Below are 144179 nucleotides of genomic sequence, written 5' to 3'. Positions count from 1 at the left end.
CCAGGGTCACAGGGCCTCTGGGTCTCTGAGTCTCTGAGTCTCAATGTCTCAGTGTCTCAGTGTCTCAGGGTCTCTGGGTCTCTGTATCTCAGGGTCTCTGGGTCTCAGTGTCTCAGGGACTCTGGGTCTCTGGGTCCCTGAGTCTCAGAGTCTCAGGGTCTCAGGGTCTCAGGGCTTCTGGGTCTCTGGGACTCAATGTCTCAGTGTCTCAGGATCTCAGGTACTCAAGCTCTCAGGACCTCTGGTTCTCTGTGTCTCAGTGTCTCAGCGTCTCAGTGTCTCAGTGTCTCTGCATCTGAGTATCTCAGTATCTCAGGGCCTCTGGGTCTCTGTGTCTCAGGTTCTCAGTGTTTCAGGGCCTCTGGGACTCTGGGTCTCTGCGTCTCTGTGTCTCACATTCTCAGTCTCAGGGCCTCTGGGTCTCAGGGCCTCTGGGCCTCTGTGTCTCAGAGTCTCAGGGTCTCATGGCCTCTGAGACTCAAGGTCTCAGTGCCTCAGAGTCTCAGTGCCTCTGGGTCTCAGTGTCTCAGGGACTCAGGCCCTCTGGGTCTCTGGGTCTCTGAGTCTCAGTTTCTCAGGGTCTCAGGACCTCTGGGTCTCTGTGACTCAGTGTCTCAGGGTCTCCGGGTCTCTAGGTCTCTGAGTCTCAATGCCTCAGTGTCTCAGGGTCTCAGGGTCTAGGGACTCAGCGTCTTAGTGTCTCAGGTCTCAGGGTCTCAGTATCTCAGTATCTCAGGGACTCTGTGTCTCTGTGTCTCAGGGTCTCTGTGTCTCAGGGCATCTGGGTCTCAGAGTCTCAGTGCCTCAGGGTCTCTGGGCCTTTGGGTCTCAGTGTCTCAGGGAATCAGGCCCTCTGGGTCTCTGGGTCTCTGAGTCTCAGTGTCTCAGGGTCTCAGGGTCTCAGGACCTCTGGGTCTCTGTGTCTCAGTGTCTCAGGGTCTCAGGGCCTCTGGGTCTCTGTGTCTCAGGGCCAATGGTTCTCAGTGTCTCAGAGTCTCAAGGTCTCAGGGCCTCTGGGTCTCTGGGACTCAATGTCTCAGAGTCTCAGGGTCTCAGGTTCTCAAGGTCTCAGGACCTCTGGTTCTCTGTGTCTCAGTATCTCAGTATCACAGGGCCTCTGGGTCTCAGTGTCTCTGGGTCTCAGGACCTCTGGGTCTCTGTGTCTCAGGGTCTCAGGGTCTCAGGGTCTCCTGGTCTCTGGGTCTCTGAGTCTCAGTATCTCAGGGCCTCTGGGTCTCTGTATCTCAGGGTCACAGGGTCTCAGGACCTCTGGGTCTCTGGGTCACTGGGTCTCTGTGTCTCAGGTTCTCACAGTCTCGGGGCCTCTGGGTCTCTGTGTCTCAGGGCCACTGGGACTCAGGGTCTCAGTGCCTTAGGGTCTCAGGGCCTCTGGGTCTCAGTGTCTCAGGGTCACAGAGTCTCAGGACCTCTGGGTCTCTGTGTCTCAGGGTCTCAGGGCCTCTGGGTCTCTGAGTCTCAATATCTCATTGTCTCAGTGTCTCAGGGTCTCAGGGTCTCAGGGCCTCTGGGTCTCTGTGTCTCAGTGACTCAGGGTCTCAATGCCTCTGGGTCTCTGAGTCTCAATGTCTCAGTGTCTCAGTGTGTCAGGGTCCCAGGGTCTCAGGGCCTCTGGGCCTCTGGGTCTCTGAGTCTCAATGTCTCAGTGTCTCAGTGTCTCAGTGTCTCAGTGTCTTAGGGTCCCAGGGTCTCAGGACATCTGGGTCTCAGTGTATCAGGGTCTCAGGGCCTCTGCGTTTCTGGGCCTCAATGTCTCAGTGTCTCAGTTTCTCAGGGTCTCAGGGTCTCTGAGTCTCAATGTCTCTGTGCCTCAGTGTCTCTGAGTCCCAGTGTCTCAGGACCTCTGGGTCTCATGGTCTCAGTTTATCAGGGTCTCAGGGCCTCTGTGTCTCTGTGTCTCAGTGTCTCAGGGACTCAGGCCCTCTGGGTGTCTGGGTCTCTGAGTCTCAATGTCTCAGTGTGTCAGTGTCTCAGGGTCTCAGGGCCTTTGTGTCTCAGTGTCTCAGGCCCTCTGGGTCCCTGGGTCTCTGAGTCACAATGTCTCAGTGCCTCAGGGTCTCAGTGTCTCAGGGCCTCTGGGTCTCTGGGTCTCTGAGTCTTAATGTCTCAGTGTCTCAGGGTCTCAGGGCCTCTGGCTCTCCGTGTCGCAAGGCCACTGGGTCTCAGTGTGTCAGTGTCTCAGGGTCTCAGGGCCTCTGGGTCTCTGGGACTCAATGTCTCAGTATCTCAGTGTCTCAGGGTCTCAGGGCCTCTGTGTCTCAGGTTCTCAGGGTCTCAGGGCCTCTGGATCTGTGTGTCTCAGGGTCTCAGGGTCTCAGGGCCTCTGGGTCTCTGGTTCTCTGAGTCTCAATGTCTCAGTGTCTCAGGGTCTCAGGGCCTCTGGGTCCCTGAGTCTCAATGTCTCAGTGTCTCAGTGTCTCAGGTTTTCAGGGCCTCTGGGTCTCTGAGTCTCAATGTCTCAGTTTCTCAGTGTCTCAGGGTCTCAGGGCCTCTGGGTCTCTGTGTCTCAGGGCCACTGGGTCTCAGTGTCTCAGGGTCTCAGGGCCTCTGGATCTCTGGGACTCAGTGTCTCAGTGTCTCAGGATCTCAGGGTCTCAAGCTCTCAGGGCCTCTGGTTCTCTGTGTCTCAGTGTCTCAGGGTCTCAGGGACTCAGCATCTCAATGTCTCAGGGTCTCAGCGTCTCTGCATCTGAGTATCTCAGTATCTCAAGGCCTCTCGGTCTCTGTGTCTCAGGTTCTCAGTCTCAGGGCCTCTGGGTCTCAGGGCCTCTGGGTCTCTGTGTCTCAGGTTCTCAGAGTCTCAGGGCCTCTGGGACTCAAGGTCTCAGTGCCTCAGAGTCTCAGTGCCTCTGGGTCTCAGTGTCTCAGGGACTCAGGCCCTCTGGGTCTCTGGGTCTCTGAGTCTCAGTGTCTCAGTGTCTCAGGGTCTCAGGACCTCTGGGTCGCTGTGTCTCAGGGTCTCAGGGTCTCCGGGTCTCTGGGTCTCTGAGTCTCAATGTCTCTGTGTGTCAGTGTCTCAGGGTCTCAGGGCCTCTGGGTCTCTGTGTCTCAGGGTCTCAGGACCTCTGTGTCTCAGTGTCTCAGTGTCTCATGGTCTCAGGGCCTCTGGGTCTCTGGGTCTCAATGTCTCAGTGTCTCAGGGTCTCAGAGCCTCTGGGCCTACGCGCCTCAGTGTCTCAGTGTCTCGGGTTCTCTGGGTCTCTGAGTCTCAATGTCTCAGTATCTCAGTGTCTCAGGGTCCCAGGGTCTCAGGACCTCTGGGTCTCTGTGTCTCTGAGTCTCAATGTCTCAGTGTCTCAGTGTCTCAGTATCTCAGGGTCTCAGGGCCTCTGGGTCTGTGTGTCTCAGGGTCTCACGGCCTCTGGGTCTCCGGGTCTCAGTGTCGCAGGTTCTCAGGGCCTGTGTGTCTCTGGGTCTCTGAGTCTCAATGTCTCAGGGTCTCAGTGTCACAGGGCCTCTGGGTCTCTCTGTCTCATGTCCTCTGTTTCTCTGGGTTTCTGAGTCTCAACGTCTCAAGGTCTCAGTGTCTCAGGGCCTCTGGGTTTCTGGATCTCTGAGTCTCAATGTCTCTGTGTCACAGGGTCTCAGGACCTCTGGGTCTCAGGGTCTCAGTGTCTCATGGTCTCAGGGCCTCTGGGTCTCAATGTCTCAGTGTCTCAGGGTGCCTGGGTCTCTGGGTCTCAGGGCCTCTGGGTCTCTCTGTCTCAGTGTCTCAGGGTCTCAGGACCTCTGGGTCTCTGGGTCTCTGAGTCTCAGTGTCTCAGTGCCTCAGGTTCTTAGGGCCTCTGGGTCTCTGGGACTCAATGTCTCAGGGTCTCAGGGTCTTAGGGTCTCAGGGCCTCTGGGTCTCTGTGTCTCAGTGTCTCAGGATCTCAGGGCCTCTGGGTCTCTGTGTTTCAGTGTCTCAGGGTCTCAGGGCCTCTGGGTCTCTGTGTCTCAGTGTCTCAGTGCCTTAGGTCCTCTGGGTCTCTGCCTCTCAATGTCTCAGTGTCACAGTGTCTCAGTGTCTAATGTCCTCTGGGTCTCTGGGTCTCTGTGTCTCTGAGTCTCAATGTCTCACTGTCTCACTGTCTCAGCGTGTCAGTGTCTCAGGGCCTCTGTGTCTCAGTGCCTCATGTCCTCTGGGTCTCTGGGTCTCTCTGTCTCATGTCCTCTGAGTCTCTGGGTTTCTGAGTCTCAATGTCTCAGTGTCTCAGTGTCTCAGGGTCTCAGGACCTCTGGGTCTCTGCGTCTCAGTGTCTCAGGGTCTCAGGGAATCTGGCTCTCTGTGCCTCAGGGTCTCAGGGCCTCTGTGTCTCAGGGTCTCAGTATCACAGGGTCTCAGAGTCTCATGGCCTCTGGGTCTCAGGGTCTCAGGGCCTCTGGGACTCAGTGTCTCAGTATCTCAGGGACTAAGGGCATCTGGGTCTGTGTGTCTCAGGGTCTCAGGGCCTCTGGGTCTCAATGTCTCAGTGTCTCAGGGTCTCAGGACCTCTGGGTCTCTGTGTCTCAGTGTCTCAGGGTCTCAGGGCCTCTGGGTCTCTGAGTCTCAGTGTCTCAGGGTCTCAGGGCCTTTGGGTCTCTGGGTCTCTGAGTCTCAATGTCTCAGTGTCTCAGGGTCTCAGGACCTCTGTGTCTCAGGGTCTCAGTGTCTCATGGTCTCAGGGCCTCTGGGTATCTGGGAATCAATGTCTCAGTGTCTCAGTGTCTCAGAGCCTCTGTGTCTACGCGTCTAAGTGTCTCTGTGTCTCAGTGTCTCAGGGTCTCAGGGACTCAGCGTCTCAGTGTCTCAGGGTCTCAGGGTCTCTGGGTCTCAGTATCTCAGTATCTCAGGGCCTCTGTGTCACAGGGTCTCAGGGTCTCAGGGTCTCAGGGCCTCTGGGTCTCTGTGTCTCTGTGTCTCAGGCTCTCAGAGTCTCAGGGCCTCTGGGTCTCTGTGTCTCAGGGTCTCAGTGCCTCTGGGTCTCAGGGTCTCAGTGCCTCTGGGTCTCAGGGCCTCTGGGTCTCAGTGTCTCAGGCACTCAGGCCCTCTGGGTCTCTGGGTCTCTGAGTGTCAGTGTCTCAGGGTCTCAGGACCTCTGCGTCTCTGTGTCTTAGTGTCTCAGGGTCTCCTGGTCTCTGGGTCTCTGAGTCTCAACGTCTCAGTGTCTCAGGGCCTCTGGGTCTCTGTGTCTGAGGGTCTCAGGGTCTCAGGGACTCAGCGTCTCAGTGTCTCAGGGTCTCTGGGTCGCTGGGTCTCAGTATCTCAGTATCTCAGGGCCTCTGTGTCTCAGGGTCTCAGGGACTCTGGATCTCTGTGTCTCAGGTTCTCAGAGTCTCAGGGCCTCTGGGTCTATGTGTCTCAGTGTCTCAGGGCCTCTGGGTCTCTGTGTCTCAGGGTCTCAGTGCCTCTGGGTCTCAGGGTCTCAGTGCCTCTGGGTCTCAGGGCCTCTGGGTCTCAGTGTCTCAGGCACTCAGGCCCTCTGGTTCTCTGGGTCTCTGAGTGTCAGTGTCTCAGTGTCTCAGGGCCTCTGGGTCTCTGTGTCTGAGGGTCTCAGGGTCTCAGGGACTCAGCGTCTCAGTGTCTCAGGGTCTCTGGGTCGCTGGGTCTCAGTATCTCAGTATCTCAGGGCCTCTGTGTCTCAGGGTCTCAGGGTCTCTGGGTCTCTGTGTCTCAGGTTCTCAGAGTCCCAGGGCCTCTGGGTCTCTGTGTCTCAGTGTCTCAGGGTCTCTGGGTCTCTGAGTGTCAATGTCTCAGTGCCTCAGTGTCTCAGGGTCCCAGGGTCACAGTGCCTCTGGGTCTCTGAGTCTCAATGTCTCAGTTTCTCGGTGTCTCAGGTCCTCTGGGTCTCTGAGTCTCAATGTCTCAGTGTCTCAGTGTCCCAGCGTTTCAGGGCCTCTGGGTCTCCGGGTCTCAATGCCTCAGTGTCTCAGGGTCTCAGGGCCTCTGGGTCTCTGTGTCTCAGGGCCACTGGGTCTCTGTGTCTCAGGGTCTCAGGGCCTCTGGGTCTCTGGGACTCAATGTCTCAGTGTCTCAGGATCTCAGGGTCTCAAGCTCTCAGGGCCTCTGGTTCTCTGTGTCTCAGTGTCTCAGGGTCTCAGGGTCTCAGGGACTCAGCCTCTCAGTGTCTCAGGGTCTCAGGTTCTCTGCATCTGAGTATCTCAATATCTCAAGGCGTCTTGGTCTCTGTCTCTCAGGTTCTCAGTGTTTCATGTCCTCTGGGTCTCTGGGTCTCTGGGTCTATGTGTCTCAGGTTCTCAGTCTCAGGGCCTCTGGGTGTCAGGGACTCTGGGTCTCTGTGTCTCAGAGTCTCAGGGTCTCAGGGCCTCTGGGACTCAAGGTCTCAGTGCCTCAGAGTCTCAGTGCCTCTGGGTCTCAGTGTCTCAGGGACTCAGGCCTTCTGGGTCTCTGAGTCTCAGTATCTCAGGGTCTCAGGGTCTCAGGACCTCTGGGTCGCTGTGTCTCTGTGTCTCAGGGTCTCCGGGTCCCTGGGTCTCTGAGTCTCAATGTCTCTGTGTATCAGTGTCACAGTGTCTCACGTCCTCTGGTTCTCTGGGTCTCTGAGTCTCAATGTCTCAGGGTCTCAGGGTCTCAGGGCCTCTGGGTCTCTGTGTCTCAGGGTCTCAGGACCTCTGGGTCTCAGGGTCTCAGAGCCTCTGGGTCTACGCGTCTCTGGGTCTCAGTGTCTCGGGTTCTCTGGGTCTCTGAGTCTCAATGTCTCAGTATCTCAGTGTCTCAGGGTCTCAGGACCTCTGGGTCTCTGACTCTCAGTGTCTCAGGGCCTCTGGGTTTCTGTGTCTCAGTGTCTCAGGGCCTCTGGATCTCTGGTTCACAGTGTCTCAGGGTCTCAGGTACTCAGGGCCTCTGGGTCTCTGTGTCTCATTGTCTCAGGGCCTCTGGGTCTCTGTGTTTCTAAGTCTCAATGTCTCAGTGTCTCAGTGTCTCAGGGTCCCAGAGTCTCAGGACCTCTGGGTCTGAGGGTCTCAGTGTATCAGCGTCTCAGGGCCTCTGCGTCTCTGGGTCTCAATGTCTCTGTGTCTCAGTGTCTCAGGGTCTCAGGGTCTCAGGGCCTCTGGGTGTCTGGGTCTCTGAGTCTCAATGTCTCAGTGCCTCAGTGTCTCAGGGTCCCAGGGTCACAGTGCTTCTGGGTCTCTGAGTCTCAGTGCCTCAGTGTCTCAGGGTCTCTGGGTCTCAGTGTCTCAGGGCCTTTGGGTCTCTGGGTCTCTGGGCCTCTGAGTCTCAGTGTCTCAGGGTCTCAGGGCCTTTGAGTTACTGTGTCTCAGGGTCTCAGGGCCTTTGGGTCTCTGGGTCTCTGAGTCACAATGTCTCAGTTTCTCAGTGTCTCAGGGTCTCAGGGCCTCTGTGTCTCAGTGTCTCAGTTTCTCAGTGTCTCAGGTCCTCTGGGTCTCTGAGTCTCAATGTCTCAGTGTCTCAGTGTCTCAGGGTCCCAGGGTCACAGGGCCTCTGCGTCTCTGAGTCTCTGGGTCTCAATGTCTCAGTGTCTCAGTGTCTCAGGGTCTCTGGGTCTCTGTATCTCAGGGTCTCTGGGTCTCAGTGTCTCAGGGACTCTGGGTCTCTGGGTCCCTGAGTCTCAGTGTCTCAGGGTCTCAGGGTCTCAGGGCTTCTGGGTCTCTGGGACTCAATGTCTCAGTGTCTCAGGATCTCAGGTACTCAAGCTCTCAGGACCTCTGGTTCTCTGTGTCTCAGTGTCTCAGCGTCTCAGTGTCTCAGGGTCTCTGCATCTGAGTATCTCAGTATCTCAGGGCCTCTGGGTCTCTGTGTCTCAGGTTCTCAGTGTTTCAGGGCCTCTGGGTCTCTGGGTCTCTGCGTCTCTGTGTCTCACGTTCTCAGTCTCAGGGCCTCTGGGTCTCAGGGCCTCTGGGCCTCTGTGTCTCAGAGTCTCAGGGTCTCATGGCCTCTGGGACTCAAGGTCTCAGTGCCTCGGAGTCTCAGTGCCTCTGGGTCTCAGTGTCTCAGGGACTCAGGCCCTCTGGGTCTCTGGGTCTCAGTGTCTCAGGATCTCAGGGCCTCTGGGTCTCTGTGTCTCACTGTCTCAGGGTCTCAGGGCCTCTAGGTCTCTGCGTCTCAGTGTCTCAGTGCCTTAGGTCCTCTGGGTCACTGACTCTCAATGTCTCAGTGTCACAGTGTCTCAGTGTCTAATGTCCTCTGGGTCTCTGGGTCTCTGAGTCTCAATGTCTCAGTGTCTCAGGGTCTCAGGACCTCTGTGTCTCAGGGCCTCAGTGTCTCATGGTCTCAGGGCCTCTGGGTATCTGGGAATCAATGTCTCAGTGTCTCAGTGTCTCAGAGCCTCTGTGTCTACGCGTCTCAGTGTCTCTGTGTCTCAGTGTCTCAGGGTCTCAGGGACTCAGCGTCTCAGTGTCTCAGGGTCTCAGGGTCTCTGGGTCTCAGTATCTCAGTATCTCAGGGCCTCTGTGTCTCAGGGTCTCAGGGTCTCAGGGCCTCTGGGTCTCTGTGTCTCAGGCTCTCAGAGTCTCATGGCCTCTGGGTCTCTGTGTCTCAGGGTCTTAGTGCCTCTGGGTCTCAGGGTCTCAGTGCCTCTGGGTCTCAGGGCCTCTGGGTCTCAGTGTCTCAGGCACTCAGGCCCTCTGGGTCTCAGTGTCTCAGGCACTCAGGCCCTCTGGGTCTCAGGGTCTCTGTGCCTCAGAGTCTCAGTGCCTCTGGGTCTCAGTGTCTCAGGGACTCAGGCCCTCTGGGTCTCTGGGTCTCTGAGTCTCAGTGTCTCAGTGTCTCAGGGTCTCAGGACCTCTGGGTCGCTGTGTCTCAGGGTCTCAGGGTCTCCGGGTCTCTGGGTCTCTGAGTCTCAATGTCTCTGTGTGTCAGTGTCTCAGGGTCTCAGGGCCTCTGGGTCTCTGTGTCTCAGGGTCTCAGGACCTCTGTGTCTCAGTGTCTCAGTGTCTCATGGTCTCAGGGCCTCTGGGTCTCTGGGTCTCAATGTCTCAGTGTCTCAGGGTCTCAGAGCCTCTGGGCCTGCGCGCCTCAGTGTCTCAGTGTCTCGGGTTCTCTGGGTCTCTGAGTCTCAATGTCTCAGTATCTCAGTGTCTCAGGGTCCCAGGGTCTCAGGACCTCTGGGTCTCTGTGTCTCTGAGTCTCAGTGTCTCAGTGTCTCAGTGTCTCAGTATCTCAGGGTCTCAGGGCCTCTGGGTCTGTGTGTCTCAGGGTCTCACGGCCTCTGGGTCTCTGGTTCTCAGTGTCGCAGGTTCTCAGGGCCTGTGTGTCTCTGGGTCTCTGAGTCTCAATGTCTCAGGGTCTCAGTGTCACAGGGCCTCTGGGTCTCTCTGTCTCATGTCCTCTGTGTCTCTGGGTTTCTGAGTCTCAACGTCTCAGGGTCTCAGTGTCTCAGGGCCTCTGGGTCTCTGGGTCTCTGAGTCTCAACGTCTCAGTGTCTCAGGGTCTCAGTGTCTCAGGGCCTCTGGGTTTCTGGATCTCTGAGTCTCAATGTCTCTGTGTCACAGGGTCTCAGGACCTCTGGGTCTCAGGGTCTCAGTGTCTCATGGTCTCAGGGCCTCTGGGTCTCAATGTCTCAGTGTCTCAGGGTGCCTGGGTCTCAGGGTCTCAGGGCCTCTGGGTCTCTGTGTCTCAGGGCCTCTGGGTCTCTCTGTCTCAGTGTCTCAGGGTCTCAGGACCTCTGGGTCTCTGGGTCTCTGAGTCTCAGTGTCTCAGTGCCTCAGGTTCTTAGGGCCTCTGGGTCTCTGGGACTCAATGTCTCAGGGTCTCAGGGTCTTAGGGTCTCAGGGCCTCTGGGTCTCTGTGTCTCAGTGTCTCAGGATCTCAGGGCCTCTGGGTCTCTGTGTCTCAGTGTCTCAGTGTCTCAGGGCCTCTGGGTCTCTGTGTCTCAGTGTCTCAGTGTCTCAGGGCCTCTGGGTCTCTGTGTCTCAGTGTCTCAGTGCCTTAGGTCCTCTGGGTCTCTGAGTCTCAATGTCTCAGTGTCACAGTGTCTCAGTGTCTAATGTCCTCTGGGTCTCTGGGTCTCTGTGCCTCTGAGTCTCAATGTCTCACTGTCTCACTGTCTCAGCGTGTCAGTGTCCAGGGCCTCTGTGTCTCAGGGTCTCAGTATCACAGGGTCTCAGAGTCTCATGGACTCTGGGTCTCAGGGTCTCAGGGCCTCTGGGACTCAGTGTCTCAGTATCTCAGGGACTAAGGGCATCTGGGTCTGTGTGTCTCAGGGTCTCAGGGCCTCTGGGTCTCAATGTCTCAGTGTCTCAGGGTCTCAGGGTCTCTGTGTCTCAGTGTCTCAGGGTCTCAGGGCCTCTGGGTCTCTGGGTCTCAGTGTCTGCGGGTCACAGGGCCTTTGGGTCTCTGGGTCTCTGAGTCTCAATGTCTCAGTGTCTCATGGTCTCAGGACCTCTGTGTCTCAGGGTCTCAGTGTCTCATGGTCTCAGGGCCTCTGGGTATCTGGGAATCAATGTCTCAGTGTCTCAGTGTCTCAGAGCCTCTGTGTCTACGCGTCTCAGTGTCTCTGTGCCTCAGTGTCTCAGGGTCTCAGGGACTCAGCGTCTCAGTGTCTCAGGGTCTCAGGGTCTCTGGGTCTCAGTATCTCAGGGCCTCTGTGTCACAGGGTCTCAGTGTCTCAGGGTCTCAGGGACTCAGGGTCTCATGGTCTCAGGGTCTCAGGGCCTCTGGGTCTCTGTGTCTCTGTGTCTCAGGCTCTCAGAGTCTCAGGGCCTCTGGGTCTCTGTGTCTCAGGGTCTCAGTGTCTCTGGGTCTCAGGGTCTCAGTGCCTCTGGGTCTCAGGGCCTCTGGGTCTCAGTGTCTCAGGCACTCAGTTCCTCTGGGTCTCTGGGTCTCTGAGTGTCAGTGTCTCAGGGTCTCAGGACCTCTGCGTCTCTGTGTCTCAGTGTCTCAGGGTCTCCTGGTCTCTGGGTCTCTGAGTCTCAACGTCTCAGTGTCTCAGGGCCTCTGGGTCTTTGTGTCTGAGGGTCTCAGGGTCTCAGGGACTCAGCGTCTCAGTGTCTCAGGGTCTCTGGGTCGCTGGGTCTCAGTATCTCAGTATCTCAGGGCCTCTGTGTCTCAGGGTCTCAGGGTCTCTGGGTCTCTGTGTCTCAGGTTCTCAGAGTCTCAGGGCCTCTGGGTCTCTGGGTCTCTGTGTCTCAGGGTCCCAGGGTCACAGGGCCTCTGGGTCTCTGAGTCTCAATGTCTCAGTTTCTCGGTGTCTCAGGTCCTCTGGGTCTCTGAGTCTCAATGTCTCTAAGTCTCAGTGTCTCAGTGTCCCAGCGTTTCAGGGCCTCTGGGTCTCCGGGTCTCAATGCCTCAGTGTCTCAGGGTCTCAGGGCCTCTGGGTCTCTGTGTCTCAGGGCCACTGGGTCTCTGTGTCTCAGGGTCTCAGGGCCTCTGGGTCTCTGGGACTCAATGTCTCAGTGTCTCAGGATCTCAGGGTCTCAAGCTCTCAGGGCCTCTGGTTCTCTGTGTCTCAGTGTCTCAGGGTCTCAGGGTCTCAGGGACTCAGCCTCTCAGTGTCTCAGGGTCTCAGGTTCTCTGCATCTGAGTATCTCAATATCTCAAGGCGTCTTGGTCTCTGTCTCAGGTTCTCAGTGTTTCATGTCCTCTGGGTCTCTGGGTCTCTGGGTCTATGTGTCTCAGGTTCTCAGTCTCAGGGCCTCTGGGTCTCAGGGACTCTGGGTCTCTGTGTCTCAGGGTCTCAGGGCCTCTGGGACTCAAGGTCTCAGTGCCTCAGAGTCTCAGTGCCTCTGGGTCTCAGTGTCTCAGGGACTCAGGCCCTCTGGGTCTCTGAGTCTCAGTATCTCAGGGTCTCAGGGTCTCAGGGTCTCAGGACCTCTGGGTCGCTGTGTCTCTGTGTCTCAGGGTCTCCGGGTCCCTGGGTCTCTGAGTCTCAATGTCTCTGTGTATTAGTGTCACAGTGTCTCACGTCCTCTGGTTCTCTGGGTCTCTGAGTCTCAATGTCTCAGGGTCTCAGGGTCTCAGGGCCTCTGGGTCTCTGTGTCTCAGGGTCTCCGGACCTCTGGGTCTCAGGGTCTCAGTGTCTCAGGGTCTCAGAGCCTCTGGGTCTACGCGTCTCTGGGTCTCAGTGTCTCGGGTTCTCTGGGTCTCTGAGTCTCAATGTCTCAGTATCTCAGTGTCTCAGGGTCTCAGGACCTCTGGGTCTCTGACTCTCAGTGTCTCAGGGCCTCTGGGTTTCTGTGTCTCAGTGTCTCAGGGCCTCTGGATCTCTGGTTCACAGTGTCTCAGGGTCTCAGGTACTCAGGGCCTCTGGGTCTCTGTGTCTCATTGTCTCAGGGCCTCTGGGTCTCTGTGTTTCTAAGTCTCAATGTCTCAGTGTCTCAGTGTCTCAGGGTCCCAGAGTCTCAGGACCTCTGGGTCTGAGGGTCTCAGTGTATCAGCGTCTCAGGGCCTCTGCGTCTCTGGGTCTCAATGTCTCTGTGTCTCAGTGTCTCAGGGTCTCAGGGTCTCAGGGTCTCAGGGCCTCTGGGTCTCTGAGTCTCAATGTCTCAGTGCCTCAGTGTCTCAGGGTCCCAGGGTCACAGGGCCTCTTGGTCTCTGAGTCTCAGTGCCTCAGTGTCTCAGGGTCTCTGGGTCTCAGGGCCTTTGGGTCTCTGGGTCTCTGGGCCTCTGAGTCTCAGTGTCTCAGGGTCTCAGGGCCTTTGAGTTACTGTATCTCAGGGTCTCAGGGCCTCTGGGTCTCTGGGTCTCTAAGTCACAATGTCTCAGTTTCTCAGTGTCTCAGGGTCTCAGGGCCTCTGTGTCTCAGTGTCTCAGTTTCTCAGTGTCTCAGGTCCTCTGGGTCTCTGGGTCTCAATGTCTCAGTGTCTCAGTGTCTCAGGGTCCCAGGGTCACAGGGCCTCTGGGTCTCTGAGTCTCTGAGTCTCAATGTCTCAGTGTCTCAGTGTCTCAGGGTCTCTGGGTCTCTGTATCTCAGGGTCTCTGGGTCTCAGTGTCTCAGGGACTCTGGGTCTCTGGGTCCCTGAGTCTCAGTGTCTCAGGGTCTCAGGGTCTCAGGGCTTCTGGGTCTCTGGGACTCAATGTCTCAGTGTCTCAGGATCTCAGGTACTCAAGCTCTCAGGACCTCTGGTTCTCTGTGTCTCAGTGTCTCAGCGTCTCAGTGTCTCAGGGTCTCTGCGTCTGAGTATCTCAGTATCTCAGGGCCTCTGGGTCTCTGTGTCTCAGGTTCTCAGTGTTTCAGGGCCTCTGGGTCTCTGGGTCTCTGCGTCTCTGTGTCTCACGTTCTCAGTCTCAGGGCCTCTGGGTCTCAGGGCCTCTGGGCCTCTGTGTCTCAGAGTCTCAGGGTCTCATGGCCTCTGGGACTCAAGGTCTCAGTGCCTCAGGGTCTCAGTGCCTCTGGGTCTCAGTGTCTCAGGGACTCAGGCCCTCTGGGTCTCTGGGTCTCTGAGTCTCAGTTTCTCAAGGTCTCAGGACCTCTGGGTCTCTGTGACTCAGTGTCTCAGGGTCTCCGGGTCTCTAGGTCTCTGAGTCTCAATGCCTCAGTGTCTCAGTGTCTCAGGGTCTCAGGGTCTAGGGACTCAGCGTCTTAGTGTCTCAGGTCTCAGGGTCTCAGGGTCTCAGTATCTCAGTATCTCAGGGACTCTGTGTCTCTGTGTCTCAGGGTCTCTGTGTCTCAGGGCATCTGGGTCTCAGAGTCTCAGTGCCTCAGGGTCTCTGGGCCTTTGGGTCTCAGTGTCTCAGGGAATCAGGCCCTATGGGTCTCTGGGTCTCTGAGTCTCAGTGTCTCAGGGTCTCAGGGTCTCAGGACCTCTGGGTCTCTGTGTCTCAGTGTCTCAGGGTCTCAGGGCCTCTGGGTCTCTGTGTCTCAGGGCCAATGGTTCTCAGTGTCTCAGTGTCTCAAGGTCTCAGGGCCTCTGGGTCTCTGGGACTCAATGTCTCAGTGTCTCAGGGTCTCAGGTTCTCAAGGTCTCAGGGCCTCTGGTTCTCTGTGTCTCAGTGTCTCAGTGTCTCAGGGTCTCTGGGTCTGAGTATCTCATTATCACAGGGCCTCTGGGTCTCAGTGTCTCTGGGTCTCAGGACCTCTGGGTCTCTGTGTCTCAGTGTCTCAGGGTCTCAGGGTCTCCTGGTCTCTGGGTCTCTGAGTCTCAGTATCTCAGGGCCTCTGGGTCTCTTTATCTCAGGGTCACAGGGTCTCAGGACCTCTGGGTCTCTGGGTCACTGGGTCTCTGTGTCTCAGGTTCTCACAGTCTCGGGGCCTCTGGGTCTCTGTGTCTCAGGGTCTCAGGGCCTCTGGGACTCAGGGTCTCAGTGCCTTAGGGTCTCAGGGCCTCTGGGTCTCAGTGTCTCAGGGTCTCAGAGTCTCAGGACCTCTGTGTCTCAGTGTCTCAGGGTCTCAGGGCCTCTGGGTCTCTGGGTCTCAGTATCTCAGGGTCTAATGTCCTCAGGGCCTCTGGGTCTCTGAGTCTCAATATCTCATTGTCTCAGTGTCTCAGGGTCTCAGGGTCTCAGGGCCTCTGGGTCTCTGTGTCTCAGTGACTCAGGGTCTCAATGCCTCTGGGTCTCTGAGTCTCAATGTCTCAGTGTCTCAGTGTGTCAGGGTCCCAGGGTCTCAGGACCTCTGGGTCTCTGGGTCTCAGGGTCTCAGGGCCTCTGGGTCTCTGGGTCTCAGTATCTCAGGGTCTAATGTCCTCAGGGCCTCTGGGTCTCTGAGTCTCTGAGTCTCAATGTCTCTGTGCCTCAGTGTCTCTGAGTCCCAGTGTCTCAGGACCTCTGGGTCTCATGGTCTCAGTTTATCAGGGTCTCAGGGCCTCTGGGTCTCTGTGTCTCAGTGTCTCAGGGACTCAGGCCCTCTGGGTGTCTGGGTCTCTGAGTCTCAATGTCTCAGTGTGTCAGTGTCTCAGGGTCTCAGGGCCTCTGTGTCTCAGTGTCTCAGGCCCTCTGGGTCCCTGGGTCTCTGAGTCACAATGTCTCAGTGCCTCAGGGTCTCAGTGTCTCAGGGCCTCTGGGTCTCTGGATCTCTGAGTCTTAATGTCTCAGTGTCTCAGGGTCTCAGGGCCTCTGGCTCTCCGTGTCGCAAGGCCACTGGGTCTCAGTGTGTCAGTGTCTCAGGGTCTCAGGGCCTCTGGGTCTCTGGGACTCAATGTCTCAGTATCTCAGTGTCTCAGGGTCTCAGGGCCTCTGTGTCTCAGGTTCTCAGGGTCTCAGGGCCTCTGGATCTGTGTGTCTCAGGGTCTCAGGGTCTCAGGGCCTCTGGGTCTCTGTTTCTCTGAGTCTCAATGTCTCAGTATCTCAGTGTCTCAGGGTATCAGGGCCTCTGGGTCTCTGTTTCTCTGAGTCTCAATGTCTCAGTATCTCAGTGTCTCAGGGTCTCAGGGCCTCTGTGTCTCAGGTTCTCAGGGTCTCAGGGCCTCTGGATCTATGTGTCTCAGGGTCTCAGGGTCTCAGGGCCTCTGGGTCTCTGTTTCTCTGAGTCTCAATGTCTCAGTATCTCAGTGTCTCAGGGTCTCAGGGCCTTTGGGTCTCCGGGTCTCAGTGTCACAGGGTGTCAGGGACTCAGGGCCTTTGGGTCTCAGGGTCTCAGTGTCTCAGGGACTCAGTGCCTCTGAGTCTCTGGGTCTCAGTGTCGCAGGGTCTCAGGGCCTGTGTGTCTCTGGGTCTCTGAGTCTCAGTGTCTCAGGGCCTCTGGGTCTCTGATCTCAATGTCTCAGTGTCGCAGGGCCTCTGGGTCTCTCTGTCTCATGTCCTCTGGTTCTCTGGGTTTCTGAGTCTCAACGCCTCAGTGTCTCAGAGTCTCAGTGTCTCAGGGCCTCTGAGTCTCTGTGTCTCAGGGTCTCATGGCCTCTGTGTCTCAGGGTCTCAGTGTCACAGGGTCTCAGGGTCACAGGGCCTCTGGGTCTCTGTGTCTCAGGGTCTCAGGGCCTCTGGGTCTCTGGGTCTCAGTGTCTCAGGGTCTCAGGGCCTCTGGGTCTCTGTGTCTCAGGGTCTCAGGGTCTCAGGGCCTCTGGATCTCTGTGTCTCAGGGTCTCAGGGCCTCTGGGTCTCTGTTTCTCTGAGTCTCAATGTCTCAGGGTCTCAAGGCCTCATGCGTCTCTGGGTCTCAATGTCTCAGTGTCTCAGTTTCTCAGGGTCTCAGGGCCTCAGGGCCTCTGGGTCTCTGTGTCTCTGAGTCTCAATGTCTCAGTATCTCAGTGTCTCAGGGTCTCAGGGCCTCTGAGTCTGTGTATCTCAGGGTCTCAGGGTCTCAGGGCCTCTGACTCTCTGTGTCTCAGGGTCTCAGGGTCTCAGGGCCTCTGGATCTCTGGGTCTCTGAGTCTCAGTGTCTCAGTGTCTCAGGATCTCAGGGCCTCTGTGTCTCAGTGTCTCAGTGTCTCACGTCCTCTGGGTCTCTGGGTCTCTGAGTCTCAATATCTCTGGGTCTCAGTGTCTCAGGGATCAGGGCCTCTGGGTCTCTGGTTCTCTGAGCCTCAATGTCTCAGTGTCTCAGGGTCTCAGGGCCTCTGGGTCTCTGGGTCTCAGTGTCTCAGGACCTCTGGGTCTCCGGGTCTCAGTGTCACAGGTTCTCAGGGTCTCAGGGCCTTTGGGTCTCAGCATCTCAGTGTCTCAGGGACTCAGGGCCTCTGGGTCTGTGTGTCTCAGGGTCTCAGGGCCTTTGGGTCTCTGGGTCTCAGTGTCGCAGGTTCTCAGGGCCTGTGTGTCTCTGGGTCTCTGAGTCTCAATGTCTCAGTGTCTCAGTGTCTCAGGGTCTCAGGGCATCTGGGTCTCTGTGTCTCAGGGTCTCAGGGCCTTTGGGTCTCTGTGTCTCAGGTTCTCAGGGTCTCAGGGTCTCAGGGCCCTTGGATCTGTGTGTCACAGGGTCTCAGGGTCTCAGGGCCTCTGGGTCTCTGTTTCTCTGAGTCTCAATGTCTCAGTATCTCAGTGTCTCAGGGTCTCAGGGCCTCTGTGTCTCAGGTTCTCAGGGTCTCAGGGTCTCAGGGCCTCTGGATCTGTGTGTCTCAGGGTCTCAGGGTCTCAGGGCCTCTGGGTCTCTGTTTCTCTGAGTCTCAATGTCTCAGTATCTCAGTGTCTCAGGGTCTCTGGGCCTCTGAGTCTCTGTGTCTCAGGGTCTCCGGGTCTCAGAGCCTCTGGATCTCTGGGTCTCTGAGTCCCAATGTCTCAGAGTCTCAGTGTCTCAGTGTCTCAGGGTCCCAGGGTCTCAGGACCTCTGGGTCTCAGGGTCTCAGTGTATCAGGGTCTCAGGGCCTCTGCGTCTCTGGGTCTCAATGTCTCAGTGTCTCAGTGTCTCAGGGTCTCAGGGCCTCTGTGTCTCAGTGTCTCAGTGTGTCAGTGTCTCAGGGTCCCAGGGTCTCAGGTCCTCTGGGTCTCTGTGTCTCTGAGTCTCAGTGTCTCAGTGTCTCAGGGTCTCTGAGTCTCAGTGTCTCAGTGTCTCAGGGCATTTGAGTCACTGTGTCTCAGGGTCTCAGGGCCTCTGGGTCTCTGGTTCTCTGAGTCTCAATAGAACATAGAACATAGAACATAGAACATTACAGCGCAGAACAGGCCCTTCGGCCCACGATGTTGCGCCGACCAGTTACAAAAACAATGACCCACTAGCCTATACCAATCCCTTTTCGTCCATAAACCTATCCAGAGATCTTTTAAACGCCCCCAAACTAGACGCATTTACAACTGCAGCAGGCAGGGCATTCCAATCCTTCACCACCCGCTGGGTAAAGAACCTACCCCTGACATCCGTCCTGTAGCTACCCCCCCTTAATTTAAAGCCATGCCCCCTCGTGCTAGCTTTCTCCATCCGAGGAAAAAGGCTATCACTATCCACCCTATCTAAACCTCTAATCATCTTATATGTTTCAATAAGATCCCCTCTTAGCCGCCTTCTTTCCAACGAAAACAACCCTAAATCCCTCAGTCTCTCCTCATAGGACCTCCCCACCATACCAGGCACCATCCTAGTAAACCTCCTCTGCACCCTCTCCAACGCCTCCACATCTTTCTTGTAATGCGGGGACCAGAACTGCACACAGTACTCCAAGTGTGGCCGCACCAGAGTAGTGTACAGTTGCAACATTACACTGCGACTCCTAAATTCAATCCCCCTACCAATAAACGCCAAGACACCGTACGCCTTCTTAACAACCTTATCTACTTGATTCCCAACTTTCAGGGATCTATGTACACACACACCTAGATCCCTCTGTTCATCCACACTATTCAAAGTCCTCCCGTTAGCCCTATACTCGACACATCTGTTGCTCCTACCAAAGTGAATTACCTCACACTTCTCCGCATTAAATTCCATCCGCCACCTCTCGGCCCAGCTCTGCAACCTATCTAAGTCTCCCTGCAGACTATGACACCCTTCCTCACAATCTACCACACCTCCAATTTTGGTGTCATCAGCAAATTTACTAATCCACCCAACTATACCCTCATCCAGATCATTAATAAAAATTACAAACAACAGTGGCCCCAAAACAGATCCCTGAGGCACACCACTCGTAACTGTACTCCATGATGAATATTTACCATCCACCACCACCCTCTGTCTCCTATCTGATAGCCAATTCCTGATCCAACTTCCTAGATTACCCACAATCCCATACATCTGCATTTTCTGCAGAAGCCTACCATGGTGAACCTTATCGAACGCCTTACTAAAATCCATGTATACCACGTCAACTGCCTTACCCCCATCCACCTCTTTGGTCACCTTCTCAAAAAACTCAATAAGGTTAGTAAGGCACGACCTACCCGCTACAAAACCATGTTGACTATTTCTAATCAATTCATTACACTCCAAATAACTATAAATCCTATCCCTAATAATTTTTTCTAAAACCTTGCCCACAACAGAAGTAAGACTCACCGGTCTATAATTCCCGGCAAAGTCTCTGTTCCCCTTCTTAAACAATGGGACAACATTCGCTATCCTCCAATCCTCCGGGACTACACCAGAGACCAATGACGACCTGAAGATCTGAGCCAGAGGCTCTGCAATCACCTCTCTAGCCTCCCAGAGAATCCTAGGGTAGATCCCATCCGGACCAGGGGACTTATCTATTTTCAGCCCCTCAAGAATTTCCAGCACATCCTCTTTATCAACCGTAATACTGTCTATTTTACACCCCTGCAACCCAATGTCCTCCTCAGCTATATTCATGTCCCCCTGCGTGAACACCGAAGAGAAATATTGGTTCAATACTTCTCCAATCTCCTCCGGTTCCACACACAACTTCCCCCTGCTGTCTGTAACTGGCCCTAATCTTGCCCTGACCAACCTTCTGTTCTTGACATACCTATAGAACGCCTTAGGATTCTCCTTAATCCTATCAGCCAAAGTCTTCTCATGTCCTCTTTTAGCCCTTCTCAACTCACTCTTCAACTCCCTCCTAGCCAATCTAAAGCTTTCTAGTGCACTATCTGAGCCCTCCAATCTCATCCTAACATAAGCCTCCTTTTTCTTTTTAACCATTGACTCAACTCTTTTAGTGCACCACGGTTCCCTAGATCTACCAAATCCACCATGCCTGACAGGGACATACCTATCAAGGACTCGCAGTAGCTGCTCCTTGAAAAAACTCCACATTTCAGACGTTCCCAGTCCCTGTAATCCCCTAATCCAATCCATGCTTCCTAATTCACTCCTGATAGCCTCATAATCGCCCTTACCCCAGCTAAAATTGCTGACCCGAGGTTCATGCCTATCTCTTCCCATCACTAAGGTGAACGTAACCGAATTGTGGTCACTATCACCAAAATGCACACCAACTTCCAAGTCTAGCACCTGGTCTGGCTCATTTCCCAGCACCAAATCCAATATAGCCTCACCTCTAGTTGGCCTGTCTACATACTGAGACAAAAAACCTTCCTGCATGCTTTGTACAAACACTGACCCCTCTAGCGAGCTAGAACTATAGCAACTCCAATCAATATTCGTAAAGTTAAAGTCCCCCATAACAATTACCCTATTACTTTCACTCCTAACCAGGATTGTCTCCGCAATCCTTTCCTCAACCTCTCTAGAACTTTTAGGAGGTCTATAAAAGACTCCCAACAGGGTGACCTCTCCTCTCCTATTTCTAATCTCCGCCCATACTACCTCAACTGACAAGTCCTCATCAAACTTTCTCTCCGACACTGTGATACAGTCCTTGACTAGCAATGCTACCCCACCCCCCCTTCTACCTTCTTCTCTACTCCGACTAAAGCATTTGTACCCCGGAACCTGCAACATCCATTCCTGACCCTGCTCTATCCAAGTCTCAGAAATGGCCACAACATCAAAGTCCCAGGTACTGATCCACGCTGCAAGTTCATCCACTTTATTGCGAATACTCCTTATTTATTGCAATGTCTCAGTGTCTCAGTGTCTCAGGGTCTCAGGGCCTCTGTGTCTCAGTGTCTCAGTTTCTCAGTGTCTCAGGTCCTCTGGGTCTCTGGGTCTCTGAGTCTTAATGTCTCAGTGTCTCAGTGTCTTAGGGTCTCAGGGCCTCTGTGTCTCAGTGTCTCAGTTTCTCAGTGTCTCAGGTCCTCTGGGTCTCTGAGTCTCAATGTCTCAGGGTCTCAGGGTCTCCGGGTCTCTGAGTTTCAATGTCTCTGTGTGTCAGTGTCTCAGGGTCTCAGGGCCTCTGGGTCTCTGGGTCTCTGAGTCTCAATGTCTCAGAGTCTCAGTGTCTCAGGGTCCCAGGGTCTCAGGACCTCTGGGTTCAGGGTCTCAGTGTATCAGGGTCTCAGGGCCTCTGCGTCTCTGGGTCTCAATGTCTCAGTGTCTCAGTGTCTCAGGGTGTCAGGGCCTCTGTGTCTCAGTGTCTCAGTGTGTCAGTGTCTCAGGGTCCCAGGGTCTCAGGACCTCTGGGTCTCTGTGTCTCTGAGTCTCAATGTCTCAGTGTCTCAGTGTCTCAGGGTCTCTGGGTCTCAGTGTCTCAGGGCCTCTGGGTCTCTGGGTCTCTGGGTCTCTGAGTCTCAGTGTCTCAGTGTCTCAGGGCCTTTGAGTCACTGTGTCTCAGGGTCTCAGGACCTCAGGGTCTCTGTGTCTCTGAGTCTCAATGTCTCAGTGTCTCAGTGTCTCAGGGTCTCTGGGTCTCAGTGTCTCAGGGCCTCTGGGTCTCTGGGTCTCTGAGTCTCAATGTCTCAGTGTCTCAGTGTCTCAGGGTCTCAGGGCCTCTGTGTCTCAGTGTCTCAGTTTCTCAGTGTCTCAGGTCCTCAGGGTCTCTGGGTCTCTGAGTCTTAATGTCTCAGTGTCTCAGTGTCTCAGGGTCTCAGGGCCTCTGTGCCTCAGTGTCTCAGTTTCTCAGAGTCTCAGGTCCTCTGGGTCTCTGAGTCTCAATGTCTCAGGGTCTCCGGGTCTCTGGGTCTCTGAGTTTCAATGCCTCTGTGTGTCAGTGCCTCAGGGTCTCAGGGCCTCTGGGTCTCTGGGTCTCTGAGTCTCAATGTCTCAGTGTTTCAGTGTTACAGGGTCTTAGGGCCTCTGGGTCTTTGTGTCTCAGGGTCTCAGGACCTCTGGATCTCAGTGTCTCAGTGTCTCATGGTCTCAGGGCCTCTAGGTCACTGGGTCTCAATGTCTCAGGGTCTCAGGGTCTCAGGGCCTCTGTTTCTCAGTGTCCCAGTGTCTCAGGGTCCCAGGGTCTCAGGACCTCTGGGTCTCTGTGTCTCTGAGTCTCAGTGTCTCAGTGTCTCAGGGTCTCTGGGTCTCAGTGTCTCAGGGTTTCAGGGCCTCTGGGTCTCTGAGTCTCAATGTCTCAGTTTCTCAGTGTCTCAGGGTCTCAGGGCCTCTGGGTCTCTGTGTCTCAGGGCCACTGGGTCTCAGTGTCTCAGGGTCTCAGGACCTCTGGATCTCTGGGACTCAGTGTCTCAGTGTCTCAGGATCTCAGGGTCTCAAGCTCTCAGGGCCTCTGGTTCTCTGTGTCTCAGGGTCTCCGGGTCTCTGAGTTTCAATGTCTCTGTGTGTCAGTGTCTCAGGGTCTCAGGGCCTCTGGGTCTCTGGGTCTCTGAGTCTCAATGTCTCAGAATCTCAGTGTCTCAGGGTCCCAGGGTCTCAGGACCTCTGGGTTCAGGGTCTCAGTGTATCAGGGTCTCAGGGCCTCTGCGTCTCTGGGTCTCAATGTCTCAGTGTCTCAGTGTCTCAGGGTGTCAGGGCCTCTGTGTCTCAGTGTCTCAGTGTGTCAGTGTCTCAGGGTCCCAGGGTCTCAGGACCTCTGGGTCTCTGTGTCTCTGAGTCTCAATGTCTCAGTGTCTCAGGGTCTCTGGGTCTCAGTGTCTCAGGGCCTCTGGGTCTCTGGGTCTCTGGGTCTCTGAGTGTCAGTGTCTCAGTGTCTCAGGGCCTTTGAGTCACTGTGTCTCAGGGTCTCAGGGCCTCAGGGTCTCTGTGTCTCTGAGTCTCAATGTCTCAGTGTCTCAGTATCTCAGGGTCTCTGGGTCTCAGTGTCTCAGGGCCTCTGGGTCTCTGGGTCTCTGGGTCTCTGAGTCTCAATGTCTCAGTGTCTCAGTGTCTCAGGGTCTCAGGGCCTCTGTGTCTCAGTGTCTCAGTTTCTCAGTATCTCAGGTCCTCAGGGTCTCTGGGTCTCTGAGTCTTAATGTCTCAGTGTCTCAGTGTCTCAGGGTCTCAGGGCCTCTGTGCCTCAGTGTCTCAGTTTCTCAGAGTCTCAGGTCCTCTGGGTCTCTGAGTCTCAATGTCTCAGGGTCTCAGGGTCTCAGGGCCTCTGTTTCTCAGTGTCCCAGTGTCTCAGGGTCCCAGGGTCTCAGGACCTCTGGGTCTCTGTGTCTCTGAGTCTCAGTGTCTCAGTGTCTCAGGGTCTCTGGGTCTCAGTGTCTCAGGGTCTCAGGGCCTCTGGGTCTCTGTGTCTCAGGGCCACTGGGTCTCAGTGTCTCAGGGTCTCAGGACCTCTGGATCTCTGGGACTCAGTGTCTCAGGATCTCAGGGTCTCAAGCTCTCAGGGCCTCTGGTTCTCTGTGTCTCAGGGTCTCCGGGTCTCTGAGTTTCAATGTCTTTGTGTGTCAGTGTCTCAGGGTCTCAGGGCCTCTGGGTCTCTGGGTCTCTGAGTCTCAATGTCTCAGAGTCTCAGTGTCTCAGGGTCCCAGGGTCTCAGGACCTCTGGGTTCAGGGTCTCAGTGTATCAGGGTCTCAGGGCCTCTGCGTCTCTGGGTCTCAATGTCTCAGTGTCTCAGTGTCTCAGGGTGTCAGGGCCTCTGTGTCTCAGTGTCTCAGTGTGTCAGTGTCTCAGGGTCCCAGGGTCTCAGGACCTCTGGGTCTCTGTGTCTCTGAGTCTCAATGTCTCAGTGTCTCAGTGTCTCAGGGTCTCTGGGTCTCAGTGTCTCAGGGCCTCTGGGTCTCTGGGTCTCTGGGTCTCTGAGTCTCAGTGTCTCAGTGTCTCAGGGCCTTTGAGTCACTGTGTCTCAGGGTCTCAGGACCTCAGGGTCTCTGTGTCTCTGAGTCTCAATGTCTCAGTGTCTCAGTATCTCAGGGTCTCTGGGTCTCAGTGTCTCAGGGCCTCTGGGTCTCTGGGTCTCTGGGTCTCTGAGTCTCAATGTCTCAGTGTCTCAGTGTCTCAGGGTCTCAGGGCCTCTGTGTCTCAGTGTCTCAGTTTCTCAGTGTCTCAGGTCCTCAGGGTCTCTGGGTCTCTGAGTCTTAATGTCTCAGTGTCTCAGTGTCTCAGGGTCTCAGGGCCTCTGTGCCTCAGTGTCTCAGTTTCTCAGAGTCTCAGGTCCTCTGGGTCTCTGAGTCTCAATGTCTCAGGGTCTCCGGGTCTCTGGGTCTCTGAGTTTCAATGCCTCTGTGTGTCAGTGCCTCAGGGTCTCAGGGCCTCTGGGACTCTGGGTCTCTGAGTCTCAATGTCTCAGTGTTTCAGTGTTACAGGGTCTTAGGGCCTCTGGGTCTTTGTGTCTCAGGGTCTCAGGACCTCTGGATCTCAGTGTCTCAGTGTCTCATGGTCTCAGGGCCTCTAGGTCACTGGGTCTCAATGTCTCAGGGTCTCAGGGTCTCAGGGCCTCTGTTTCTCAGTGTCCCAGTGTCTCAGGGTCCCAGGGTCTCAGGACCTCTGGGTCTCTGTGTCTCTGAGTCTCAGTGTCTCAGTGTCTCAGGGTCTCTGGGTCTCAGTGTCTCAGGGTTTCAGGGCCTCTGGGTCTCTGAGTCTCAATGTCTCAGTTTCTCAGTGTCTCAGGGTCTCAGGGCCTCTGGGTCTCTGTGTCTCAGGGCCACTGGGTCTCAGTGTCTCAGGGTCTCAGGACCTCTGGATCTCTGGGACTCAGTGTCTCAGTGTCTCAGGATCTCAGGGTCTCAAGCTCTCAGGGCCTCTGGTTCTCTGTGTCTCAGTGTCTCAGGGTCTCAGGGACTCAGCATCTCAATGTCTCAGGGTCTCAGCGTCTCTGCATCTGAGTATCTCAGTATCTCAAGGCCTCTCGGTCTCTGTGTCTCAGGTTCTCAGTCTCAGGGCCTCTGGGTCTCAGGGCCTCTGTGTCTCTGTGTCTCAGGTTCTCAGAGTCTCAGGGCCTCTGGGACTCAAGGTCTCAGTGCCTCAGAGTCTCAGTGCCTCTGGGTCTCAGTGTCTCAGGGACTCAGGCCCTCTGGGTCTCTGGGTCTCTGAGTCTCAGTGTCTCAGGGTCTCAGGGTCTCAGGACCTCTGGGTCGCTGTGTCTCAGGGTCTCAGGGTCTCCGGGTCTCTGGGTCTCTGAGTCTCAATGTCTCTGTGTGTCAGTGTCTCAGGGTCTCAGGGCATCTGGGTCTCTGTGTCTCAGGGTCTCAGGACCTCTGGGTCTCAGTGTCTCATGGTCTCAGGGCCTCTGGGTCTCTGGGTCTCAATGTCTCAGTGTCTCAGGGTCTCAGAGCCTCTGGGCCTACGCGTCTCAGTGTCTCAGTGTCTCGGGTTCTCTGGGTCTCTAAGTCTCAATATCTCAGTATCTCAGTGTCTCAGGGTCCCAGGGTCTCAGGACCTCTGGGTCTCTGTGTCTCTGAGTCTCAATGTCTCAGTGTCTCAGTGTCTCAGGGTCTCAGTGTCTCAGGGTCTCAGTGTCTCAGGGCCTCTGGGTCTCTAGGTCTCTGGGTCTCTGAGTCTCAATGCCTCAGTGTCTCAGGGTCTCAGGGCCTTTGAGTCACTGTGTATCAGGGTCTCAGGGCCTCTGGGTCCCTGGGTCTCTGAGTCTCAATGTCTCAGTGTCTCAGTGTCTCAGTGTCTCAGGTCCTCTGTCTCTCAGTGTCTCAGTTTCTCTGTGTCTCAGGTCGTCTGGGTCACTGAGTCTCAATGTCTCAGTGTCTCAGTGTTTCAGGGTTTCAGGGCCTCTGGGTCTCAGGGCCTCTGAGTCTCAATGTCTCAGTGTCTCAGGGTCTCAGGGCCTCTGGGTCTCTGTGACTCAGGGCCACTGGGCCTCAGTGTCTCAGGGTCTCAGGGCCTCTGGGTCTCTGGGACACAATGTCTCAGTGTCTCAGGATCTCAGGGTCTCAAGGTCTCAGGACCCCTGGGTCTCTGTGTCTCAGTGTCTCAGGGTCTCCGGGTCTCTGGGTCTCTGAGTCTCAATGTCTCAGTGTCTCAGTGTCTTAGTGTCTCAGGGTCTCAGGGTCTCAGTATCTCAGTACCTCAGGGCCTCTGGGTCTCTGTGTCTCAGGGTCTCAGTGCCTCAGGGTCTCAGGGTCTTTGGGTCTCAGTATCTCAGGGACTCAGGCCCTCTGGGTCTCTGGGCCTCTGAGTCTCAGTGTCTCAGGGTCTCAGTGGCTCAGTGTCTCAGGGTCTCAGGGTCTCTGGGTCTGAGTATCTCAGTATCTCAGGGCCTCTGGGTCTCTGTGTCTCAGTGTCTCTGTGTCTCAGGGCCTCTGGGTCTCTGTGTCTCAGGTTCTCAGAGTCTCAGGGCCTCTGCGTCTCTGGGTCTCAATGTCTCAGTGTCTCAGTGTCTCAGGGTCACAGGGCCTCTGTGTCTGAGTGTCTCAGTGTCTCAGGGTCCCAGGGTCTCAGGACCTCTGTGTGTCTGTGTCTCTGAGTCTCAATGTCTCAGTGTCTCAGGGTCTCCGGGTCTCTAGGTCTCTGAGTCTCAATGTCTCAGTGCCTCAGTGTCTCAGGGTCTCATGGTCTCAGGGTCTCAGTATCTCAGGGACTCTGTGTCTCTGTGTCTCAGGGTCTCTGTGTCTCAGGGCATCTGGGTCTCAGAGTCTCAGTGCCTCAGGGTCTCAGGGCCTCTGGGTCTCAGTGTCTCAGGGACTCAGGCCCTCTCTGTCTCTGGGTCTCTGAGTCTCAGTGTCTCAGGGTGTCAGCGTCTCAGGACCTCTGGGTCCCTGTGTCTCAGTGTCTCAGGGTCTCTGGGTCTCTGAGTTTCAATGACTCAGTGTCTCAGTGTCTCAGGGTCTTAGGGTCTCAGGGTCTCAGGGACTCAGCGTCTCAGTGACTCAGGGTCTCTGGGTCTCAGTATCTCAGTATCTCAGGGTCTGAAGGCCTCAGGGCCTCTGTTTCTCTGTGTCTCTGTGTCTCAGTGCCTCAGTGTCTCTGTGTCTCAGGGTCTCATGGCCTCTGGGTCTCTGGGTCTCTGCGTCTCAGTGTCTCAGTGTCTCAGGGTCTCAGAGTCTCAGGGCCTCTGGGTCTCTGTGTCTCAGGGTCTCAGGGTCTCAGGACCTCTGGGTCTCTGTGTCTCTGGGTCTCAGGGTCTCCTGGTCGCTGGGTCTCTGAGTCTCAATGTCTCAGTGTCTCAGGGTCTCAGGATCTCAGGGCCTCTGGGTCTCTGTGTCTCAGGGTCTCATGGTCTCAGGGCCTCTGGGTCTCTGTGTCTCAGGTTCTCAGAGACTCAGAGCCTCTGGGTCTCTGTGTCTCAGGGTCTCAGGGCCTCTGGGTCTCAGGGTGTCAGTGCCTCAGGGTCTCAGGGCCTCTGGGTCTCAGCGTCTCAGTGTCATAGGGTCTCAGGGCCTTTGGGTCTCTGAGTCTCAATATCTCAGTGTCTCAGTGTCTCAGGGTCTCAGGGCCTCTGGGTCTCTGTGTCTCAGGGTCTCAGGACTTCTGGGTCTCAATGTCTCAGTGTCTCAGTGTCTCAGGGCCTCTGGATCTATGCGTCTCAGTGTCTCAGGGCCTCTGGGTCTCTGAGTCTCAATGTCTTCGTATCTCAGTGTCTCAGAGACTCAGGACCTCTGGGTCTCTGAGTCTCAGTGTCTCAGGGCCTCTGTGTCCCTGGGTCTCTGAGTCTCAATGTCTCAGTGTCTCAGTGTCTCAGGGTCACAGGGTCTCAGGACCTTTAGGTCTCTGGGTCTCAGTGTATCAGGGTCTCAGGGCCTCTGCGTCTTTGGGTCTCAATGTCTCAGTGTCTCAGGGTCTCAGGGTCTCAGGGTCTCAGGGCCTCTCTGTCTCAGTGTCTCAGGGTCTCAGGTCCTCTGGGTCTCTGGGTCTCTGAGTCTCAATGTCTCAGTGTCTCAGTGTCTCAGGGTCTCAGGACCTCTGGGTCTCAGGGTCTCAGTGTATCAGGGTCTCAGGGCCTCTGCGTCTCTGGGTCTCAATGTCTCAGGTTCTCAGAGTCTCAGGGTCTCTGGGTCTCTGTGTCTCAGGGTCTCAGGGTCTCAGCGTCTCAGGGCCTCTGAGTCTCAGGGTCTCAGTGACTCAGGGTCTCAGGGTCTCTGGGTCTCTGAATCCCAGTGTCTCAGGGTCTCAGGGTCTCAGGATCTCTGGGTCTCTGTGTCTCAGTGACTCAGGGTCTCAGGGCCTCAGGGTCTTTGGGTCTCTGAGTCTCAATGTCTCAGTGTCTCAGGGCCTCAAGGTCTCATGGACTCTGGGTCTCTGTGTCCCAATGTCTCAGTGTCTCAGCGTCTCAGGGCCTCTGGGTCTCTGGGTCTCAATGTCTCAGTGTCTCAGGATCTCAGGGCCTCTGGGTCTCTGTGTCTCACTGTCTCAGGGTCTCAGGGCCCCTGGGTCACTGTGTCTCAGGGTCTCAGGGCCGCTGGGTCTCAGGGTCTCAGGGTCTCAGGTCCTCGAGGTCTCAGGGTCTCAGGGCCGCTGAGTCTCAGGGTCTCAGGGTCTCAGGGCTGCTGGGTCTCAGGGTCTCAGTGTCTCAGGGTCTCAGGACCCATGGGTCTTTGGGTCTCAGTGTCTCAGGGTCTCAGGGCCTCTGGGTCTCTGGGTCTCTGAGTCTCAATGTCTCAGTGTCTCAGGGTCTCAGGGCCTCTGGGTCTCTGAGTCTCAATGTCTCTGTGTCTCTGTGTCTCAGTGTCTCAGTCCCTCTGGGTCTCTGGGTCTCTGAGTCTCAGTGTCTCAGTGTCTCAGGGTCTCAGGGCACCTGGGACTCTGGGTCTCTGAGTCTCTGGGTCTCAGGGTCTCAGGGTCTCAGGGCCACTGGGTCTCAGGGTCTCAGTGTCTCAGGGTCTCAGTGCCTCTGGGTCTCTGTGTCTAAGGGTCTCAGGGCCTCTGGGTCTCTGTGTCTCAGTGTCTCAGGGCCTCAGGGCATCTGGGTCTCAGGGTCTCAGTGTCTCAGGGTTCTCAGGGCCTCTGGGTCTCTGTGTCTCAGGGTCTCTGGGTCTCAGGGCCTCTGGGTCTCAGGGTCTCAGTATCTTAGGGTCTCAAGGCCTCTGGGTCTCAGGGTCTCAGGGCTTCAGGCCTCTGGGTCTCTGGGTCTCCATGTCTCAGTGTCTCAGGGCCTCAGGGCCTCTGTGTCTCAGTGTCTCAGTGTCTCAGCGTCTCAGGGCCTCTGGGTCTCTGGGTCTCAATGTCTCCCTGTCTCAGGATCTCAGGGTCTCAGGGCCTCTGGGTCTCTGTGTCTCAGTGTCTCAGGGTCTCAGGGCCTCTGGGTCTCTGGGTCTCAATGTCTCAGTGTCTCAGGATCTCAGGGTCTCAGGGCCTCTGGGTCTCTGTGTCTCAGTGTATCAGGGTCTCAGGGCCTCTGGGTCTCAGGGTTTCAGTGTCTGAGGGTCTTAGGGTCTGAGGGCCTCTGGGTCTCCGGGTCTCAGTGTCTCTGGGTCTCTGTGTCTCAGGGTCTCTGGGACTCAGGGTCTCAGGGCCTCTGTGTCTCTGGATCTCTGAGTCTCAATGTCTCAGTGTCTCAGTGTATCAGGGTCTCAGGGCCTCTGTGTCTCAGGGCCTCTGGGTCTCTGTGTCTCAGTGTCTCAGGGCCTCTGGGTCTCTGGGTCTCTGAGTCTCAGTGCCTCTGTGTCTCTGGTTCTTTGAGTCTCAGGGCCTCTGAGTATCAGTGTCTCAGAGTCTCAGGGTCACAAGGCATCTGGTTCTCTGGGTCTCAATGTCTCAGTGTCTCAGCGTCTCAGGGTCTCTGGGTCTCTGTATCTCATTGTCTCAGGGTGTCAGGGTCTCAGGACCTCTGGGTCTCTGTGTCTCACTGTCTCAAGGTCTCAGGGCCCCTGGGTCACTGTGTCTCAGGTTCTCAGGCCCGCTGGGTCTCAGGGTCTCAGTGTCTCAGGGACTCAGACCCTCTGGGTCTCTGAATCCCAGTGTCTCAGGGTGTCAGGGTCTCAGGACCTCTGGGTCTCTGTGTCTCAGTGACTCAGGGTCTCAGGGCCTCAGGGTCTCTGGGTCTCTGAGTCTCAATGTCTCAGTGTCTCAGGGCCTCTGGGTCTCAGGGTCTCAGTGTCTCTGGGTCTCAGGGCCTCTGTGTCTCTGTATCTCAGGGACTCAGTGTCTCAGGCCCTCTGGGTCTCAGGGACTCTGCGTCTCTGTGTCTCAATGTCTCAGTGTCTCTGGGTCTCAATGTCTCAGTGTCTCAGGATCTCAGGGCCTCTGGGTCTCTGTGTCTCAGTGTCTCAGGGTCTCAGGGCCTCTGGGTCTCAGGGTCTCAGTGTCTCTGGGTCTCAGTGTCTCAGGGCCTCAGGGTCTCTGGGACTCAGGGTCTCAGGGTCTCAGGGCATCAGGGTCTCTGGGACTCAGTGTCTCAGGGTCTCAGGGCCTCTGTGTCTCAGGGCCTCTGGGTATCTGTGTCTCTGTGTCTCAGGATCTCAGGGCCTCTGGGTCTCTGTGTCTCAGTGTCTCAGGGCCTCTGGGTCTCAGGGTCTCAGTGTCTCAGGGTCTTAGGGTCTCAGTGTCTCAGGGTCTTAGGGTCTCAGTGTCTCTGGGTCTCAGGGTCTCAGGGCCTCAGGGTCTCTCGGACTCAGGGTCTCAGGGTCTCAGGGCCTCAGGGTCTCTGGGACTCAGTGTCTCAGGGTCTCAGGGCCTCTGTGTCTCAGGGCCTCTGGGTATCTGTGTCTCTGTGTCTCAGGGTCTCAGGGCCTCTGAGTATCAGTGTCTCAGAGTCTCAGGGTCTCAAGGCCTCTGGTTCTCTGGGTCTCAATGTCTCAGTGTCTCAGGGTCTCTGTGTCTCATTGTCTCTGGGTGTCAGGGTCTCAGGGCCTCTGGGTCTCTGTGTCTCACTGTCTCAGGGTCTCAGGGCCCCTGGGTCACTGTGTCTCACTGTCTCAGGGCCGCTGGGTCTCAGGGTCTCAGGGTCTCAGGTCCTCGAGGTCTCAGGGTCTCAGGGCCGCTGGGTCTCAGGGTCTCAGTGTCTCAGGGTCTCAGGGCCTCTAGGTCTCAGGGTCTCAGTGGCTCAGGGTCTCAGGACCCATGGGTCTTTGGGTCTCAGTGTCTCAGGGTCTCAGGGCCTCTGGGTCTCTGGGTCTCTGAGTCTCAATGTCTCTGTGTCTCAGGGTCTCAGGGCCTCTGGGTCTCTGAGTCTCAATGTCTCTGTGTCTCTGAGTCTCAGTGTCTCAGTCCCTCTGGTTCTCTGAGTCTCAGTGTCTCAGGGTCTCAGGGCCTCTGGGTCTCTGGGTCTCAATGTCTCAGTGTCTCAGGATCTCAGGGCCTCTGGGTCTCTGTGTCTCAGTGTCACAGGGCCTCTGGGCCTCTGGGTCTCTGTGTCTCAGGGTCTCAGGGCCTCTGGGTCTCAGGGTCTCAGTGTCTCAGGGTCTTAGGGTCTCAGGGCCTCTGGGTCTCAGGGTCTCAGTGTCTCAGTGTCTCTGGGTCTCAGGGTCTCAGGACCTCTGCGTCTCTGTGTCTCAGTGACTCAGGGTCTCATGGCCTCAGGGTCTCTGGGTCTCTGAGTTTCAATGTCTCAGTGTCTCAGTGTCTCAGGGCCTCTGGGTCTCATGGTCTCAGTGTCTTAGGGTCTCATGGCCTCTGGGTCTCAATGTCTCAGTGTCTCAGGGTCTCAGGGCCTCTGTGTCTCTGTGTCTCAGTGTCTCAGGCCCTCTGGGTCTCAGGGCCCCTGGGTCACTGTGTCTCTGGGCCGCTGGGTCTCAGGGTCTCAGGGTCTCAGATCCTCGAGGTCTCAGGGTCTGCGGGCCGCTGGGTCTCAGGGTCTCAGTGTCTCAGGGTCTCAGGGCCTCTTGGTCTCTGGGTCTCTGAGTCTCAATGTCTCAGTGTCTCAGGGTCTCAGGGCCTTTGGGTCTCTGAGTCTCAATGTCTCTGTGTCTCTGTGTCTCAGTCCCTCTGGGACTCTGGGTCTCTGAGTCTCTGTGTCTCAGGGTCTCAGGCCACTGGGTCTCAGGGTCTCAGTGTCTCAGGTTCTCAGGGCCTCTGTGTCTCAGTGTCTCAGGGTCTCAGGGCCTCTGGGTCTCTGGGTCTCAATGTCTCCCTGTCTCAGGATCTCAGGGTCTCAGGGCCTCTGGGTCTCTGTGTCTCAGTGTCTCAGGGTCTCAGGGCCTCTGGGCCTCTGGGTCTCTGGGTCTCAATGTCTCAGGGCCTCTGTGTCTCTGTGTCTCAGGGTCTCAGGGTCTCAGGGCCTCTGGGTCTCAGGGTCTCAGTGTCTGAGGGTCTTAGGGTCTCAGGGCCTCTGGGTCTCCGGGTCTCAGTGTCTCTGGGTCTCTGTGTCTCAGGGTCTCTGGGACTCAGGGTCTCAGGGTCTCAGGGCCTCTGTGTCTCTGGATCTCTGAGTCTCAATGTCTCAGTGTCTCAGTGTATCAGGGTCTCAGGGCCTCTGTGTCTCAGGGCCTCCGGGTCTCTGTGTCTCAGTGTCTCAGGGCCTCTGGGTCTCTGGGTCTCTGAGTCTCAGGGCCTCTGGGTCTCTGGGTCTCTGAGTCTCAGGGCCTCTGAGTATCAGTGTCTCAGAGTCTCAGGGTCACAAGGCATCTGGTTCTCTGGGTCTCAATGTCTCAGTGTCTCAGCGTCTCAGGGTCTCTGGGTCTCTGTATCTCATTGTCTCAGGGTGTCAGGGTCTCAGGACCTCTGGGTCTCTGTGTCTCACTGTCTCAAGGTCTCAGGGCCCCTGGGTCACTGTGTCTCAGGTTCTCAGGGCCGCTGGGTCTCAGGGTCTCAGTGTCTCAGGTCCTCGAGGTCTCAGGGTCTCAGGGCCGTTGGGCCTCAGGGTCTCAGTTTCTCAGGGACTCAGGCCCTCTGGGTCTCTGAATCCCAGTGTCTCAGGGTGTCAGGGTCTCAGGACCTCTGGGTCTCTGTGTCTCTGGACCTCTGGGTCTCTGTGTCTCAGTGACTCAGGGTCTCAGGGCCTCAGGGTCTCTGGGTGTCTGAGTCTCAATGTCTCAGTGTCTCAGTGTGTCAGGGCCTCTGGGTCTCAGGGTCTCAGTGTCTCAGGGTCTCAGGGCCTCTGTGTCTCTATATCTCAGGGACTCAGTGTCTCAGGCCCTCTGGGTCTCAGGGACTCTGCGTCTCTGTGTCTCAATGTCTCAGTGTCTCAGCGTCTCAGGGCCTCTGGGTCTCTGGGTCTCAATGTCTCAGTGTCTCAGTGTCTCAGGATCTCAGGGCCTCTGGGTCTCTGTGTCTCAGTGTCTCAGGGTCTCAGGGCCTCTGGGTCTCAGGGTCTCAGTGTCTCAGGGTCTTAGGGTCTCAAGGCCTCTGGGTCTCAGGGTCTCAGTGTTTCAGTGTCTCTGGGTCTCAGGGTCTCAGGGCCTCAGGGTCTCTGGGACTCAGGGTGTCAGGGTCTCAGGGCCTCAGGGTCTCTGGGGATCAGTGTCTCAGGGTCTCAGGGCCTCTGTGTCTCAGGGCCTCTGGGTATCTGTGTCTCTGTGTCTCAGGGTCTCAGGGCCTCTGAGTATCAGTGTCTCAGAGTCTCAGGGTCTCAAGGCCTCTGGTTCTCTGGGTCTCTATGTCTCAGTGTCTCAGGGCCTCAGGGTCTCTGTATCTCATTGTCTCCGGGTGTCAGGGTCTCAGGGCCTCTGGGTCTCTGTGTCTCACTGTCTCAGGGTCTCAGGGCCCCTGGGTCACTGTGTCTCACTGTCTCAGGGCCGCTGGGTCTCAGGGTCTCAGGGTCTCAGGTCCTCGAGGTCTCAGGGTCTCAGGGCCGCTGTGTCTTTGGGTCTCAGTGTCTCAGGGTCTCAGGGCCTCTGGGTCTCTGGGTCTCTGAGTCTCAATGTCTCAGTGTCTCAGGGTCTCAGGGTCTCAGGGCCTCTGGGTCTCTGAGTCTCAATGTCTCTGTGTCTCTGAGTCTCAGTGTCTCAGTCCTTCTGGGTCTCTGGGTCTCTGAGTCTCAGTGTCTCAGTGTCTCAGGGTCTCAGGGCACCTGGGACTCTGGGTCTCTGAGTCTCTGTGTCTCAGGGTCTCAGGGTCTCAGGCCATTGGGTCTCAGGGTCTCAGTGTCTCAGGGTCTCAGTGCCTCTGGGTCTCTGTGTCTAAGGGTCTCAGGGTCTCAGGGCCTCTAAGTCTCGGGGTGTCAGTGCCTCAGGGTCTCAGGGCCTGTGGGTCTCAGTGTCTCAGGGACACAGGCCATCTGGGCCTCTGGGTCTCTGAGTCTCAGTGTCTCAGGGTCTCAGAGTCTCAGGACCTCTGGGTCTCTGTGTCTCAGTGTCTCAGGGTCTCTGGGACTCAGGGTCTCAGGGTCTCAGGGCCTCTGTGTCTCTGGATCTCTGAGTCTCAATGTCTCAGTGCCTCAGTGTATCAGGGTCTCAGGGCCTCTGGGTCTCTGTGTCTCTGTGTCTCAGTGTCTCAGGGTCTCAGGGCCTCTGGGTCTCTGGGTCTCTGGGTCTCTGAGTCTCAGGGCCTCTGGTCTCTGGGTCTCTGAGTGTCAGGGCCTCTGAGTATCAGTGTCTCAGAGTCTCAGGGTCTCAAGGCCTCTGGTTCTCTGGGTCTCAATGTCTCAGTGTCTCAGCGTCTCAGGGTCTCTGGGTCTCTGTATCTCATTGTCTCAGGGTGTCAGTGTCTCAGGACCTCTGGGTCTCTGTGTCTCACTGTCTCAAGGTCTCAGGGCCCCTGGGTCACTGTGTCTCAGGGTCTCAGGGCCGCTGGGTCTCAGGGTCTCAGTGTCTCAGGGTGTCAGGTCCTCGAGGTCTCAGTGTCACAGGGCCTCAGGGCATCTGGGTCTCAGCGTCTCAGTGTCTCAGGGTTCTCAGGGCCTCTGGGTCTCTGTGTCTCAGGGTCTCAGGGCCTCTGACTCTCTTTGTCTCAGGGTCTCAGGGTCTCAGGGCCTTTGGATCTCTGGGTCTCTGAGTCTCAATGTCTCAGTGTCTCAGGGTCTCAGGGCCTCTGTGTCTCAGTGTCTCAGTGTCTCACGTCCTCTGGGTCTCTGGGTCTCTGAGTCTCAACGTCTCTGGGTCTCAGGGTCTCAGGGTCTCAGGGCCTCTGGGTCTCTGGGTCTCAATGTCTCAGTGTCTCAGGGTCTCAGGGCTTTGGGTCTCTGTGTCTCAGGGCCTCTGGGTCTCTGTGTCTCAGTGTCTCAGGTCTCAGGACCTCTGGGTCTCTGGGTCTCTGAGTCTCAGTGTCTCAGTGCCTCAGGGTCTTCGGGCCTCTGGGTCTCTGGGACTCAATGTCTCAGGGTCTCAGGGCCTCTGGGTCTCTGTGTCTCTGTGTCTCAGTGTCTCAGGGTCTCAGGGCCTCTGGGTCTCTGGGTCTCTGAGTCTCAGGGCCTCTGTGTCTCTGGGTCTCTGAGTCTCAGGGTCTCAGGGCCTCTGGGTCTCAGGGTCTCAGTGTCTGAGGGTCTTAGGGTGTCAGGGCTTCTGGGTCTCAGGGTCTCAGTGTCTCTGGGTCTCTGTGTCTCAGGGTCTCAGGGCCTCAGGGTCTCTGGGACTCAGGGTCTCAGGGTCTCAGGGTCACAGGGGCTCTAGGTCTCAGGGTCTCAGTGTCTCAGGGTCTCAGGGTCTCAGGAGACATGGGTCTTTGGTTCTCAGTGTCTCAGGGTCTCAGGGCCTCAGGGTCTCTGGGTCTCTGAGTTACAATGTCTCAGTGTCTCAGGGTCTCAGTGTCTCAGGGTCTCTGAGTCTCAATGTCTCTGTGTCTCTGTGTCTCAGTGTCTCAGGGCCCCTGGGTCTCTGGGTCTCTGAGTCTCTGTGTCTCAGGATCTCAGGGCCTCTGGGTCTCTGTGTCTAAGTGTCTCAGGGCCTCTGGGTCTCAGGGTCTCAGTGTCACAGGGCCACAGGTCATCTGGGTCTCAGCGTCTCAGTGTCTCAGGGTTCTCAGGGCCTCTGGGTCTCTGTGTCTCAGGGTCTCAGGGTCTCAGGGCCTCTGACTCTCTTTGTCTCAAGGTCTCAGGGCCTCTGGATCTCTGGGTCTCTGAATCTCAATGTCTCAGTGTCTCAGGGTCTCAGTGCTTTGGGTCTCTGTGTCTCAGGGCCTCTGGGTCTCTGTGTCTCAGTGTCTCAGGTCTCAGGACCTCTGGGTCTCTGGGTCTCTGGGTCTCTGAGTCTCTGTGTCTCAGGATCTCAGGGCCTCTGGGTCTCTGTGTCTAAGGGTCTCAGGGCCTCTGGGTCTCAGTGTCTCAGTGTCTCAGGGCCCCTGGGTCTCTGGGTCTCTGAGTCTCTGTGTCTCAGGATCTCAGGGCCTCTGGGTCTCTGTGTCTAAGGGTCTCAGGGCCTCTGGGTCTCAGGGTCTCAGTGTCACAGGGCCTCAGGGCATCTGGGTCTCAGCGTCTCAGTGACTCAGGGTTCTCAGGGCCTCTGGGTCTCTGTGTCTCAGGGTCTCAGGGCCTCTGACTCTCTTTGTCTCAGGGTCTCAGGGTCTCAGGGCCTCTGGATCTCTGGGTCTCTGAGTCTCAATGTCTCAGTGTCTCAGTGTCTCAGGGTCTCAGGGCCTCTGTGTCTCAGTGTCTCAGTGTCTCACGTCCTCTGGGTCTCTGGGTCTCTGAGTCTCAACGTCTCTGGGTCTCAGGGTCTCAGGGTCTCTGGGTCTCTGGGTCTCAATGTCTCAGTGTCTCAGGGTCTCAGGGCTTTGGGTCTCTGTGTCTCAGGGCCTCTGGTCTCTGTGTCTCAGTGTCTCAGGTCTCAGGACCTCTGGGTCTCTAGGTCTCTGAGTATCAGTGTCTCAGTGCCTCAGGGTCTTCGGGCCTCTGGGTCTCTGGGACTCAATGTCTCAGGGTCTCAGGGCCTCTGGGTCTCAGGATCTCAGGGTCTCAAGTTCTCAATGTATCAGGGTCTCAGGGTTTCTGGATCTCAGTGACTCAGTGTCTCAGGTCCTCTGGGTCTCTGGGTCTCTGAGTCTCAGGGCCTCTGGGTCTCTGGGTCTCTGAGTCTCAGGGCCTCTGAGTATCAGTGTCTCAGAGTCTCAGGGTCTCAAGGCCTCTGGGTGTCTGTGTCTCAGGGTCACAGGGCCTCTGGGTCTCAGGGTCTCAGTGTCTGAGGGTCTTAGGGTGTCAGGGCTTCTGGTTCTCAGGGTCTCAGTGTCTCTGGGTCTCAGGGTCTCTGGGACTCAGGGTCTCAGGGCCTCTGTGTCTCTGGATCTCTGAGTCTCAATGTCTCAGTGCCTCAGTGTATCAGGGTCTCAGGGCCTCTGGGTCTCTGTGTCTCTGTGTCTCTGTGTCTCAGTGTCTCAGGGTCTCAGGGCCTCTGGGTCTCTGGGTCTCTGAGTCTCAGGGCCTCTGTGTCTCTGGGTCTCTGAGTCTCAGGGTCTCAGGGCCTCTGGGTCTCAGGGTCTCAGTGTCTGAGGGTCTTAGGGTGTCAGGGCTTCTGGGTCTCAGGGTCTCAGTGTCTCTGGGTCTCTGTGTCTCAGGGTCTCAGGGCCTCAGGGTCTCTGGGACTCAGGGTCTCAGGGTCTCAGGGCCTCTGTGTCTCTGGATCTCTGAGTCTCAATGTCTCTGTGTCTCAGTGTCTCAGGGTCTCAGGGCCTCTGGGTCTCTGGATCTCTGAGTCTCAGGGCCTCTGGGTCTCTGGGTCTCTGAGTCTCAGGGCCTCTGAGTATCAGTGTCTCAGCGTCTCAGGGTCTCAAGGCCTCTGGTTCTCTGGGTCTCAATGTCTCAGTGTCTCAGCGTCTCAGGGTCTCTGGGTCTCTGTATCTCATTGTCTCAGGGTGTCAGTGTCTCAGGACCTCTGGGTCTCTGTGTCTCACTGTCTCAAGGTCTCAGGGCCGTTGGGTCTCAGGGTCTCAGTGTCTCAGGGTGTCAGGTCCTCGAGGTCTCAGGGTCTCAGGGCCGTTGGGTCTCAGGGTCTCAGTGTCTCAGGGTCACAGGGCCTCTAGGTCTCAGGGTCTCAGTGTCTCAGGGTCTCAGGAGACATGGGTCTTTGGTTCTCAGTGTCTCAGGGTCTCAGGGCCTCAGGGTCTCTGGGTCTCTGAGTTACAATGTCTCAGTGTCTCAGGGTCTCAGTGTCTCAGGGTCTCTGAGTCTCAATGTCTCTGTGCTCTGTGTCTCAGTGTCTCAGGGCCCCTGGGTCTCTGGGTCTCTGAGTCTCTGTGTCTCAGGATCTCAGGGCCTCTGGGTCTCTGTGTCTAAGTGTCTCAGGGCCTCTGGGTCTCTGGGTCTCTGAGTCTCAGTGTCTCAGTGCCTCAGGGTCTTCGGGCCTCTGGGTCTCTGGGACTCAATGTCTCAGGGTCTCAGGGCCTCTGGGTCTCAGGATCTCAGGGTCTCAAGTTCTCAATGTATCAGGGTCTCAGGGTTTCTGGTCTCAGTGACTCAGTGTCTCAGGTCCTCTGGGTCTCTGAGTCTCAGTGTCTCAGTGCCTCAGGGTCTTCGGGCCTCTGGGTCTCTGGGACTCAATGTCTCAGGGTCTCAGGGCCTCTGGGTCTCAGGATCTCAGGGTCTCAAGTTCTCAATGTATCAGGGTCATTGGGTCTCTGGGCCTCTGTGTCTCAGTGTCTCAATGTCTCAGGGTCTCTGAGTCTCTGTGTCCCTGTGTCTCAGTGTCTCTGTGACTCTGGGTCTCTGGGTCTCTGTGTCCCAGAGTCTCGGTGTCTCTGGGTCTGTGGGTCTCTGGGTTTCAGTGTCTCAAAGTCTCAGTTTCTCTGTGTCTCCAGGTCTCTGGGTCTCTGGGTCTCTGCTCTCTGTGTCTCAGTGTCTCAGGGTTTCAGTGTCTCAGAATCTCTGGGTCTCTGTGTCCCAGTGTCTCAGTGTCTCTGTGTCTCAGTGTCTCACGGTTTCAGGGTCTCTTGGTCTCTGGGTCACTGGGCCTATGTGTCTCAGTGTCTCATTGTCTCAGTGTCTCTGGGTCTCTGTGTCTCAGTGTCACAGTGTCTCAAGGTCTCAGAATCTCTGAGTCTCTGGGTCCCTGTGTCTCAGTGTCTCTGGGTCTCAGGTTCTCAGGGTCTCTTGGTCGCTGGATCTCTGGGTAGTGTCTCACTGTCTCAGGGTCTCAGTGTCTCAAAGTCTTAGTGTCTCAGGGTCTATGGGTCTCTGGGTCTCTGGACTCTGTGTCTCAGTGTCTCAGGGTTTCAGTGTCTCAGGGTCTCAGTGTCTCAGGGTCTCAAGTTCTCTCGGTCTCTGGGTCACTGGGTCTCAGGGACTCTGGGGCACTGGGTCTATGTGTCTCAGTGTCTTATTGTCTCAGGGTCATTGGGTCTCTGGGTGTCTGTGTCTTAGTGTCTCACTGTCTCAAGATCTCAGGGTCTCTGAGTCTCTGGGTCCCTGTTTCTCAGTGTCTCAGTGACTCAGGGCCTCTGGGTCTCAGTGTCTCAAAGTCTCAGTCTCTCAGTGTCTCAGGGCCTTTGGGTCTATGGGTCTCAGTGTTTCATGTCTCAGGGTCTCAGTGTCTCAGGGTCTCAAGGTCTCTGGGTCTCTGGGTCACTGGGTCTCAGGATCTCTGGGTCACTGGGTCTATGTGTCTCAGTGTCTCAGGGTCATTGGGTCTCTGGGCCTCTGTGTCTCAGTGTCTCAATGCCTCAGGGTCTCTGAGTCTCTGTGTCCCTGTGTCTCAGTGTCTCTGTGACTCTGGGTCTCTGGGTCTCTGTGTCCCAGAGTCTCATTGTCTCTGGGTCTGAGGGTCTCTGGGTTTCAGTGTCTCAAAGTCTCAGTTTCTCTGTGTCTCCAGGTCTCTGGGTCTCTGGGTCTCTGCTCTCTGTGTCTCAGTGTCACAGGGTTTCAGTGTCTCAGGATCTCTGGGTCTCTGTGTCCCAGTGTCTCAGTGTCTCTGTGTCTCAGTGTCTCAGTGTCTCAGGGGCTCATGGTCACAGTCTCTCAGTGTCTCAGGGTCTCAGTGTCTCAGGGTTTCAGTGTCTCAGTGTCTCAGGGTCTCAGTGTCTCAATGTCTCAGTGTCTCAGGGTCTCCGTGTCTCAGGGTCTCAGGGTCTCAGGGTCACTGGGTCTCTGGGTCTCAGGGTCTCAGTGTCTCAGTGTCGCAGGGTCTCAGTGTCTCAGGGTCTCTGGGTCTCAGTTTGTCATGGTTTCAGGGCCTCTGTGTCTCAGGGTCTCTGGGTCACTGCGTGTCTGGGTCTCAGTGACTATGGGTCTCAGTGCCTCAGGGTCTCTGTGTCTATGGCTCTCAGTGTCTCAGGGTTTCAGGGTCGCAACGTCTCTGTGTCTCAATGTCTCTGTCCCAGTGTCTCGGTGTCTCAGTGTCTCAGGGTCTCAGTGTCTCAGTGACTCATGGTCTCAGGGTCTCAGGCTCTCTGGGTCTCAGGGTCTCTGCGTCTCAGGGTCTCCAGGTCTCAGGGTCTCTGCGTCTCTGGTCTTTTGGGTCTCTGTGTCTCTGTGCCTCAGTGTCTCAGGGTCTCAGTCTCTCAAGGTCTCAGTGTCTCTGGGTCTCAGGGGCTCATGGTCACAGTCTCTCAGTGTCTCAGGGTCTCAGTGTGTCAGTGTCTCAGGGCCTCAGTGTCTCAGGGTCTTTGGTTCCCTGGGTCTCATTGTCTCAGGTTCTCAGTGTCTCATTTTCTCAGAGTCTCTGGGTCTCAGGATCTCAGTGTCTCTTGGTCTCAGGGTCTCAGCTTTCAGGGTCTCCGTGTCTCAGGGTCTCAGTGTCTCAGTGTCTCAGGGTATCAGTGTCTCAGGGTCTCTGGGTATCAGTGTCTCAGTGTCTCAGGGTCTCTTGGTCTCAGGGTCTCAGCTTCTCAGGGTCTCCGTGTCTCAGGGTCTCAGTGTCTCAGTGTCTCAGGGTATCAGTGTCTCAGGGTCTCTGGGTCTCTGGGTATCAGTGTCTCAGTGTCTCAGTGTCTCTGAGTCACTGGGTCTCTGGGTCTCAGGGTCTCAGGTTTTCGGGGTTGCAGTGTCTCAATGTCTCAGGGTCTCAGTGTCTCAGGGTATCATTGTCGCAGGGTCTCAGTGTCTCAAGTTCTCAGGTTGTCTTGGTCTCAGGGTCTCTGCTTCTTAGGGTCCCTGGGTCTCTGGGTCTCAGTTTCTCTGGGTCTCAGGGTCACAGGGTCTCAGTGTCTCAGAGTCTCAGGGTCTCAGGGTCTCAGGTTCTCAGTGTCTCTGCGTCAGCGCGTGCCTGGGTCTCTGTGTCTCAGTGTCTCAGGGTCTCAGGCTCGCTGGGTCTCTGGGACTTAGGGTCTCTGTGTCTCTGGGTCTCTGCGTGTCTGCGTCTCTAGGTCTCTGGGTCTCTGTGTCTCACTTTCTCAGGGTCTCAGCTTCTCAGTGTCTCAGTGTTTCAGGGTCTCTGGGTCTTAGGGTCTCTGTGCCTCAGTGTCTCAGCTTCTCAGTGTCTCAGTGTTTCAGTTTTTCAGGGTCTCAGTGTCTCAGGGTTTCAGGGTCTCTGGGTCTCTGGATCTCTGGTTCTCAGAGTCTCTGGGTCTCAGTGTCTCAGTGTCTCAGTTTCTCAGGGTCTCAGTTTCTCAGTGTCTCAGGGTCTCATTTTTCAGGGTCTGTGGGTCTCTGGGTATCAGGGTGTCTGGGTCTCAGGGTTTCAGGGTTGCAGTGTCTCAATGTCTCAGTGTCTCAGTGCCACAGGGTCTCAGTGTCTTAGGGTCTCAGGTTCTCTTGGTCTCAGGGTCTCTGCTTCTCAGGGTCTCTGGGTTTTTGGGTCTCAGTTTCTCAGGGTCTCTGTGTCTCAGTGTCTCAGGGTCTCAGTTTCTCAGAGTCTCTGGGTCACTGCGTGTCTGGGTCTCTGTGTCTCAGTATCTCAGGGTCTCAGTGTCTCAGTGTTTCAGGGTCTCTGCATCTCCGTTAGTCTGGGTCTCAGGGTCTCTGTGCCTCAGTGTCTCGGCGTCTCAGGATCTCAGCTTCTGTGTCTCAGTGTTTCAGTGTTTCAGGGTCTCAGTTTCTCAGAGTCCCAGGTCTCAGGGTCTCAGTGTCTCAGTGTCTCAGGGTGTCAGGGTCTCTCGATCTCAGGATCTCTAGTTCTCAGGGTCTCTGGGTCAGTGTCTCAGAGTCTCAGTTTCTCAGGGTCTCAGTGTCTCAAGGTCTCAGTGTCTCAGTGTCTCATTTTCTCACGGTCTCTGGGTTCCTGGGTCTCAGGGTCTCAGGGTTTCAGCGTTGCAGTGTCTCAATGTCTCAGGGTCTCAGTGTCTCAGTGTCGCAGGGTCTCAGTGTCTCAGGTTCTCTTGGTCTCAGGGTCTCAGCATCTCAGGGTCTCTGGGTCTCAGTTTCTCAGGGTCTCAGGGTCACTGTGTCTCTTGGTCTCAGGATCTTAGGGTCTCAGGTTCTCAGGGACTCTGGGTCACTGCATGTCTGGGTCTCTGTGCCTCTGTGTCTCAGGGTCTCAGGGTCTCAGTGTCTCAGTGTCACATGGTCTCAGAGTCTCAATGTCTCTGGATCTCTCGTTCTCTGGGTTGCTGGGTCTCATTGTATCAGTGTCTCAGGGTCTCGGTCTCTCAGGGTCTCAGGGCCTTAGGGTCTCAGTGTCTCCGGGTCTCTGGTTCCTTGGGTCCCAGGGTCTCAGAGTCTCAGTGTGTCATTGTCTCAGGTTCTCAGTGTCTCATTTTCTCAGGGTCTCTGGGTCTCAGTGTCTCTGTGTCTCAGTGTCTCAGGGTCTCAGTTTCTCAGTGTCTCAGAGTCTCCAGGACTCAGAGTTTCAGTGTCTCAGGGGCTCAGGGCCTCAGTGTCTCCGTGTCTCAGGGTCTCAGTGTCTCACTGTCTCAGGGTCTCAGTGTCTCAGGGTCTCACTGTCTCATGTTCTCAGTCTCTCTGTGTCTCAGTGTCTCAGGGATTCAGGGTCTCAGAGTCTCAGCTCTCAGTGTCTCTGGGTCTCAGTGTCTCCGTGTCTCTGGGTCTCTGGGTCTCGGGGTCTCTGTGTCTCAGTGTCTCAGGGTCACAGTGTCTCTGTGTCTCACTCTCTCAATGTCTAAGTGTCTCAGGGTCTCAGTGTCTCTGGGTCTCAGGGTCTCTGGGTCTCGGTGTCTTTGGCTTTCAGTGTCTCAGTTTCTCAGTGTCTCAGTGTCTCAGGGTCTCAGTGTCTCTGTGTGTCTGGTTCTCTGGGTTTCAGGGTCTCTGAGTCTCTGGGTCTCGGTGTCTCAGGTTCTCAGGGTCTCTGGGTCTCATTGTCAGATGGTCTCTGGATAACTGGGTCTCAGAATCTCTGGGTCTCTGGGGCTCTGCGTCTTCGTGTCTCAGTGTCTCTGGGTCTCAGGGTTTCTGGGTCTCTGGGTCCCTGGGTCCCAGGGTCTTTGGGTCTCTGGGTCTTAGTGTCTCTGGGTCTCAGTGTTTCAGTTTCTCAGGGTCTCTTTGTCTCTGGGTCTCAATGTCTCAGTGTCTCTGGGTATCTGGGTCTCAGTTTCTCATGGTCTCAGTGTCCCTGTGTCTCTGTGTCTCAGTGACTCTGGGTCTCAGGGTCTCAGTGTCTCAGTGACTCTGGGTCTCAGGGTCTCTGGGCCTCTGGTATCTGGGTCTCAGTGTCTCAAGGTCTCTGGGTCTCAGTGTCTCAGTTTCTCAGGCTCTCAGGGGCTCTGGGTCTCAGTGTCTCACTTTCTCAGGGTCACAGGGCCTATGGGTCTCAGTGTCTCAGGGTCTCAGTGTCTCAAGGTCTCTGGGTCTCAGTCTCTCAGTTTCTCAGTGTCTCTGGACTCTGTGTCTCAGTGACTCAGAGTGTCTTGGTCTCTGGGTCTCTGGGTCTCAGTGTCTCATGGTCTCTGGGTGTCTGTGTCTCAGTGTCTCAGGGTCTCAAGGTCACTGGGTGTCTGGGTCTCTGGGTCCGTGTTTCTCAGTGTCTCAGTGACTCAGAGTCTCTGGGTCTCTGGGCCTCAGTGTCTCATGTGTCAGTGTGTCAGTGTCTCAGGGTCTCAAGGTCTCCGGGTCTCTAAGTCACTGGGTCTCAGGATGTCTGGGTCACTGGGCCTATGTGTCTCAGTGTCTCAGGGTCATTGGGTCTCTGGGCCTCTGTGTCTCAGTGTCTCAAGGTCTCAGGGTCTCTGTGTCTCTGTGTCCCTGTGTCTCAGTGTCTCTGTGACTCTGGGTCTGTGGGTCTCTGTGTCCCAGAGTCTCACTGTCTCTGGGTCTGTGGGTCTCTGGGCTTCAGTGTCTCAAAGTCTCAGTTTCTCTGTGTCTCCAGGTCTCTGGGTCTCTGTGTCTCAGTGTCTCAGGGTTTCAGTGTCTCAGGATCTTTGGGTCTCTGTGTCTCAGTGTCTCAGTGTCTCTGGGTCTCAGTGTCTCAGTGTCTCAGGGATTCAGGATCTCTGGGTCTCTGGGTCACTGGGTCTCTGGGTCTCAGTGTCACTGGGTCACTGGGTCTATGTGTCTCAGTGTCTCATTGTCTCAGTGTCTCTGGGTCTCTTTGTCTCAGTGTCACAGTGTCTCAAGGTCTCAGGATCTCTCAGTCTCTGGGTCCCTGTGTCTCAGTGTCTCTGGGTCTCAGTGTCTCAGGTTCTCAGGGTCTCTTGTTCTCTGGGTCTCTGGGTCTCTGGGTCTCAGTGTCTCACTGTCTCAGGGTCTATGGTTCTCAGGGTCTCTGTGTCTCTGTTTGTCAGTGTCTCAGGGTCGCTGGGTCTCAGCGTCTCTCGGTCTCTGAGTCTCTGTGTCCCGGGTTCTCTGGGTCTTTGTGTCTCTGGGTCTCTGTGTCTCAGTGTCTCTGGGTCACTGGATCTCTGGTTTTCTGGGTCTCTTGGTCTCTGGGTCACTGCGTCACAGGTTCACAGGGCCTCTTGGTCACAGTGTCTCAGGGTCTATGGGTCTCGGTGTCTCTGGGTCTCATTTTACAATGTCTCAGTGTCTCAGGGTCTCAATGTCTCAGTGTCTCAGGGTCTCTGCGTCTGCGGGTCTGTGGGTCTCTGGGTCTCTGGATCTCAGTGTCTCAGGGTCTCTGGGTCTCGTGGTCTCTGGGTCTCTGGGTCTCTGAGTCTCAGTGTCTCAGTGTTTCTGGGTCACTGGGTCACAGGGTCTCTGTGTCTTTGGGTCTCAGTGTCTCAGGGTCTTTGGGTCTCAGTATCTCTGGGTCTCAGGGTCTCTTGGTCTCTGCGTTTCATTTTCTCAGGGTCTCTGCCTCTCTGGGTCTCAGTGTCTCAGGGTCTCTGGGCCTCTGTGTCTCAGGGTTTCAGGATAACCGGGTCTCTGGGACTCAAGGTCTCAGCGTCTCACGGTCTCTGGGTCCCTTTGGTCTCAGTGCCTCAGTGTCTCAGGGTCTCTGGGTCTCTGGGTCATTCTGACTCTGGGTCTCAGTGTCTCAGGGCCTCTGTGTCTTTTTGTCTCTGAGTCTCTGGGTCTCTGTGTCTCAGTGTCTCAATGTCTCAGGGTCTGTGGGTCTCTGGGACTCAGTGTCTCAGTGTCTGAATGTCTCAGGGTCTCTGGGTCTCTCGGCCTCAGTGTCTCAGGATCTCAGTGTCCAAATGTATCAGGGTCTCTGGGTCTCTGTGTCTCAGTGTCTTAGCGTCCTAATGCCTCAGCTTCTCTGGGTCTCTGGGTCTCTGTCTCTCAGTGTCTCAGTGCCTCAGTGTCTCAATGCATCTGGGTCTCTGGGTCTCTGGGTCTCTGTGTCTCAGTGTCTCAATGTCTCAGGGTCTCCGTGTCTCAGTGTCTCAATGTCTCTGTGTCTCTGTGTCTCCGTGTCTCAGTGTCTCAATGTCTCTGTGTCCCAGGGTCTCCGTGTCTCAAAGTCTCTGGGTCTCTGGGTCTCTGTGTCTCAGTGTCTCAATGTATCAGGGCCTCTGAGTCTCAGGATCTCTGGGTCACTGAGACACAGAGACCCAGAGACACTGAGACCCAGAGACGTACAGACCTGAGACATTGAGACTCGAAGGCACTAAGACACAGAGACCCAGAGACCGTGAGACATTGAGACACTGAGGCACTGAGACACCGAGACCGAGCGACGTAGAGATCCTGAGACATTGAGACACTGAGACACTGAGACGCAGAGACACTGAGAATCAGATACGCTGGGACACTGAGACACAGAGACGCTGCGACTCTGAGATTCTGAGGAACAGAGACTCTGAGACACTGAGACACTGAGACTCAGATACACAGAGACACTGAAACACTGAGACACTGCGACTCTGAGACAGTGAGACACTGAGACACAGAGACACAGAGAAACAGAGACACTGAGACACAGAGACACTGAAACTCTGAGATACTGAGACACTGAGATTCTGAGACACTGAGACACAGACACACAGACTCTGAGTCACTGAGACACAGAGACACACAGACTCTGAGACACTGAGGCACAGAGAATCAGATACACTGAGACACTGAGACACAGAGACACTGAGACTCAGAGACACTGAGACACAGAGACACGGAGACTCTGATACACTGAGACACAGAGACACTGAGACACAGAGACACTGAGACACTGAGACATTGAGACTCTGAGACACTGAGACACAGAGACACTGAGACAGAGAGACACCGAGACTCTGAGACACAGAGATACAGAGACATTGAGATTCAGAGACAGTGAGACACTGAGACACAGAGACACTGCGACACTGAGACACAGAGACACTGAGAAACAGAGACGCAGACACACCAAGACACAGCGACACTGAAACTCTGAGACTCCGAGACACTGAGACACTGAGACACAGACACAGAGGCACAGATACACAGAGACATTGAGACTCTGAGACACTGAGACACTGAGACACAGAGACACTGAGACAAAGAGGCACTGAGACACTGAGACACAGAGACACAGAGACACTGAGACAAAGAGGCACTGAGACACTGAGACACAGAGACATTGAGACACTGAGACACAGAGAGACTGAGAGACAGAGACACAGAGAGTCTGAGATACTGTGATACTGAGACACAGAAACACTGAGACACTGATACACGGAGAAACTGAGACACTGTGATTCTGAGAGACTGAGACACTGAGAAACAGAGACACCAAGACACAGAGACTCTGAGACACTGAGACACAGAGACACAGAGAGACTGAGACACAGAGACACAGAGACAGTAAGACTCTGAGACACTGAGACAATGAGACTCTGAGACACTGAGATACAGAGACACTGAGACACAGAGACACTGAGACTGTGAGACACTGAGACACAGAGATTCTGATACGCTGCGACACTGAGACTCTGAGAACCTGAGACAATGAGACACAGAGACACAGAGAATCAGATACGCTGAGACACTGAGACGCAGAGACACTGAGACTCTGAGACACTGAGACACAGAGACACTGAGACAGAGAGACACAGAGTCATTGAGACACTGAGACTCTGAGACACAGAGACACAGAGAATCAGGTATGCTGAGACACTGAGACACTGAAAGACAGAGACACTGAGAAACAGAGACACAGAGACCCTGAGACTCTGAGGCACTGAGACACTGAGTCTCTGAGACGCTGCGACACAGAGACACAGAATCTGATACGCTGCGACTCTGAGACTCTGAGTCACTGAGACACTGAGAAACAGAGACTCTAAGACACAGAGACATGGAGAATCAGATACGCTGAGACACTGAGACACTGAAAGACAGAGACACTGAGACACAGAGACACTGAGACTCTGAGACACTGAGACACCGAGAAACAGAGACTCTGAGACACAGAGGCACTGAGACACAGAGACTGTGAGGCACTGAGACACAGAGAATCAGATACGCTGAGACACTGAGAAACAGAGACACAGAGACACAGAGACACTGAGACTCTGAGGCACTGAGACACAGAGACTGTGATGCACATAGACAGTGAGACACAGAGACACAGAGACACTGAAACACTGAGACGGAGAGACACAGAGACACTGAGACTCTGAGACTCTGCGACACTGAGACAGTGACACTGAGACACAGAGACATTGAGACTCTGAGACACTGAGACACAGAAACACAGAGAATCTGATTCGCTGCGACACTGAAACTCTGAGATACTGAGACACTGAGAAACAGAGACTGTGAGACACTGAGACAATGAGACACACAGACACAGACACACAGAGACACTGAGACTCTGAGTCACTGAGGCACTGAAACACTGAGATGCAGAGACACTGAGACTCTGAGACACGGAGACACAGAGAATCTGATACGCTGCGACACTGAGTCTCTGAGACACAGAGAAACAGAGACTGTGTGACACTGAGACACTGCGACGCAGAGACACTGAGACACTGAGACTCTGAGACACTGAGACACTGAGGCACAGAGACACTGAGACACAGAGTCATTGAGAATCTGAGACACTGAGACACAGAGACACTGAGACTGAGACACTGAGACACAGAGAGACTGAGGCATTGAGACACAGAGATACAGAGTTTTTGGGACACTGAGACTCTGAGACACAGAGACACAGAGAATCAGATATGCCGAGACACTGTGACACTGAAAGACAGAGACACTGAGAAACAGAGACACAGAGACACTGAGACTCTGAGGCACTGAGACTCTGAGGCACTGAGTCACTGAGACACTGAGATGCTGAGAGACAGAGACACAGAGAATCTGATACGCTGCGACTCTGAGGCTCTGAGACACTGAGACACCGAGAAACAGAGACTCTGAGACACTGAGACACAGAGACACTGAGAAACAGAGACACTGAGACTCTGAGGCACTGAGACACTGAGACTCTGAGACTCTGAGACATTGAGACACAGAAACACAGAGACTGTGATGCACTGAGACAATGAGACACAGAGACTCTGAGACACTGAGGCACTAAAACACTGAGACGGAGAGACACAGAGACACTGAGACACTGAGACTCTGCAACACAGAGACACTGAGGCACAGAGACCCTGAGACACAGAGAACTGAGACACAGAGACACTGAGACACAGAGACACTGAGACACAGAGACACAGAGAATCTGATTCGCTGCAACAGTGATACTCTGAGACACTGAGACACTGGGAAACAGACACTGTGAGACACTGAGACAATGAGACACAGAGACACTGAGACTCTGAGACACTGAGACAGAGAGACACCGAGACACTGAGACGCTGAGACACTGAGACACAGAGACACAGAGACATTGATTTTCAGGGACAGTGAGACACTGAGACACAGAGACACCAAGACACAGAGACACTGAAACTCGAGACTCTGAGACACTGAGACACAGAGACACAGAGGCACAGAGACATTGAGACTCTCAGACACTGAGACACTGAGAAACAGAGACACAGAGACACAGAGACACACAGACACAAAGACACTGAGACAAAGAGACACATGGACATTGAGACTCTGATACACTGAGATAATGAAACACTGAGACGCAGAGAAACAGAGACACTGAGACTCTGAGACACAGAGACACTCAGAAACAGAGACACTGAGAAAAAGAGACAGAAAGACACCGAGACACAGAGACACTGAAACTCTGAGACTCTGAGACACTGCGACACAGAGGGACTGAGGCACTGAGACACTGAGACACAGAGGCACAGAGACACTGAGACACAGAGAAACAGAAACACTGAGACTCAGAGGCACTGAGACACTGAGACTCAGAGACACTTAGAGACAGAGACACTGAGACTCTGAGACACTGAGACACAGAGAGACAGAGACACTGAGATACAGACACTCTGAGACACTGAAACGCTGTAGCACTGAGGCACTGACACACTGAGACACTGAGACACAGAGACATTGAAACTCTGAGAAACTGAGACACTGAGCCACTGAGACAATGAGACACTGAGACACTGAGACACAGAAAGACTGAGGCACTGAGACACAGAGACATAGAGACACAGAGTCATTGAGACACTGAGACCCTGAGACACAGAGACAATGAGACACCGAGAAACAGAGACACTGAGACTCAGATGCACTGAGACAGTGAGGCTCAGAGACACTTGGAGACAGAGACACTGAGACACTGAGATACAGAGACTCTGAGACACTGAGACACCGAGACAATGAGACACAGAGACACTGTGGCACTGAGAAACAGAGACAAAGAGACACAGAGACAGAGACTCTGAGACACTGACAAACAGAGACTCTGAGGCTCTGAGACACTGAGACACTGTGAAATTGAGACTCTGAGACACTGAGATACTGAGACACTGAGGCACAGAGACACTGAGACGTTGAGACTCTGAGACACTGAGACACAGAGACACAGAGAATCAGATACGCTGAGACACTGAGACACTGAGACACTGAGAGACAGAGACACTGAGAAATAGAGATACTGAGACACTGAGAACCTGAGACATTGAGACACTGAGAAACAGAGACAGATAGACACAAGGGCAATGAGACACAGAGACACTGAGACTCTGAGACACTGAGACACAGAGGCACAGGGATACAGAGACATTGCAACTCTGAGACACGGAGACACAGAGACACAGAGAATCTGATACGCTGCGACTCTGAGACTCTGAGACACAGAGACACTGAGAAACAGAGACTCTGAGACACTGAGACACAGAGACACTGAGACTCTGATACACTGAGACACTGAAACACTGAGAAGCAGAGACACAGAAACACTGAGCCTCTGAGAAACAGAGACACAGAGACACTGCAAAACAGGGACAGAGAGACACTAAGACTCTGAGACACTGAGACACAGAGAATCAGATACGCTGAGACACTGAGACACAGAGACACTGAGACTCTGAGGCACTGAGACACTGAGAAACTGAGGCACTGAGAAACTGAGACTCTGAGACTCTGAGACACTGTGACACTGAGGCACAGAGACACTGAGACACAGAGACACTGAGACTCTGAGACACTGAGACACTGAGACACAGAGAGACTGAGGCACTGAGACACTGAGACACTGAGACTCTGAGAAACAGAAACACAGAGGCACAGAGACAGTGAGACACAGAGAAACAGAGACACTGAGACTCAGAGGCACTGAGACACTGAGACTCAGAGACACTGAGAGACAGAGACACTGAGACTCAGAGGCACTGAGACACTGAGGCTCAGAGACACTTAGAGACAGAGACACTGAGACTCTGAGACACTGAGACACAGAGAGACAGAGACACTGAGATACAGACACTCTGAGACACTGAAACGCTGTAGCACTGAGGCACTGACACACTGAGACACTGAGACACTGAGACATTGAAACTCTGAGAAACTGAGACACTGAGCCACTGAGACAATGAGACACTGAGACACTGAGACACAGAAAGACTGAGGCACTGAGACACAGAGACATAGAGACACTGAGACACCGAGAAACAGAGACACTGAGACTCAGATGCACTGAGACACTGAGACTCAGAGACACTTGGAGACAGAGACACAGAGACACTGAGACACTGAGATACAGAGACTCTGAGACACTGAGACACTGAGACACCGAGACAATGAGACACAGAGACACTGTGGCACTGAGACACAGAGACAAAGAGACACAGAGACAGAGACTCTGAGACACTGACAAACAGAGACTCTGAGGCACTGAGACACTGAGACACTGTGAAATTGAGACTCTGAGACACTGAGATACTGAGACACTGAGGCACAGAGACACTGAGACGTTGAGACTCTGAGACACTGAGACACAGAGAATCAGATACGCTGAGACACTGAGACACGGAGAGACAGAGACACTGAGAAACAAAGACACAGACACACTGAGACTCTGAGGCACTGAGAAACTGAGACTCTGAGACACTGAGACACTGAGAGACATAGACACTGAGAAACAGAGACACAGACACACTGAGACTTCGAGGCACTGAGAAACTGAGACTCTGGGACACTGAGACACAGAGACACAGAGAATCTGATACGCTGTGACACTGAGACTCTGAGTCACTGAGACTCTGAGAAACAGAGACTCTGAGACGCAGAGACTCTGAGACACAGAGACACTGAGAAACAGAGACACAGAGACACTCAGAAACAGAGACACAGAGACACTGAGTCATTGAGACACTGAGAAACAGGGACAGAAAGACACCGAGGCACAGAGACACTGAAACTCTGAGACTCTGAGACACTGAGACACAGAGACACTGAGAAACAGAGACTCTGAGACACTGAGACACAGAGACACTGAGACTCTGATACACTGAGACACTGAAACACTGAGAAGCAGAGACACAGAAACACTGAGCCTCTGAGAAACAGAGACACAGAGACACTGCAAAACAGGGACAGAGAGACACTAAGACTCTGAGACACTGAGACACAGAGAATCAGATACGCTGAGACACTGAGACACTGAGACACAGAGACACTGAGACTCTGAGGCACTGAGACACTGAGAAACTGAGACACTGAGAAACTGAGACACAGAGACTCTGAGACTCTGAGACACTGAGACACTGAGGCACAGAGACACTGAGACACAGAGACACTGAGACACAGAGAGACTGGGGCACTGAGACACTGAGACTCTGAGAAACAGAAACACAGAGGCACAGAGACAGTGAGACACAGAGAAACAGAGACACTGAGACTCAGAGGCACTGAGACACTGAGACTCAGAGACACTGAGAGACAGAGACACTGAGACTCAGAGGCACTGAGACACTGAGACTCAGAGACACTTAGAGACAGAGACACTGAGACTCTGAGACACTGAGACACAGAGAGACAGAGACACTGAGATACAGACACTCTGAGACACTGAAACGCTGTAGCACTGAGGCACTGACACACTGAGACACTGAGACACTGAGACATTGAAACTCTGAGAAACTGAGACACTGAGCCACTGAGACAATGAGACACTGAGACACAGAAAGACTGAGGCACTGAGACACAGAGACATAGAGACACAGAGTCATTGAGACACTGAGACCCTGAGACACAGAGACACAGAGGCACAGAGACACTGAGACACCGAGAAACAGAGACACTGAGACTCAGATGCACTGAGACACTGAGACTCAGAGACACTTGGAGACAGAGACACTGAGACACTGAGATACAGAGACTCTGAGACACTGAGACACTGAGACACCGAGACAATGAGACACAGAGACACTGTGGCACTGAGACACAGAGACAAAGAGACACAGAGACAGAGACTCTGAGACACTGACAAACAGAGACTCTGAGGCACTGAGACACTGAGGCACTGTGAAATTGAGACTCTGAGACACTGAGATACTGAGACACTGAGGCACAGAGACACTGAGACGTTGAGACTCTGAGACACTGAGACACAGAGAATCAGATACGCTGAGACACTGAGACACTGAGACACTGAGAGACAGAGACACTGAGAAACAGAGACACAGACACACTGAGACTCTGAGGCACTGAGAAACTGAGACTATGAAACACTGAGACACTGAGACACTGAGAGACATAGACACTGAGAAACAGAGACACAGACACACTGAGACTTCGAGGCACTGAGAAACTGAGACTCTGGGACACTGAGACACAGAGACACAGAGAATCTGATACGCTGTGACACTGAGACTCTGAGTCACTGAGACTCTGAGAAACAGAGACTCTGAGACGCAGAGACTCTGAGACACAGAGACACTGAGAAACAGAGACACAGAGACACTCAGAAACAGAGACACAGAGACACTGAGTCATTGAGGCACTGAGAAACAGGGACAGAAAGACACCGAGGCACAGAGACACTGAAACTCTGAGACTCTGAGACACTGAGACACAGAGACACTGAGAAACAGAGACTCTGAGACACTGAGACACAGAGACACTGAGACTCTGATACACTGAGACACTGAAACACTGAGAAGCAGAGACACAGAAACACTGAGCCTCTGAGAAACAGAGACACAGAGACACTGCAAAACAGGGACAGAGAGACACTAAGACTCTGAGACACTGAGACACAGAGAATCAGATACGCTGAGACACTGAGACACTGAGACACAGAGACACTGAGACTCTGAGGCACTGAGACACTGAGAAACTGAGGCACTGAGAAACTGAGACTCTGAGACTCTGAGACACTGTGACACTGAGGCACAGAGACACTGAGACACAGAGACACTGAGACTCTGAGACACTGAGACACTGAGACACAGAGAGACTGAGGCACTGAGACACTGAGACACTGAGACTCTGAGAAACAGAAACACAGAGGCACAGAGACAGTGAGACACAGAGAAACAGAGACACTGAGACTCAGAGGCACTGAGACACTGAGACTCAGAGACACTGAGAGACAGAGACACTGAGACTCAGAGGCACTGAGACACTGAGACTCAGAGACACTTAGAGACAGAGACACTGAGACTCTGAGACACTGAGACACAGAGAGACAGAGACACTGAGATACAGACACTCTGAGACACTGAAACGCTGTAGCACTGAGGCACTGACACACTGAGACACTGAGACACTGAGACATTGAAACTCTGAGAAACTGAGACACTGAGCCACTGAGACAATGAGACACTGAGACACTGAGACACAGAAAGACTGAGGCACTGAGACACAGAGACATAGAGACACAGAGTCATTGAGACACTGAGATCCTGAGACACAGAGACACAGAGGCACAGAGACACTGAGACACCGAGAAACAGAGACACTGAGACTCAGATGCACTGAGACACTGAGACTCAGAGACACTTGGAGACAGAGAAAGACACTGAGATACAGAGACTCTGAGACACTGAGACACTGAGACACCGAGACAATGAGACACAGAGACACTGTGGCACTGAGACACAGAGACAAAGAGAAACAGAGACAGAGACTCTGAGACACTGACAAACAGAGACTCTGAGGCACTGAGACACTGAGACACTGTGAAATTGAGACTCTGAGACACTGAGATACTGAGACACTGAGGCACAGAGATCTGAGACGTTGAGACTCTGAGACACTGAGACACAGAGAATCAGATACGCAGAGACACTGAGACACTGAGAGACAGAGACACTGAGAAACAGAGACACAGACACACTGAGACTCTGAGGCACTGAGAAACTGAGACTCTGAGAGACTGAGACACTGAGACACTGAGAGACATAGACACTGAGAAACAGAGACACAGACACACTGAGACTTCGAGGCACTGAGAAACTGAGACTCTGGGACACTGAGACACAGAGACACAGAGAATCTGATACGCTGTGACACTGAGACTCTGAGTCACTGAGACTCTTAGAAACAGAGACCTTAAGACGCAGAGACACTGAGACACAGAGACACTGAGAAACAGAGACACAGAGACACTCAGAAACAGAGACACAGAGACACTGAGTCATTGAGACACTGAGAAACAGGGACAGAAAGACACCGAGGCACAGAGACACTGAAACTCTAAGACTCTGAGACACTGCGACACAGAGACACTGAGACACTGAGACAGAGAGACACATAGACACTGAGACTCAGATACACTGAGATAATGAAACACTGAGACGCAGAGACACTGAGACACTGAGACTCTGAGACACTGAGACACAGAGACACAGAGACACAAAGACACTGAGACAGAGAGACACATAGACACTGAGACTCAGATACACTGATATAATGAAACACTGAGACGCAGAGACACTGAGACTCTGAGGCACTGAGACACTGAGGCAATGAGACTCTGAGCTACTGAGACACAGAGGCACTGTGGCACTGAGAAACAGAGACAAAGAGACACAGAGACACTGAGACTCTGAGACACCGAGAAACAGAGGCTCTGAGGCACTGAGACACTGTGAAATTGAGACTCTGAGACACTGAGATACTGAGACACTGAGGCACAGAGACATTGAGACTCTGAGATACTGAGGCACAGAGACACAGAGACATTGAGTTTCAGGGACAGTGAGACACTGAGACACAGAGACACTACGACACAGAGACTCTGAGGCACAGAAACACCGAGACTCAGAGACACTGAAACTCTGAGACTCTGAGCCACTGAGACACAGAGGCACCGAGGCACAGAGACAGAGAGACATTGAGACTCTGAGACACTGAGACACAGAGGCACAGGGATACAGAGACATTGCGACTCTGAGACAGGGAGACACAGAGACACAGAGAATCTGATACGCTGTGACTCTGAGGCTCTCAGACACAGAGACACTGAGAAACAGAGACTCTGAGACACTGAGACACTGAGACACAGACACAGAGACACTGAGACTATGAGACACTGAGACACAGAGACACTGAGAAACAGAGACAGTAAAACTCTGAGACACTGAGACACAGAGAATCAGATACGCTGAGACACTGAGACACTGAGGAATAGAGACACAGAGACACTGAGACTCTGAGACACTGAGACACAGAGACACTGAGAAACAGAGACACAGAGACACTGAGACTCTGAGGCTCTGAGGCACTGAGACACTGAGACTCTGATACACAGAAACACTGAAACACTGAGAAGCAGAGACACAGATAAACTGAGACACTGAGAAACAGAGACACTGAGACTCTGAGACACTGAGAAACAGAGAATCAGATACGCTGAGACACTGAGACACTGAGATCTGAGGCACTGAGACACTGAGACTCTGATACACAGAGACACTGAGACACAGAGACACTGAGACTCAGAGACACTGAGACACTGAGACACTGAGACACAGAGACTCTGAGACTCAGAGACACTGAGACACTGAGACTCTGATACACTGAGACTCTGACACTCTGAGACACTGAGACACTGAGGCACATAGACACTGAGACAGAGACATTGAGACTCTGAGATACAGAGACACTGAGACTCTGAGACACTGAGACACTGAGACTCTGAGACTCAGAGACACTGAGACTCTGAGACTCAGAGACACTGAGACACAGAGACACTGAGACACTGAGACACTGAGACTCAGAGACACTGAGACACTGAGACACAGAGACACTGAGACACAGAGACACTGAGACTCTGAGACACTGAGACGCTGAGACACTGAGACACAAGACATTGAGAATCTGAGACACAGAGACACTGAGACACAGAGACACAAAGACACTGAGACAGAGACATTGAGACTCTGAGACACAGAGACACTGAGACAAAGAGACACTGAGAATCTGAGACACTGAGACACAGAGACACTGAGAATCTGAGACTCAGAGACACTGAGACTCTGAGACTCAGAGACACTGAGACACTGAGACACTGAGACACAGAGACACTGAGAGACTGAGACTCAGAGACACTGAGACACTGAGACACTGAGACACTGAGACTCTGAGACACTGAGACGCTGAGACACTGAGACACAGAGACATTGAGACACAGAGACTCTGAGACTCAGAGACACTGAGACACTGAGACTCTGATACACTGAGACTCTGACACTCTGAGACACTGAGACACTGAGGCACATAGACACTGAGACAGAGACATTGAGACTCTGAGACACAGAGACACTGAGACACAGAGACACTGAGAATCTGAGACACTGAGACTCAGAGACACTGAGACACTGAGACACTGAGACACAGAGACACAGAGACACAGAGACACTGAGACTCTGAGACACTGAGACGCTGAGACACTGAGACACAGAGACATTGAGAATCTGAGACACAGAGACACTGAGACACAGAGACACAAAGACGGTGAGACACTGAGACATAGAGACACTGAGACTCTGAGACTCAGAGACACTGAGACGCTGAGACACTGAGACACAGAGACACTGAGACCCTGAGACAATGAGAGACTGAGACACTGAGACTCAGAGACACTGAGACACTGAGACACAGAGACACTGAGAATCTGAGACTCAGAGACACTGAGACTCTGATACACTGAGACTCTGACACTCTGAGACACTGAGACACTGAGGCACGTAGACACTGAGACAGAGACATTGAGACTCTGAGACACAGAGACACTGAGACTCTGAGACACTGAGACACTGAGACACAGAGACACTGAGACTCTGAGACTCAGAGACACTGAGACACAGAGACACAGAGACACTGAGACACAGAGACACTGAGACTCTGAGACTCAGAGACACTGAGACACAGAGACACAGAAACGCTGAGACACTGAGACACAGAGACACTGAGACTCTGAGACTCAGAGACACTGAGACACTGAGACACTGAAACACAGAGACACTGAGACTCTGAGACACTAAGACACTGAGACACAGAGACACAAAGACGCTGAGACACTGAGACACAGAGACACTGAGACTCTGAGACTCAGAGACACTGAGACGCTGAGACACTGAGACACAGAGACAATGAGACTCTGAGACACTGGACACAGAGTCACAGAGACGCTGAGACACTGAGACAATGTGACTCTGAGACTCAGAGACACTGAGACACTGAGACACTGAGACACAGAGACACTGAGACTCTGAGACTCAGAGACACTGAGACTCAGAGACACTGAGACACAGAGACACTGAGGCACAGAGACACTGAGACACTGAGACACAGAGACACTGAGACACAGAGACACTGAGACACAGAGACACTGAGACTCTGAGACACAGAGACACTGAGACTCAGAGACACAGAGACACTGAGACTCAGAGACACTGAGACTCAGAGACACTGAGACACTGAGACACTGAGACACTGAGACTCAGAGACACTGAGACACAGACTCAGAGACACTGAGACACAGAGACACTGAGACACAGAGACACTGAGACACTGAGACTCAGAGACACAGAGGCTCTGAGACTCAGAGACACTGAGACACAGAGACACTGAGACTCTGAGAAACTGAGACACAGAGACACTGAGACTCAGAGACACTGAGACTCAGAGACACTGAGACACTGAGACTCTGAGACACCGAGACTCAGAGACACTGACACACAGAGACACTGAGACACAGAGACACTGACACTCAGAGACACTGAGGCACTGAGACACTGAGACTCAGAGACACTGAGACACTGAGACATAGAGACACTGAGACTCTGAGACACTGAGACTCAGAGACACTGACACACTGACACACTGAGCACAGAGACACTGAGACACTGAGACACTGAAACTCTGAGACACTGAGACACAGAGACACTGAGACACTGAGACACAGAAACACTGAGACACTGAAACACTGAGATACAGAGACACTGAGACACTGAGACTTGCAGAGACACTGAGACTCTGAGACACTGAGACTCAGAGACACTGAGACACTGAGACACAGAGACACTGAGACCCAGAGACACTGAGACACTGAGACTGAGAGACACTGAGACTCAGAGACACAGAGACACAGAGACACTGAGACTCTGAGACACTGAGACACTGAGACACTGGGACTCCGAGACACTGAGACACTGAGACACTGGGACTCAGAGACACTGAGACACAGAGACACAGAGACACTGAGACACAGAGACACTGAGACTCTGAGACACTGAGACTCTGAGACACAGAGACACTGAGACACAGAGTCACAGAGACGCTGAGACACTGAGACACAGAGACACTGTGACTCTGAGACACTGAGACACAGAGACACTGAGACACAGAGACACTGAGACACAGAGACACTGAGACTCTGAGACTCAGACACACTGAGACACAGAGACACTGAGACACTGAGACACTGAGACTCAGAGACACAGAGTGTCAGAGACATTGAGGCACAGAGACACTGAGACTCAGAGACACTAAGACACAGAGACACTGAGACACTGAGACACTGAGACTCAGAGACACTGAGACACAGAGACACTGAGACACTGAGACACAGAGACACTGCGACTCAGCGACGCTGAGACTCAGAGACACTGAGACACATAGGCACTGAGACACTGAGGCACTGATACACAGAGACACTGAGACATAGAGACACTGAGACTCAGAGACACTGAGACTCAGAGACACTGAGACACTGAGACACAGAGACACTGAGACACAGAGACTCTGAGACCTAGAGACACTGAGACTCAGAGACATTGAGGCACAGAGACACTGAGACTCTGAGACACTGAGACACTGAGACTCAGAGACACTGAGACACAGAGACACTGAGACTCTGAGACTCTGAGACACTGAGACACAGAGACACTGAGACACAGAGGCACTGAGACTCTGAGACACTGAGACACTGAGTCACTGAGACACAGAGACACTGAGACACAGAGACACTGAGAAACAGAGTCACAGAGACAGTGAGACACTGAGACACAGAGACACTGTGACTCTGAGACTTGCAGAGACACTGAGACTCAGAGACACTGAGACACTGAGACACAGAGACACTGAGACTCAGAGACACTGAGACACAGAGACACTGAGACACTGAGACTCAGAGACACTGAGACTCAGAGACACTGAGACACAGAGACACTGAGACTCTGAGACACTGAGACACTGAGACACTTGGACTCAGAGACACTGAGACACAGAGACACTGAGACTCTGAGACTCTGAGACACTGAGACACTGAGACACAGGGACACTGAGACTCTGAGACTCAGAGACACAGAGACACTGAGACACAGAGACACTGAGACCCTGAGAAACTGAGACACTGAGACACAGAGACACTGAGACTCTGAGACTCCGAGACTCTGAGACACTGAGACACTGAGACACAGAGACACTGAGACACTGAGTCACAGAGACACTGAGACACTGAGACACAGAGACTCTGAGACACTGAGACACTGAGACTCTGAGACACAGAGACACTGAGACACAGAGACACTGAGACACAGAGATGCTGAGACACTGAGACACAGAGACACTGAGACACAGAGGCACAGAGACACTGAGACACTGAGACACAGAGACACTGAGACACAGAGACTCTGAGACACTGAGACACAGAGACACTGAGATACTGAGGCACTGAGTCACAGAGACACTGAGACACAGAGACACTGAGACTCTGAGACACTGAGACACAGAGACGCTGAGACACTGAGACACTGAGACACTGAGTCACAGAGACACTGAAACGCTGAGACACAGAGACTCTGAGACGCTGAGACACAGAAACACTGAGACACTGAGACACAGAGACACGGAGACTCTGAGACACAGAGACACTGAGACACAGAGACACTGAGACACTGAGACACAGAGACACTGAGACTCTGAGACACAGAGACACTGAGACACAGCGACACTGAGACACAGAGACACAGAGACACTGAGACTCTGAGACACAGAGTCACTGAGACACAGAGACTCTGAGACACTGAGACACAGAGACTCAGAGACACTGAGACACAGAGACACTGAGACTTGCAGAGACACTGAGGCTCTGAGACTCTGAGACTCAGAGACACTGAGACACAGAGACACTGAGACACTGACACTCAGAGACACTGAGACACTGAGACACTGAGACTCAGCGACACTGAGACACAGAGACACTGAGACACAGAGACACTGAGACTCTGAGACACTGAGACACAGAGACGCTGAGACACTGAGACACAGAGACACTGAGACACTCAGACACAGAGACACTGAGACACTGAGACACAGAGACACAGAGACACTGAGACACAGAGACTCTGAGACCTAGAGACACTGAGACTCAGAGACATTGAGGCACAGAGACACTGAGACTCTGAGACACTGAGACACTGAGACTCAGAGACACTGAGACACAGAGACTCTGAGACTCTGAGACACTGAGACACTGAGACACAGAGACACTGAGACTCTGAGACACAGAGACACTGAGTCACTGAGACACAGAGACACTGAGACACAGAGACACAGAGACACTGAGACACAGAGTCACAGAGACAGTGAGACACTGAGACACAGAGACACTGTGACTCGGAGACTTGTAGAGACACTGAGACTCAGAGACACTGAGACACTGTGACACTGAGACACAGAGACACTGAGACTCAGAGACACTGAGACACAGAGACACTGAGACACTGAGACTCAGAGACACTGAGACACAGAGACACTGAGACACAGAGACACTGAGTCACAGAGACACTGAGACACAGAGACACTGAGACTCTGAGACACTGAGACACAGAGACGCTGAGACACTGAGACACAGAGACACTGAGACACTGAGTCACAGAGACACTGAAACACTGAGACACTGAGACACAGAGGCACTGAGACTCAGAGACACTGAGACATAGAGACACTGGGACACTGAGACACAGAGACACTGAAACACAGAGACACTGAGACACAGAGACACTGAGACTCAGAGACACTGAGACACAGAGACACTGAGACACTGACACACTGAGACTCTGAGACACTGAGACACAGAGACGCTGAGACACTGAGACACAGAGACACTGAGACACAGAGGCACAGAGACACTGAGACACTGAGACACAGAGACACTGAGACACTGAGACACAGAGACACTGAGACACTGAGGCACTGAGACACAGAGACACTGATACACTGCGACACTGAGACTCAGAGACACTGAGACTCTGAGACACAGGGACACTGAGACACAGAGACACTGAGACACTGAGACACTGAGACTCTGAGACACTGAGACACAGAGACGCTGAGACACTGAGACACTGAGACACAGAGGCACAGAGACACTGAGACACTGATACACTGAGACACAGAGACACTGAGACACAGAGACTCTGAGACACTGAGACACAGAGACACTGAGACACTGAGGCACTGAGTCACAAAGACACTGAGACACAGAGACACTGAGACTCTGAGACACTGAGACACAGAGACGCTGAGACACTGAGACACAGAGACACTGAGACACTGAGTCACAGAGACACTGAAACACTGAGACACTGAGACACTGAGACACAGAGGCACTGAGACTCAGAGACACTGAGACATAGAGACACTGGGACACTGAGACACAGAGACACTGAAACACAGAGACACTGAGACACAGAGACACTGAGACTCAGAGACACTGAGACTCTGAGGCACTGCGAGACAGAGACACTGAGACTCAGCGACACTGAGACACTGAGACACAGAGACACAGAGACACTGAGACACTGAGACTCAGAGACACTAAGAACAGAGACACTGAGGCACAGAGACACTGAGACACTGAGACTTGCAGAAACAATGAGGCTCTGAGACCCTGAGACTCAGAGACACTGAGACACAGAGAACCTGAGACACTGAGACTCAGAGACACTGAGACACTGAGACACTGTGACTCAGCGACACTGAGGCACAGAGACACTGAGACACTGAGACTCTGAGACTCTGAGAAACAGAGACGCTGAGACACTGAGACACAGAGACACTGAGACACTGAGACACAGAGACTCTGAGACACTGAGACACATAGACACTGAGACACTGAGACACTGAGACACTGACACACAAAGACACTGAGGCACAGAAACACTGAGTCACAGAGACACTGAGACACAGTGACACAGTGACACAGAGCCACTGAGACACTGAGACACAGAGACTCTGAGACGCAGAGACACTTAGACTCTGAGACACTGAGACACAGATACGCTGAGACACTGAGACACAGAGACACTGAGACACAGAGACACTGAGACTCTGAGACACAGAGACACTGAGACACAGAGACACAGAGACACTGAGACTCTGAGACACTGAGACACAGAGACACTGAGGCTCAGAGACACAGAAACACTGAGACACAGCGACACTGAGACACTGAGACACAGAGACCCTGAGACTCTGAGACACAGAGACACTGAGGCACAGAGACACTGAGACTCTGAGACACTGAGGCACTGAGACTCAGAGACACTGAGACATAGAGACACTGAGACACTGATACACAGAGACACTGAGACACAGAGACACTGAGACACAGAGACACTGAGACTCAGAGACACTGAGACTCTGAGACACTGAGAGACAGAGACACTGAGACTCAGCGACACTGAGATACTGAGACACAGAGACACAAAGACACTGAGACACTGAGACTCAGAGACACTAAGACACAGAGACACTGAGACACAGAGACTTGCAGTGACAATGAGGCTCTGAGACCCTGAGACTCAGAGACACTGAGACACAGAGACACTGAGACACTGAGTCTCAGAGACGCTGAGACACTGAGACACTGAGACTCAGCGACACTGAGATACAGAGACACTGAGACACAGAGACACTGAGACTCTGAGACACTGAGAAACAGAGATGCTGAGACACTGAGACACAGAGACACTGAGACACTGAGACACAGAGACACTGAGACACTGAGTCACTGAGACTCTGAGACACTGAGACACATAGACACTGAGACACTGAGACACAAAGACACTGAGGCACAGAGACACTGAGTCACAGAGATACTGAGACACAGTGACACAGTGACACAGAGACACTGAGACAATGAGACACAGAGACTCTGAGACACAGAGACACTTAGACTCTGAGACACTGAGACACAGAGACGCTGAGACACTGAGACACAGAGACACTGAGACTCTGAGACACTGAGGCACAGAGACACAGAGACTCTGAGTCACAGAGACACTGAGACACAGAGACACTGAGACACTGAGACACTGCGACACTGAGACTCAGAGACACTGAGACTCTGAGACACAGAGACACTGAGACACTGAGACACTGAGATACTGAGACTCTGAGACACTGAGACACAGAGACGCTGAGACACTGAGACACAGAGACACTGAGACACAGAGGCACAGAGACACTGAGACACTGAGACACAGAGACACGGAGACTCTGAGACACTGAGGCACAGTGACACTGAGACACTGAAGCACTGAGTCACAGAGACTCTGAGACACAGAGACACTGAGACTCTGAGACACTGAGACACAGAGACGCTGAGACACTGAGACACAGAGACACTGAGACACTGAGTCACAGAGACACTGAAACACTGAGACACAGAGACTCTGAGACGCTGAGACACAGAAACACTGACACCCTGAGACACAGAGACAAGGAGACTGTGAGACACAGAGACACTGAAACACAGAGACACTGAGACACTGAGACTCAGAGACACTGAGACACTGAGACACTGAGACTCAGCGACACTGAGGCACAGAGACACTGAGACTCTGAGACACTGAGACACAGAGATGCTGAGACACTGAGACACAGAGACACAGAGACACTGAGACACAGAGACACTGAGACACTGAGACACTGAGACTCTGAGACACTGAGACACATTGACACTGAGACACTGAGACACTGAGACACAAAGACACTGAGGCACAGAGACACTGAGTCACAGAGACACTGAGACACAGTGACACAGTGACACAGAGACACTGAGACACTGAGACACAGAGACTCTGAGACACTGAGACTCTGAGACACTGAGACACAGAGACGCTGAGACACTGAGACACAGAGACACTGAGACACTCAGTCACAGAGACACTGAGACACTGAGACACAGAGACTCTGAGACACTGAGGCACAGAGACACTGAGACTCTGAGTCACAGAGACACTGAGACACAGAGACACTGAGACACTGAGACACTGAGACACAGAGACACAGAGACACGGAGACACAGAGACTCTGAGACACTGAGGCACAGTGACACTGAGACACTGAAGCACTGAGTCACAGAGACTCTGAGACACAGAGACACTGAGACTCTGAGACACTGAGACACAGAGACGCTGAGACACTGAGACACAGAGACACTGAGACACTGAGTCACAGAGACACTGAAACACTGAGACACAGAGACTCTGAGACGCTGAGACACAGAAACACTGACACCCTGAGACACAGAGACAAGGAGACTGTGAGACACAGAGACACTGAAACACAGAGACACTGAGACACTGAGACTCAGAGACACTGAGACACTGAGACACTGAGACTCAGCGACACTGAGGCACAGAGACACTGAGACTCTGAGACACTGAGACACAGAGATGCTGAGACACTGAGACACAGAGACACAGAGACACTGAGACACAGAGACACTGAGACACTGAGACACTGAGACTCTGAGACACTGAGACACATTGACACTGAGACACTGAGACACTGAGACACAAAGACACTGAGGCACAGAGACACTGAGTCACAGAGACACTGAGACACAGTGACACAGTGACACAGAGACACTGAGACACTGAGACACAGAGACTCTGAGACACTGAGACTCTGAGACACTGAGACACAGAGACGCTGAGACACTGAGACACAGAGACACTGAGACACTCAGTCACAGAGACACTGAGACACTGAGACACAGAGACTCTGAGACACTGAGGCACAGAGACACTGAGACTCTGAGTCACAGAGACACTGAGACACTGAGACTCTGAGACACAGAGACACTGAGACACAGAGACACTGAGACTCTGAGACACAGAGACACTGAGACACAGAGACACTGAGACACTGAGACACTGAGACTCTGAGACACTGAGACACAGAGACGCTGAGACACTGAGACACTGAGACGCTGAGACACTGAGACACAGAGACTCTGAGACACTGAGACACTGAGACACTGAGACACTGAGACACAGAGACACTGAGACACAGAGACTCTGAAACACTGAGATACAGAGACACTGAGACACTGAGACTTGCAGAGACACTGAGACTCTGAGACACTGAGACTCAGAGACACTGAGACACTGAGACACAGAGACACTGAGACCCAGAGACACTGAGACACAGAGACACTGAGACACTGAGACTGAGAGACACTGAGACTCAGAGACACAGAGACACAGAGACACTGAGACTCTGAGACACTGAGACACTGAGACACTGGGACTCAGAGACACTGAGACACTGAGACACTGGGACTCAGAGACACTGAGACACAGAGACACAGAGACACTGAGACACAGAGACACTGAGACTCTGAGACACTGAGACTCTGAGACACAGAGACACTGAGACACAGAGTCACAGAGACGCTGAGACACTGAGACACAGAGACACTGTGACTCTGAGACACTGAGACACAGAGACACTGAGACACAGAGACACTGAGACACAGAGACACTGAGACTCTGAGACTCAGACACACTGAGACACAGAGACACTGAGACACAGAGACACTGAGACTCAGAGACACAGAGTGTCAGAGACATTGAGGCACAGAGACACTGAGACTCAGAGACACTAAGACACAGAGACACTGAGACACTGAGACACTGAGACTCAGAGACACTGAGACACAGAGACACTGAGACACTGAGACACAGAGACACTGCGACTCAGCGACGCTGAGACTCAGAGACACTGAGACACATAGGCACTGAGACACTGAGGCACTGATACACAGAGACACTGAGACATAGAGACACTGAGACTCAGAGACACTGAGACTCAGAGACACTGAGACACTGAGACACAGAGACACTGAGACACAGAGACTCTGAGACCTAGAGATACTGAGACTCAGAGACATTGAGGCACAGAGACACTGAGACTCTGAGACACTGAGACACTGCGACTCAGAGACACTGAGACACAGAGACACTGAGACTCTGAGACTCTGAGACACTGAGACACAGAGACACTGAGACACAGAGGCACTGAGACTCTGAGACACTGAGACACTGAGTCACTGAGACACAGAGACACTGAGACACAGAGACACAGAGACACTGAGAAACAGAGTCACAGAGACAGTGAGACACTGAGACACAGAGACACTGTGACTCTGAGACTTGCAGAGACACTGAGACTCAGAGACACTGAGACACTGAGACACAGAGACACTGAGACTCAGAGACACTGAGACACAGAGACACTGAGACACTGAGACTCAGAGACACTGAGACTCAGAGACACTGAGACACAGAGACACTGAGACTCTGAGACACTGAGACACTGAGACACTTGGACTCAGAGACACTGAGACACAGAGACACTGAGACTCTGAGACTCTGAGACACTGAGACACTGAGACACAGGGACACTGAGACTCTGAGACTCAGAGACACAGAGACACTGAGACACAGAGACACTGAGACCCTGAGAAACTGAGACACTGAGACACAGAGACACTGAGACTCTGAGACTCCGAGACTCTGAGACACTGAGACACAGAGACACTGAGACACTGAGTCACAGTGACACTGAGACACTGAGACACAGAGACTCTGAGACACTGAGACACTGAGACTCTGAGACACAGAGACACTGAGACACAGAGACACTGAGACACAGAGATGCTGAGACACTGAGACACAGAGACACTGAGACACAGAGGCACAGAGACACTGAGACACTGAGACACAGAGACACTGAGACACAGAGACTCTGAGACACAGAGACTCTGAGACACTGAGACACAGAGACAATGAGACACTGAGGCACTGAGTCACAGAGACACTGAGACACTGAGACACAGAGACGCTGAGACACTGAGACACAGAGACACTGAGACACTGAGTCACAGAGACACTGAAACACTGAGACACAGAGACTCTGAGACGCTGAGACACAGAAACACTGACACCCTGAGACACTGAGACACAGAGACACGGAGACTCTGAGACACAGAGACACTGAGACACAGAGACACTGAGACACTGAGACACAGAGACACTGAGACTCTGAGACACAGAGACACTGAGACACAGCGACACTGAGACACAGAGACACAGAGACACTGAGACTCTGAGACACAGAGTCACTGAGACACAGAGACTCTGAGGCTCTGAGACTCTGAGACTCAGAGACACTGAGACACAGAGACACTGAGACACTGACACTCAGAGACACTGAGACACTGAGACACTGAGACTCAGCGACACTGAGACACAGAGACTCTGAGACACAGAGACACTGAGACACTGAGACACAGAGACGCTGAGACACTGAGACACAGAGACACTGAGACACTCAGACACAGAGACACTGAGACACTGAGACACAGAGACACAGAGACACTGAGACACAGAGACTCTGAGACCTAGAGACACTGAGACTCAGAGACATTGAGGCACAGAGACACTGGGACTCTGAGACACTGAGACACTGAGACTCAGAGACACTGAGACACAGAGACACTGAGACTCTGAGACACTGAGACACTGAGACACAGAGACACTGAGACTCTGAGACACAGAGACACTGAGTCACTGAGACACAGAGACACTGAGACACAGAGACACAGAGACACTGAGACACAGAGTCACAGAGACAGTGAGACACTGAGACACAGAGACACTGTGACTCGGAGACTTGTAGAGACACTGAGACTCAGAGACACTGAGACACTGTGACACTGAGACACAGAGACACTGAGACTCAGAGACACTGAGACACAGAGACACTGAGACACTGAGACTCAGAGACACTGAGACACAGAGACACTGAGACACAGAGACACTGAGTCACAGAGACACTGAGACACAGAGACACTGAGACTCTGAGACACTGAGACACAGAGACGCTGAGACACTGAGACACAGAGACACTGAGACACTGAGTCACAGAGACACTGAAACACTGAGACACTGAGACACAGAGGCACTGAGACTCAGAGACACTGAGACATAGAGACACTGGGACACTGAGACACAGAGACACTGAAACACAGAGACACTGAGACACAGAGACACTGAGACTCAGAGACACTGAGACACAGAGACACTGAGACACTGACACACTGAGACTCTGAGACACTGAGACACAGAGACGCTGAGACACTGAGACACAGAGACACTGAGACACAGAGGCACAGAGACACTGAGACACTGAGACACAGAGACACTGAGACACTGAGACACAGAGACACTGAGACACTGAGGCACTGAGACACAGAGACACTGATACACTGCGACACTGAGACTCAGAGACACTGAGACTCTGAGACACAGGGACACTGAGACACAGAGACACTGAGACACTGAGACACTGAGACTCTGAGACACTGAGACACAGAGACGCTGAGACACTGAGACACTGAGACACAGAGGCACAGAGACACTGAGACACTGATACACTGAGACACAGAGACACTGAGACACAGAGACTCTGAGACACTGAGACACAGAGACACTGAGACACTGAGGCACTGAGTCACAAAGACACTGAGACACAGAGACACTGAGACTCTGAGACACTGAGACACAGAGACGCTGAGACACTGAGACACAGAGACACTGAGACACTGAGTCACAGAGACACTGAAACACTGAGACACTGAGACACTGAGACACAGAGGCACTGAGACTCAGAGACACTGAGACATAGAGACACTGGGACACTGAGACACAGAGACACTGAAACACAGAGACACTGAGACACAGAGACACTGAGACTCAGAGACACTGAGACTCTGAGGCACTGCGAGACAGAGACACTGAGACTCAGCGACACTGAGACACTGAGACACAGAGACACAGAGACACTGAGACACTGAGACTCAGAGACACTAAGAACAGAGACACTGAGGCACAGAGACACTGAGACACTGAGACTTGCAGAAACAATGAGGCTCTGAGACCCTGAGACTCAGAGACACTGAGACACAGAGAACCTGAGACACTGAGACTCAGAGACACTGAGACACTGAGACACTGTGACTCAGCGACACTGAGGCACAGAGACACTGAGACACTGAGACTCTGAGACTCTGAGAAACAGAGACGCTGAGACACTGAGACACAGAGACACTGAGACACTGAGACACAGAGACTCTGAGACACTGAGACACATAGACACTGAGACACTGAGACACTGACACACAAAGACACTGAGGCACAGAAACACTGAGTCACAGAGACACTGAGACACAGTGACACAGTGACACAGAGCCACTGAGACACTGAGACACAGAGACTCTGAGACGCAGAGACACTTAGACTCTGAGACACTGAGACACAGATACGCTGAGACACTGAGACACAGAGACACTGAGACACAGAGACACTGAGACTCTGAGACACAGAGACACTGAGACACAGAGACACAGAGACACTGAGACTCTGAGACACTGAGACACAGAGACACTGAGGCTCAGAGACACAGAAACACTGAGACACAGCGACACTGAGACACTGAGACACAGAGACCCTGAGACTCTGAGACACAGAGACACTGAGGCACAGAGACACTGAGACTCTGAGACACTGAGGCACTGAGACTCAGAGACACTGAGACATAGAGACACTGAGACACTGATACACAGAGACACTGAGACACAGAGACACTGAGACACAGAGACACTGAGACTCAGAGACACTGAGACTCTGAGACACTGAGAGACAGAGACACTGAGACTCAGCGACACTGAGATACTGAGACACAGAGACACAAAGACACTGAGACACTGAGACTCAGAGACACTAAGACACAGAGACACTGAGACACAGAGACTTGCAGTGACAATGAGGCTCTGAGACCCTGAGACTCAGAGACACTGAGACACAGAGACACTGAGACACTGAGTCTCAGAGACGCTGAGACACTGAGACACTGAGACTCAGCGACACTGAGACACAGAGACACTGAGACACAGAGACACTGAGACTCTGAGACACTGAGAAACAGAGATGCTGAGACACTGAGACACAGAGACACTGAGACACTGAGACACAGAGACACTGAGACACTGAGTCACTGAGACTCTGAGACACTGAGACACATAGACACTGAGACACTGAGACACAAAGACACTGAGGCACAGAGACACTGAGTCACAGAGATACTGAGACACAGTGACACAGTGACACAGAGACACTGAGACAATGAGACACAGAGACTCTGAGACACAGAGACACTTAGACTCTGAGACACTGAGACACAGAGACGCTGAGACACTGAGACACAGAGACACTGAGACTCTGAGACACTGAGGCACAGAGACACAGAGACTCTGAGTCACAGAGACACTGAGACACAGAGACACTGAGACACTGAGACACTGCGACACTGAGACTCAGAGACACTGAGACTCTGAGACACAGAGACACTGAGACACTGAGACACTGAGATACTGAGACTCTGAGACACTGAGACACAGAGACGCTGAGACACTGAGACACAGAGACACTGAGACACAGAGGCACAGAGACACTGAGACACAGAGACACGGAGACACAGAGACTCTGAGACACTGAGGCACAGTGACACTGAGACACTGAAGCACTGAGTCACAGAGACTCTGAGACACAGAGACACTGAGACTCTGAGACACTGAGACACAGAGACGCTGAGACACTGAGACACAGAGACACTGAGACACTGAGTCACAGAGACACTGAAACACTGAGACACAGAGACTCTGAGACGCTGAGACACAGAAACACTGACACCCTGAGACACAGAGACAAGGAGACTGTGAGACACAGAGACACTGAAACACAGAGACACTGAGACACTGAGACTCAGAGACACTGAGACACTGAGACACTGAGACTCAGCGACACTGAGGCACAGAGACACTGAGACTCTGAGACACTGAGACACAGAGATGCTGAGACACTGAGACACAGAGACACAGAGACACTGAGACACAGAGACACTGAGACACTGAGACACTGAGACTCTGAGACACTGAGACACATTGACACTGAGACACTGAGACACTGAGACACAAAGACACTGAGGCACAGAGACACTGAGTCACAGAGACACTGAGACACAGTGACACAGTGACACAGAGACACTGAGACACTGAGACACAGAGACTCTGAGACACTGAGACTCTGAGACACTGAGACACAGAGACGCTGAGACACTGAGACACAGAGACACTGAGACACTCAGTCACAGAGACACTGAGACACTGAGACACAGAGACTCTGAGACACTGAGGCACAGAGACACTGAGACTCTGAGTCACAGAGACACTGAGACACAGAGACACTGAGACACTGAGACACTGAGACTCTGAGACACAGAGACACAGAGACACGGAGACACAGAGACTCTGAGACACTGAGGCACAGTGACACTGAGACACTGAAGCACTGAGTCACAGAGACTCTGAGACACAGAGACACTGAGACTCTGAGACACTGAGACACAGAGACGCTGAGACACTGAGACACAGAGACACTGAGACACTGAGTCACAGAGACACTGAAACACTGAGACACAGAGACTCTGAGACGCTGAGACACAGAAACACTGACACCCTGAGACACAGAGACAAGGAGACTGTGAGACACAGAGACACTGAAACACAGAGACACTGAGACACTGAGACTCAGAGACACTGAGACACTGAGACACTGAGACTCAGCGACACTGAGGCACAGAGACACTGAGACTCTGAGACACTGAGACACAGAGATGCTGAGACACTGAGACACAGAGACACAGAGACACTGAGACACAGAGACACTGAGACACTGAGACACTGAGACTCTGAGACACTGAGACACATTGACACTGAGACACTGAGACACTGAGACACAAAGACACTGAGGCACAGAGACACTGAGTCACAGAGACACTGAGACACAGTGACACAGTGACACAGAGACACTGAGACACTGAGACACAGAGACTCTGAGACACTGAGACTCTGAGACACTGAGACACAGAGACGCTGAGACACTGAGACACAGAGACACTGAGACACTCAGTCACAGAGACACTGAGACACTGAGACACAGAGACTCTGAGACACTGAGGCACAGAGACACTGAGACTCTGAGTCACAGAGACACTGAGACACTGAGACTCTGAGACACAGAGACACTGAGACACAGAGACACTGAGACTCTGAGACACAGAGACACTGAGACACAGAGACACTGAGACACTGAGACACTGAGACTCTGAGACACTGAGACACAGAGACGCTGAGACACTGAGACACTGAGACACTGAGACACTGAGACACAGAGACTCTGAGACACTGAGACACTGAGACACTGAGACACTGAGACACAGAGACACTGAGACACAGAGACTCTGAAACACTGAGATACAGAGACACTGAGACACTGAGACTTGCAGAGACACTGAGACTCTGAGACACTGAGACTCAGAGACACTGAGACACTGAGACACAGAGACACTGAGACCCAGAGACACTGAGACACAGAGACACTGAGACACTGAGACTGAGAGACACTGAGACTCAGAGACACAGAGACACAGAGACACTGAGACTCTGAGACACTGAGACACTGAGACACTGGGACTCAGAGACACTGAGACACTGGGACTCAGAGACACTGAGACACAGAGACACAGAGACACTGAGACACAGAGACACTGAGACTCTGAGACACTGAGACTCTGAGACACAGAGACACTGAGACACAGAGTCACAGAGACGCTGAGACACTGAGACACAGAGACACTGTGACTCTGAGACACTGAGACACAGAGACACTGAGACACAGAGACACTGAGACACAGAGACACTGAGACTCTGAGACTCAGACACACTGAGACACAGAGACACTGAGACACAGAGACACTGAGACTCAGAGACACAGAGTGTCAGAGACATTGAGGCACAGAGACACTGAGACTCAGAGACACTAAGACACAGAGACACTGAGACACTGAGACACTGAGACTCAGAGACACTGAGACACAGAGACACTGAGACACTGAGACACAGAGACACTGCGACTCAGCGACGCTGAGACTCAGAGACACTGAGACACATAGGCACTGAGACACTGAGGCACTGATACACAGAGACACTGAGACATAGAGACACTGAGACTCAGAGACACTGAGACTCAGAGACACTGAGACACTGAGACACAGAGACACTGAGACACAGAGACTCTGAGACCTAGAGATACTGAGACTCAGAGACATTGAGGCACAGAGACACTGAGACTCTGAGACACTGAGACACTGCGACTCAGAGACACTGAGACACAGAGACACTGAGACTCTGAGACTCTGAGACACTGAGACACAGAGACACTGAGACACAGAGGCACTGAGACTCTGAGACACTGAGACACTGAGTCACTGAGACACAGAGACACTGAGACACAGAGACACAGAGACACTGAGAAACAGAGTCACAGAGACAGTGAGACACTGAGACACAGAGACACTGTGACTCTGAGACTTGCAGAGACACTGAGACTCAGAGACACTGAGACACTGAGACACAGAGACACTGAGACTCAGAGACACTGAGACACAGAGACACTGAGACACTGAGACTCAGAGACACTGAGACTCAGAGACACTGAGACACAGAGACACTGAGACTCTGAGACACTGAGACACTGAGACACTTGGACTCAGAGACACTGAGACACAGAGACACTGAGACTCTGAGACTCTGAGACACTGAGACACTGAGACACAGGGACACTGAGACTCTGAGACTCAGAGACACAGAGACACTGAGACACAGAGACACTGAGACCCTGAGAAACTGAGACACTGAGACACAGAGACACTGAGACTCTGAGACTCCGAGACTCTGAGACACTGAGACACAGAGACACTGAGACACTGAGTCACAGTGACACTGAGACACTGAGACACAGAGACTCTGAGACACTGAGACACTGAGACTCTGAGACACAGAGACACTGAGACACAGAGACACTGAGACACAGAGATGCTGAGACACTGAGACACAGAGACACTGAGACACAGAGGCACAGAGACACTGAGACACTGAGACACAGAGACACTGAGACACAGAGACTCTGAGACACAGAGACTCTGAGACACTGAGACACAGAGACAATGAGACACTGAGGCACTGAGTCACAGAGACACTGAGACACTGAGACACAGAGACGCTGAGACACTGAGACACAGAGACACTGAGACACTGAGTCACAGAGACACTGAAACACTGAGACACAGAGACTCTGAGACGCTGAGACACAGAAACACTGACACCCTGAGACACTGAGACACAGAGACACGGAGACTCTGAGACACAGAGACACTGAGACACAGAGACACTGAGACACTGAGACACAGAGACACGGAGACTCTGAGACACAGAGACACTGAGACACAGCGACACTGAGACACAGAGACACAGAGACACTGAGACTCTGAGACACAGAGTCACTGAGACACAGAGACTCTGAGGCTCTGAGACTCTGAGACTCAGAGACACTGAGACACAGAGACACTGAGACACTGACACTCAGAGACACTGAGACACTGAGACACTGAGACTCAGCGACACTGAGACACAGAGACTCTGAGACACAGAGACACTGAGACACTGAGACACAGAGACGCTGAGACACTGAGACACAGAGACACTGAGACACTCAGACACAGAGACACTGAGACACTGAGACACAGAGACACAGAGACACTGAGACACAGAGACTCTGAGACCTAGAGACACTGAGACTCAGAGACATTGAGGCACAGAGACACTGGGACTCTGAGACACTGAGACACTGAGACTCAGAGACACTGAGACACAGAGACACTGAGACTCTGAGACACTGAGACACTGAGACACAGAGACACTGAGACTCTGAGACACAGAGACACTGAGTCACTGAGACACAGAGACACTGAGACACAGAGACACAGAGACACTGAGACACAGAGTCACAGAGACAGTGAGACACTGAGACACAGAGACACTGTGACTCGGAGACTTGTAGAGACACTGAGACTCAGAGACACTGAGACACTGTGACACTGAGACACAGAGACACTGAGACTCAGAGACACTGAGACACAGAGACACTGAGACACTGAGACTCAGAGACACTGAGACACAGAGACACTGAGACACAGAGACACTGAGTCACAGAGACACTGAGACACAGAGACACTGAGACTCTGAGACACTGAGACACAGAGACGCTGAGACACTGAGACACAGAGACACTGAGACACTGAGTCACAGAGACACTGAAACACTGAGACACTGAGACACAGAGGCACTGAGACTCAGAGACACTGAGACATAGAGACACTGGGACACTGAGACACAGAGACACTGAAACACAGAGACACTGAGACACAGAGACACTGAGACTCAGAGACACTGAGACACAGAGACACTGAGACACTGACACACTGAGACTCTGAGACACTGAGACACAGAGACGCTGAGACACTGAGACACAGAGACACTGAGACACAGAGGCACAGAGACACTGAGACACTGAGACACAGAGACACTGAGACACTGAGACACAGAGACACTGAGACACTGAGGCACTGAGACACAGAGACACTGATACACTGCGACACTGAGACTCAGAGACACTGAGACTCTGAGACACAGGGACACTGAGACACAGAGACACTGAGACACTGAGACACTGAGACTCTGAGACACTGAGACACAGAGACGCTGAGACACTGAGACACAGAGACACTGAGACACAGAGGCACAGAGACACTGAGACACTGATACACTGAGACACAGAGACACTGAGACACAGAGACTCTGAGACACTGAGACACAGAGACACTGAGACACTGAGGCACTGAGTCACAAAGACACTGAGACACAGAGACACTGAGACTCTGAGACACTGAGACACAGAGACGCTGAGACACTGAGACACAGAGACACTGAGACACTGAGTCACAGAGACACTGAAACACTGAGACACTGAGACACTGAGACACAGAGGCACTGAGACTCAGAGACACTGAGACATAGAGACACTGGGGCACTGAGACACAGAGACACTGAAACACAGAGACACTGAGACACAGAGACACTGAGACTCAGAGACACTGAGACTCTGAGGCACTGCGAGACAGAGACACTGAGACTCAGCGACACTGAGACACTGAGACACAGAGACACAGAGACACTGAGACACTGAGACTCAGAGACACTAAGAACAGAGACACTGAGGCACAGAGACACTGAGACACTGAGACTTGCAGAAACAATGAGGCTCTGAGACCCTGAGACTCAGAGACACTGAGACACAGAGAACCTGAGACACTGAGACTCAGAGACACTGAGACACTGTGACTCAGCGACACTGAGGCACAGAGACACTGAGACACTGAGACTCTGAGACTCTGAGAAACAGAGACGCTGAGACACTGAGACACAGAGACACTGAGACACTGAGACACAGAGACTCTGAGACACTGAGACACATAGACACTGAGACACTGAGACACTGACACACAAAGACACTGAGGCACAGAAACACTGAGTCACAGAGACACTGAGACACAGTGACACAGTGACACAGAGCCACTGAGACACTGAGACACAGAGACTCTGAGACGCAGAGACACTTAGACTCTGAGACACTGAGACACAGATACGCTGAGACACTGAGACACAGAGACACTGAGACACAGAGACACTGAGACTCTGAGACACAGAGACACTGAGACACAGAGACACAGAGACACTGAGACTCTGAGACACTGAGACACAGAGACACTGAGGCTCAGAGACACAGAAACACTGAGACACAGCGACACTGAGACACTGAGACACAGAGACCCTGAGACTCTGAGACACAGAGACACTGAGGCACAGAGACACTGAGACTCTGAGACACTGAGGCACTGAGACTCAGAGACACTGAGACATAGAGACACTGAGACACTGATACACAGAGACACTGAGACACAGAGACACTGAGACACAGAGACACTGAGACTCAGAGACACTGAGACTCTGAGACACTGAGAGACAGAGACACTGAGACTCAGCGACACTGAGATACTGAGACACAGAGACACAAAGACACTGAGACACTGAGACTCAGAGACACTAAGACACAGAGACACTGAGACACAGAGACTTGCAGTGACAATGAGGCTCTGAGACCCTGAGACTCAGAGACACTGAGACACAGAGACACTGAGACACTGAGTCTCAGAGACGCTGAGACACTGAGACACTGAGACTCAGCGACACTGAGACACAGAGACACTGAGACACAGAGACACTGAGACTCTGAGACACTGAGAAACAGAGATGCTGAGACACTGAGACACAGAGACACTGAGACACTGAGACACAGAGACACTGAGACACTGAGTCACTGAGACTCTGAGACACTGAGACACATAGACACTGAGACACTGAGACACAAAGACACTGAGGCACAGAGACACTGAGTCACAGAGATACTGAGACACAGTGACACAGTGACACAGAGACACTGAGACAATGAGACACAGAGACTCTGAGACACAGAGACACTTAGACTCTGAGACACTGAGACACAGAGACGCTGAGACACTGAGACACAGAGACACTGAGACTCTGAGACACTGAGGCACAGAGACACAGAGACTCTGAGTCACAGAGACACTGAGACACAGAGACACTGAGACACTGCGACACTGAGACTCAGAGACACTGAGACTCTGAGACACAGAGACACTGAGACACTGAGACACTGAGATACTGAGACTCTGAGACACTGAGACACAGAGACGCTGAGACACTGAGACACAGAGACACTGAGACACAGAGGCACAGAGACACTGAGACACTGAGACACAGAGACACGGAGACACAGAGACTCTGAGACACTGAGGCACAGTGACACTGAGACACTGAAGCACTGAGTCACAGAGACTCTGAGACACAGAGACACTGAGACTCTGAGACACTGAGACACAGAGACGCTGAGACACTGAGACACAGAGACACTGAGACACTGAGTCACAGAGACACTGAAACACTGAGACACAGAGACTCTGAGATGCTGAGACACAGAAACACTGACACCCTGAGACACAGAGACAAGGAGACTGTGAGACACAGAGACACTGAAACACAGAGACACTGAGACACTGAGACTCAGAGACACTGAGACACTGAGACACTGAGACTCAGCGACACTGAGGCACAGAGACACTGAGACTCTGAGACACTGAGACACAGAGATGCTGAGACACTGAGACACAGAGACACAGAGACACTGAGACACAGAGACACTGAGACACTGAGACACTGAGACTCTGAGACACTGAGACACATTGACACTGAGACACAGAGACACTGACACTCAGAGACACTGAGACACTGAGACACTGAGACTCAGCGACACTGAGACACAGAGACACTGAGACACAGAGACACTGAGACTCTGAGACACTGAGACACAGAGACGCTGAGACACTGAGACACAGAGACACTGAGACACTCAGACACAGAGACACTGAGACACTGAGACACAGAGACACAGAGACACTGAGACACAGAGACTCTGAGACCTAGAGACACTGAGACTCAGAGACATTGAGGCACAGAGACACTGAGACTCTGAGACACTGAGACACTGAGACTCAGAGACACTGAGACACAGAGACACTGAGACTCTGAGACTCTGAGACACTGAGACACTGAGACACTGAGACTCTGAGACACAGAGACACTGAGTCACTGAGACACAGAGACACTGAGACACAGAGACACAGAGACACTGAGACACAGAGTCACAGAGACAGTGAGACACTGAGACACAGAGACACTGTGACTCGGAGACTTGTAGAGACACTGAGACTCAGAGACACTGAGACACTGTGACACTGAGACACAGAGACACTGAGAGTCAGAGACACTGAGACACAGAGACACTGAGACACTGAGACTCAGAGACACTGAGACACAGAGACACTGAGACACAGAGACACTGAGTCACAGAGTCACTGAGACACAGAGACACTGAGACTCTGAGACACTGAGACACAGAGACGCTGAGACACTGAGACACAGAGACACTGAGACACTGAGTCACAGAGACACTGAAACACTGAGACACAGAGGCACTGAGACTCAGAGACACTGAGACATAGAGACACTGGGACACTGAGACACAGAGACACTGAAACACAGAGACACTGAGACACAGAGACACTGAGACTCAGAGACACTGAGACACAGAGACACTGAGACACTGACACACTGAGACTCTGAGACACTGAGACACAGAGACGCTGAGACACTGAGACACAGAGACACTGAGACACAGAGGCACAGAGACACTGAGACACTGAGACACAGAAACACTGAGACACTGAGACACAGAGACACTGAGACACTGAGGCACTGAGACACAGAGACACTGATACACTGCGACACTGAGACTCAGAGACACTGAGACTCTGAGACACAGGGACACTGAGACACAGAGACACTGAGACACTGAGACACTGAGACTCTGAGACACTGAGACACAGAGACGCTGAGACACTGAGACACAGAGACACTGAGACACAGAGGCACAGAGACACTGAGACACTGATACACTGAGACACAGAGACACTGAGACACAGAGACTCTGAGACACTGAGACACAGAGACACAGAGACACTGAGGCACTGAGTCACAAAGACACTGAGACACAGAGACACTGAGACTCTGAGACACTGAGACACAGAGACGCTGAGACACTGAGACACAGAGACACTGAGACACTGAGTCACAGAGACACTGAAACACTGAGACACTGAGACACTGAGACACAGAGGCACTGAGACTCAGAGACACTGAGACATAGAGACACAGAGACACTGAAACACAGAGACACTGAGACACAGAGACACTGAGACTCAGAGACACTGAGACTCTGAGGCACTGCGAGACAGAGACACTGAGACTCAGCGACACTGAGACACTGAGACACAGAGACACTAAGAACAGAGACACTGAGGCACAGAGACACTGAGACACTGAGACTTGCAGAAACAATGAGGCTCTGAGACCCTGAGACTCAGAGACACTGAGACACAGAGAACCTGAGACACTGAGACTCAGAGACACTGAGACACTGTGACTCAGCGACACTGAGGCACAGAGACACTGAGACACTGAGACTCTGAGACTCTGAGAAACAGAGACGCTGAGACACTGAGACACAGAGACACTGAGACACTGAGACACAGAGACTCTGAGACACTGAGACACATAGACACTGAGACACTGAGACTCAGAGACACTAAGAACAGAGACACTGAGGCACAGAGACACTGAGACACTGAGACTTGCAGAAACAATGAGGCTCTGAGACCCTGAGACTCAGAGACACTGAGACACAGAGAACCTGAGACACTGAGACTCAGAGACACTGAGACACTGTGACTCAGCGACACTGAGGCACAGAGACACTGAGACACTGAGACTCTGAGACTCTGAGAAACAGAGACGCTGAGACACTGAGACACAGAGACACTGAGACACTGAGACACAGAGACTCTGAGACACTGAGACACATAGACACTGAGACACTGAGACACTGACACACAAAGACACTGAGGCACAGAAACACTGAGTCACAGAGACACTGAGACACAGTGACACAGTGACACAGAGCCACTGAGACACTGAGACACAGAGACTCTGAGACGCAGAGACACTTAGACTCTGAGACACTGAGACACAGATACGCTGAGACACTGAGACACAGAGACACTGAGACACAGAGACACTGAGACTCTGAGACACAGAGACACTGAGACACAGAGACACAGAGACACTGAGACTCTGAGACACTGAGACACAGAGACACTGAGGCTCAGAGACACAGAAACACTGAGACACAGCGACACTGAGACACTGAGACACAGAGACCCTGAGACTCTGAGACACAGAGACACTGAGGCACAGAGACACTGAGACTCTGAGACACTGAGGCACTGAGACTCAGAGACACTGAGACATAGAGACACTGAGACACTGATACACAGAGACACTGAGACACAGAGACACTGAGACACAGAGACACTGAGACTCAGAGACACTGAGACTCTGAGACACTGAGAGACAGAGACACTGAGACTCAGCGACACTGAGATACTGAGACACAGAGACACAAAGACACTGAGACACTGAGACTCAGAGACACTAAGACACAGAGACACTGAGACACAGAGACTTGCAGTGACAATGAGGCTCTGAGACCCTGAGACTCAGAGACACTGAGACACAGAGACACTGAGACACTGAGTCTCAGAGACGCTGAGACACTGAGACACTGAGACTCAGCGACACTGAGACACAGAGACACTGAGACACAGAGACACTGAGACTCTGAGACACTGAGAAACAGAGATGCTGAGACACTGAGACACAGAGACACTGAGACACTGAGACACAGAGACACTGAGACACTGAGTCACTGAGACTCTGAGACACTGAGACACATAGACACTGAGACACTGAGACACAAAGACACTGAGGCACAGAGACACTGAGTCACAGAGATACTGAGACACAGTGACACAGTGACACAGAGACACTGAGACAATGAGACACAGAGACTCTGAGACACAGAGACACTTAGACTCTGAGACACTGAGACACAGAGACGCTGAGACACTGAGACACAGAGACACTGAGACTCTGAGACACTGAGGCACAGAGACACAGAGACTCTGAGTCACAGAGACACTGAGACACAGAGACACTGAGACACTGAGACACTGCGACACTGAGACTCAGAGACACTGAGACTCTGAGACACAGAGACACTGAGACACTGAGACACTGAGATACTGAGACTCTGAGACACTGAGACACAGAGACGCTGAGACACTGAGACACAGAGACACTGAGACACAGAGGCACAGAGACACTGAGACACTGAGACACAGAGACACGGAGACACAGAGACTCTGAGACACTGAGGCACAGTGACACTGAGACACTGAAGCACTGAGTCACAGAGACTCTGAGACACAGAGACACTGAGACTCTGAGACACTGAGACACAGAGACGCTGAGACACTGAGACACAGAGACACTGAGACACTGAGTCACAGAGACACTGAAACACTGAGACACAGAGACTCTGAGACGCTGAGACACAGAAACACTGACACCCTGAGACACAGAGACAAGGAGACTGTGAGACACAGAGACACTGAAACACAGAGACACTGAGACACTGAGACTCAGAGACACTGAGACACTGAGACACTGAGACTCAGCGACACTGAGGCACAGAGACACTGAGACTCTGAGACACTGAGACACAGAGATGCTGAGACACTGAGACACAGAGACACAGAGACACTGAGACACAGAGACACTGAGACACTGAGACACTGAGACTCTGAGACACTGAGACACATTGACACTGAGACACTGAGACACTGAGACACAAAGACACTGAGGCACAGAGACACTGAGTCACAGAGACACTGAGACACAGTGACACAGTGACACAGAGACACTGAGACACTGAGACACAGAGACTCTGAGACACTGAGACTCTGAGACACTGAGACACAGAGACGCTGAGACACTGAGACACAGAGACACTGAGACACTCAGTCACAGAGACACTGAGACACTGAGACACAGAGACTCTGAGACACTGAGGCACAGAGACACTGAGACTCTGAGTCACAGAGACACTGAGACACTGAGACTCTGAGACACAGAGACACTGAGACACAGAGACACTGAGACTCTGAGACACAGAGACACTGAGACACAGAGACACTGAGACACTGAGACACTGAGACTCTGAGACACTGAGACACAGAGACGCTGAGACACTGAGACACAGAGACACTGAGACACAGAGGCACAGAGACACTGAGACACTGAGACACTGAGACACTGAGACACTGAGGCACTGAGACACAGAGACTCTGATACACTGCGACACTGAGACTCAGAGACACTGAGACTCTGAGACACAGGGACACTGAGACACAGAGACACTGAGACACTGAGACACTGAGACTCTGAGACACTGAGACACAGAGACGCTGAGACACTGAGACACAGAGACACTGAGACACAGAGGCACAGAGACACTGAGACACTGAGACACAGAGACACTGAGACACAGAGACTCTGAGACACTGAGACACTGAGACACTGAGACACTGAGACACAGAGAAACTGAGACACAGAGACACTGAGACACAGAGACTCTGAGACACTGAGACACTGAGACACTGAGACACTGAGACACAGAGACACTGAGACACAGAGACTCTGAAACACTGAGATACAGAGACACTGAGACACTGAGACTTGCAGAGACACTGAGACTCTGAGACACTGAGACTCAGAGACACTGAGACACTGAGACACAGAGACACTGAGACCCAGAGACACTGAGACACAGAGACACTGAGACACTGAGACTGAGAGACACTGAGACTCAGAGACACAGAGACACAGAGACACTGAGACTCTGAGACACTGAGACACTGAGACACTGGGACTCAGAGACACTGAGACACTGAGACACTGGGACTCAGAGACACTGAGACACAGAGACACAGAGACACTGAGACACAGAGACACTGAGACTCTGAGACACTGAGACTCTGAGACACAGAGACACTGAGACACAGAGTCACAGAGATGCTGAGACACTGAGACACAGAGACACTGTGACTCTGAGACACTGAGACACAGAGACACTGAGACACAGAGACACTGAGACTCTGAGACTCAGACACACTGAGACACAGAGACACTGAGACACAGAGACACTGAGACTCAGAGACACAGAGTGTCAGAGACATTGAGGCACAGAGACACTGAGACTCAGAGACACTAAGACACAGAGACACTGAGACACTGAGACACTGAGACTCAGAGACACTGAGACACAGAGACACTGAGACACTGAGACACAGAGACACTGCGACTCAGCGACGCTGAGACTCAGAGACACTGAGACACATAGGCACTGAGACACTGAGGCACTGATACACAGAGACACTGAGACATAGAGACACTGAGACTCAGAGACACTGAGACTCAGAGACACTGAGACACTGAGACACAGAGACACTGAGACACAGAGACTCTGAGACCTAGAGACACTGAGACTCAGAGACATTGAGGCACAGAGACACTGAGACTCTGAGACACTGAGACACTGCGACTCAGAGACACTGAGACACAGAGACACTGAGACTCTGAGACTCTGAGACACTGAGACACAGAGACACTGAGACACAGAGGCACTGAGACTCTGAGACACTGAGACACTGAGTCACTGAGACACAGAGACACTGAGACACAGAGACACAGAGACACTGAGAAACAGAGTCACAGAGACAGTGAGACACTGAGACACAGAGACACAGAGACACTGTGACTCTGAGACTTGCAGAGACACTGAGACTCAGAGACACTGAGACACTGAGACACAGAGACACTGAGACTCAGAGACACTGAGACACAGAGACACTGAGACACTGAGACTCAGAGACACTGAGACTCAGAGACACTGAGACACAGAGACACTGAGACTCTGAGACACTGAGACACTGAGACACTTGGACTCAGAGACACTGAGACACAGAGACACTGAGACTCTGAGACTCTGAGACACTGAGACACTGAGACACAGGGACACTGAGACTCTGAGACTCAGAGACACAGAGACACTGAGACACAGAGACACTGAGACCCTGAGAAACTGAGACACTGAGACACAGAGACACTGAGACTCTGAGACTCCGAGACTCTGAGACACTGAGACACTGAGACACAGAGACACTGAGACACTGAGTCACAGAGACACTGAGACACTGAGACACAGAGACTCTGAGACACTGAGACACTGAGACTCTGAGACACAGAGACACTGAGACACAGAGACACTGAGACACAGAGATGCTGAGACACTGAGACACAGAGACACTGAGACACAGAGGCACAGAGACACTGAGACACTGAGACACAGAGACACTGAGACACAGAGACTCTGAGACACTGAGACACAGAGACACTGAGACACTGAGGCACTGAGTCACAGAGACACTGAGACACAGAGACACTGAGACTCTGAGACACTGAGACACAGAGACGCTGAGACACTGAGACACTGAGACACTGAGTCACAGAGACACTGAAACGCTGAGACACAGAGACTCTGAGACGCTGAGACACAGAAACACTGAGACACTGAGACACAGAGACACGGAGACTCTGAGACACAGAGACACTGAGACACAGAGACACTGAGACACTGAGACACAGAGACACTGAGACTCTGAGACACAGAGACACTGAGACACAGCGACACTGAGACACAGAGACACAGAGACACTGAGACTCTGAGACACAGAGTCACTGAGACACAGAGACTCTGAGACACTGAGACACAGAGACTCAGAGACACTGAGACACAGAGACACTGAGACTTGCAGAGACACTGAGGCTCTGAGACTCTGAGACTCAGAGACACTGAGACACAGAGACACTGAGACACTGACACTCAGAGACACTGAGACACTGAGACACTGAGACTCAGCGACACTGAGACACAGAGACACTGAGACACAGAGACACTGAGACTCTGAGACACTGAGACACAGAGACGCTGAGACACTGAGACACAGAGACACTGAGACACTCAGACACAGAGACACTGAGACACTGAGACACAGAGACACAGAGACACTGAGACACAGAGACTCTGAGACCTAGAGACACTGAGACTCAGAGACATTGAGGCACAGAGACACTGAGACTCTGAGACACTGAGACACTGAGACTCAGAGACACTGAGACACAGAGACACTGAGACTCTGAGACTCTGAGACACTGAGACACTGAGACACAGAGACACTGAGACTCTGAGACACAGAGACACTGAGTCACTGAGACACAGAGACACTGAGACACAGAGACACAGAGACACTGAGACACAGAGTCACAGAGACAGTGAGACACTGAGACACAGAGACACTGTGACTCGGAGACTTGTAGAGACACTGAGACTCAGAGACACTGAGACACTGTGACACTGAGACACAGAGACACTGAGACTCAGAGACACTGAGACACAGAGACACTGAGACACTGAGACTCAGAGACACTGAGACACAGAGACACTGAGACACAGAGACACTGAGTCACAGAGACACTGAGACACAGAGACACTGAGACTCTGAGACACTGAGACACAGAGACGCTGAGACACTGAGACACAGAGACACTGAGACACTGAGTCACAGAGACACTGAAACACTGAGACACTGAGACACAGAGGCACTGAGACTCAGAGACACTGAGACATAGAGACACTGGGACACTGAGACACAGAGACACTGAAACACAGAGACACTGAGACACAGAGACACTGAGACTCAGAGACACTGAGACACAGAGACACTGAGACACTGACACACTGAGACTCTGAGACACTGAGACACAGAGACGCTGAGACACTGAGACACAGAGACACTGAGACACAGAGGCACAGAGACACTGAGACACTGAGACACAGAGACACTGAGACACTGAGACACAGAGACACTGAGACACTGAGGCACTGAGACACAGAGACACTGATACACTGCGACACTGAGACTCAGAGACACTGAGACTCTGAGACACAGGGACACTGAGACACAGAGACACTGAGACACTGAGACACTGAGACTCTGAGACACTGAGACACAGAGACGCTGAGACACTGAGACACAGAGACACTGAGACACAGAGGCACAGAGACACTGAGACACTGATACACTGAGACACAGAGACACTGAGACACAGAGACTCTGAGACACTGAGACACAGAGACACTGAGACACTGAGGCACTGAGTCACAAAGACACTGAGACACAGAGACACTGAGACTCTGAGACACTGAGACACAGAGACGCTGAGACACTGAGACACAGAGACACTGAGACACTGAGTCACAGAGACACTGAAACACTGAGACACTGAGACACTGAGACACAGAGGCACTGAGACTCAGAGACACTGAGACATAGAGACACTGGGGCACTGAGACACAGAGACACTGAAACACAGAGACACTGAGACACAGAGACACTGAGACTCAGAGACACTGAGACTCTGAGGCACTGCGAGACAGAGACACTGAGACTCAGCGACACTGAGACACTGAGACACAGAGACACAGAGACATTGAGACACTGAGACTCAGAGACACTAAGAACAGAGACACTGAGGCACAGAGACACTGAGACACTGAGACTTGCAGAAACAATGAGGCTCTGAGACCCTGAGACTCAGAGACACTGAGACACAGAGAACCTGAGACACTGAGACTCAGAGACACTGAGACACTGTGACTCAGCGACACTGAGGCACAGAGACACTGAGACACTGAGACTCTGAGACTCTGAGAAACAGAGACGCTGAGACACTGAGACACAGAGACACTGAGACACTGAGACACAGAGACTCTGAGACACTGAGACACATAGACACTGAGACACTGAGACACTGACACACAAAGACACTGAGGCACAGAAACACTGAGTCACAGAGACACTGAGACACAGTGACACAGTGACACAGAGCCACTGAGACACTGAGACACAGAGACTCTGAGACGCAGAGACACTTAGACTCTGAGACACTGAGACACAGATACGCTGAGACACTGAGACACAGAGACACTGAGACACAGAGACACTGAGACTCTGAGACACAGAGACACTGAGACACAGAGACACAGAGACACTGAGACTCTGAGACACTGAGACACAGAGACACTGAGGCTCAGAGACACAGAAACACTGAGACACAGCGACACTGAGACACTGAGACACAGAGACCCTGAGACTCTGAGACACAGAGACACTGAGGCACAGAGACACTGAGACTCTGAGACACTGAGGCACTGAGACTCAGAGACACTGAGACATAGAGACACTGAGACACTGAGACACAGAGACACTGAGACTCAGAGACACTGAGACTCTGAGACACTGAGAGACAGAGACACTGAGACTCTGAGACACTGAGAGACAGAGACACTGAGACTCAGCGACACTGAGATACTGAGACACAGAGACACAAAGACACTGAGACACTGAGACTCAGAGACACTAAGACACAGAGACACTGAGACACAGAGACTTGCAGTGACAATGAGGCTCTGAGACCCTGAGACTCAGAGACACTGAGACACAGAGACACTGAGACACTGAGTCTCAGAGACGCTGAGACACTGAGACACTGAGACTCAGCGACACTGAGACACAGAGACACTGAGACACAGAGACACTGAGACTCTGAGACACTGAGTAACAGAGATGCTGAGACACTGAGACACAGAGACACTGAGACACTGAGACACAGAGACACTGAGACACTGAGTCACTGAGACTCTGAGACACTGAGACACATAGACACTGAGACACTGAGACACAAAGACACTGAGGCACAGAGACACTGAGTCACAGAGATACTGAGACACAGTGACACAGTGACACAGAGACACTGAGACAATGAGACACAGAGACTCTGAGACACAGAGACACTTAGACTCTGAGACACTGAGACACAGAGACGCTGAGACACTGAGACACAGAGACACTGAGACTCTGAGACACTGAGGCACAGAGACACAGAGACTCTGAGTCACAGAGACACTGAGACACAGAGACACTGAGACACTGAGACACTGCGACACTGAGACTCAGAGACACTGAGACTCTGAGACACAGAGACACTGAGACACTGAGACACTGAGATACTGAGACTCTGAGACACTGAGACACAGAGACGCTGAGACACTGAGACACAGAGACACTGAGACACAGAGGCACAGAGACACTGAGACACTGAGACACAGAGACACGGAGACACAGAGACTCTGAGACACTGAGGCACAGTGACACTGAGACACTGAAGCACTGAGTCACAGAGACTCTGAGACACAGAGACACTGAGACTCTGAGACACTGAGACACAGAGACGCTGAGACACTGAGACACAGAGACACTGAGACACTGAGTCACAGAGACACTGAAACACTGAGACACAGAGACTCTGAGACGCTGAGACACAGAAACACTGACACCCTGAGACACAGAGACAAGGAGACTGTGAGACACAGAGACACTGAAACACAGAGACACTGAGACACTGAGACTCAGAGACACTGAGACACTGAGACACTGAGACTCAGCGACACTGAGGCACAGAGACACTGAGACTCTGAGACACTGAGACACAGAGATGCTGAGACACTGAGACACAGAGACACAGAGACACTGAGACACAGAGACACTGAGACACTGAGACACTGAGACTCTGAGACACTGAGACACATTGACACTGAGACACTGAGACACTGAGACACAAAGACACTGAGGCACAGAGACACTGAGTCACAGAGACACTGAGACACAGTGACACAGTGACACAGAGACACTGAGACACTGAGACACAGAGACTCTGAGACACTGAGACTCTGAGACACTGAGACACAGAGACGCTGAGACACTGAGACACAGAGACACTGAGACACTCAGTCACAGAGACACTGAGACACTGAGACACAGAGACTCTGAGACACTGAGGCACAGAGACACTGAGACTCTGAGTCACAGAGACACTGAGACACAGAGACACTGAGACACTGAGACACTGAGACTCTGAGACACAGAGACACTGAGACACAGAGACACTGAGACTCTGAGACACAGAGACACTGAGACACTGAGACACTGAGACACTGAGACACTGAGACTCTGAGACACTGAGACACAGAGACGCTGAGACACTGAGACACAGAGACACTGAGACACAGAGGCACAGAGACACTGAGACACTGAGACACTGAGACACTGAGACACTGAGGCACTGAGACACAGAGACTCTGATACACTGCGACACTGAGACTCAGAGACACTGAGACTCTGAGACACAGGGACACTGAGACACAGAGACACTGAGACACTGAGACACTGAGACTCTGAGACACTGAGACACAGAGACGCTGAGACACTGAGACACAGAGACACTGAGACACAGAGGCACAGAGACACTGAGACACTGAGACACTGAGACACAGAGACACTGAGACACAGAGACTCTGATACACTGAGACACAGAGACACTGAGACACTGAGGCACTGAGTCACAAAGACACTGAGTCACAGAGACACTGAGACTCTGAGACACTGAGACACAGAGACGCTGAGACACTGAGACACAGAGACACTGAGACACTGAGTCACAGAGACACTGAAACACTGAGACACTGAGACACAGAGGCACTGAGACTCAGAGACACTGAGACATAGAGACACTGGGACACTGAGACACAGAGACACTGAAACACAGAGACACTGAGACAGAGAGACACTGAGACTCAGAGACACAGAGACACTGAGACACTGAGACACTGACACACAGAGACGCTGAGACACTGAGACTCAGAGACACTGAGACACAGAGACACTGAGACTTGCAGAGACACTGAGGCTCTGAGACTCTGAGACTCAGAGACACTGAGGCACAGAGACACTGAGACTCTGAGACACTGAGACACAGAGATGCTGAGACACTGAGACACAGAGACACAGAGACACTGTGACACAGAGACACTGAAACACTGAGACGCTGAGACACTGAGACACAGAGACACTGAGACACAGAGGCACAGAGACACTGAGACACTGAGACACTGAGACACTGAGACACAGAGACTCTGAGACACTGAGACACAGAGACACTGAGACACTGAGGCACTGAGTCACAAAGACTCTGAGACACAGAGACACTGAGACTCTGAGACACTGAGACACAGAGACGCTGAGACACTGAGACACAGAGACACTGAGACACTGAGTCACAGAGACACTGAAACACTGAGACACTGAGACACTGAGACACAGAGGCACTGAGACTCACAGACACTGAGACATAGAGACACTGGGACACTGAGACACAGAGACACTGAAACACAGAGACACTGAGACACAGAGACACTGAGACTCAGAGACACTGAGACACTGAGAGACAGAGACACTGAGACTCAGCGACACTGAGACACTGAGACACAGAGACACTGAGACACTGAGACACTGAGACACTAAGACACAGAGACACTGAGTCACAGAGACACTGAGACACTGAGACACTGAGGCTCTGAGACACAGAGACACTGAGACACTGCGACACTGAGTCACAGAGACGCTTAGACACTGAGACACAGAGACACTGTGACTCTGAGACTCAGAGACACTGAGACACTGAGACTCTGAGACACTGAGACACTGAGACACTGAGACACTGCGACTCTGAGAGTCAGAGACTCTGAGACACTGAGACACTGAGACACAGAGACACTGAGACACTGAGACACTGAGACTCAGAGACACTGAGACACTGAGACACTGAGATACAGAGACCCTGAGACTCAGAGACACTGAGACACTGAGACTCTGAGACACTGAGACTCAGACACACAGAGACACTGAAATACTGAGACACTGAGACATTGAGACACAGAGACACTGAGACACTTAGACTCTGAGACACAGAGACACAGTGACACTGAGACTCTGAGACACAGAGACACTGATACACTGAGACAGTGAGACACTGAGACACTGAGACACTGAGACTCTGAGACACGAAGACACAGAGACGCTGAGACACTGAGACACAGAGACACTGAGACACTGAGACACAGAGACTCTGAGACACTGAGACACAGAGACACTGAGACACTGAGGCACTGAGTCACAGAGACTCTGAGACACAGAGACACTGTGACTCTGAGACTCAGAGACACTGAGACACTGAGACTCTGAGACACTGAGACACTGAGACACTGAGACACTGCGACTCTGAGAGTCAGAGACTCTGAGACACTGAGACACTGAGACACAGAGACACTGAGACACTGAGACACAGAGACTCTGAGACACTGAGACACTGAGACACTGAGGCACTGAGTCACAGAGACTCTGAGACACAGTGACACTGAGACTCTGAGACACTGAGACACAGAGACGCTGAGACACTGAGACACAGAGACACTGAGACACTGAGTCACAGAGACACTGAAACACTGAGACACAGAGACTCTGAGACGCTGAGACTCAGAAACACTGAGACACTGAGACACAGAGACACGGAGACTCTGAGACACAGAGACACTGAGACACGGAGACACAGAGACACTGAGACACTGAGACTCTGAGACACAGAGACACTGAGACACAGAGACACAGAGACACTGAGACTCTGAGACACAGAGTCACTGAGACACAGAGACCCTGAGACACTGAGACACTGAGACACAGAGACTCAGAGACACTGAGACACAGAGACACTGAGACACTGAGACTCAGAGACACTGAGACACTGAGACACTGAGACTCTGAGACACTGAGACACAGAGACGCTGAGACACTGAGACACAGAGACACTGAGACACTGAGACACAGAGACACTGAGACACTGAGACACTGAGACTCTGAGACACTGAGACACATAGACACTGAGACACTGAGACACTGAGGGACAGAGACACTGAGTCACAGAGACACTGAGACACAGTGACACAGTGACACAGAGACACTGAGACACTGAGACACAGAGACTCTCAGACACAGAGACACTGAGACTCTGAGACACTGAGACACAGAGACGCTGAGACACTGAGACACAGAGACACTGAGACACTCAGACACAGAGACACTGAGACACAGAGACTCTGAGACACTGAGGCACAGAGACACTGAGACTCTGAGTCACAGAGACACTGAGACACTGAGACACTGAGACACTGAGACACTGAGACACTGAGACTCTAAGACACTGAGACACCGAGACGCTGAGACACTGAGACACAGAGACACTGAGACACAGAGGCACAGAGACACTGAGACACTGAGACAAGAAACACTGAGACACAGAGACTCTGAGACACTGAGACACAGAGACACTGAGACACTGAGGCACTGAGACACAGGGACTCTGAGACACAGAGACACTGAGACACTGCGACACTGAGACTCAGAGACACTGAGACTCTGAGACACAGAGACACTGAGACACAGAGACACTGAGACACTGAGACACTGAGACACTGAGACACAGAGATGCTGAGACACTGAGACACAGAGACACTGAGACACAGAGGCACAGAGACACTGAGACACTGAGGAACTGAGTCACAGAGACACTGAGACACAGAGACACTGAGACTCTGAGACACTGAGACACAGAGACGCTGAGACACTGAGACACAGAGACACTGAGACACTGAGTCACAGAGACACTGAAACGCTGAGACACAGAGACTCTGAGACGCTGAGACACAGAAACACTGAGACACTGAGACACAGAGACACGGAGACTCTGAGACACAGAGACACTGAGACACAGAGACACAGAGACACTGAGACACTGAGACACTGAGACTCTGAGACACAGAGACACTGAGACACAGCGACACTGAGACACAGAGACACAGAGACACTGAGACTCTGAGACACAGAGTCACTGAGACACAGAGACCCTGAGACACTGAGACACAGAGACTCAGAGACACTGAGACACAGAGACACTGAGACTTGCAGAGACACTGAGGCTCTGAGACTCTGAGACTCAGAGACACTGAGACACAGAGACACTGAGACACTGAGACTCAGAGACACTGAGACTCTGAGACACTGAGACTCAGCGACACTGAGACACAGAGACACTGAGACACAGAGACACTGAGACTCTGAGACACTGAGACACAGAGACGCTGAGACACTGAGACACAGAGACACTGAGACACTGAGACACAGAGACACTGAGACACAGAGACACTGAGTCTCTGAGACACTGAGACACATAGACACTGAGACACTGAGACACAGAGACACAAAGACACTGAGGCACAGAGAACTGAGTCACAGAGACACTGAGACACAGTGCCACAGTGACACAGAGACTCTGAGACACTGAGACACAGAGACTCTGAGACACAGAGACACTGAGACTCTGAGACACTGAGACACAGAGACGCTGAGACTCTGAGACACTGAGACACAGAGACGCTGAGACACTGAGACACAGAGACACTGAGACACTCAGTCACAGAGACACTGAGACACTGAGACACAGAGACACTGAGACACTGAGTCTCTGAGACACAGAGACACTGAGACATTGAGACACTGAGACACTGAGACACTGAGACACAGAGACACTGAGACTCAGAGACACAGAGACACTGAGACACTGAGACACTGAGACTCTGAGACACTGAGACACAGAGACGCTGAGACACAGAGACACTGAGACACAGAGGCACAGAGACACTGAGACAGAGAGACACTGAGACACAGAGACTCTGAGACACTGAGACACAGAGACACTGAGACACTGAGGCACTGAGACACAGAGACACTGAGACACAGAGACACTGAGACTCTGAGACACTGAGACACAGAGACGCTGAGACACTGAGACACAGAGACACTGAGACAATGAGACACGGAGACTCTGAGACACTGAGACACAGAAACACTGAGACACTGAGACACAGAGACACGGAGACTCTGTGACACAGAGACACTGAGACACAGAGACACAGAGAAACTGATACACTGAGACGCAGAGACACTGTGACACTGAGACTCTGAGACACAGAGACACTGAGACACAGAGACACTGAGACACAGAGACACTGAGACTCTGAGACACAGAGTCACTGAGACACAGAGACACTGAGACACAGAGACTCAGAGACACTGAGACACAGAGACCCTGAGACACTGAGACTCAGAGACACTGAGACACAGAGACACTGAGACACTGAGACACAGAGACACTGAGACTCAGAGACACTGAGACACTGAGGCACAGAGACACAGAGACACTGAGACACTGAGACTCAGAGACACTGAGACACAGAGACACAGAGACACAGAGATGAGACTCAGAGACACTGATACACTGAGACACTGAGACTCAGTGACACTGAGACACAGAGACACTGAGACACAGAGACACTGAGACACTGAGACACAGAGACACTGAGACTATGAGACACTGAGACACAGGGACAAGGAGACACTGAGACTCAGAGACACTGAGACACAGAGACACTGTGACTCTGAGACACTGAGACAGATAGCCACTGAGACTCTGAGACACAGAGACACTGAGACACATAGACACTGAGACACTGAGACACAGAGACCCTGAGACTCTGAGACACAGAGACACTGAGACACTGAGACACTGAGACTCTGAGACACTGAGACACTGAGACTCAGAGACACTGAGACACAGAGACACTGAGACTCTGAGACACAGAGACACTGAGACTCAGAGACACTGAGACACAGAGACACTGAGACACTGAGGCACAGAGACACTGACACTCAGAGGCACTGAGACACTGAGTCTCTAAGACACTGAGACACAGAGACACTGAGACACAGAGACACTGAGACACTGAGAGACAGAGACACTGAGACTCAGCGACACTGAGACACTGAGACACAGAGACACTGAGACACTGAGACACTGAGACTCAGAGACACTAAGACACAGAGACACTGAGTCACAGAGACACTGAGACACTGAGACACTGAGGCTCTGAGACACAGAGACACTGAGACACTGCGACACTGAGTCACAGAGACGCTTAGACACTGAGACACAGAGACACTGTGACTCTGAGACTCAGAGACACTGAGACACTGAGACTCTGAGACACTGAGACACTGAGACACTGAGACACTGCGACTCTGAGAGTCAGAGACTCTGAGACACTGAGACACTGAGACACAGAGACACTGAGACACTGAGACACTGAGACTCAGAGACACTGAGACACTGAGACACTGAGATACAGAGACCCTGAGACTCAGAGACACTGAGACACTGAGACTCTGAGACACTGAGACTCAGACACACAGAGACACTGAAATACTGAGACACTGAGACATTGAGACACAGAGGCACTGAGACACTTAGACTCTGAGACACAGAGACACAGAGACACTGAGACTCTGAGACACAGAGACACTGATACACTGAGACAGTGAGACACTGAGACACTGAGACACTGAGACTCTGAGACACGAAGACACAGAGACGCTGAGACACTGAGACACAGAGACACTGAGACACTGAGACACAGAGACTCTGAGACACTGAGACACAGAGACACTGAGACACTGAGGCACTGAGTCACAGAGACTCTGAGACACAGAGACACTGTGACTCTGAGACTCAGAGACACTGAGACACTGAGACTCTGAGACACTGAGACACTGAGACACTGAGACACTGCGACTCTGAGAGTCAGAGACTCTGAGACACTGAGACACTGAGACACAGAGACACTGAGACACTGAGACACAGAGACTCTGAGACACTGAGACACTGAGACACTGAGGCACTGAGTCACAGAGACTCTGAGACACAGTGACACTGAGACTCTGAGACACTGAGACACAGAGACGCTGAGACACTGAGACACAGAGACACTGAGACACTGAGTCACAGAGACACTGAAACACTGAGAAACAGAGACTCTGAGACGCTGAGACTCAGAAACACTGAGACACTGAGACACAGAGACACGGAGACTCTGAGACACAGAGACACTGAGACTCTGAGACACAGAGACACTGAGACACGGAGACACAGAGACACTGAGACACTGAGACTCTGAGACACAGAGACACTGAGACACAGAGACACAGAGACACTGAGACTCTGAGACACAGAGTCACTGAGACACAGAGACCCTGAGACACTGAGACACTGAGACACAGAGACTCAGAGACACTGAGACACAGAGACACTGAGACACTGAGACTCAGAGACACTGAGACACTGAGACACTGAGACTCTGAGACACTGAGACACAGAGACGCTGAGACACTGAGACACAGAGACACTGAGACACTGAGACACAGAGACACTGAGACACTGAGACACTGAGACTCTGAGACACTGAGACACATAGACACTGAGACACTGAGTCACTGAGGGACAGAGACACTGAGTCACAGAGACACTGAGACACAGTGACACAGTGACACAGAGACACTGAGACACTGAGACACAGAGACTCTCAGACACAGAGACACTGAGACTCTGAGACACTGAGACACAGAGACGCTGAGACACTGAGACACAGAGACACTGAGACACTCAGACACAGAGACACTGAGACACAGAGACTCTGAGACACTGAGGCACAGAGACACTGAGACTCTGAGTCACAGAGACACTGAGACACTGAGACACTGAGACACTGAGACACAGAGACACTGAGACACTGAGACTCTAAGACACTGAGACACAGAGACGCTGAGACACTGAGACACAGAGACACTGAGACACAGAGGCACAGAGACACTGAGACACTGAGACAAGAAACACTGAGACACAGAGACTCTGAGACACTGAGACACAGAGACACTGAGACACTGAGGCACTGAGACACAGGGACTCTGAGACACAGAGACACTGAGACACTGCGACACTGAGACTCAGAGACACTGAGACTCTGAGACACAGAGACACTGAGACACAGAGACACTGAGACACTGAGACACTGAAACACTGAGACACAGAGATGCTGAGACACTGAGACACAGAGACACTGAGACACAGAGGCACAGAGACGCTGAGACACTGAGGCACTGAGTCACAGAGACACTGAGACACAGAGACACTGAGACTCTGAGACACTGAGACACAGAGACGCTGAGACACTGAGACACAGAGACACTGAGACACTGAGTCACAGAGACACTGAAACGCTGAGACACAGAGACTCTGAGACGCTGAGACACAGAAACACTGAGACACTGAGACACAGAGACACGGAGACTCTGAGACACAGAGACACTGAGACACAGAGACACAGAGACACTGAGACACTGAGACACTGAGACTCTGAGACACAGAGACACTGAGACACAGCGACACTGAGACACAGAGACACAGAGACACTGAGACTCTGAGACACAGAGTCACTGAGACACAGAGACCCTGAGACACTGAGACACAGAGACTCAGAGACACTGAGACACAGAGACACTGAGACTTGCAGAGACACTGAGGCTCTGAGACTCTGAGGCTCAGAGACACTGAGACACAGAGACACTGAGACACTGAGACTCAGAGACACTGAGACTCTGAGACACTGAGACTCAGCGACACTGAGACACAGAGACACTGAGACACAGAGACACTGAGACTCTGAGACACTGAGACACAGAGACGCTGAGACACTGAGACACAGAGACACTGAGACACTGAGACACAGAGACACTGAGACACAGAGACACTGAGTCTCTGAGACACTGAGACACATAGACACTGAGACACTGAGACACAGAGGCACAAAGACACTGAGGCACAGAGAACTGAGTCACAGAGACACTGAGACACAGTGCCACAGTGACACAGAGACTCTGAGACACTGAGACACAGAGACTCTGAGACACAGAGACACTGAGACTCTGAGACACTGAGACACAGAGACGCTGAGACTCTGAGACACTGAGACACAGAGACGCTGAGACACTGAGACACAGAGACACTGAGACACTCAGTCACAGAGACACTGAGACACAGAGACACTGAGACACTGAGTCTCTGAGACACAGAGACACTGAGACATTGAGACACTGAGACACTGAGACACTGAGACACAGAGACACTGAGACTCAGAGACACAGAGACACTGAGACACTGAGACACTGAGACTCTGAGACACTGAGACACAGAGACGCTGAGACACAGAGACACTGAGACACAGAGGCACAGAGACACTGAGACACTGAGACAGAGAGACACTGAGACACAGAGACTCTGAGACACTGAGACACAGAAACACTGAGACACAGAGACACAGAGAAACTGATACACTGAGACGCAGAGACACTGTGACACTGAGACTCTGAGACACAGAGACACTGAGACACAGAGACACTGAGACACAGAGACACTGAGACTCTGAGACACAGAGTCACTGAGACACAGAGACACTGAGACACAGAGACTCAGAGACACTGAGACACAGAGACCCTGAGACACTGAGACTCAGAGACACTGAGACACAGAGACACTGAGACACTGAGACACAGAGACACTGAGACTCAGAGACACTGAGACACTGAGGCACAGAGACACAGAGACACTGAGACACTGAGACTCAGAGACACTGAGACACAGAGACACAGAGACACAGAGATGAGACTCAGAGACACTGATACACTGAGACACTGAGACTCAGTGACACTGAGACACAGAGACACTGAGACACAGAGACACTGAGACACTGAGACACTGAGACTATGAGACACTGAGACACAGGGACAAGGAGACACTGAGACTCAGAGACACTGAGACACAGAGACACTGTGACTCTGAGACACTGAGACAGATAGCCACTGAGACTCTGAGACACAGAGACACTGAGACACAGAGACACTGAAACACTGAGACACAGAGACCCTGAGACTCTGAGACACAGAGACACTGAGACACTGAGACACTGAGACTCAGAGACACTGAGACACTGAGACTCAGAGACACTGAGACACAGAGACACTGAGACTCTGAGACACAGAGACACTGAGACTCAGAGACACTGAGACACAGAGACACTGAGACACTGAGACACTGAGACACTGACACTCAGAGGCACTGAGACACTGAGTCTCTAAGACACTGAGACACAGAGACACTGAGACACAGAGACACTGAGACACTGAGAGACAGAGACACTGAGACTCTGAGACGCTGAGACTCAGAGACACTGAGACACTGAGACTCAGAGACACTGAGACACAGAGACACAGAGACACTGAGACACTGAGACACAGAGAAACTGAGACTCAGAGACACTGAGACTCAGAGACACTGAGACTCAGAGACACAGAGACACTGAGACACAGAGACACTGAGACTCTGAGACACTGAGACACTGAGACACTGAGACTCTGAGACGCAGAGACACTGAGATGCAGAGACTCTGAGACGCAGAGACGGAGTGACACTGAAACCCGAGACGCAGAGACACAGAGACACTGAGATGCAGAGACACAGAGACGCAGAGACGTAGAGACGCAGAGAATCTGAGATGATGAGACTCTGAGACACTGAGACGCAGAGACCCTGAGACGCAGAGACACTGAGTCCCACAGACACAGAGACGCAGAGACGCAGGGACACTGAGACACAGAGACACTGAGACCCAGAGACGCAGAGACACTGAGACCCAGAGATGCAGAGACACAGAGACTCTGAGATGCAGAGATGCAGAAACCCTGAGACGCAGAGACGCAGAGACCCGGAGACGTAGAGACACTGAGACCCAGAGACGCTGAGACGCAGAGATGCAGAGACTCTGAGATGCAGAGACTCTGAGATGCAGAGACGCGGAGACACTGAGACCCAGAGATGCAGAGACGCTGAGACGCAAAGACTCTGAGACCCAGAGACGCAGAGACACTGAGACGCAGAGACACAGAGACGCAGAGACACTAAGATGCAGAGACACTGAGACCCAGGGACGCAGAGACACTGAGCCCCAGAGATGCAGAGACGCAGAGACACTGAGACACAAAGACTCTGATGCGCTGAGACGCAGTAACCCAGAGACGCAGAGACACTGTGATGCAGAGACACTGAGACGCAGAGACGCAGAGGCCCTGAGACGCTGGGACGCAGAGATGCAGAGACGCAGAGACGCAGAGAACCTGAGATGCAGAGACCCTGAGACACAGAGACGCAGAGACACTGAGACGCAGATACTCTGAGACGCCGAGACGCAGAGACCCTGAGACGCAGAGACGCAGCGACCCTAAGACACAGAGACACTGTGACGCAGAACTCTGAGACCTAGAGACTCTGAGACGCAGAGACTCTGAGATGCAGAGACTCTGAGACGCAGAGATGCAGAGACACAGAGACTCTGAGACGCAGAGACACTGAGACCCAGGGACTTAGAGACACAGAGACACAGAGACACTGAGACGCAGAGACTCTGAGACGCAGAGATGGAGAGACACTGAGACACAGAGACACAGTGACAATGAGATGCAGAGACACTGAGACGCAGAGACTCTGAGACGCAGAGACTCTGAGACGATGAGACAACAAGACTCTGAGAGGCACAGATGCAGAGACCCTGTGACGCAGAGACACTGAGTCCCAGAGACACAGAGACGCAGCGACGCAGAGACACTGAGACCCAGAGACGCTGAGAACCAGAGACGCAGAGACTCAGAGACACAGAGACGAAGAGACGCAGAGACGCTGAGATCCAGAGACCCAGAGACGCAGAGACACAGAGACTGAGAGACTCTGAGACGCAGAGGCGCATAGACGCAGAGACCCTGAGATGCAGAGATACTGAGACCCAGAGACGCAGAGACACTGAGACGCAGAGACACTGAGACCCAGAGTTGCAGAGACGCAGAGACACTGAGACACAGAGACGCAGAGACGCTGAGACGCAGAGATGCAGAGACCCTGAGAAGCAGAGACACTGAAAACCAGAGAAGCAGAGACGCAGAGATCCTGAGACGCAGAGACACTGAGACCCAGAGACGCAGAGACACTGAGACACCGAGACGCACAAACCCTGAGACGCAGAGACACTGAGACTCTGAGACACAGAGACACTGAGACACAGAGACACTGAGACACTGAGACTCAGAGACACTGAGACACTGAGACACTGAGACACAGAGACACTGAGACTCCGAGACGCTGAGACACAGAGACACTGAGACTCAGAGACACTGAGACTCTGAGACACTGAGACACAGAGACACTGAGACTCAGAGACACTGAGACACTGAGACTCAGAGACACTGAGACACAGAGACACTGAGACACAGAGACACTGAGACTCAGAGACACAGAGACACAGAGACACTGAGACACTGAGGCACAGAGACACAGAGACACTGAGACACTGAGACTCAGAATCACTGAGACACAGAGACACAGAGACACTGAGACACTGAGACTCAGAGACACTGAGACACAGAGACACTGAGATGCAGAGACACTGAGACGCAGAGACACTGAGACGCAGAGACACTGAGATGCAGAGACTCTGAGACGCAGAAACCCTGAGATGCAGAGACACTGGGACCCAGAGACGCAGAGGCGCAGAGACCCTGAGACGCAGAGATGCAGTGATGCAGAGATTCTGAGACGCAGAGACAGTGAGACTCAGAGACGCAGAGAGGCTGAGGCACAGAGACGCAGAGACACAGAGATGCAATGACACTGTGACGCAGAGAGTCTGAGACGTAGAGACTTTGAGACGCAGAGACACTGAGACCCAGAGACACTGAGACACTGAGACCCAGAGATCCAGAGACATAGAGACACTGATGCAGAGACACTGAGATGCAGAGACGCTGAGACCCAGAGACGCAGAGACTCTGAGACGCAGAGACACTGAGACACTGAGACCCAGAGACTCTGAGATGCAGGGAGGCAGAGACACTGAGACGTAAAGAGACGCAGAGACAGTGAGATGCAGAGACGCAGAGAGGCTGAGACACAGAGACGCAGAGACGCAGAGAGTCTGAGATACAGAGAAGCAGAGACATTGAGACACAGAGACACTGAGACGTTGAGACACAGAGACGCAGAGACAGTGAGACGCAGAGACACTGAGACCCAGAGACGCAGAGACAGAGAGACACTGTGATGCAAAGATACTGGACGCAGTGACCCTGAGATGCTGGGACGCAGAGACGCAGAGACACTGAGACACAGAGACTCTGATATGCTGAGACGCTGTGACCCAGAGACGCAGAGACACTGAGACACTGTGATGCAGAGACACAGAGAAGCAGAGAAGCAGAGACCCTGAGACGCTGGGACGCAGAGACACAGAGACGCAGAGACACTGAGACTCAGAGATACTGAGACGCAGAGACTCTGAGATGCAGAGACTCTGAGACGCAGAAACCCTGAGATGCAGAGACACTGAGACCCAGAGACGCAGAGGCGCAGAGACCCTGAGACGCAGAGATGCAGTGATGCAGAGATTCTGAGACGCAGAGACAGTGAGACACAGAGACACAGAGACCCTGAGACGCAGAGGCGCAGAGACACTGTGAACCAGAGACCCAGAGACGCAGAGACGCAGAGACTCTGAGACACAGAGACGCAGAGACACTGAGACCCAGAGATGCAGAGACTCTGAGACGCAGAGATGCAGAGACGCTGAGACACAGAGCCTCTGATACGTTGAGACGCTGTAACCCAGAGATGCAGAGACGCAGAGACACTGAGAAGCAGAGACTCTGATACGCTGAGACGCTGTAACCCAGAGACACAGAGACGCAGAGACACTGTGATGCAGAGACACTGAGATGCAGAGAAGCAGAGGCCCTGAGACCCTGAGACGCAAAGACGCAGAGACACTGAGACCCAGAGACGCAGAGACACTGAGACCCTCTGACCCTGAGACGCAGAGACACTGAGACGCAGAGACCCTGAGACGCAGAGACACCGAGACTCCAAGATGCAGAGACACTGAGACCCAGAGACGCAGAGAAGCAGAGACCCTGAGACACAGGGACGCAGTGACACTGAGACGCAGAGGCTCTGAGACGCAGAGACACTGTGACGCAGAGACACAGAGACACTGAGTCCCAGAGATGCAGAGACGTAGAGATACTGATGCAGAGACTCTGAGACGCAGGAACACTGAGACGCAGAGACTCTGAGACGCAGCAACCCAGAGACGAAGAGATGCAGAGACACTGAGATGCAGAGACACTGAGACGCAGAGATCCTGAGATGCTGGGACGCAGAGACGCAAATACACTGAGACACAAAGACTCTGATACGCTGAGACACTGTGACCCAGAGACGCAGAGACACTGAGACCCAGAGATGCAGAGATGCAGAGACACTGAGACACAGGGACTCTGATACGCTGAGATGCTGTGACCCAGAGACGCAGAGACACTGTGATGCAGAGACACAGAGAAGCAGAGACCCTGAGACGCTGGGACGCAGAGACCCAGAGACGCAGAGATACAGAGAAACTGAGACACAGAGACACTGAGACGCAGAGACATAGAGACGCAGAGACACTGAGACGCAGAAACCCTGAGACACAGAGACACTGAGACCCAGAGACGCAGAGGCGCAGAGACCCTGAGACGCAGAGATGCAGTGACGCAGAGATTCTGAGACGCAGAGACAGTGAGATTCAGAGATGCAGAGACACAGAGACACTGAGACGCAGAGACGCAATGACACTGTGATGCAGAGACTCTGAGACGCAGAGACTCTGAGACGCAGAGACACTGAGACGCAGAGACACTGAGACCCAGAGACACAGAGACACTGTGACCCAGAGATGCAGAGACATAGAGACACTAAGACGCAGAGACACTAAGACGCAGAGACGCTGAGACCCAGAGACTCAGAGACACAGAGGCACTGAGACGCAGAGACCCTGAGACGCAGAGGCGCAGAGACACTGAGACGCAGAGACGCAGAGACTCTGAGGCACAGAGACACAGTGACTCTGAGACACAGAGACGCAGAGACACTGAGACCCAGAGATGCAGAGACACTGAGACGCAGAGACGCGCAGAAGCAGAGACCCTGAGACACTGAGACGCAGAGATGCTCAGAGGCAGAGATGCAGAGACTCTGAGATGCAGAGACTCAGAGATGCAGAGACGAAGAGACTCTGAGACCCAGAGATGCAGAGGCGCTGAGACGCAGAGACACAGAGACACAGAGTCTCTGAGACGCAGAGACACTGAGACCCAGAGACTCTGAGATGCAGAGATGCAGAGACACAGAGGCACTGAGACGCAGAGACACTGAGACGCAGGAACACAGAGATACTGAGACGCAGAGAGGTAGAGACGCAGAGACTCAGAGACACTGAGACGCAGAGAGGTAGAGACAGAGACGCAGAGACACTGAGACGCAGAGACGCAGAGACGCAGAGGCGCAGAGACTCAGAGACTCTGAGACGCAGAGAAGCAGAGATCCTGAGATCCAGAGACGCAGGGACACACACGCAGAGATGCAGAGAACCTGAGACGCAGAGGCGCAGAGACGCAGAGACACTGAGACGCAAAGACACTGAGAGGCAGGACGCTGAGATGCAGAGACTCTGGGACCCAGAAACGAAGAGACGCAGAGACGCAGAGACACTGAGACGCAGAGAAACTGAGACGCAGAGACACTGAGATGCAGAGACTCTGAGAGGCAGAGACGCAGAGAACCTGAGACGCAGAGATGCAGAGACGCAGAAACCCGAGATGCAGAGACTCTGAAAAACAGAGACGCAGTGACACTGAGATGCAGAGACACTAAGGTACAGAGACTCTGACACGCAGACGCAGAAACTCTGAGACGGCGAGACTCTGAGACGCAGAGACCCTGTGACGCAGATACACTGCGTCCCACAGACACAGAGGCGCAGAGACCCAGAGACACTGAGATGCAGAGACATTGAGAACCAGAGACACTGAGAACCAGAGACGGAGAGACTCAGACACTCTGAGACGCAGAGACACTGAGACCCAGAGATGCAGAGACGCAGAGACACTAAGACGCAGCGACACTGAGACGCAGGGACACTGAGATGCAGAGATGCTGAGACCCAGAGATGCAGAGACGCAGAGACACTGAGACGCAGAGACACTGAGACGCAGGGACACTGAGACGCAGAGACGCTGTGATGCGGAGACGCAGAGATGCAGAGACCCTGTGACGCAGAGACACAGAGACGCAGAGACACAGAGACGCAGAGACACAGAGACGCAGAGACACTGAGAACCAGAGACGCAGAGACACAGAGACGCAGAGACACTGAGACGCAGAGACACTGAGACCCAGAGACGCAGAGACATTGAGACGCAGAGACTCGGAGACTCAGAGAGTCTGAGACACAGAGGCATAGAGACCCTGAGACGCAGAGACGCAGAGAGCCTGAGACGCAGAGACACTGAGACCCAGAGACGCACAGACACAAGGACCCTGAGACCCAGAGGCGCAGAGACGCAGAGACACTGAGACACAAAGACACTGAGAAACAGAGACGCTGCGACGCAGAGACCCAGCGACGCAGAAACGAAGAGAGGCAGAGACACAGAGACATCGAGACGCAGAGACACAGAGATGCAGAGACACAGAGACACTAGAGGGAAAGACTCTGAGACGACGAGACTCTGAGACGCAGAGACGCAAAGACCCTGAGACGCAGAGACACTGAGTCCCACAGACACAGAGACTCAGAGACTCTGAGATGCCGAGACGCAGGGACCCTGAGACTCAGAGACACTGAGACTCAGAGACACTGAGACACAGAGACACTGAGACACTGAGACTCTGAGACACTGAGACTCAGAGACACTGAGACACAGAGACACAGAGACACTGAGACTCAGAGACACTGTGGCACTGAGAATCTGAGACTCAGAGACACTGAGACTCAGAGACACTGAGACTCTGACACACTGAGACTCAGAGACACTGACACAAAGAGACACTGAGACTCAGAGACACTGAGACATAGAGACACTGAGACTCTGAGACACTGAGACTCAGAGAAACTGACACACTGAGACACTGAGCATAGAGACACTGAGACGCTGAGACACAGAGTCACTGAGACACTGAGACACTGAAAGTCTGAGACACTGAGACACAGAGACACTGAGACACAGAGACACTGAGACACTGAGACTTGCAGAGACACTGAGACACTGAGACACTGAGACTCAGAGACACTGAGACACTGAGACACAGAGACACTGAGACTCAGAGACACTGAGACACAGAGACACTGAGGCACTGAGACTGAGAGACACTGAGACTCAGAGACACTGAGACACAGAGACACTGAGACTCTGAGACACTGAGACACTGGGACTCAGAGACACTGAGACACAGAGACGCTGAGACTCTGAGACTCTGAGACACTGGACACTGAGACACTGAGACACAGAGACACTGTGACTCTGAGACACTGAGACACAGAGACACTGAGACTCTGAGACTCAACTGACACTGAGAAACTGAGACACTGAGACACTGAGACACTGAGACTCAGAGACACTGAGACACTGAGACACTGAAACACAGAGACACTGAGACTCAGAGACACAGAGTGTCAGAGACATTGAGGCACAGAGACACTGAGACTCAGAGACTCTGAGACACAGAGACACAGAGACACAGAGACACTGAGACACTGAGACTCAGAGACACTGAGACACAGAGACACTGAGACACTGAGACACAGAGACACTGAGACTCAGAGACGCTGAGACACATAGGCACTGAGACACTGAGACACTGATACACAGAGACACTGAGACACAGAGACACTGAGACTCAGAGACACTGAGACTCAGAGACACTGAGACACAGAGACACTGAGACACAGAGACTCTGACACCTAGAGACACTGAGACTCAGAGACATTGAGCACAGAGACACTGAGACTCTGAGACACTGAGACACTGAGACTCAGAGACACTGAGACTCAGAGACACTGAGACACAGAGACACTGAGACACAGAGACTCTGACACCTAGAGACACTGAGACTCAGAGACATTGAGCACAGAGACACTGAGACTCTGAGACACTGAGACACTGAGTCACTGAGACACAGAGACACTGTGACACTGAGACACAGAGACACTGAGACACCGAGTCCCAGAGACAGTGAGACACTGAGACACAGAGACACTGTGACTCTGAGACTTGCAGAGACACTGAGACTCAGAGACACTGAGACACTGAGACACTGAGACTCAGAGACACTGAGACACAGAGACACTGAGACACTTAGACTCATAGACACTGAGACACAGAGACACTGAGACTCTGAGACACTGAGACACTGAGACACTGGGACTCAGAGACACTGAGACACAGAGACACTGAGACACTGAGACTCTGAGACACTGAGACACAGAGACACTGAGACACTGAGACTCTGAGACACTGAGACGCAGAGACACTGACACACAGAGACACTGAGACCCTGAGACACTGAGACCCTGAGACACAGAGACACTGAGACTCTGAGACTCCGAGACTCTGAGACACTGAGACACTGTGACACAGAGACACTGAGACACTGAGTCACAGAGACACTGAGACACTGAGACACAGAGACTCTGAGACACTGAGACACTGAGACACTGAGACACTGAGACTCTGAGACACTGAGACACTGAGACACTGAGACACTGAGACTCTGAGACTCCGAGACTCTGAGACACTGAGACACTGTGACACAGAGACACTGAGACACTGAGTCACAGAGACACTGAGACACTGAGACACTGAGACACTGAGACAGTGAGACTCTGAGACACTGAGACACTGAGACACTGAGAATCTGAGACACAGAGACACTGAGACACAGAGACACTGAGACTCAGAGACACTGAGACACAGAAACGCTGAGACACTGAGACACAGAGACACTGAGACACTGAGACACAGAGACTCTGAGACACTGAGACACTGAGACACTGAGACTCTGAGACACTGAGACACAGAAACGCTGAGACACTGAGACACAGAGACACTGAGACTCTGAGACACAGAGACACTGAGACACAGAGACACTGAGACACAGAGTCACTGAGACACTGAGACACAGAGACACTGAGACACTGAGACTCAGAGACACTGAGACATAGAGACACTGAGACACTGAGACCAGAGACTCAGAGACACTGAGGCTCAGAGACACTGAGACACTGAGACACAGAGACACTGAGACACAGAGACACTGAGACTCAGAGACACTGAGACAAAGAGACACTGAGACTCTGAGACACTGAGACACAGAGACACTGAGACACAGAGACCCTGAGACTCACAGACACTGAGACACAGAGACACAGAGACACTGAGACACTGAGACATTGAGACTCAGAGACACTGAGACACAGAGACACTGAGACACTGAGACACTGAGGCACAGAGACACTGAGACACTGAGACTCAGAGACTCTGAGACACAGAGACACTGAGACACAGAGACACTGAAACACTGAGACTCAATGACACTGAGACTCAGAGACACTGAGTCACAGAGACACTGAGACACAGAGTCACTGAGACACAGAGACACTGAGACTCCGAGACACTGAGACACAGAGACACTGAGACTCAGAGACACTGAGAGTCAGAGACACTGAGACTCTGAGACACTGAGACACTGAGAATCAGAGACACTGAGACTCAGAGAGACTGAGACGCTGAGACACTGAGACACAGAGACACTGAGACTATGAGACACTGAGACACAGAGACACTGAGACTCAGAGACACTGAGACACAGAGACAGTGAGACACAGAGACACTGAGACACTGAGACTTGCAGAGACACTGAGACACTGAGACAAAAAAAAGAGACACTGAGACTCTGAGACACTGAGACACAGATAATCAGAGACACTGAGACACTGAGACTCAGAGACACTCAGACTCAGAGACACATAGACACTGAGACACAGAGACACTGAGACTCTGAGACACTGAGACACTGAGACACAAAGGCACAGAGACACTGAGACTCTGAGACACTGAGACACAGAGACACTGAGACTCTGAGACACTGAGACTCTGAGACACTGAGACACTGAGACACAGAGACACTGAGACACTGAGACACAGAGACACTGAGACACTGAACTCAGAGACACTGAGACACAGAGACACTGAGACTAAGGGACACTGAGACACTGTGACACTGAGACACAGAGACACTGAGACACTGAGACACAGAGACACTGAGACACTGAGACACTGAGACACAGAGTCACAGCGACGCTGAGACACTGAGACAGAGAGACACTGAGACACAGAGACACTGAGACACCGAGACACTGAGACCCTGAGACGCAGAGACACTGAGACTCTGAGACACTGAGACTCAGAGACACTGAGACACAGAGACACTGAGACTCTGACACACTGAGACACAGAGACACTGAGGCACAGAGACACTGAGACTCAGAGACACTGAGACTCATAGACACTGAGACACAGAGACACTGAGACACTGTGACTCAGAGACATGGAGACACAGAGACACTGAGACACTGAGACACAGAGACACTGAGACTAAGAGACACTGAGACACAGAGACACTGAGACACTGAGACACTGAGACTCAGAGACACTGAGACACAGAGACACAGAGACACTGAGACACTGAGACTCAGAGACACTGAGACTCAGAGACACTGAGACACAGAGACATTGAGACACAGAGACACTGAGACACAGAGACACTGAGACTCAGAGACACTGAGACTCTGAGACACTGAGACACAGAGACACTGAGACTCAGAGACATTGATACACTGAGACACTGAGACACAGAGACACTGAGACTCAGAGACACTGAGACACTGAGACACTGACACACAGAGACACTGAGACCCTGAGACACTGAGACCCTGAGACACAGAGACACTGAGACTCTGAGACTCCGAGACTCTGAGACACTGAGACACTGTGACACAGAGACACTGAGACACTGAGTCACAGAGACACTGAGACACTGAGACACAGAGACACTGAGACACAGAGACACTGAGACTCAGAGACACTGAGACACAGAAACGCTGAGACACTGAGACACAGAGACACTGAGACACTGAGACACAGAGACTCTGAGACACTGAGACACTGAGACTCTGAGACACTGAGACACAGAAACGCTGAGACACTGAGACACAGAGACACTGAGACACAGAGACACTGAGACTCTGAGACACAGAGACACTGAGACACAGAGACACTGAGACACAGAGTCACTGAGACACTGAGACACAGAGACACTGAGACTCAGAGACACTGAGGCATAGAGACACTGAGACACTGAGACCAGAGACTCAGAGACACTGAGGCTCAGAGACACTGAGACACTGAGACACTGAGACACTGAGACACAGAGATACTGAGACTCAGAGACACTGAGACAAAGAGACTCTGAGACACTGAGACACAGAGAGACTGAGACACAGAGACCCTGAGACTCACAGACACTGAGACACAGAGACACAGAGACACTGAGACACTGAGACACTGAGACATTGAGACTCAGAGACACTGAGGCACAGAGACACTGAGACACTGAGACACTGAGGCACAGAGACACTGAGACACTGAGACTCAGAGACTCTGAGACACAGAGACACTGAGACACAGAGACACTGAAACACTGAGACTCAATGACACTGAGACTCAGAGACACTGAGTCACAGAGACACAGAGTCACTGAGACACAGAGACACTGAGACTCCGAGACACTGAGACACAGAGACACTGAGACTCAAAGACACTGAGAGTCAGAGACACTGAGAGTCTGAGACACTGAGACACTGAGAATCAGAGACACTGAGACTCAGAGAGACTGAGACGCTGAGACACTGAGACACAGAGACACTGAGACTATGAGACACTGAGACACAGAGACACTGAGACTCAGAGACACTGAGACACAGAGACAGTGAGACACAGAGACACTGAGACACTGAGACTTGCAGAGACACTGAGACACTGAGACAAAAAAAGAGACACTGAGACTCTGAGACACTGAGACACAGATAATCAGAGACACTGAGACACTGAGACTCAGAGACACTCAGACTCAGAGACACATAGACACTGAGACACAGAGACACTGAGACTCTGAGACACTGAGACACTGAGACACAAAGGCACAGAGACACTGAGACTCTGAGACACTGAGACACAGAGACACTGAGACTCTGAGACACTGAGACTCTGAGACACTGAGACACAGAGACACTGAGACACTGAGACACAGAGACACTGAGACACTGAACTCAGAGACACTGAGACACAGAGACACTGAGACTAAGGGACACTGAGACACTGTGACACTGAGACACAGAGACACTGAGACACTGAGACACAGAGACACAGAGACACTGAGACACTGAGACACTGAGACACTGAGACACTGAGACACAGAGTCACAGCGACGCTGAGACACTGAGACAGAGAGACACTGAGACACAGAGACACTGAGACACCGAGACACTGAGACCCTGAGACGCAGAGACACTGAGACTCTGAGACACTGAGACTCAGAGACACTGAGACACAGAGACACTGAGACTCTGACACACTGAGACACAGAGACACTGAGGCACAGAGACACTGAGACTCAGAGACACTGAGACTCATAGACACTGAGACACAGAGACACTGAGACACTGTGACTCAGAGACATGGAGACACAGAGACACTGAGACACTGAGACACAGAGACACTGAGACTAAGAGACACTGAGACACAGAGACACTGAGACACTGAGACACTGAGACTCAGAGACACTGAGACACAGAGACACAGAGACACTGAGACACTGAGACTCAGAGACACTGAGACTCAGAGACACTGAGACACAGAGACATTGAGACACAGAGACACTGAGACACAGAGACACTGAGACTCAGAGACACTGAGACTCTGAGACACTGAGACACAGAGACACTGAGACTCAGAGACATTGATACACTGAGACACTGAGACACAGAGACACTGAGACTCAGAGACACTGAGACACTGAGACACTGAGACTCAGAGACACTGAGACAAAGAGACACGGTGACACAGAGACACTGAGACACTGAGACTTGCAGAGACACTGAGACTCTGAGACACTGAGACTCAGAGACACTTAGACACTGAGACACTGAGACACTGAGTCTCAGAGACCCTGAGACACAGAGACACTGAGACTCTGAGACACTGAGACACTGAGACACTGAGACACAGAGACTCAGAGACACTGAGACACTGAGACTCTGAGACTCAGAGACACTGAGACTCTGAGACACTGAGACACTGAGACACTGGGACTCAGAGACACTGAGACACAGAGACACTGAGACACTGAGACTCTGAGACACTGAGACACTGAGACACAGAGACACTGAGACACTGAGACTCTGAGACACTGAGACGCAGAGACACTGACACACAGAGACACTGAGACCCTGAGACACTGAGACCCTGAGACACAGAGACACTGAGACTCTGAGACTCCGAGACTCTGAGACACTGAGACACTGTGACACAGAGACACTGAGACACTGAGTCACAGAGACACTGAGACACTGAGACACAGAGACACTGAGACACAGAGACACTGAGACTCAGAGACACTGAGACACAGAAACGCTGAGACACTGAGACACAGAGACACTAAGACACTGAGACACAGAGACTCTGAGACACTGAGACACTGAGACTCTGAGACACTGAGACACAGAAACGCTGAGACACTGAGACACAGAGACACTGAGACACAGAGACACTGAGACTCTGAGACACAGAGACACTGAGACACAGAGACACTGAGACACAGAGTCACTGAGACACTGAGACACAGAGACACTGAGACTCAGAGACACTGAGGCATAGAGACACTGAGACACTGAGACCAGAGACTCAGAGACACTGAGGCTCAGAGACACTGAGACACTGAGACACTGAGACACTGAGATACTGAGACTCAGAGACACTGAGACAAAGAGACTCTGAGACACTGAGACACAGAGAGACTGAGACACAGAGACCCTGAGACTCACAGACACTGAGACACAGAGACACAGAGACACTGAGACACTGAGACACTGAGACATTGAGACTCAGAGACACTGAGGCACAGAGACACTGAGACACTGAGACACTGAGGCACAGAGACACTGAGACACTGAGACTCAGAGACTCTGAGACACAGAGACACTGAGACACAGAGACACTGAAACACTGAGACTCAATGACACTGAGACTCAGAGACACTGAGTCACAGAGACACAGAGTCACTGAGACACAGAGACACTGAGACTCCGAGACACTGAGACACAGAGACACTGAGACTCAGAGACACTGAGAGTCAGAGACACTGAGACTCTGAGACACTGAGACACTGAGAATCAGAGACACTGAGACACTGAGACACTGAGACACAGAGACACTGAGACACTGAACTCAGAGACACTGAGACACAGAGACACTGAGACTAAGGGACACTGAGACACTGTGACACTGAGACACAGAGACACTGAGACACTGAGACACAGAGACACAGAGACACTGAGACACTGAGACACTGAGACACAGAGTCACAGCGACGCTGAGACACTGAGACAGAGAGACACTGAGACACAGAGACACTGAGACACCGAGACACTGAGACCCTGAGACGCAGAGACACTGAGACTCTGAGACACTGAGACTCAGAGACACTGAGACACAGAGACACTGAGACTCTGACACACTGAGACACAGAGACACTGAGGCACAGAGACACTGAGACTCAGAGACACTGAGACTCATAGACACTGAGACACAGAGACACTGAGACACTGTGACTCAGAGACATGGAGACACAGAGACACTGAGACACTGAGACACAGAGACACTGAGACTCAGAGACACTGAGACACAGAGACACTGAGACACTGAGACACTGAGACTCAGAGACACTGAGACACAGAGACACAGAGACACTGAGACACTGAGACTCAGAGACACTGGGACTCATAGACACTAAGACAGAGAGACATTGAGACACAGAGACACTGAGACACAGAGACACTGAGACTCAGAGACACTGAGACTCAGAGACATTGATACACTGAGACACTGAGACACAGAGACACTGAGACTCAGAGACACTGAGACACTGAGACACTGAGACTCAGAGACACTGAGACACAGAGACACGGTGTCACAGAGACACTGAGACACTGAGACTTGCAGAGACACTGAGACTCTGAGACACTGAGACTCAGAGACACTTAGACACTGAGACACTGAGACACTGAGACTCAGAGACCCTGAGACACTGAGACACTGGGACTCAGAGACACTGAGACACAGAGACACTGAGACACTGAGACTCTGAGACACTGAGACACAGAGACACTGAGACACTGAGACTCTGAGACACTGAGACGCAGAGACACTGACACACAGAGACACTGAGACCCTGAGACACTGAGACCCTGAGACACAGAGACACTGAGACTCTGAGACTCCGAGACTCTGAGACACTGAGACACTGTGACACAGAGACACTGAGACACTGAGTCACAGAGACACTGAGACACTGAGACACAGAGACTCTGAGACACTGAGACACTGAGACACTGAGACTCTGAGACACTGAGACACTGAGACACAGAGACACTGAGACTCTGAGACTCCGAGACTCTGAGACTCCGAGACACAGAGACACTGAGACACAGAGACACTGAGACACAGAGTCACTGAGACACTGAGACACAGAGACACTGAGACACTGAGACTCAGAGACACTGAGACATAGAGACACTGAGACACTGAGACCAGAGACTCAGAGACACTGAGGCTCAGAGACACTGAGACACTGAGACACAGAGACACTGAGACACAGAGACACTGAGACTCAGAGACACTGAGACAAAGAGACACTGAGACTCTGAGACACTGAGACACTGAGACACAGAGACCCTGAGACTCACAGACACTGAGACACAGAGACACAGAGACACAGAGACACTGAGACACTGAGACATTGAGACTCAGAGACACTGAGACACAGAGACACTGAGACACTGAGACACTGAGGCACAGAGACACTGAGACACTGAGACTCAGAGACTCTGAGACACAGAGACACTGAGACACAGAGACACTGAAACACTGAGACTCAATGACACTGAGACTCAGAGACACTGAGTCACAGAGACACTGAGACACAGAGTCACTGAGACACAGAGACACTGAGACTCCGAGACACTGAGACACAGAGACACTGAGACTCAGAGACACTGAGAGTCAGAGACACTGAGACTCTGAGACACTGAGACACTGAGAATCAGAGACACTGAGACTCAGAGAGACTGAGACGCTGAGACACTGAGACACAGAGACACTGAGACTATGAGACACTGAGACACAGAGACACTGAGACTCAGAGACACTGAGACACAGAGACAGTGAGACACAGAGACACTGAGACACTGAGACTTGCAGAGACACTGAGACACTGAGACAAAAAAAAGAGACACTGAGACTCTGAGACACTGAGACACAGATAATCAGAGACACTGAGACACTGAGACTCAGAGACACTCAGACTCAGAGACACATAGACACTGAGACACAGAGACACTGAGACTCTGAGACACTGAGACACTGAGACACAAAGGCACAGAGACACTGAGACTCTGAGACACTGAGACACAGAGACACTGAGACTCTGAGACACTGAGACTCTGAGACACTGAGACACTGAGACACAGAGACACTGAGACACTGAGACACAGAGACACTGAGACACTGAACTCAGAGACACTGAGACAGAGAGACACTGAGACTAAGGGACACTGAGACACTGTGACACTGAGACACAGTGACACTGAGACACTGAGACACAGAGACACTGAGACACTGAGACACTGAGACACAGAGTCACAGCGACGCTGAGACACTGAGACAGAGAGACACTGAGACACAGAGACACTGAGACACCGAGACACTGAGACCCTGAAACGCAGAGACACTGAGACTCTGAGACACTGAGACTCAGAGACACTGAGACACAGAGACACTGAGACTCTGACACACTGAGACACAGAGACACTGAGACTCAGAGACATTGATACACTGAGACACAGAGACACAGAGACACTGAGACACTGAGACTCAGAGACACTGAGACTCAGAGACACTGAGACACAGAGACATTGAGACACAGAGACACTGAGACACAGAGACACTGAGACTCAGAGACACTGAGACACAGAGACACTGAGACACTGAGACACTGAGACACAGAGACACAGAGACACTGAGACACTGAGACTCAGAGACACTGAGACTCAGAGACACTGAGACACAGAGACATTGAGACACAGAGACACTGAGACACAGAGACACTGAGACTCAGAGACACTGAGACTCTGAGACACTGAGACACAGAGACACTGAGACTCAGAGACATTGATACACTGAGACACTGAGACACAGAGACACTGAGACTCAGAGACACTGAGACACTGAGACACTGAGACTCAGAGACACTGAGACAAAGAGACACGGTGACACACAGACACTGAGACACTGAGACTTGCAGAGACACTGAGACTCTGAGACACTGAGACTCAGAGACACTTAGACACTGAGACACTGAGACACTGAGACTCAGAGACCCTGAGACACAGAGACACTGAGACTCTGAGACACTGAGACACTGAGACACTGAGACACAGAGACTCAGAGACACTGAGACACTGAGACACTGAGACTCTGAGACTCAGAGACACTGAGACTCTGAGACACTGAGACACTGAGACACTGGGACTCAGAGACACTGAGACACAGAGACACTGAGACACTGAGACTCTGAGACACTGAGACACTGAGACACAGAGACACTGAGACACTGAGACTCTGAGACACTGAGACGCAGAGACACTGACACACAGAGACACTGAGACCCTGAGACACTAAGACCCTGAGACACAGAGACACTGAGACTCTGAGACTCCGAGACTCTGAGACACTGAGACACTGTGACACAGAGACACTGAGACACTGAGTCACAGAGACACTGAGACACTGAGACACAGAGACACTGAGACACAGAGACACTGAGACTCAGAGACACTGAGACACAGAAACGCTGAGACACTGAGACACAGAGACACTGAGACACTGAGACACAGAGACTCTGAGACACTGAGACACTGAGACACTGAGACTCTGAGACACTGAGACACAGAAACGCTGAGACACTGAGACACAGAGACACTGAGACACAGAGACACTGAGACTCTGAGACACAGAGACACTGAGACACAGAGACACTGAGACACAGAGTCACTGAGACACTGAGACACAGAGACACTGAGACTCAGAGACACTGAGGCATAGAGACACTGAGACACTGAGACCAGAGACTCAGAGACACTGAGGCTCAGAGACACTGAGACACTGAGACACTGAGACACTGAGACACAGAGATACTCAGACTCAGAGACACTGAGACAAAGAGACACTGAGACTCTGAGACACTGAGACACAGAGAGACTGAGACACAGAGACCCTGAGACTCACAGACACTGAGACACAGAGACACAGAGACACTGAGACACTGAGACATTGAGACTCAGAGACACTGAGGCACAGAGACACTGAGACACTGAGACACTGAGGCACAGAGACACTGAGACACTGAGACTCAGAGACTCTGAGACACAGAGACACTGAGACACAGAGACACTGAAACACTGAGACTCAATGACACTGAGACTCAGAGACACTGAGTCACAGAGACACTGAGACACAGAGTCACTGAGACACAGAGACACTGAGACTCCGAGACACTGAGACTCTGAGACACTGAGACACTGAGAATCAGAGACACTGAGACTCAGAGAGACTGAGACGCTGAGACACTGAGACACAGAGACACTGAGACTATGAGACACTGAGACACAGAGACACTGAGACTCAGAGACACTGAGACACAGAGACAGTGAGACACAGAGACACTGAGACACTGAGACTTGCAGAGACACTGAGACACTGAGACAAAAAAAAGAGACACTGAGACTCTGAGACACTGAGACACAGATAATCAGAGACACTGAGACACTGAGACACTGAGACTCAGAGACACTCAGACTCAGAGACACATAGACACTGAGACACAGAGACACTGAGACTCTGAGACACTGAGACACTGAGACACAAAGACACAGAGACACTGAGACTCTGAGACACTGAGACACAGAGACACTGAGACTCTGAGACACTGAGACTCTGAGACACTGAGACACTGAGACACAGAGACACTGAGACACTGAGACACAGAGACACTGAGACACTGAACTCAGAGACACTGAGACACAGAGACACTGAGACTAAGGGACACTGAGACACTGTGACACTGAGACACAGAGACACTGAGACACTGAGACACAGAGACACTGAGACACTGAGACACTGAGACACAGAGTCACAGCGACGCTGAGACACTGAGACAGAGAGACACTGAGACACAGAGACACTGAGACACCGAGACACTGAGACCCTGAGACGCAGAGACACTGAGACTCTGAGACACTGAGACTCAGAGACACTGAGACACAGAGACACTGAGACTCTGACACACTGAGACACAGAGACACTGAGGCACAGAGACACTGAGACTCAGAGACACTGAGACTCATAGACACTGAGACACAGAGACACTGAGACACTGTGACTCAGAGACATGGAGACACAGAGACACTGAGACACTGAGACACAGAGACACTGAGACTCAGAGACACTGAGACACAGAGACACTGAGACACTGAGACACTGAGACTCAGAGACACTGAGACACAGAGACACAGAGACACTGAGACACTGAGACTCAGAGACACTGGGACTCATAGACACTAAGACACAGAGACATTGAGACACAGAGACACTGAGACACAGAGACACTGAGACTCAGAGACACTGAGACTCTGAGACACTGAGACACAGAGACACTGAGACTCAGAGACATTGATACACTGAGACACTGAGACACAGAGACACTGAGACTCAGAGTCACTGAGACACTGAGACACTGAGACACTGAGACTCAGAGACACTGAGACACAGAGACACGGTGACACAGAGACACTGAGACACTGAGACTTGCAGAGACACTGAGACTCTGAGACACTGAGACTCAGAGACACTTAGACACTGAGACACTGAGACACTGAGACTCAGAGACCCTGAGACACAGAGACACTGAGACTCTGAGACACTGAGACACTGAGACACAGAGACTCAGAGACACTGAGACACTGAGACACTGAGACTCTGAGACTCAGAGACACTGAGACTCTGAGACACTGAGACACTGAGACACTGGGACTCAGAGACACTGAGACACAGAGACACTGAGACACTGAGACTCTGAGACACTGAGACACTGAGACACAGAGACACTGAGACACTGAGACTCTGAGACACTGAGACGCAGAGACACTGAGACACAGAGACACTGAGACTCTGAGACTCCGAGACTCTGAGACACTGAGACACTGTGACACAGAGACACTGAGACACTGAGTCACAGAGACACTGAGACACTGAGACACAGAGACACTGAGACACAGAGACACTGAGACTCAGAGACACTGAGACACAGAAACGCTGAGACACTGAGACACAGAGACACTGAGACACTGAGACACAGAGACTCTGAGACACTGAGACACTGAGACACTGAGACTCTGAGACACTGAGACACAGAAACGCTGAGACACTGAGACACTGAGACACAGAGACACTGAGACACAGAGACACTGAGACTCTGAGACACAGAGACACTGAGACACAGAGACACTGAGACACAGAGTCACTGAGACACTGAGACACAGAGACACTGAGACACTGAGACTCAGAGACACTGAGACATAGAGACACTGAGACACTGAGACCAGAGACTCAGAGACACTGAGGCTCAGAGACACTGAGACACTGAGACACTGAGACACAGAGACACTGAGACACTGAGACACAGAGATACTGAGACTCAGAGACACTGAGACAAAGACACACTGAGACTCTGAGACACTGAGACACAGAGACACTGAGACACAGAGACCCTGAGACTCACAGACACTGAGACACAGAGACACAGAGACACTGAGACACTGAGACATTGAGACTCAGAGACACTGAGACACAGAGACACTGAGACACTGAGACACTGAGGCACAGAGACACTGAGACACTGAGACTCAGAGACTCTGAGACACAGAGACACTGAGACACAGAGACACTGAAACACTGAGACTCAATGACACTGAGACTCAGAGACACTGAGTCACAGAGACACTGAGACACAGAGTCACTGAGACACAGAGACACTGAGACTCCGAGACACTGAGACACAGAGACACTGAGACTCAGAGACACTGAGACACTGAGAATCAGAGACACTGAGACTCAGAGAGACTGAGACGCTGAGACACTGAGACACAGAGACACTGAGACTATGAGACACTGAGACACAGAGACACTGAGACTCAGAGACACTGAGACACAGAGACAGTGAGACACAGAGACACTGAGACACTGAGACTTGCAGAGACACTGAGACACTGAGACAAAAAAAAGAGACACTGAGACTCTGAGACACTGAGACACAGATAATCAGAGACACTGAGACACTGAGACACTGAGAATCAGAGACACTGAGACTCAGAGACACATAGACACTGAGACAGAGAGACACTGAGACTCTGAGACACTGAGACACTGAGACACAAAGACACAGAGACACTGAGACTCTGAGACACTGAGACACAGAGACACTGAGACTCTGAGACACTGAGACTCTGAGACACTGAGACACTGAGACACAGAGACACTGAGACACAGAGACACTGAGACACTGAACTCAGAGACACTGAGACACAGAGACACTGAGACTAAGGGACACTGAGACACTGTGACACTGAGACACAGAGACACTGAGACACTGAGACACAGAGACACTGAGACACAGAGACACTGAGACACAGAGTCACAGCGACGCTGAGACACTGAGACAGAGAGACACTGAGACACTGCGACACAGAGACACTGAGACACCGAGACACTGAGACCCTGAGACGCAGAGACACTGAGACTCTGAGACACTGAGACTCAGAGACACTGAGACACAGAGACACTGAGACTCTGACACACTGAGACACAGAGACACTGAGGCACAGAGACACTGAGACTCAGAGACACTGAGACTCATAGACACTGAGACACAGAGACACTGAGACACTGTGACTCAGAGACATGGAGACACAGAGACACTGAGACACTGAGACACAGAGACACTGAGACTCAGAGACACTGAGACACAGGGACACTGAGACACTGAGACACTGAGACTCAGAGACACTGAGACACAGAGACACAGAGACACTGAGACACTGAGACTCAGAGACACTGAGACTCAGAGACACTGAGACACAGAGACATTGAGACACAGAGACACTGAGACACAGAGACACTGAGACTCTGAGACACTGAGACACAGAGACACTGAGACTCAGAGACATTGATACACTGAGACACTGAGACACAGAGACACTGAGACTCAGAGACACTGAGACACTGAGACACTGAGACACAGAGACACTGAGACTCAGAGACACTGAGACACAGAGACACGGTGACACAGAGACACTGAGACACTGAGACTTGCAGAGACACTGAGACTCTGAGACACTGAGACTCAGAGACACTTAGACACTGAGACACTGAGACACTGAGACTCAGAGACCCTGAGACACAGAGACACTGAGACTCTGAGACATTGAGACACTGAGACACTGAGACACAGAGACTCAGAGACACTGAGACACTGAGACACTGAGACTCTGAGACTCAGAGACACTGAGACACTGAGACACAGAGACACTGAGACACATAGGCACTGAGACACTGAGACACTAATACACAGAGACACTGAGACACAGAGACACTGAGACTCAGAGACACTGAGACACAGAGACACTGAGACACAGAGACACTGAGACTCAGAGACACTGAGTCACTGAGACTCAGAGACACTGAGACACAGAGACTCTGAGACACTGAGACACTGAGACACAGAGACACTGATACACAGGGACACTGAAACTCTGAGACACAGAGACACTGAGACACAGAGTCACAGAGACGCTGAGACACTGAGACACAGAGACACTGTGACTCTGAGACTCAGAGACACTGAGACACTGAGACTCTGAGACACTGAGACACTGAGATACTGCGACTCTGAGACTCAGAGACTCTGAGACACTGAGACACTGAGGCACAGAGACACTGAGACACTGAGACACTGAGACTCAGAGACACTGAGACACTGAGATACAGAGACCCTGGACTCAGAGACCCTGAGACACTGAGACACTGAGACTCTGAGACACTGAGACTCAGACACACAGAGGCACTGAGATACTGAGACACTGAGACATTGTGACACAGAGACACTGAGACACTGAGACTCTGAGACACTGAGACACTGAGACACAGAGACACAGAGACACGGAGACTCAGAGACACTGAGACTCTGAGACACTGAGACTCAGACACACAGAGGCACTGAGATACTGAGACACTGAGACTCAGAGACACAGAGACTCTGAGACTCAGAGACACTGAGACACAGAGACACTGAGACTCTGAGAAACTGAGACACAGAGACACTGAGACTCAGAGACACTGAGACACAGAGTCACAGCGACGCTGAGACACTGAGACAGAGAGACACTGAGACACTGAGACACAGAGACACTGAGACACCGAGACACTGAGACCCTGAGACGCAGAGACACTGAGACTCTGAGACACTGAGACTCAGAGACACTGAGACACAGAGACACTGAGACTCTGACACACTGAGACACAGAGACACTGAGGCACAGAGACACTGAGACTCAGAGACACTGAGACTCATAGACACTGAGACACAGAGACACTGAGACACTGTGACTCAGAGACATGGAGACACAGAGACACTGAGACACTGAGACACAGAGACACTGAGACTCAGAGACACTGAGACACAGAGACACTGAGACACTGAGACACTGAGACTCAGAGACACTGAGACACAGAGACACAGAGACACTGAGACACTGAGACTCAGAGACACTGAGACTCAGAGACACTGAGACACAGAGACATTGAGACACAGAGACACTGAGACACAGAGACACTGAGACTCTGAGACACTGAGACACAGAGACACTGAGACTCAGAGACATTGATACACTGAGACACTGAGACACAGAGACACTGAGACTCAGAGACACTGAGACACTGAGACACTGAGACACAGAGACACTGAGACTCAGAGACACTGAGACACAGAGACACGGTGACACAGAGACACTGAGACACTGAGACTTGCAGAGACACTGAGACTCTGAGACACTGAGACTCAGAGACACTTAGACACTGAGACACTGAGACACTGAGACTCAGAGACCCTGAGACACAGAGACACTGTGACTCTGAGACATTGAGACACTGAGACACTGAGACACAGAGACTCAGAGACACTGAGACACTGAGACACTGAGACTCTGAGACTCAGAGACACTGAGACACAGAGACACTGAGACACATAGGCACTGAGACACTGAGACACTAATACACAGAGACACTGAGACACAGAGACACTGAGACTCAGAGACACTGAGACACAGAGACACTGAGACACAGAGACACTGAGACTCAGAGACACTGAGTCACTGAGACTCAGAGACACTGAGACACAGAGACTCTGAGACACTGAGACACTGAGACACAGAGACACTGATACACAGGGACACTGAAACTCTGAGACACAGAGACACTGAGACACAGAGTCACAGAGACGCTGAGACACTGAGACACAGAGACACTGAGACACAGAGACACTGAGAAACAGAGTCACAGAGACGCTTAGACACTGAGACACAGAGACACTGTGACTCTGAGACTCAGAGACACTGAGACACTGAGACTCTGAGACACTGAGACACTGAGATACTGCGACTCTGAGACTCAGAGACTCTGAGACACTGAGACACTGAGGCACAGAGACACTGAGACACTGAGACACTGAGACTCAGAGACACTGAGACACTGAGATACAGAGACCCTGAGACTCAGAGACCCTGAGACACTGAGACACTGAGACTCTGAGACACTGAGACTCAGACACACAGAGGCACTGAGATACTGAGACACTGAGACATTGTGACACAGAGACACTGAGACACTGAGACTCTGAGACACTGAGACACTGAGACACAGAGACACAGAGACACGGAGACTCAGAGACACTGAGACTCTGAGACACTGAGACTCAGACACACAGAGGCACTGAGATACTGAGACACTGAGACTCAGAGACACAGAGACTCTGAGACTCAGAGACACTGAGACACAGAGACACTGAGACTCTGAGAAACTGAGACACAGAGACACTGAGACTCAGAGACACTGAGACTCAGAGACACTGAGACACAGAAACACTGAGACACTGAGACTCTGAGACACCGAGACTCAGAGACACAGAGACACTGAGACACAGAGACACTGAGACTCAGAGACACTGAGGCACTGAGACACTGAGACTCAGAGACACTGAGACACTGAGACATAGAGACACTGAGACTCTGAGACACTGAGACTCAGAGACACTGACACACTGACACACTGAGCACAGAGACACTGAGACACTGAGACACTGAAACTCTGAGACACTGAGACACAGAGACACTGAGACACTGAGACACAGAGACACTGAGACACTGAAACACTGAGATACAGAGACACTGAGACACTGAGACACAGAGACACTGAGACACTGAGACTTGCAGAGACACTGAGACTCTGAGACACTGAGACTCAGAGACACTGAGACACTGAGACACAGAGACACTGAGACTCAGAGTCACTGTGACACAGAGACACTGAGACACTGAGACACTGAGACTCAGAGACACTGAGACTCAGAGACACTGAGACACAGAGACACTGAGACTCTGAGACACTGAGACACTGAGACACTGAGATTCTGAGACACAGAGTCACAGAGACGCTGAGACACTGAGACAATGTGACTCTGAGACTCAGAGACACTGAGACACTGAGACACTGAGACACTGAGACTCTGAGACTCAGAGACACTGAGACTCAGAGACACTGAGACACAGAGACACTGAGGCACAGAGACACTGAGACACTGAGACACAGAGACACTGAGACACAGAGACACTGAGACACAGAGACACTGAGACACAGAGACACTGAGACTCAGAGACACTGAGACACTGAGACACAGAGACACTGAGACTCAGAGACACTGAGACTCAGAGACACTGAGGCACTGAGACACTGAGACACTGAGACTCAGAGACACTGAGACACAGACTCAGAGACACTGAGACACAGAGACACTGAGACACAGAGACACTGAGACACTGAGACTCAGAGACACAGAGGCTCTGAGACTCAGAGACACTGAGACACAGAGACACTGAGACTCTGAGAAACTGAGACACAGAGACACTGAGACACCGAGACACTGAGACCCTGAGACGCAGAGACACTGAGACTCTGAGACACTGAGACTCAGAGACACTGAGACACAGAGACACTGAGACTCTGACACACTGAGACACAGAGACACTGAGGCACAGAGACACTGAGACTCAGAGACACTGAGACTCATAGACACTGAGACACAGAGACACTGAGACACTGTGACTCAGAGACATGGAGACACAGAGACACTGAGACACTGAGACACAGAGACACTGAGACTCAGAGACACTGAGACACAGAGACACTGAGACACTGAGACACTGAGACTCAGAGACACTGAGACACAGAGACACAGAGACACTGAGACACTGAGACTCAGAGACACTGAGACTCAGAGACACTGAGACACAGAGACATTGAGACACAGAGACACTGAGACACAGAGACACTGAGACTCTGAGACACTGAGACACAGAGACACTGAGACTCAGAGACATTGATACACTGAGACACTGAGACACAGAGACACTGAGACTCAGAGACACTGAGACACTGAGACACTGAGACACTGAGACTCAGAGACACTGAGACACAGAGACACGGTGACACAGAGACACTGAGACACTGAGACTTGCAGAGACACTGAGACTCTGAGACACTGAGACTCAGAGACACTTAGACACTGAGACACTGAGACACTGAGACTCAGAGACCCTGAGACACAGAGACACTGAGACTCTGAGACATTGAGACACTGAGACACTGAGACACAGAGACTCAGAGACACTGAGACACTGAGACACTGAGACTCTGAGACTCAGAGACACTGAGACACTGAGACACAGAGACACTGAGACACATAGGCACTGAGACACTGAGACACTAATACACAGAGACACTGAGACACAGAGACACTGAGACTCAGAGACACTGAGACACAGAGACACTGAGACACAGAGACACTGAGACTCAGAGACACTGAGTCACTGAGACTCAGAGACACTGAGACACAGAGACTCTGAGACACTGAGACACTGAGACACAGAGACACTGATACACAGGGACACTGAAACTCTGAGACACAGAGACACTGAGACACAGAGTCACAGAGACGCTGAGACACTGAGACACAGAGACACTGAGACACAGAGACACTGAGAAACAGAGTCACAGAGACGCTTAGACACTGAGACACAGAGACACTGTGACTCTGAGACTCAGAGACACTGAGACACTGAGACTCTGAGACACTGAGACACTGAGATACTGCGACTCTGAGACTCAGAGACTCTGAGACACTGAGACACTGAGGCACAGAGACACTGAGACACTGAGACACTGAGACTCAGAGACACTGAGACACTGAGATACAGAGACCCTGAGACTCAGAGACCCTGAGACACTGAGACACTGAGACTCTGAGACACTGAGACTCAGACACACAGAGGCACTGAGATACTGAGACACTGAGACATTGTGACACAGAGACACTGAGACACTGAGACTCTGAGACACTGAGACACTGAGACACAGAGACACAGAGACACGGAGACTCAGAGACACTGAGACTCTGAGAGACTGAGACTCAGACACACAGAGGCACTGAGATACTGAGACACTGAGACTCAGAGACACAGAGACTCTGAGACTCAGAGACACTGAGACACAGAGACACTGAGACTCTGAGAAACTGAGACACAGAGACACTGAGACTCAGAGACACTGAGACTCAGAGACACTGAGACACAGAAACACTGAGACACTGAGACTCTGAGACACCGAGACTCAGAGACACAGAGACACTGAGACACAGAGACACTGAGACTCAGAGACACTGAGGCACTGAGACACTGAGACTCAGAGACACTGAGACACTGAGACATAGAGACACTGAGACTCTGAGACACTGAGACTCAGAGACACTGACACACTGACACACTGAGCACAGAGACACTGAGACACTGAGACACTGAAACTCTGAGACACTGAGACACAGAGACACTGAGACACTGAGACACAGAGACACTGAGACACTGAAACACTGAGATACAGAGACACTGAGACACTGAGACACAGAGACACTGAGACACTGAGACTTGCAGAGACACTGAGACTCTGAGACACTGAGACTCAGAGACACTGAGACACTGAGACACAGAGACACTGAGACTCAGAGTCACTGTGACACAGAGACACTGAGACACTGAGACACTGAGACTCAGAGACACTGAGACTCAGAGACACTGAGACACAGAGACACTGAGACTCTGAGACACTGAGACACTGAGACACTGAGATTCTGAGACACAGAGTCACAGAGACGCTGAGACACTGAGACAATGTGACTCTGAGACTCAGAGACACTGAGACACTGAGACACTGAGACACTGAGACTCTGAGACTCAGAGACACTGAGACTCAGAGACACTGAGACACAGAGACACTGAGGCACAGAGACACTGAGACACTGAGACACAGAGACACTGAGACACAGAGACACTGAGACTCTGAGACACAGAGACACTGAGACTCAGAGACACTGAGACACTGAGACACAGAGACTCTGAGACTCAGAGACACTGAGACTCAGAGACACTGAGGCACTGAGACACTGAGACACTGAGACTCAGAGACACTGAGACACAGACTCAGAGACACTGAGACACAGAGACACTGAGACACAGAGACACTGAGACACTGAGACTCAGAGACACAGAGGCTCTGAGACTCAGAGACACTGAGACACAGAGACACTGAGACTCTGAGAAACTGAGACACAGAGACACTGAGACTCAGAGACACTGAGACTCAGAGACACTGAGACACTGAGACTCTGAGACACCGAGACTCAGAGACACTGACACACAGAGACACTGAGACACAGAGACACTGACACTCAGAGACACTGAGGCACTGAGACACTGAGACTCAGAGACACTGAGACACTGAGACATAGAGACACTGAGACTCTGAGACACTGAGACTCAGAGACACTGACACACTGACACACTGAGGACAGCGACACTGAGACACTGAGACACTGAAACTCTGAGACACTGAGACACAGAGACACTGAGACACTGAGACACAGAAACACTGAGGCACTGAAACAATGAGATACAGAGACACTGAGACACTGAGACTTGCAGAGACACTGAGACTCTGTGACACTGAGACTCAGAGACACTGAGACACTGAGACACAGAGACACTGAGACCCAGAGACACTGAGACACAGAGACACTGAGACACTGAGACTGAGAGACACTGAGACTCAGAGACACTGAGACACAGAGACACTGAGACTCTGAGACACTGAGACACTGGGACTCAGAGACACTGAGACACAGAGACGCTGAGACTCTGAGACACTGGACACTGAGACACAGAGACACTGAGACACAGAGACACTGAGACTCTGAGACACTGAGACTCTGAGACACAGAGTCACAGAGACGCTGAGACACTGAGACACAGAGACACTGTGACTCTGAGACACTGAGACACAGAGACACTGAGACACAGAGACACTGAGACTCTGAGACTCAGACACACTGAGACACAGAGACACTGAGACACAGAGACACTGAGACTCAGAGACACTGAGACTCAGAGACACAGAGTGTCAGAGACATTGAGGCACAGAGACACTGAGACTCAGAGACACTGAGACACAGAGACACTGAGACACTGAGACACTGAGACACTGAGACTCAGAGACACTGAGACACAGAGACACTGAGACACTGAGACACAGAGACACTGCGACTCAGCGACGCTGAGACTCAGAGACACTGAGACACATAGGCACTGAGACACTGAGACACTGATACACAGAGACACTGAGACATAGAGACACTGAGACTCAGAGACACTGAGACTCAGAGACACTGAGACACTGAGACACAGAGACACTGAGACACAGAGACTCTGAGACCTAGAGACACTGAGACTCAGAGACATTGAGGCACAGAGACACTGAGACTCTGAGACACTGAGACACTGAGACTCAGAGACTCTGAGACACTGAGACACTGAGACACAGAGACACTGAGACACAGAGGCACTGAGACTCTGAGACACTGAGACACTGAGTCACTGAGACACAGAGACACTGAGACACAGAGACACAGAGACACTGAGAAACAGAGTCACAGAGACAGTGAGACACTGAGACACAGAGACACTGTGACTCTGAGACTTGCAGAGACACTGAGACTCAGAGACACTGAGACACTGAGACACTGAGACACAGAGACACTGAGACTCAGAGACACTGAGACACTGAGACACTGAGGCACTTGGACTCAGAGACACTGAGACACAGAGACACTGATACTCTGAGACTCTGAGACACTGAGACACTGAGACACAGAGACACTGAGACTCTGAGACTCAGAGACACAGAGACACTGAGACACAGAGACACTGAGACCCTGAGAAACTGAGACACTGAGACACAGAGACACTGAGACTCTGAGACTCCGAGACTCTGAGACACTGAGACACTGAGACACAGAGACACAGAGACACTGAGACACGGAGACACTGAGTCACAGAGACACTGAGACACTGAGACACAGAGACTCTGAGACACTGAGACACTGAGACACTGAGACTCTGAGACACAGAGACACTGAGACACAGAGACACTGAGACACAGAGATGCTGAGGCACTGAGACACAGAGACACTGAGACACAGAGGCACAGAGACACTGAGACACTGAGACACTGAGACAATGAGACACAGAGACTCTGAGACACAGAGACACTTAGACTCTGAGACACTGAGACACAGAGACGCTGAGACACTGAGACACAGAGACACTGAGACACTCAGTCACAGAGACACTGAGACACTGAGTCACAGAGACACTGAGACACAGAGACTCTGAGACACTGAGGCACAGAGACACTGAGACTCTGAGTCACAGAGACACTGAGACACAGAGACACTGAGACACTGAGAAACTGAGACACTGAGACACTGCGACACTGAGACTCAGAGACACTGAGACACAGAGGCACAGAGACACTGAGACACTGAGACACAGAGACACGGAGACACAGAGACACTGAGACACTGAGACACAGTGACACTGAGACACTGAAGCACTGAGTCACAGAGACTCTGAGACACAGAGACACTGAGACTCTGAGACACTGAGACACAGAGACGCTGAGACACTGAGACACAGAGACACTGAGACACTGAGTCACAGAGACACTGAAACACTGAGACACAGAGACTCTGAGACGCTGAGACACAGAAACACTGACACCCTGAGACACAGAGACAAGGAGTCTCTGAGACACAGAGACACTGAGACACAGAGACACAGAGACACTGAGACACTGAGACACAGAGACACTGAGACACTGAGACTCTGAGACACAGAGACACTGAGACACAGAGACACATAGACACTGAGACTCTGAGACACAGAGTCACTGAGACACAGAGACCCTGAGACACTGAGAAACTGAGACACAGAGACACTGAGACACTGAGACTCAGAGACACTGAGACACTGAGACTCAGCGACACTGAGGCACAGAGACACTGAGACTCTGAGACACTGAGACACAGAGATGCTGAGACACTGAGACACAGAGGCACAGAGACACTGAGACACAGAGACACTGAGACACTGAGACACTGAGACTCTGAGACACTGAGACACATTGACACTGAGACACTGAGACACTGAGACACAAAGACACTGAGGCACAGAGACACTGACTCACAGAGACACTGAGACACAGTGACACAGTGACACAGAGACACTGAGACACTGAGACTCTGAGACACTGAGACTCTGAGACACTGAGACACAGAGACGCTGAGACACTGAGACACAGAGACACTGAGACACTCAGTCACAGAGACACTGAGACACTGAGACACAGAGACTCTGAGACACTGAGGCACAGAGACACTGAGACTCTGAGTCACAGAGACACTGAGACTCTGAGACACAGAGACACTGAGACACTGAGACACTGAGACTCTGAGACACAGAGACACTGAGACACTGAGACACAGAGACACTGAGACTCTGAGACACAGAGACACTGAGACACAGAGACACTGAGACACTGAGACACTGAGACTCTGAGACACTGAGACACAGAGACGCTGAGACACTGAGACACAGAGACACTGAGACACAGAGGCACAGAGACACTGAGACACTGAGACACTGAGACACTGCGACACTGAGACTCAGAGACACTGAGACACAGAGGCACAGAGACACTGAGACACTGAGACACACAGACACGGAGACACAGAGACACTGAGACACTGAGACACAGTGACACTGAGACACTGAAGCACTGAGTCACAGAGACTCTGAGACACAGAGACACTGAGACTCTGAGACACTGAGACACAGAGACGCTGAGACACTGAGACACAGAGACACTGAGACACTGAGTCACAGAGACACTGAAACACTGAGACACAGAGACTCTGAGACGCTGAGACACAGAAACACTGACACCCTGAGACACAGAGACAAGGAGTCTCTGAGACACAGAGACACTGAGACACAGAGACACAGAGACACTGAGACACTGAGACACAGAGACACTGAGACACTGAGACTCTGAGACACAGAGACACTGAGACACAGAGACACATAGACACTGAGACTCTGAGACACAGAGTCACTGAGACACAGAGACCCTGAGACACTGAGAAACTGAGACACAGAGACACTGAGACACTGAGACACTGAGACTCAGAGACACTGAGACACTGAGACTCAGCGACACTGAGGCACAGAGACACTGAGACTCTGAGACACTGAGACACAGAGATGCTGAGACACTGAGACACAGAGGCACAGAGACACTGAGACACAGAGACACTGAGACACTGAGACACTGAGACTCTGAGACACTGAGACACATTGACACTGAGACACTGAGACACTGAGACACAAAGACACTGAGGCACAGAGACACTGACTCACAGAGACACTGAGACACAGTGACACAGTGACACAGAGACACTGAGACACTGAGACACAGAGACTCTGAGACACTGAGACTCTGAGACACTGAGACACAGAGACGCTGAGACACTGAGACACAGAGACACTGAGACACTCAGTCACAGAGACACTGAGACACTGAGACACAGAGACTCTGAGACACTGAGGCACAGAGACACTGAGACTCTGAGTCACAGAGACACTGAGACACTGAGACACAGAGACACTGAGACACTGAGACACTGAGACTCTGAGACACAGAGACACTGAGACACTGAGACACAGAGACACTGAGACTCTGAGACACAGAGACACTGAGACACAGAGACACTGAGACACTGAGACACTGAGACTCTGAGACACTGAGACACAGAGACGCTGAGACACTGAGACACAGAGACACTGAGACACAGAGGCACAGAGACACTGAGACACTGAGACACTGAGACACTGAGACACTGAGGCACTGAGACACAGAGACACTGATACACTGCGACACTGAGACTCAGAGACACTGAGACTCTGAGACACAGGGACACTGAGACACAGAGACACTGAGACACTGAGACACTGAGACTCTGAGACACTGAGACACAGAGACGCTGAGACACTGAGACACAGAGACACTGAGACACAGAGGCACAGAGACACTGAGACACTGAGACACTGAGACACTGAGACACAGAGACTCTGAGACACTGAGACACAGAGACACTGAGACACTGAGGCACTGAGTCACAGAGACACTGAGACACAGAGACACTGAGACTCTGTGACACTGAGACACAGAGACGCTGAGACACTGAGACACAGTGACACTGAGACACTGAGTCACAGAGACACTGAAACACTGAGACACTGAGACACAGAGGCACTGAGACTCAGAGACACTGAGACATAGAGACACTGGGGCACTGAGACACAGTGACACTGAAACACAGAGACACTGAGACACAGAGACACTGAGACTCAGAGACACTGAGACTCTGAGACACTGAGAGACAGAGACACTGAGACTCAGCGACACTGAGACACTGAGACACAGAGACACTGAGACACTGAGACACTGAGACACTGAGACTCAGAGACACTAAGACACAGAGACACTGAGGCACAGAGACACTGAGACACTGAGACTTGCAGAAACAATGAGGCTCTGAGACCCTGAGACTCAGAGACACTGAGACACAGAGAACCTGAGACACTGAGACTCAGAGACACTGAGACACTGAGACACTGAGACTCAGCGACACTGAGACACAGAGACACTGAGACACTGAGACTCTGAGACTCTGAGAAACAGAGACGCTGAGACACTGAGACACAGAGACACTGAGACACTGAGACACAGAGACTCTGAGACACTGAGACACATAGACACTGAGACACTGAGACACTGACACACAAAGACACTGAGGCACAGAAACACTGAGTCACAGAGACACTGAGACACAGTGACACAGTGACACAGAGCCACTGAGACACTGAGACACAGAGTCTCTGAGACGCAGAGACACTTAGACTCTGAGACACTGAGACACAGATACGCTGAGACACTGAGACACAGAGACACTGAGACACTCAGTCACAGAGACACTGAGTCACAGAGACACTGAGACACTGAGACACAGAGACTCTGAGACACTGAGGCACAGAGGCACTGAGACTCTGAGTCACAGAGACACTGAGACACTGAGACACTGAGACTCTGAGACACAGAGACACTGAGACACTGCGACACTGAGTCACAGAGACGCTTAGACACTGAGACACAGAGACACTGTGACTCTGAAACTCAGAGACACTGAGACACTGAGACTCTGAGACACTGAGACACTGAGACACTGAGATACTGCGACTCTGAGAGTCAGAGACTCTGAGACACTGAGACACTGAGACACAGAGACACTGAGACACTGAGACACTGAGACTCAGAGACACTGAGACACTGAGACACTGAGATACAGAGACCCTGAGACTCAGAGACACTGAGACACTGAGATTCTGAGACACTGAGACTCAGACACACAGAGACACTGAAATACTGAGACACTGAGACATTGAGACACAGAGACACTGAGACACTTAGACTCTGAGACACAGAGACACAGAGACACTGAGACTCTGAGACACAGAGACACTGAGACACAGAGACAGTGAGACACTGAGACACTGAGACACTGAGACTCTGAGACACGAAGACACAGAGAAGCTGAGACACTGAGACACAGAGACACTGAGACACTGAGACACAGAGACACAGAGACTCTGAGACACTGAGACACAGAGACACTGAGACACTGAGGCACTGAGTCACAGAGACTCTGAGACACAGAGACACTGAGACTCTGAGACACTGAGACACAGAGACGCTGAGACACTGAGACACAGAGACACTGAGACACTGAGTCACAGAGACACTGAAACACTGAGACACAGAGACTCTGAGACGCTGAGACTCAGAAACACTGAGACACTGAGACACAGAGACACGGAGACTCTGAGACACAGAGACACTGAGACTCTGAGACACAGAGACACTGAGACACGGAGACACAGAGACACTGAGACACTGAGACTCTGAGACACAGAGACACTGAGACACAGAGACACAGAGACACTGAGACTCTGAGACACAGAGTCACTGAGACACAGAGACCCTGACACACTGAGACACTGAGACACAGAGACTCAGAGACACTGAGACACAGAGACACTGAGACACTGAGACTCAGAGACACTGAGACACTGAGACACAGAGACGCTGAGACACTGAGACACAGAGACACTGAGACACTGAGACACAGAGACACAGAGACACTGAGACACTGAGACTCTGAGACACTGAGACACATAGACACTGAGACACTGAGGGACAGAGACACTGAGGGACAGAGACACTGAGTCACAGAGACACTGAGACACAGTGACACAGTGATACAGAGACACTGAGACACTGAGACACAGAGACTCTCAGACACAGAGACGCTGAGACACTGAGACACAGAAACACTGAGGCACTCAGACACAGAGACACTGAGACACAGACACTCTGAGACACTGAGGCACAGAGACACTGAGACTCTGAGTCACAGAGACACTGAGACACTGAGACACTGAGACACTGAGACACTGAGACTCTAAGACACTGAGACACAGAGACGCTGAGACACTGAGACACAGAGACACTGAGACACAGAGGCACAGAGACACTGAGACACTGAGACAAGAAACACTGAGACACAGAGACTCTGAGACACTGAGACACAGAGACACTGAGACACTGAGGCACTGAGACACAGGGACTCTGAGACACAGAGACACTGAGACACTGCGACATTGAGACTCAGAGACACTGAGACTCTGAGACACAGAGACACTGAGACACAGAGACACTGAGACACTGAGACACTGAGACACTGAGAATCTGAGACTCTGAGACACAGAGATGCTGAGACACTGAGACACAGACACACTGAGACACAGAGACACTGAGACTCTGAGACACTGTGACACAGAGACACTGAGACACTGAGACGCTGAGACTCAGAGACACTGAGACTCAGAGACACTGAGACACAGAGACACAGAGACTCTGAGACGCTGAGACACAGAGACACTGAGACACAGAGACACTGAGACACCGAGACACTGAGACCCTGAGACGCAGAGACACTGAGACTCTGAGACACTGAGACTCAGAGACACTGAGACACAGAGACACTGAGACTCTGACACACTGAGACACAGAGACACTGAGGCACAGAGACACTGAGACTCAGAGACACTGAGACTCATAGACACTGAGACACAGAGACACTGAGACACTGTGACTCAGAGACATGGAGACACAGAGACACTGAGTCACTGAGACACAGAGACACTGAGACTCAGAGACACTGAGACACAGAGACACTGAGACACTGAGACACTGAGACTCAGAGACACTGAGACACAGAGACACTGAGACACTGAGACTCAGAGACACTGAGACTCAGAGACACTGAGACACAGAGACATTGAGACACAGAGACACTGAGACACAGAGACACTGACACTCAGAGACACTGAGACTCTGAGACACTGAGACACAGAGACACTGAGACTCAGAGACATTGATACACTGAGACACTGAGACACAGAGACACTGAGACTCAGAGACACTGAGACACTGAGACACTGAGACACTGAGACTCAGAGACACTGAGACACAGAGACACGGTGACACAGAGACACTGAGACACTGAGACTTGCAGAGACACTGAGACTCTGAGACACTGAGACTCAGAGACACTTAGACACTGAGACACTGAGACACTGAGACTCAGAGACCCTGAGACACAGAGACACTGAGACTCGGAGACACTGAGACACTGAGACACTGAGACTCAGAGACACTGAGACACTGAGACACTGAGACTCTGAGACTCAGAGACACTGAGACACTGAGACACAGAGACACTGAGACACATAGGCACTGAGACACTGAGACACTAATACACAGAGACACTGAGACACAGAGACACTGAGACTCAGAGACACTGAGACACAGAGACACTGAGACACAGAGACACTGAGACTCAGAGACACTGAGTCACTGAGACTCAGAGACACTGAGACACAGAGACTCTGAGACACTGAGACACAGAGACACTGATACACAGGGACACTGAAACTCTGAGACACAGAGACACTGAGACACAGAGTCACAGAGACGCTGAGACACTGAGACACAGAGACACTGAGACACAGAGACACTGAGAAACAGAGTCACAGAGACGCTTAGACACTGAGACACAGAGACACTGTGACTCTGAGACTCAGAGACACTGAGACACTGAGACTCTGAGACACTGAGACACTGAGATACTGCGACTCTGAGACTCAGAGACTCTGAGACACTGAGACACTGAGGCACAGAGACACTGAGACACTGAGACACTGAGACTCAGAGACACTGAGACACTGAGATACAGAGACCCTGAGACTCAGAGACCCTGAGACACTGAGACACTGAGACTCTGAGACACTGAGACTCAGACACACAGAGGCACTGAGATACTGAGACACTGAGACATTGTGACACAGAGACACTGAGACACTGAGACTCTGAGACACTGAGACACTGAGACACAGAGACACAGAGACACGGAGACTCAGAGACACTGAGACTCTGAGACACTGAGACTCAGACACACAGAGGCACTGAGATACTGAGACACTGAGACATTGTGACACAGAGACGCTGAGACACTGAGACAGAGAGGCACTGAGACACTGAGACACTGAGACACTGAGACACAGAGACGCTGAGACACAGAGACACTGAGACACTGAGACACAGAGACACTGAGACACTGAGACTTGCAGAGGCACTGAGACTCTGAGACACTGAGACTCAGAGACACTGAGACACTGAGACACAGAAACACTGAGACACTGAGACTTGCAGAGGCACTGAGACTCTGAGACACTGAGACTCAGAGACACTGAGACACTGAGACACAGAGACACTGAGACTCAGAGTCACTGTGACACAGAGACACTGAGACACTGAGACACTGAGACTCAGAGACACTGAGACGCAGAGACACTGAGACACAGAGACACTGAGACACTGAGACACTGAGACACAGAGACACTGAGACTCAGAGACCCTGAGACACTGAGACACTGAGACTCTGAGACACTGAGACTCAGACACACAGAGGCACTGAGATACTGAGACACTGAGACATTGTGACACAGAGACACTGAGACACTGAGACTCTGAGACACTGAGACACAGAGACACAGAGACACGGAGACTCAGAGACACTGAGACTCTGAGACTCTGAGACACAGAGTCACTGAGACACAGAGACCCTGACACACTGAGACACTGAGACACAGAGACTCAGAGACACTGAGACACAGAGACACTGAGACACTGAGACTCAGAGACACTGAGACACAGAGACACTGAGACACAGAGACGCTGAGACACTGAGACACAGAGACACTGAGACACTGAGACACTGAGACACTGAGACTCTGAGACACTGAGACACATAGACACTGAGACACTGAGACACTGAGACACCAAGACACTGAGGGACAGAGACACTGAGTCACAGAGACACTGAGACACAGTGACACAGTGATACAGAGACACTGAGACACTGAGACACAGAGACTCTCAGACACAGAGACGCTGAGACACTGAGACACAGAGACACTGAGACACTCAGACACTCTGAGACACTGAGGCACAGAGACACTGAGACTCTGAGTCACAGAGACACTGAGACACTGAGACACTGAGACACTGAGACTCTAAGACACTGAGACACAGAGACGCTGAGACACTGAGACACAGAGACACTGAGACACAGAGGCACAGAGACACTGAGACACTGAGACAAGAAACACTGAGACACAGAGACTCTGAGACACTGAGACACAGAGACACTGAGACACTGAGGCACTGAGACACAGGGACTCTGAGACACAGAGACACTGAGACACTGCGACACTGAGACTCAGAGACACTGAGACTCTGAGACACAGAGACACTGAGACACAGAGACACTGAGACACTGAGACACTGAGACACTGAGAATCTGAGACTCTGAGACACAGAGATGCTGAGACACTGAGACACAGACACACTGAGACACAGAGACACTGAGACTCTGAGACACTGCGACACAGAGACACTGAGACACTGAGACGCTGAGACTCAGAGACACTGAGACTCAGAGACACTGAGACACAGAGACACAGAGACTCTGAGACGCTGAGACACAGAGACACTGAGACACAGAGACACTGAGACACCGAGACACTGAGACCCTGAGACGCAGAGACACTGAGACTCTGAGACACTGAGACTCAGAGACACTGAGACACAGAGACACTGAGACTCTGACACACTGAGACACAGAGACACTGAGGCACAGAGACACTGAGACTCAGAGACACTGAGACTCATAGACACTGAGACACAGAGACACTGTGACTCAGAGACATGGAGACACAGAGACACTGAGTCACTGAGACACAGAGACACTGAGACTCAGAGACACTGAGACACAGAGACACTGAGACACTGAGACACTGAGACTCAGAGACACTGAGACACAGAGACACAGAGACACTGAGACACTGAGACTCAGAGACACTGAGACTCAGAGACACTGAGACACAGAGACATTGAGACACAGAGACACTGACACTCAGAGACACTGAGACTCTGAGACACTGAGACACAGAGACACTGAGACTCAGAGACATTGATACACTGAGACACTGAGACACAGAGACACTGAGACTCAGAGACACTGAGACACTGAGACACTGAGACACTGAGACTCAGAGACACTGAGACACAGAGACACGGTGACACAGAGACACTGAGACACTGAGACTTGCAGAGACACCGAGACTCTGAGACACTGAGACTCAGAGACACTTAGACACTGAGACACTGAGACACTGAGACTCAGAGACCCTGAGACACAGAGACACTGAGACTCGGAGACACTGAGACACTGAGACACTGAGACTCAGAGACACTGAGACACTGAGACACTGAGACTCTGAGACTCAGAGACACTGAGACACTGAGACACAGAGACACTGAGACACATAGGCACTGAGACACTGAGACACTAATACACAGAGACACTGAGACACAGAGACACTGAGACTCAGAGACACTGAGACACAGAGACACTGAGACACAGAGACACTGAGACTCAGAGACACTGAGTCACTGAGACTCAGAGACACTGAGACACAGAGACTCTGAGACACTGAGACACAGAGACACTGATACACAGGGACACTGAAACTCTGAGACACAGAGACACTGAGACACAGAGTCACAGAGACGCTGAGACACTGAGACACAGAGACACTGAGACACAGAGACACTGAGAAACAGAGTCACAGAGACGCTTAGACACTGAGACACAGAGACACTGTGACTCTGAGACTCAGAGACACTGAGACACTGAGACTCTGAGACACTGAGACACTGAGATACTGCGACTCTGAGACTCAGAGACTCTGAGACACTGAGACACTGAGGCACAGAGACACTGAGACACTGAGACACTGAGACTCAGAGACACTGAGACACTGAGATACAGAGACCCTGAGACTCAGAGACCCTGAGACACTGAGACACTGAGACTCTGAGACACTGAGACTCAGACACACAGAGGCACTGAGATACTGAGACACTGAGACATTGTGACACAGAGACACTGAGACACTGAGACTCTGAGACACTGAGACACAGAGACACAGAGACACAGAGACACGGAGACTCAGAGACACTGAGACTCTGAGACACTGAGACTCAGACACACAGAGGCATTGAGATACTGAGACACTGAGACATTGTGACACAGAGACGCTGAGACACTGAGACAGAGAGGCACTGAGACACTGAGACACTGAGACACTGAGACACAGAGACGCTGAGACACAGAGACACTGAGACACTGAGACACAGAGACACTGAGACACTGAGACTTGCAGAGGCACTGAGACTCTGAGACACTGAGACTCAGAGACACTGAGACACTGAGACACAGAGACACTGAGACTCAGAGTCACTGTGACACAGAGACACTGAGACACTGAGACACTGAGACTCAGAGACACTGAGACGCAGAGACACTGAGACACAGAGACACTGAGACACTGAGACACAGAGACACTGAGACACAGAGACACTGAGACTCAGAGACCCTGAGACACTGAGACTCTGAGACACTGAGACTCAGACACACAGAGGCACTGAGATACTGAGACACTGAGACATTGTGACACAGAGACACTGAGACACTGAGACTCTGAGACACTGAGACACAGAGACACAGAGACACAGAGACACGGAGACTCAGAGACACTGTGACTCTGAGACACTGAGACTCAGACACACAGAGGCACTGAGATACTGAGACACTGAGACATTGTGACACAGAGACGCTGAGACACTGAGACAGAGAGGCACTGAGACACTGAGACACTGTGACACTGAGACACAGAGACGCTGAGACACAGAGACACTGAGACACTGAGACACAGAGACACTGAGACACTGAGACTTGCAGAGACACTGAGACTCTGAGACACTGAGACTCAGAGACACTGAGACACTGAGACACAGAGACACTGAGACTCAGAGTCACTGTGACACAGAGACACTGAGACACTGAGACACTGAGACTCAGAGACACTGAGACGCAGAGACACTGAGACACTGAGACACAGAGACACTGAGACACAGAGACACTGAGACTCTGAGACACAGAGACACTGAGACTCAGAGACACTGAGACACTGAGACACAGAGACACTGAGACTCAGAGACACTGAGACACTGAGGCACTGAGACACTGAGACACTGAGACTCAGAGACACTGAGACACAGACTCAGAGACACTGAGACACAGAGACACTGAGACACAGAGACACTGAGACACTGAGACTCAGAGACACAGAGACTCTGAGACTCAGAGACACTGAGACACAGAGACACTGAGACTCTGAAAAACTGAGACACAGAGACACTGAGACTCAGAGACACTGAGACTCAGAGACACTGAGACACAGAAACACTGAGACACTGAGACTCTGAGACACCGAGACTCAGAGACACTGAGACACAGAGACACTGAGACACAGAGACACTGAGACTCAGAGACACTGAGGCACTGAGACACTGAGACTCAGAGACACTGAGACACTGAGACATAGAGACACTGAGACTCTGAGACACTGAGACTCAGAGACACTGACACACTGACACACTGAGCACAGAGACACTGAGACACTGAGACACTGAAACTCTGAGACACTGAGACACAGAGACACTGAGGCACTGAGACACAGAGACACTGAGACACTGAAACACTGAGATACAGAGACACCGAGACACTGAGCCACAGAGTCACTGAGACACTGAGACTTGCAGAGACACTGAGACTCTGAGACACTGAGACTCAGAGACACTGAGACACTGAGACACAGAGACACTGAGACTCAGAGTCACTGTGACACAGAGACACTGAGACACTGAGACACTGAGACTCAGAGACACTGAGACTCAGAGACACTGAGACACAGAGACACTGAGACTCTGAGACACTGAGACACTGAGACACAGAGATTCTGAGACACAGAGTCACAGAGACGCTGAGACACTGAGACAATGTGACTCTGAGACTCAGAGACACTGAGACACTGAGACACTGAGACACAGAGACACTGAGACTCTGAGACTCAGAGACACTGAGACTCAGAGACACTGAGACACAGAGACACTGAGGCACAGAGACACTGAGACACTGAGACACAGAGACACTGAGACACAGAGACACTGAGACACTGAGACTCTGAGACACAGAGACACTGAGACTCAGAGACACTGAGACACTGAG

Source organism: Carcharhinus amblyrhynchos, unplaced genomic scaffold (assembly GCF_965287045.1).
Source record: "Carcharhinus amblyrhynchos unplaced genomic scaffold, sCarAmb.v2.hapA scaffold_68, whole genome shotgun sequence".
Classification (NCBI taxonomy): Eukaryota; Metazoa; Chordata; class Chondrichthyes; order Carcharhiniformes; family Carcharhinidae; genus Carcharhinus; species Carcharhinus amblyrhynchos.
Note: the sequence above shows the minus strand (reverse complement) of the source record.